Source organism: Gobio gobio (assembly GCF_949357685.1).
Source record: "Gobio gobio genome assembly, chromosome: 8".
NCBI classification, from domain to species: domain Eukaryota; kingdom Metazoa; phylum Chordata; class Actinopteri; order Cypriniformes; family Gobionidae; genus Gobio; species Gobio gobio.
This window is the reverse complement of record NC_137114.1, coordinates 19,960,631-20,104,809: the sequence shown is the minus strand read 5'-3', so window position 1 is coordinate 20,104,809 and position 144,179 is coordinate 19,960,631. Positions and strand designations below refer to the sequence as shown.

The 144,179-nt window shown below is 38.1% G+C and overlaps 4 protein-coding genes across 14 annotated transcripts; 2 read left to right on the top strand and 2 right to left on the bottom strand.

The window, feature by feature from the left end:
• Nucleotides 1-48,208: 48,208 nt before the first annotated feature.
• On the top strand, nt 48,209-69,500 carry LOC307130581 (uncharacterized protein). The gene is made up of 22 exons (XM_079823627.1): nt 48,209-48,457; nt 57,593-57,644; nt 58,199-58,582; nt 59,087-59,122; nt 60,121-60,414; nt 60,740-61,120; nt 61,449-61,736; nt 61,826-62,119; nt 62,475-62,855; nt 63,195-63,482; nt 63,572-63,865; nt 64,674-64,709; nt 64,813-65,154; nt 65,255-65,551; nt 65,716-65,833; nt 66,228-66,275; nt 67,381-67,425; nt 67,546-67,572; nt 67,657-67,701; nt 68,550-68,583; nt 68,934-68,952; nt 69,072-69,500. The coding sequence occupies exons 2-21, from the start codon at nt 57,608-57,610 to the stop codon at nt 68,934-68,936; spliced, it is 3,672 nt and encodes a 1,223-aa protein (XP_079679753.1). The 5' UTR covers nt 48,209-48,457; nt 57,593-57,607; the 3' UTR covers nt 68,937-68,952; nt 69,072-69,500.
• A 350-nt stretch (nt 69,501-69,850) lies between these two features.
• LOC307130601 (myelin-associated glycoprotein-like) lies at nt 69,851-83,537 on the top strand. The gene is made up of 8 exons (XM_079823670.1): nt 69,851-70,059; nt 70,449-70,829; nt 70,917-71,204; nt 71,305-71,434; nt 71,561-71,608; nt 82,894-82,950; nt 83,137-83,155; nt 83,292-83,537. The coding sequence occupies exons 1-8, from the start codon at nt 70,023-70,025 to the stop codon at nt 83,346-83,348; spliced, it is 1,017 nt and encodes a 338-aa protein (XP_079679796.1). The 5' UTR covers nt 69,851-70,022; the 3' UTR covers nt 83,349-83,537.
• On the bottom strand, nt 72,559-80,816 carry LOC307130584 (sterile alpha motif domain-containing protein 3-like). 3 transcript variants are annotated; one of them, XM_079823640.1, is made up of 11 exons: nt 80,274-80,328; nt 77,617-77,726; nt 77,307-77,342; nt 77,037-77,219; nt 76,604-76,691; nt 76,331-76,483; nt 76,185-76,247; nt 75,236-75,445; nt 74,195-74,354; nt 73,527-73,606; nt 72,559-72,898 (listed from the first exon to the last, which is right to left on the bottom strand). In XM_079823640.1, the coding sequence occupies exons 1-11, from the start codon at nt 80,292-80,294 to the stop codon at nt 72,608-72,610; spliced, it is 1,395 nt and encodes a 464-aa protein (XP_079679766.1). In that variant the 5' UTR covers nt 80,295-80,328; the 3' UTR covers nt 72,559-72,607. The 3 variants fall into 3 exon arrangements, with proteins under 3 accessions (XP_079679766.1, XP_079679765.1, XP_079679764.1); XM_079823639.1 differs by lacking the exon at nt 80,274-80,328 and adding an exon at nt 77,812-78,040 and having other exon boundaries at nt 77,617-77,731; XM_079823638.1 differs by lacking the exons at nt 72,559-72,898; nt 73,527-73,606; nt 74,195-74,354; ... (4 more) ...; nt 77,037-77,219; nt 77,307-77,342 and having other exon boundaries at nt 77,632-77,731; nt 77,812-80,816.
• Nucleotides 83,538-85,715: 2,178 nt separating the features above from the next.
• Nucleotides 85,716-111,586, bottom strand: LOC307130582 (B-cell receptor CD22). Of its 9 annotated transcripts, none has more exons than XM_079823628.1 (18): nt 111,310-111,586; nt 101,605-101,637; nt 100,988-101,035; nt 100,484-100,882; nt 99,440-99,760; nt 99,073-99,327; nt 98,686-98,952; nt 98,252-98,512; nt 97,872-98,153; nt 97,447-97,710; nt 92,092-92,346; nt 91,554-91,641; nt 91,254-91,362; nt 90,984-91,117; nt 87,540-87,597; nt 87,348-87,457; nt 87,113-87,167; nt 85,716-86,946 (listed from the first exon to the last, which is right to left on the bottom strand). In XM_079823628.1, the coding sequence occupies exons 3-18, from the start codon at nt 101,019-101,021 to the stop codon at nt 86,713-86,715; spliced, it is 3,126 nt and encodes a 1,041-aa protein (XP_079679754.1). In that variant the 5' UTR covers nt 101,022-101,035; nt 101,605-101,637; nt 111,310-111,586; the 3' UTR covers nt 85,716-86,712. The 9 variants fall into 9 exon arrangements, with proteins under 9 accessions (XP_079679754.1, XP_079679759.1, XP_079679757.1 ...); XM_079823633.1 differs by having other exon boundaries at nt 85,716-86,024; nt 111,310-111,583; XM_079823631.1 differs by having other exon boundaries at nt 91,272-91,362; nt 111,310-111,583.
• Nucleotides 111,587-144,179: the final 32,593 nt, after the last annotated feature.

Here is a 144,179-nt window from a genome sequence, read left to right as displayed (position 1 = left end):
TCCGATCCGGCAAAAAACCTAGGACTAGTTTGCAAAAGTAGTTGTTTGACAAAATGCAAAATGGCGGAAAATCTATCATGGCGGAAATGAAATCGGAGATATACGTTTTATTCGTCATGGACTCACCTTTCCAATGATATAAGACACTTGAGTCTACGACATACGGTTTAGGAGTTATGAGCCATTTCGCCCTTTTGATTGCTGTAGCGCCACCTATTGGCCAATCAAGTTCATACTCTGACAACATTAGCCTCGATTTTTGTACTACCATCTGATAAAGTTTCAAGTCTCTAGCATTTACGCTTTGGTCTGCACGATCACAGTTTAAATATGATTGAACAATATTAGTTTAGAGGATAAGCCAATGAGTGGTCTTCTGCTGCCATCTGGTGGCAATTTTAGGTAATACGCCATAATATATTTGAAATAAATTAATTTGACAAAATGTAATTGTAAATATTGTAATAGTGACTTTATAATGTCTAAATAGGAATTATAGAACATGATAAGTAAATAGAATGACAAAATGACCATTTAAGCCCAGCAGGTGGCAGCAGAGAACCACTCATTGGCTCATTTTCATTTTAAATGTCTGTTTTTCATTTAATTGGCACATTTTCCAAGTTAATGTCTTCAGACGTGCTTAACTCACATGCACATTTTGTTGGAGATATAGATATTTGAAATAAATGATGGGTAACAAATAGCTTATTCCAGGTTTTCCCCTTTAAAACATATTTTCAGGCATTATTTTAATTGTAATTTAATAATTATTGTAAAAACATTAATCAAATGAACAAATTAATTGATAAACATTGACAAAATGTCATTTGCAACATTTATTATAATGATTTTATAAAGTTTAAATATGCTTAGTAAGCAGAATGAACCAATGAGTGGTCTTCTGCTGCCATCTGGTGGCAATTTTAGGTAATACGTTTTTAACATAATTGTGAATAAATAAATAACAATTTGATTGACAGTATTGGTTCTTGAGGCAAAGTTGTTCAGTATGAAGAGATCTATCATAATTTCTGCACATTATGTGGATGTTTTTTACCCCACCTGATTACAGAGATAGAAAATACCATTTACAGCCAATACAGGCAATTCACCATAGGGAATACATGGTTTTCAAAGCTTTTTAACAGTTATAGCGCAACCTATGGTCCGATCTCCATAAAACTTTGCATGCTTCTTCAGCATGTTATGTCACATATACATAACAATTTTCGTGAAGTTTTGAGTTTTCCTTTAGGATTTATAAGCTGTATAGTGTATTTTGCTACGCCCCTCTTCTAAATGACCCTGTTATAGCCATCCAAATGCAAAAGTTCAATTTTTTTTCAATAATTATTAATCTAGAGAGTCCAGAGAATTGTCCTAGACTGGTTTGGTTCCGATCAGGCAAAAATCCAGGGACTAGTTCGCAAAAGTAGGTTTTAAACATAATTGCAAATATTTAATGAACGCTTTGATTGACAGCAATGCTTCTAGAGGCAAAGTTATTCAGCATGAGGAGACCTATCATATGATATGTATATTTGGTTTATGTGTGCAACACCACGTGATTACAGGGCCATAAAACTCGTTAGCGCCAACTAGAGGCCGATTTCTTTCAAAATTCTTACAGACCTCTAGGGCCATGAGTCAAACATGCCCACCGAGTTTCATTCCGATCGGCCTCCGTTAACCTTGTCTTAGAGGTGCTCAAACTTCATTAGCCGATAGCGGCCATGTTTTTTGAGATACGCCAATGTCCTCATAGACATATATGGTACCTTGGACCAAGACACTGCATACCAATTTTCAAGTCAATTGGACTAGCGGTCGGGTGGTTATAGCCATTTTCATGTTTTTTTTGTGTTATAGCGCCACCAAGTGTTCAATCGTCGCGATTGTTTTATCGTGACCAAAGACTCAGCCCATACACATGTGTACCAAGTTTGGTAAAGATATCTCATTTTGTTCTTGAGTTATAGCCATTTTAGTAAAATAGGCTCCTCCCACAACATTCGTTTTCCGCACCTTAGCAACCGTGAATCGAAATTTCAACTTTTTTTCGATAATTATTGATATTCAGACTCCAGAGAACATTTCTGCACTGGTTTGGTTCCGATCGGGTTAAAATCCAGGGACTAGTTCGCAAAAGTAGTTTTTCAACAAAATTCAAAATGACGGAAAAATTTGCCTACCGGAAATGAAATCGGAGATATACATTATTTACGTCAGGTATTCAGCTTTCCAATGATATAAGACACTTGAGTCTATGACTTACGGTTTAGGAGTTATGAGCAGTTTCGCGCAATTGATTGCTATAGCGCCACCTATAGGCCAATTTGGCTCATAATTTGATAACCTCTCCTCGATTTTTGGGCTACCATCTGACAAAGTTTCAATGCTCCAGCCTTTACGGTTTGGGCTGCACGATGCGTTTTAGCGGAGAATAATAATAATAAAAACCCTTACAATTACAATAGGGTTTCAGCACTTCGTGCTTGAACCCCTAATAAAAACCCTTACAATTACAATAGGGTTTCAGCACTTCGTGCTTGAACCCCTAACAAGCAGCATTTAGCGGGGTTCAAGCCTTTAAGGCCTTTAAGCACACAAACATCAAAAGACATTAATTTTTATTTAGCAAGATTTTAAACACTGAAATAATAGATGGAAAATACCATTTACAGTCAATACAGGCAATTTACAATAGGAAATACGTGGTTTTAAAAGGCTTTTAACAGTTATAGCGTCACCTATGGTCCGATTTCCATAAAACTTTGCATGCTTGTTAAAGATGTTATCTTACATATGCAAAAACAATTTTCGTGAAGTTTTGAGTTTTCCCTTAGAATTTATAGGCTTTTGAGTGTATGTTGCCACACCTCTTTTCTAAATGACCCTGTAATAGCCATTCAAATGCAAAAGTTCAACTTTTTTTCAATAATTATTGATCTAGAGAGTCCAGAGAATTATCCTAGACTAGTTTGGTTCCAATCGGGCAAAAAACCAGGGACTAGTTCGCAAAAGTAGGTTTTGAACATACTCAGGAATATTTAATGAACATATTAATTGACAGCAACAGTTCTAGAGAAAAAGTTGTTTGGTATGAGGAGATCTATCAAATGATATGCATATTTCGTGGATGTGTGCAACACCACGTGATTACAGAGCCGTAAAACTCGTTAGCGCCAACTAGTGGCCGATTTCTTTCAAAATTCTTACAGACCTCTAGGGCCATGAGACTTGTCTAATAGGTGCTCAAATTTAATTGGCTGTGGCAGCCATGTTTTTTAAGATACGCCAATGTCCTCATAGACATACTTGGTACCTTGGACCAAGACACTGCATACCAATTTTCAAGTCAATCGGACCAGCGGTCAGGTGGTTAAAGCCATTTTGATGTTTTTTCACGTTATTGTGCCACCAAGTGTTAAATCGTCGCGATTTTTTTATCGTGACCAAAGACTCAGCCTATACACATGTGTACCAAGTTTGGTGAAGATATCTCATTTTGTTCCTGAGTTATAGCCCTTTTAGTAAATAGGCTCCCCCCTGAACGATTATTTTTACGCTCCTTAACAACCGTGAATATAAATTTCGACTTTTTTTGATAATTATTGATAATCTGACTCCAGAGAACATTTTGACACTGGTTTGGTTCCGATCCGGCAAAAAACCTAGGACTAGTTTGCAAAAGTAGTTGTTTGACAAAATGCAAAATGGCGGAAAATCTATCATGGCGGAAATGAAATCGGAGATATACGTTTTATTCGTCATGGACTCACCTTTCCAATGATATAAGACACTTGAGTCTACGACATACGGTTTAGGAGTTATGAGCCATTTCGCCCTTTTGATTGCTGTAGCGCCACCTATTGGCCAATCAAGTTCATACTCTGACAACATTAGCCTCGATTTTTGTACTACCATCTGATAAAGTTTCAAGTCTCTAGCATTTACGCTTTGGTCTGCACGATCACAGTTTAAATATGATTGAACAATATTAGTTTAGAGGATAAGCCAATGAGTGGTCTTCTGCTGCCATCTGGTGGCAATTTTAGGTAATACGCCATAATATATTTGAAATAAATTAATTTGACAAAATGTAATTGTAAATATTGTAATAGTGACTTTATAATGTCTAAATAGGAATTATAGAACATGATAAGTAAATAGAATGACAAAATGACCATTTAAGCCCAGCAGGTGGCAGCAGAGAACCACTCATTGGCTCATTTTCATTTTAAATGTCTGTTTTTCATTTAATTGGCACATTTTCCAAGTTAATGTCTTCAGACGTGCTTAACTCACATGCACATTTTGTTGGAGATATAGATATTTGAAATAAATGATGGGTAACAAATAGCTTATTCCAGGTTTTCCCCTTTAAAACATATTTTCAGGCATTATTTTAATTGTAATTTAATAATTATTGTAAAAACATTAATCAAATGAACAAATTAATTGATAAACATTGACAAAATGTCATTTGCAACATTTATTATAATGATTTTATAAAGTTTAAATATGCTTAGTAAGCAGAATGAACCAATGAGTGGTCTTCTGCTGCCATCTGGTGGCAATTTTAGGTAATACGTTTTTAACATAATTGTGAATAAATAAATAACAATTTGATTGACAGTATTGGTTCTTGAGGCAAAGTTGTTCAGTATGAAGAGATCTATCATAATTTCTGCACATTATGTGGATGTTTTTTACCCCACCTGATTACAGAGATAGAAAATACCATTTACAGCCAATACAGGCAATTCACCATAGGGAATACATGGTTTTCAAAGCTTTTTAACAGTTATAGCGCAACCTATGGTCCGATCTCCATAAAACTTTGCATGCTTCTTCAGCATGTTATGTCACATATACATAACAATTTTCGTGAAGTTTTGAGTTTTCCTTTAGGATTTATAAGCTGTATAGTGTATTTTGCTACGCCCCTCTTCTAAATGACCCTGTTATAGCCATCCAAATGCAAAAGTTCAATTTTTTTTCAATAATTATTAATCTAGAGAGTCCAGAGAATTGTCCTAGACTGGTTTGGTTCCGATCAGGCAAAAATCCAGGGACTAGTTCGCAAAAGTAGGTTTTAAACATAATTGCAAATATTTAATGAACGCTTTGATTGAAAGCAATGCTTCTAGAGGCAAAGTTATTCAGCATGAGGAGACCTATCATATGATATGTATATTTGGTTTATGTGTGCAACACCACGTGATTACAGGGCCATAAAACTCGTTAGCGCCAACTAGAGGCCGATTTCTTTCAAAATTCTTACAGACCTCTAGGGCCATGAGTCAAACATGCCCACCGAGTTTCATTCCGATCGGCCTCCGTTAACCTTGTCTTAGAGGTGCTCAAACTTCATTAGCCGATAGCGGCCATGTTTTTTGAGATACGCCAATGTCCTCATAGACATATATGGTACCTTGGACCAAGACACTGCATACCAATTTTCAAGTCAATTGGACTAGCGGTCGGGTGGTTATAGCCATTTTCATGTTTTTTTTGTGTTATAGCGCCACCAAGTGTTCAATCGTCGCGATTGTTTTATCGTGACCAAAGACTCAGCCCATACACATGTGTACCAAGTTTGGTAAAGATATCTCATTTTGTTCTTGAGTTATAGCCATTTTAGTAAAATAGGCTCCTCCCACAACATTCGTTTTCCGCACCTTAGCAACCGTGAATCGAAATTTCAACTTTTTTTCGATAATTATTGATATTCAGACTCCAGAGAACATTTCGGCACTGGTTTGGTTCCGATCGGGTTAAAATCCAGGGACTAGTTCGCAAAAGTAGTTTTTCAACAAAATTCAAAATGACGGAAAAATTTGCCTACCGGAAATGAAATCGGAGATATACATTATTTACGTCAGGTATTCAGCTTTCCAATGATATAAGACACTTGAGTCTATGACTTACGGTTTAGGAGTTATGAGCAGTTTCGCGCAATTGATTGCTATAGCGCCACCTATAGGCCAATTTGGCTCATAATTTGATAACCTCTCCTCGATTTTTGGGCTACCATCTGACAAAGTTTCAATGCTCCAGCCTTTACGGTTTGGGCTGCACGATGCGTTTTAGCGGAGAATAATAATAATAAAAACCCTTACAATTACAATAGGGTTTCAGCACTTCGTGCTTGAACCCCTAATAATAATAATAAAAATCAATACAATTACAATAGGGTTTCAGCACTTCGTGCTTGAACCCCTAATTAAAGCTGCAAGCAGCATTTAGCGGGGTTCAAGCCTTTAAGGCCTTTAAGCACACAAGCATCAAAATACATTAAGTTTTATTTAACAAGATTTTAAACACTGAAATAATAGATGGAAAAGTCAATTTACAGGCAATATAGGCAATTTACCAGAGGAAACATATGGTTTTAAAAGCTTTTTAACAGTTATAGTGCCAACTATGGTCCGATCTCCATGAAACTTTGCATGCTTCTTCAGCATGTTATGTCACATATGCCCACCAATTTTCGTGAAGTTTTGAGTTTTCCTTTAGGATTTATAGGCTTTTGAGTGTATTTTGCTACGCCCCTTTTCTAAATGACCCTGTTATAGCCATCCAAATGCAAAAGTTCAACTTTTTTTCGATAATTATTGATATAGAGAGTCCAGAGAATTGTCCTAGACTGGTTTGGTTCTGATCGGGCAAAAATCCAGGGACTAGTTCGCAAAAGTAGGTTTTAAACATAATCACGAATATTTAATGAACGATTTGATTGACAGCAAAAGTTCAGGAGGCAAAGTTGTTCAGTATGAGGAGATCTATCAAAGGATATGCATATTTTGTGGATGTGTGCAACACCACGTGATTACAGAGCCATAAAACTCGTTAGCGCCAACTAGTGGCCGATTTCTTTCAAAATTCTGACAAACCTCTCGGGCCATGAGTCAAACATGCCCATCGAGTTTCGTTCCGATCGGCCTCCGTTAACCTTGTCTAATAGGTGCTCAAATTTAATTGGCTGTGGCGGCCATGTTTTTTGAGATACGCCAATTTCCTCATAGACATATATGCTACCTTGGACCAAGACACTGCATACCAATTTTCAAGTCAATCGGACTAATGGTCAGGTGATCATAGCTTTTTTCATGTTATTTTCATGTTATAGCGCCACCAAGTGGCCAATCGTCGCGATTGTTTTATCTTGACCAAAGACTCAGCCCATACACATGTGTACCAAGTTTGGTAAAGATATCTTATTTTGATCTAGAGTTATAGCCTTTTTAGTAAAATAGGCTCCGCCCTGGACGCCAATTTGTATGCCCCTTAACAACCGTGAATCCAAATTATGACTTTTTTTTCAATGATTATTGATATATTGACTCCAGAGAACATTTTGGCACTGGTTTGGTTCCGATCGGACAAAAAACCTTGGACTAGTTTGCAAAAGTAGTTTTTTGACAAAATTCAAAATGGCGGAAAATCTATCATGGCGAAATGAAATCGGAGATAAACGTTTTGTTCGTCATGGACTCACCTTTCCAATGATATAAGACACTTGAGTCTACGACATACGGTTTAGGAGTTATGATCCATTTCGCGCTTTTGATTGCTGTAGCGCCACCTATTGGCCAATCGGGTTCATTCTCTGACAACATTAGCCTCGATTTTTGTACTACCATCTAGTAAAGTTTCAAGTCTCTAGTATTTAAGCTTTGGTCTGCACGATCACAGTTTAAATATGATTGAACAATATTAGTTTGGAGGATAAGCCAATGAGTGGTCTTCTGCTGCCATCTGTTGGCAATTTTAGGTAATACGCCATAATATATTTGAAATAAATTATTTAGACAAAATGTGATTGTAAATATTGTAATAGTGACTTTATAATGTCTAAATAGGAATTATAGAACATGATAAGTAAATAGTATGACAAAATGACCATTTAAGCCCAGCAGGTGGCAGCAGAGAACCACTCATTGGCTCATTTTCATTTTAAATGTCTGTTTTTCATTTAATGGGCACATTTTCCAAGTTAATGTCTTCAAACGTGCTTAACTCACATGCATATTTTGTTGGAGATATAGATATTTGAAATAAATGATGGGTAACAAATAGCTTATTCCAGGTTTTCCCCTTTAAAACATATTTTCAGGCATTATTTTAATTGTAATTTAATAATTATTGTAAAAACATTAATCAAATGAACAAATTAATTGATAAACATTGACAAAATGTCATTTGCAACATTTATTATAATGATTTTATAAAGTTTAAATATGCTTAGTAAGCAGAATGAACCAATGAGTGGTCTTCTGCTGCCATCTGGTGGCAATTTTAGGTAATACGTTTTTAACATAATTGTGAATAAATAAATAACAATTTGATTGACAGTATTGGTTCTTGAGGCAAAGTTGTTCAGTATGAGGAGATCTATCATAATTTCTGCATATTATGTGGATGTTTTTTACCCCACCTGATTACAAAGATGGAAAATACCATTTACAGCCAATACAGGCAATTCACCATAGGGAATACATGGTTTTCAAAGCTTTTTAACAGTTATAGCGCCACCTATGGTCCGATCTCCATGAAACTCTGCATGCTTCTTCAGCATGTTATGTCACATATATATAACAAGTTTCGTGAAGTTTTGAGTTTTCCTTTAGGATTTATAGGCTTTTGAGTGTATTTTGCTACGCCCCTCTTCTAAATGACGTTGTTATAGCCATTCAAATGCAAAAGTTCAACTTTTTTTGATAATTATTGATCTAGAGAGTCCAGAGAATTGTCCTAGAGTGGTTTGGTTCCAATCAATCAAAAATCCAGGGACTAGTTTGCAAAAAAAGGTTTTAAACATAATCACAAATATTTAATGAACGGTTTGATTGACAGCAATGCTTCTAAAGGCAAAGTTGTTCAGCATGAGGAGACCTATCATATGACATGTATATTTGGTTGATGTGTGCAACACCACGTGATTACAGAGCCATAAAACTCGTTAGCGCCAACTAGTGGCCGATTTCTTTCAAAATTCTTACAGACCTCTAGGGCCATGAGTCAAAGATGCCCACCGAGTTTCATTCCGATCGGCTTCCGTTAACCTTGTCTTAAAGGTGCTCAAACTTCATTGGCCAATAGCAGCCATGTTTTTTGAGATACGCCAATGTTCTCATAGACATATATGGTACCTTGGACCAAGACACTGCATACCAATTTTCAAGTCAATCGGACTAGCGGTCGGGTGGTTATAGCCATTTTCATGTTTTTTTCGTGTTATAGCGCCACCTAGTGCCCAATCATCGCGATTTTTTTATCGTGACCAAAAACTCAGCATATACACATGTGTACCAAGTTTGGTGAAGTTATCTCATTTACTTCCTAAGTTATAGCTTTTTTTTAAATATTATGCTCCGCCCATTTAGATGTTTTGACGCCCCTTAGCAACCGTTAATCGAAATTTAAACTTTTTTTCGATAATTATTGATAATCAGACTCCAGAGAACATTTCTGCACTGGTTTGGTTCCAATCGGGCAAAAATCCAGGGACTAGTTCGCAAAAGTAGGTTTTGGACAAAATCCAAAATGGCGGGAAAATTTGCATACCGGAAATAAAAAACCTGCTATATTTTTTGTTCGGCTTGAGCCAAGGATTCCAATGATGTAAGACACTTGGATCTGGGACAAAGGGTTATTGAGATATAAGCAAAATAGTGCAGTTTTTTTGTTTTTTGCGCTATAGCGCCACCTATTGGCCAATCAGGCTCATATTTTGATAACCTCTCCTCGATTTTTGTACTACCTTGTGACCAAGTTTCAAGTCTCTAGCACTTACGGTTTGGGCTGCGCGATGCGTTTTAGCGGAGAATAATAATAATAATAATAAAAATTAAAGCTGCAAGCAGCATTTAGCGGGGTTCAAGCCTTTAAGGCCTTTAAGCACACAAGCATCAAAAGACATTACGTTTCATTTAGCAAGATTTTAAACACTGAAATAACAGATGGAAAAGTCCATTTACAGGCAATATTGGCAATTTACCATAGAAAACATATGGTTTTAAAAGGTTTTTAATAGTTATAGCGCCACCTATGGTCCGATCTCTATAAAACTTTCTATGCTTGTTAATGATGTTATGACACACATGCCCACCAATTTTCGTGAAGTTTTGAGTTTTCCCTTAGAATATATCAAATGATATGCATATTTCGTGGATGTGTGCAACACCACGTGATTACAGAGCCATAAAACTCATTAGCGCCAACTAGTGGCCGATTTCTTTCAAAATTCTTACCGACCTCTAGGGCCATGAGACTTGTCTAATAGGTGCTCAAATTTAATTGGCTGTGGCAGCCATGTTTTTTGAGATATGCCAATGTCCTCACAGACATACTTGGTACCTTGGACCTAGACACTGCATACCAATTTTCAAGTCAATCGGACTAGCGGTCGGGTGGTTAAAGCCATTTTCATGTTTTTTTACGTTATTGCGCCACCAAGAGTTAAATCGTCGCGATTTTTTTTATTGTGACCAAAGACTCAGCCTATACACATGTCTACCAAGTTTGGTAAAGATATCTCATTTTGTTCTTGAGTTATAGCTTTTTTAGTAAATAGGCTCCGCCCTGAACAACTATTTTTACGCTCCTTAACAACCGTGAATATAAATTTCGACTTTTTTTTGATAATTATTGATAAACTGACTCAAGAAAATTTTTTGACACTGGTTTGGTTCCGATCGGGCAAAAAACCTAGGACTTGTTTGCAAAAGTAGTTTTTTGACAAAATTAAAAATGGCGGAAAATCTATAATGGCGGAAATGAAATCGGAGATATACGTTTTGTTTGTCATGGACTCACCTTTCCAATGATATAAGACACTTGAGTCTACGTCATACGGTTTAGGAGTTATAAGCCATTTTGCGCTTTTGATTGCTGTAGCGCCACCTATTGTCCAATCGGGTTCATACTCTGACAACATTAGCCTCGATTTTCGTACTATCATCTGATGAAGTTTCAAGTCTCTAGCATTTACGCTTTGGTCTGCACGATCACAGTTTAAATATGATTGAACAATATTAGTTTAGAGGATAAGCCAATGAGTGGTCTTCTGCTGCCATCTGGTGGCAATTTTAGGTAATACGCCATAATATATTTGAGATAAATTAATTTGACAAAATGTGATTGTAAATATTGTAATAATGACTTTATAATGTGTAAATAGGAATTATAGAACATGATAAGTAAATAGTATGAAAAAAATGACTATTTATGCCCAGCAGGTGGCAGCAGAGAACCACTCATTGGCTCATTTTCATTTTAAATGTCTGTTTTTTAATGTCTTCAAACGTGCTTAACTCACATGCACATTTTGTTGGTGATATAAATATTTGAAATAAATGATGGGTAACAAATAGCTTATTCCAGGTCTTCCCCTTTAAAACATATTTTCAGGCATTATTTTAATTGTAATTTAATAATTATTGTAAAAACATTAATCAAATGAACAAATTAATTGATAAGCATTGACAAAATGTCATTTTCAATGCTATTATAATGTTTTTTTAGAGTTTATATATATGCTTAGTGGACAGAATGAACCAATTAGTGGTCTTCTGCTGCCCTCTGCTGGACATTCTACTTATTAATAAAGTCTTTTCACAGTTGCTTTGCAATAAACACTATAAAATCAGTTATATATCAAATTGGTCTTCCATGTTAATTCCATTATGCATGCTTATACACACACACACACACACACACACACACACACACACACACACACACACACACACACACACACACACACACACACACACACACACACACACTTTTTTAATGCTATGGTCTATAATCATTTCACATAGCTCTTTGTAACTATTAATCAGATTATTAAAAATGTATTCAGAAACATAGGACTACACACACACACAATTTGTTGTAGATACAGACATTTGAACTATATGATGTTGCAGTAAACAAAATGTTTCCTGCAAGTCTCCTTCAAGATTCACATTTCTCAATGTGACAATTATTGTCAATGGTAATAGCTAATAGATTAATTTTGACTAAATGTGATTGTAAATGTTAAAATTGTGATTTTTTTTAAAGTCTGAATATGACTTATAGATCAATATTAGAGTGTAGTACAATAAAAAGAACAGCGGGGGGCAGCAAACGACCACTTATTGGCTTAATATACCATCATTTTCATAATTTTCAGCTTTTTAACTGTTATAGAGGCAAATATTGTCCTATCTGTCTGAAATTTTTCATGCTTGTTTAGAGGCATAGTACACATCTTCTGACTTGTTTTTAAGAATATCTGAGCATTCATTGAATAGATATAGGCATTTGGGGACACTTGGTCAAGGCCAGACACACACACACACACACACACACACACACTTTTTTAATGCTATGGTCTATAATCATTTAACATAGCTCTTTGTAACTATTTATCAGATTTTTAAAAATGTATTCAGAAACATAGGACTACACACACACATTTTGTTGTAGATACAGACATTTGAACTTTATGATGTTGCAGTAAACAAAATGTTTCCTGCCAGTCTCCTTCAAGATTCACATTTCTCAATGTGAAAATTGTCAATAGTAATACTTAATAGATTCATTTTAACTAAATGTGATTGCAAATGTTAAAATAGTGATTTATTTTAAGCTGAATATGACTTGTAGATCAATATTAGAGTGTAGTACAATAAAATGAACAGCGGGGGGCAGCAAACGACCACTTATTGGCTTAATATACCATTATTTTCATAATTTTCAGCTTTTTAACTGTTATAGAGGCAAATATTGTCCTATCTGTCTGAAATTTTTCATGCTTGTTTAGAGGCATAGTACACATGTTCTGACTTGTTTTTAAGAATATCTGAGCATTCATTGAATAGATATAGGCATTTGGGGACACTTGGTCAAGGCCACATCATGAAATAACCCTGTTATAGCCATTCAGATGCAAAAGTTTAACTTTTTTTTAAAATAACTATTGCTCTAAAGAGTCCAGAGAATTGTACTGCACTGGTTTGGTTCTGATCAGGTTGAAAAATCTATGACTAGTTTGCAAAAGTAGGTTATTAACATAATTGTGAATGTTTAAATAACGATTTGATAGACAGTATTGGTTCTTGAGGCAAAGTTGTTCAGTATGAGGAGATCTATCATAATTTATGCATATTATGTGGATGTTTTTAACCCCACCTGATTACAGAGATGGAAAATACCATTTACAGCCAATACAGGCATTTCACCATAGGATTACATGGTTTTCAAAGCTTTTTAACAGTTATAGCGCCACCTATAGTCCGATCTCCATGAAACTTTGCATGATTTTTCAGCATGTTATGTTACATATACATAACAATTTTCGTGAAGTTTTGAGTTTTCCTTTAGGATTTATAGGCTTTTGAGTGTATTTTGCTACGCCCCTCTTCTAAATGACCCTGTTATAGCCATCCAAAGGCAAAAGTTGGACTTTTTTTCGATAATTATTGATCTAGAGAGTCCAGAGAATTGTCCTATACTGGTTTGGTTCCGATCAGGCAAAAAACCAGGGACTAGTTTGCAAAAGTAGGTTTTAAACATAATCGCAAATATTTAATGAACAATTGGATTAACAGCAATGGTTCCAGAGGCAAAGTTGTTCAATATGAGGAGGTCTATCAAACGATATGCATATTTTGTGGATGTGTTCAACACCACGTGATTACAGTGCCATAAAACTTGTTAGCGCCAACTAGTGGCTGATTTCTTTCAAAATTCTTATAGACCTCTAAGGCCATAAGTCAAACATACCCATCGAGTTTCGTTCTGATCGGCCTCCGTTAACCTTGTCTAATAGGTGCTCAAATTTAATTGGCCTTGGCGGCCATGTTTTTTGAGATACGCCAATGTCCTCATAGACATACTTGGTACCTTGGACCAAGACACTGCATACCAATTTTCAAGTCAATCGGACTAGCGGTCGGGTGGTTATAGCCATTTTCATGTTTTTTTCGTGTTATAGCGCCACCAAGTGTTCAATCATCGCGGTTTTTTTATCGTGACCAAAAACGGAGCCCATACACATGTGTACCAAGTTTGGTGAAGATATCTCATTTTTTTCTTGAGTTATAGCCATTTTAGTAAAATAGGCTCCTCCCACAACATTCGTTTTCCGCCCCTTAGCAACCGTGAATAGAAATTTCAACTTTTTTTCGATAATTATTGATATTCAGACTCCAGAGAACATTTCTGCACTGGTTTGGTTCCGATCGGGCAAAAAACCTAGGACTAGTTCGCAAAAGTAGTTTTTTGACAAAATTCAAAATGGCGGAAAATCTATCATGGCGCAAATGAAATCGGAGATATACGTTTTGTTCGTCATAAACTCACCTTTCCAATGATATAAGACACTTGAGTCTACGACATACGGTTTAGGAGTTATGAGCAGTTTCGCGCAATTGATTGCTATAGCGCCACCTATAGGCCAATCTGGCTCATAATTTGATAACCTCTCCGCGATTTGTTTACTACCATCTGACAAAGTTTCAAAGTTCCAGCCCTTACGGTTTGGGCTGCACGATGCGTTTTAGCGGAGAATAATAATAATAATAATAATTAAAGCTGCAAGCAGCATTTAGCGGGGTTCAAGCCTTTAAGGCCTTTAAGCACACAAGCATCAAAAGACATTAAGTTTTATTTAGCAAGATTTTAAACGCTGAAATAATAGATGGAAAATTCAATTTACAGGCAATTCACCATAGGAAACATGGTTTTAAAAGGTTTTTAACAGTTATAGCGCCACCTATGGTCCGATCTCTATAAAACGTTTAATGCTTGTTAAGGATCTAATCTCACACATGGCCACCAATTTTCGTGAAGTTTTGAGCTTTCCCTTAGAATTTATAGGCTTTTGAGGGTTTTTTGCCACGCCTCTTTTCGAAATGACCCTGTTATAGCCATCCAAATGCAAAAGTTAAACTTGTTTTGATAATTATTGATCTAGAGAGTCCAGAGAATTGTCCTAGACTGGTTTGGTTCCGATCGGGCAAAAAAACAGGGACTTATTTGCAAAAGTAGGTTTTTAACATAATCACAAATATTTAATGAACGATTTGATTGACAGCAATGTTTCTAGAGACAAAGTTGTTCAGTATGAGGAGATCTATCAAATTATATCAATATTGTGAGAATATGTGAAACATCACGTGATTACAGAGCCATAAAACTTATTGGCGCCTACTAGTGGCCAAATTCTTAAAAAATTATTACAGACCTCTAGGACCCTGATTCAAACATGCTCGCCAACTTTTGTTCCGATCGGCCTCTGTTAACCTTGTCTAATAAGTGCTCACATTTCATTGGCCAATGGCGGCCATGTTTTTTGAGCTACGCCAATTTCCTTTATAGACATGCGTGGTACCTTGGACCAAGACACTGCATACCAACTTTCAAGTCAATCGGACTGGCAGTCAGGTGGTTATAGCCCTTTTCATGTTTTTTTTATGTTATAGCGCCACCAAGTGTTCAATCCTCACAATTCTTTTTACCTTGACCAAAGACTCATCCCATACACAAGTGTACCAAGTTTGGTGAAGATATCTCATTTCGTTCCTGAGTTATAGCCCTTTTAGTAAAATAGGCTCTGAAACAGGCTTCAAACCAGTTGTTCCATTATGCATGGTTACACACACACACACACACACACACACAATATTTTTGAGATATGTTAATGTGAAAATATCTTTTAATGGTCTATGAGCATGTCACATTTTTTTGTGAAATGCACCACGTTCTAGTATTATTTACTATGATTAACCATGTATCTATAACCATAGATCAATATTAGAGTGTAGTACAATAAAATGAACAGCGGGGGGCAGCAAAAGACCACATATTGGTCATTATTTTCATATGAACTCTGTCATTTTCACCTTTTTAACTGTTATAGAGGCAAATATTGTCCTATCTGTCTGAAAATTGTCATGCTTGTTTGGAGGCATATTACACATGTTCTGACTTGTTTTTAAGAATATCTGAGCATTCATTGAATAGATATAGGCATTTGGGGACACTTGGTCAAGGCCAGACACACACACACTTTTTTAATGCTATGGTCTATAATCATTTCACATAGCTCTTTGTAACTATTAATCAGATTTTTAAAAATGTATTCAGAAACATAGGACTACACACACATTTTGTTGTAGTTACAGACATTTGAACTTTATGATGTTGCAGTAAACAAAATGTTTCCTGCAAGTCTCCTTCAAGATTCACATTTCTCAATGTGACAATTGTCAATAGTAATACTTAATAGATTAATTTTAACTAAATGTGATAGCAAATGTTAAAATAGTGATTTATTTAAAGCTGAAAATGACTTGTATATCAATATTAGAGTGTAGTACAATAAAATGAACAGCGGGGGGCAGCAAACGACCACTTATTGGCTTAATATACCATTATTTTCATAATTTTCAGCTTTTTAACTGTTATAGAGGCAAATATTGTCCTATCTGTCTGAAATTTTTCATGCTTGTTTAGAGGCATAATACACATGTTCTGACTTGTTTTTAAGAATATCTGAGCATTCATTGAATAGATATAGGCATTTGGGGACACTTGGTCAAGGCCACATCTTGAAAAAACCCTGTTATAGCCATTCAGATGCAAAAGTTTAACTTTTTTTTAAATAATTATTGCTCTAAAGAGTCCAGAGAATCATACTGCCGTGGTTTGGTTCCAATCGGGCAAAAAAACTAGGACAAGATTGCAAAATGAGGTTATTAACATAATTGTGAATGTTTAAATAACGATTTGATTGACAGTATTGGTTCTTGAAGCAAAGTTGTTCAGTATGAGGAGATCTATCATAATTTATGCATATTATGTGGATGTTTTTAACCCCACCTGATTACAGAGATGGAAAATACCATTTACAGCCAATACAGGCATTTCACCATAGGGAATACATGGTTTTCAAAGCTTTTTAACAGTTATAGCGCCACCTATGGTCCGATCTCCATGAAACGTTGCATGCTTTTTCAGCATGTTATGTTACATATACATAAAAATTTTCGTGAAGTTTTGAGTTTTCCTTTAGGATTTATAGGCTTTTGAGTGTATTTTGCTACGCCCCTCTTCTAAATGACCCTGTTATAGCTATCCAAATGCAAAAGTTCAACTTTTTTTCAATAATTATTGATCTAGAGAGTCCAGAGAATTGTTCTAGACTTCTTTGGTTCCCTTCGGGCAAAAATCCAGGGACTAGTTTGCAAAAGTAGGTTTTAAACATAATCGCGGATATTTAATGAACGGTTTGATTGACAGCAATGCTTATAGAGGCAAAGTTGTTCAGCATGAGGAGACCTATCATATGATGTGTATATTTGGTTGATGTGTGCAACACCACGTGATTACAGAGCCATAAAACTCGTTAGCGCCAACTAGTGGCCGATTTCTTTCAAAATTCTTACAGACCTCTAGGGCCATGAGTCAAAGATGCCCACCAAGTTTCATTCCGATCGGCCTCCGTTAACCTTGTCTTAGAGGTGCTCAAACTTCATTAGCCGATAGCAGCCATGTTTTTTGAGATACGCCAATGTCCTCATAGATATATATGGTACCTTGGACCAAGACACTGCATACCAATTTTCAAGTCAATCGGACTAGCGGTCGGGTGGTTATAGCCATTTTCATGTTTTTTTCGTGTTATAGCGCCACCAAGTGGTCAATCGTCGCGATTATTTTATCGTGACCAAAGACTCAGCCCATACACATGTGTACCAAGTTTGGTAAAGATATCTAATTTTGTTCTTGAGTTATAGCCATTTTAGTAAAAAAGGCTCCTCCCACAACATTCGTTTTCCGCCCCTTTGCGACCTTGAAGCGAAATTTATACTTTTTTTCGATAATTATTAATATTCAGACTCCAGAGAACATTTCTGCACTTGTTTGGTTCCGATCGGGCTAAAATCCAGGGACTAGTTCGCAAAAGTAGTTTTTCAACAAAATTCAAAATGGCGGAAAAATTTGCATACCGCAAATGAAATCGGATATATACATTATTTAATTCAGGTATTCAGCTTTCCAATGATATAAGACACTTGAGTGTACAACTTACGGTTTAGGAGTTATGAGCAGTTACGCGCAATTGATTGCTATAGCGCCACCTATTGGCCAATCGGGGCCATACTTTGACACCCTCTCCTCGATTTTTGGGCTACCATCTGACAAAGTTTCAACGCTCCAGCCCTTACGGTTTGGGCTGCACGATGCGTTTTAGCGGAGAATAATAATAATAAAAACCCTTACAATTACAATAGGGTTTCAGCACTTCGTGCTTGAACCCCTAATTAAAGCTGCAAGCAGCATTTAGCGGGGTTCAAGCCTTTAAGGCCTTTAAGCACACAAGCATCAAAAGACATTAAGTTTTATTTAGCAAGATTTTAAACGCTGAAATAATAGATGGAAAATTCAATTTACAGGCAATTCACCATAGGAAACATGGTTTTAAAAGGTTTTTAACAGTTATAGCGCCACCTATGGTCCGATCTCTATAAAACGTTTAATGCTTGTTAAGGATCTAATCTCACACATGGCCACCAATTTTCGTGAAGTTTTGAGCTTTCCCTTAGAATTTATAGGCTTTTGAGGGTTTTTTGCCACGCCTCTTTTCGAAATGACCCTGTTATAGCCATCCAAATGCAAAAGTTAAACTTTTTTTGATAATTATTGATCTAGAGAGTCCAGAGAATTGTCCTAGACTGGTTTGGTTCCGATCGGACAAAAAAACAGGGACTTATTTGCAAAAGTAGGTTTTTAACATAATCACAAATATTTAATGAACGATTTGATTGACAGCAATGTTTCTAGAGACAAAGTTGTTCAGTATGAGGAGATCTATCAAATTATATCAATATTGTGAGAATATGTGAAACATCACGTGATTACAGAGCCATAAAACTAATTGGCGCCTACTAGTGGCCAAATTCTTAAAAAATTATTACAGACCTCTAGGACCCTGAGGGAAACATGCTCGCCAACTTTTGTTCCGATCGGCCTCTGTTAACCTTGTCTAATAAGTGCTCACATTTCATTGGCCAATGGCGGCCATGTTTTTTGAGCTACGCCAATTTCCTTTATAGACATGCGTGGTTCCTTGGACCAAGACACTGCATACCAACTTTCAAGTCAATCGGACTGGCAGTCGGGTGGTTATAGCCCTTTTCATGTTTTTTTATGTTATAGCGCCACCAAGTGTTCAATCCTCACAATTCTTTTTACCTTGACCAAAGACTCATCCCATACACAAGTGTACCAAGTTTGGTGAAGATATCTCATTTCGTTCCTGAGTTATAGCCCTTTTAGTAAAATAGGCTCTGAAACAGGCTTCAAACCAGTTGTTCCATTATGCATGGTTACACACACACACACACACACACACACACACACACACACACACACACACACACACACACACACACACACACACACACACACAATATTTTTGAGATATGTTATTGTGAAAATATCTTTTAATGGTCTATAAGCATGTCACATTTTTTTGTGAAATGCACCACGTTCTAGTATTATTTACTATGATTAACCATGTATCTATAACCATAGATCAATATTAGAGTGTAGTACAATAAAATGAACAGCGGGGTCAGCAAAAGACCACATATTGGTCATTATTTTCATAAGAACTCTGTTATTTTCACCTTTTTAACTGTTATAGAGGCAAATATTGTCCTATCTGTCTGAAAATTGTCATGCTTGTTTGGAGGCATATTACACATGTTCTGACTTGTTTTTAAGAATATCTGAGCATTCATTGAATAGATATAGGCATTTGGGGACACTTGGTCAAGGCCAGACACACACACACTTTTTTAATGCTATGGTCTATAATCATTTCACATAGCTCTTTGTAACTATTAATCAGATTTTTAAAAATGTATTCAGAAACATAGGACTACACACACACATTTTGTTGTAGTTACAGACATTTGAACTTTATGATGTTGCAGTAAACAAAATGTTTCCTGCAAGTCTCCTTCAAGATTCACATTTCTCAATGTGACAATTGTCAATAGTAATACTTAATAGATTAATTTTAACTAAATGTGATAGCAAATGTTAAAATAGTGATTTATTTAAAGCTGAAAATGACTTGTATATCAAAATTAGAGTGTAGTACAATAAAATGAACAGCGGGGGGCAGCAAACGACCACTTATTGGCTTAATATACCATTATTTTCATAATTTTCAGCTTTTTAACTGTTATAGAGGCAAATATGGTCCTATCTGTCTGAAAATTTTCATGCTTGTTTAGAGGCATAGTACACATGTTCTGACTTGTTTTTAAGAATATCTGAGCATTCATTGAATAGATATAGGCATTTGGGGACACTTGGTCAAGGCCAGACACACACACACTTTTTTAATGCTATGGTCTATAATCATTTCACATAGCTCTTTGTAACTATTAATCAGATTTTTAAAAATGTATTCAGAAACATAGGACTACACACACACATTTTGTTGTAGTTACAGACATTTGAACTTTATGATGTTGCAGTAAACAAAATGTTTCCTGCAAGTCTCCTTCAAGATTCACATTTCTCAATGTGACAATTGTCAATAGTAATACTTAATAGATTAATTTTAACTAAATGTGATAGCAAATGTTAAAATAGTGATTTATTTAAAGCTGAAAATGACTTGTATATCAATATTAGAGTGTAGTACAATAAAATGAACAGCGGGGGGCAGCAAACGACCACTTATTGGCTTAATATACCATTATTTTCATAATTTTCAGCTTTTTAACTGTTATAGAGGCAAATATGGTCCTATCTGTCTGAAAATGTTCATGCTTGTTTAGAGGCATAGTACACATGTTCTGACTTGTTTTTAAGAATATCTGAGCATTCATTGAATAGATATAGGCATTTGGGGACACTTGGTCAAGGCCACATCTTGAAATAACCCAGTTATAGCCATTCAGATGCAAAAGTTTAACTTTTTTTAAAAATAATTATTGCTCTAAAGAGTCCAGAGAATTGTACTGCCCTGGGTTGGTTCTGATCAGGTTGAAAAATCTATGACTAGTTTGCAAAAGTAGGTTATTAACATAATTGTGAATGTTTAAATAACGATTTGATTGACAGTATTGGTTCTTGAGGCAAAGTTGTTCAGTATGAGGAGATCTATCATAATTTATGCATATTATGTGGATGTTTTTAACCCCACCTGATTACAGAGATGGAGAATACCATTTACAGCCAATACAGGCATTTCACCATAGGAATACATGGTTTTCAAAGCTTTTTAACAGTTATAGCGCCACCTATGGTCCGATCTCCATGAAACTTTGCATGCTTTTTCAGCATGTTATGTTACATATACATAATAATTTTCGTGAAGTTTTGAGTTTTCCTTTAGGATTTATATGCTTTTGAGTGTATTTTGCTACGCCCCTCTTCTAAATGACCCTGTTATAGGCATTCAAATGCAAAAGTTCAACTTATTTTTGATAATTATTAATCTAGAGAGTCCAGAGAATTGTCCTAGACTGGTTTGTTTCTGATCAGGCAAAAATCCAGAGACTAGTTCGCAAAAGTAGGTTTTAAACATAATCGCAAATATTTAATGAACGATTTGATTGACAGCAATGCTTTTAGAGGAAAAGTTGTTCAGTATGAGGAGCCCTATCATATGATGTGTATATTTGGTTGATGTGTGCAACACCACGTGATTACAGAGCCAAAAAACTCGTTAGCGCCAACTAGTGGCCGATTTCTTTCAAAATTCTTACAGACCTCTAAGTCCATGAGTCAAACATGCCCACCGAGTTTCATTCCGATCAGCCTCCGTTAACCTTGTCTTAGAGGTGCTCAAACTTCATTGGCCAATAGCAGCCATGTTTTTTGAGATACGCCAATGTCCTCATAGACATATATGGTACCTTGGACCAAGACACTGCATACCAATTTTCAAGTCAATCGGACTAGCGGTCGGGTCGTTATAGCCATTTTCATGTTTTTTTCGTGTTATAGCGCCACCAAGTGGTCAATCGTCGCGATTCTTTTATCGTGACCCAAGACTCAGTCCATACACATGTGTACAAAGTTTGGTAAAGATATCTCATTTTGTTCTTGAGTTATAGCCATTTTAGTAAAATAGGCTCCTCCCACAACGTTCGTTTTCCGCCCCTTAGCGATCCTGAATAGAAATTTCAACTTTTTTTCGATAATTATTGATATTCATACTCCAGAGAACATTTCTGCACTGGTTTGGTTCCGATCGGGCAAAAATCCAGGGACTAGTTCGCAAAAGTAGTTTTTTGACAAAATTCAAAATGGCGGAAAATCTATAATGGCGGAAATGAAATCGGAGATATACATTTTTTACGTCAGGTATTCAGCTTTCCAATGATATAAGACACTTGAGTCTACGACATACGGTTTAGGAGTTATGAGCAGTTATGCGCAATTGATTGCTATAGCGCCACCTATAGGCCAATCTGGCTCATAATTTGATAACCTCTCCTCGATTTTTGTACTACCATCTGACAAAGTTTCAAAGCTCCAGCTTCTACGGTTTGGGCTGCACGATGCGTTTTAGCGGAGAATAATAATAATAATAATAATAATAATAATAATAATTAAAGCTGCAAGCAGCATTTAGCGGGGTTCAAGCCTTTAAGGCCTTTAAGCACACAAGCATCAAAAGACATTAAGTTTTATTTAGCAAGATTTTAAACACTGAAATAATAGATGGAAAACTCAAATTACAGGCAATATAGGCAATTTACCATAGGAAACATATGGTTTTTAACAGTTATAGCGCCACCTATGGTCCGATCTCTATAAAGCTTTGTATGCTTGTTAAGGATCTAATGTCACACATGCCCACCAATTGAAGTTTTGAGTTTTCCTTTAAGATTTATAGGCTATTGAGTGTGTTTTGCTATGTCCCTCTTCTAAATCACCCTGCTATAGTCATTCAAATGCAAAAGTTGAACTTTTTTTTGATAATTAATGATCTAGAGAGTCCAGAGAATTGTCCTAGACTGGTTTGGGTCCGATCGGGCAAAAAACCAGGGACTAGTTCGCAAAAGTAGGTTTTAAACATAATCACAAATATTTAATGAACGATTGGATTGACAGCAATGTTTCTAGAGGCAAAGTTGTTCAGTATGAGGAGGTCTATCAAATTATATCAATATTGTGGGAATATGTGAAACATCACGTGATTACAGAGCCGTAAAACTCGTTGGCGCCTACTAGTGGACAATTTCTTAAAAAATTCTTACAGCCCTCTGGGACCATGAGTCAAACATGCTCAACAAGTTTTGATCCAATCAGCCTCCGTTAACCTTGTCTAATAGGTGCTCAAATTTAATTGGCCAATGGCGGCCATGTTTTTTGAGTTACGCCAATGTCCTCATAGACATACATGGTACCTTGGACCAAGACACTGCATACCAACTTTCAAGTCAATCGGACTAGCAGTCGGGTGGTTATAGCCCTTTTCATGTTTTTTTCATGTTATAGCGCCACCAAGTGTTCAATCATCACAATTCTTTTTACTGTGACCAAAGACTCAGCCCATACACATGTGTACCAAGTTTGGTGAATATATTTCATTGCGTTCCTGAGTTATAGCCGTTTTAGTAAAATAGTCTCTAAAACCGGCTTCAAACCAGTTGTTCCATTATGCATGGTTACACACACACACAAACACACACACAAAATGTTTTTGAGATATGTTATTGTGAAAATATCTTTTAATGGTCTATGAGCATGTCACATTTTTTTTATGAAATACACCACATTCTAGTATTATTTACTATGATTAACCATGTTTTTAGCATGATTTACCATAGTCTACCATGATTTACCCTGTTCTAGCATAATTTACCATGATATACCATGTTCTAGTATTATTTACTATGATTAACCATGTTTCTAGCATGATTTACCATAGTTCACCATGATGTATCCTGTTCTAGCATAATTTACCATGATATACCATGTTCTAGTATTATTTACCTTGATTTACCATGTTTCTAATGTGATTTATCATGATTTACCACATTGCTAGTAATTATGTGAAGTGTCAACTCTGACAAAATATGATTGTGTTATAATAGTAATTGCTTTAGTGCAAAATACTGTGGAAAATCTAACTTTAAAAGGAAAGTGAGTCAATAAGTGGTCTTCTGCTGCCCTCTGCTGGACATTCTACTATTAATAAAGTCTTTTCACAGTTGCTTCACTTATATATCAAATTGGTCTTCCATGTTAATTCCATTATACATGTTTATACACACACACACACACACACACACACACACACACACACACACACACACACACACACACACACACACACACACACACACACACACACACACACACTTTTTCACACACTATGGTCTAAAATCATTTCACATAGCTCTTTGTAACTATTAATCAGATTATTAAAAATGTATTCAGAAAAATGGGACTACACACACACACACAAACACATTTTGTTGTAGATATAGACATTTTAACTATATGATGTTGCAGTAAACAAAATGTTTCCTGCAAGTCTCCTTCAAGATTCACATTTCTCAATGTGACAATTGTCAATAGTAATACTTAATATATTAATTTTAACTAAATGTGATTGTAAATGTTAAAATAGTGATTTATTTAAAGTCTGAATATGACTTATACATCAATATTAGAGTGTAGTACAATAAAATGACCAGCGGGGGGCAGCAAACGACCACTTATTGGCTTAATATACCATTATTTTCATAATTTTCAGCTTTTTAACTTTTATAGAGGCAAATATTGTCCTATCTGTCTGAAATGTTTCATGCTTGTTTAGAGGCATAATACACATGTTCTGACTTGTTTTTAAGAATCTGAGCATTCATTGAATAGATATAGGCATTTGGGGACACTTGGTCAAGGCAACATCTTGAAAAAACTCTGTTATAGCCATTCAGATGCAAAAGTTTAACTTTTTTTTAAATAATTATTGCTCTAAAGAGTCCAGAGAATCATACTGCAGTGGTTTGGTTCCGATCGGGCAAAAAAACTAGGACTAGATTGCAAAATGAGGTTATTAACATAATTGTGAATGTTTAAATAACGATTTGATTGACAGTATTGGTTCTTGAGGCAAAGTTTTTCAGTATGAGGAGATCTATCATAATTTATGCATATTATGTGGATGTTTTTAACCCCACCTGATTACAGAGATGGAAAATACCATTTACAGCCAATACAGGCATTTCACCATGGGGAATACATGGTTTTCAAAGCTTTTTAACAGTTATAGCGCCACCTATGGTCCGATCTCCAAGACACTTTGCATGCTTCTCCAGCATGATATTTTACATATAAATAACAATTTTCGTGAAGTTTTGAGTTTTCCTTTTGGATTTATAGGCTTTTGAGTGTATTTTGCTACGCCCCTCTTCTAAATGACCCTGTTATAGCCATCCAAATGCAAAAGTTGAACTTTTTTTCAATAATTATTGATCTAGAGAGTCCAGAGAATTGTCCTAGACTGGTTTGGTTCCGATCAATCAAAAATCCAGGGACTAGTTTGCAAAAGTAGGTTTTAAACATAATCACGAATATTTAATGAACGGTTTGATTGACAGCAATGCTTCTAGAGGCAAAGTTGTTCAGCATGAGGAGGCCTATCATATGATATGTATATTTGGTTGATGTGTGCAACACCACGTGATTACAGAGCCATAAAACTCGTTAGCGCCAACTAGTGGCCGATTTCTTTCAAAATTCTTACAGACCTCTAGGGTCATGAGTCAAAGACGCCCACCGAGTTTCATTCCGATCGGTCTCCGTTAACCTTGTCTTAGAGGTGCTCAAACTTCATTGGCCGATAGCAGCCATGTTTTTTGAGATACGCCAATGTCCTCATAGACATATATGGTACCTTGGACCAAGACACTGCATACAAATTTTCAAGTCAATCGGACTAGCGGTCGGGTGGTTATAGCCATTTTCATGTTTTTTTCGTGTTATAGCGCCACCTAGAGCCCAATCATCGCGATTTTTTTATCGTGACCAAAAACTCAGCATATACACATGTGCACCAAGTTTGGTGAAGTTATCTCATTTACTTCCTAAGTTATAGCTTTTTTTAAAAATTATGCTCCGCCCATTTTGACGTTTTGACGCCCCTTAGCAACCGTTAATCGAAATTTAAACTTTTTTTCGATAATTATTGATATTCAGACTCCAGAGAACATTTCTGCACTGGTTTGGTTCCGATCGGGCAAAAATCCAGGGACTAGTTCGCAAAAGTAGGTTTTGGACAAAATCAAAAATGGCGGGAAAATTTGCATACCGGAAATAAAAAACCTGCTATATTTTTTGTTCGGCTTGAGCCAAGGATTCCAATGATGTAAGACACTTGAGTCTGGGACAAAGGGTTATTGAGATATAAGCAAAATAGTGCAGTTTTTTTGTTTTTTGCGCTATAGCGCCACCTATTGGCCAATCAGGCTCATATTTTGATAACCTCTCCTCGATTTTTGTACTACCTTGTGACCAAGTTTCAAGTCTCTAGCACTTACGGTTTGGGCTGCACGATGCGTTTTAGCGGAGAATAATAATAATAATAATAAAAATCAGTACAATTACAATAGGGTTTCAGCACTTCGTGCTTGAACCCCTAATTAAAGCTGCAAGCAGCATTTAGCGGGGTTCAAGCCTTTAAGGCCTTTAAGCACACAAGCATCAAAAGACATTAAGTTTTATTTAGCAAGATTTTAAACGCTGAAATAATAGATGGAAAATTCAATTTACAGGCAATTCACCATAGGAAACATGGTTTTAAAAGGTTTTTAACAGTTATAGCGCCACCTATGGTCCGATCTCTATAAAACGTTTAATGCTTGTTAAGGATCTAATCTCACACATGGCCACCAATTTTCGTGAAGTTTTGAGCTTTCCCTTAGAATTTATAGGCTTTTGAGGGTTTTTTGCCACGCCTCTTTTCGAAATGACCCTGTTATAGCCATCCAAATGCAAAAGTTAAACTTGTTTTGATAATTATTGATCTAGAGAGTCCAGAGAATTGTCCTAGACTGGTTTGGTTCCGATCGGGCAAAAAAACAGGGACTTATTTGCAAAAGTAGGTTTTTAACATAATCACAAATATTTAATGAACGATTTGATTGACAGCAATGTTTCTAGAGACAAAGTTGTTCAGTATGAGGAGATCTATCAAATTATATCAATATTGTGAGAATATGTGAAACATCACGTGATTACAGAGCCATAAAACTTATTGGCGCCTACTAGTGGCCAAATTCTTAAAAAATTATTACAGACCTCTAGGACCCTGATTCAAACATGCTCGCCAACTTTTGTTCCGATCGGCCTCTGTTAACCTTGTCTAATAAGTGCTCACATTTCATTGGCCAATGGCGGCCATGTTTTTTGAGCTACGCCAATTTCCTTTATAGACATGCGTGGTACCTTGGACCAAGACACTGCATACCAACTTTCAAGTCAATCGGACTGGCAGTCAGGTGGTTATAGCCCTTTTCATGTTTTTTTTATGTTATAGCGCCACCAAGTGTTCAATCCTCACAATTCTTTTTACCTTGACCAAAGACTCATCCCATACACAAGTGTACCAAGTTTGGTGAAGATATCTCATTTCGTTCCTGAGTTATAGCCCTTTTAGTAAAATAGGCTCTGAAACAGGCTTCAAACCAGTTGTTCCATTATGCATGGTTACACACACACACACACACACACACACAATATTTTTGAGATATGTTAATGTGAAAATATCTTTTAATGGTCTATGAGCATGTCACATTTTTTTGTGAAATGCACCACGTTCTAGTATTATTTACTATGATTAACCATGTATCTATAACCATAGATCAATATTAGAGTGTAGTACAATAAAATGAACAGCGGGGGGCAGCAAAAGACCACATATTGGTCATTATTTTCATATGAACTCTGTCATTTTCACCTTTTTAACTGTTATAGAGGCAAATATTGTCCTATCTGTCTGAAAATTGTCATGCTTGTTTGGAGGCATATTACACATGTTCTGACTTGTTTTTAAGAATATCTGAGCATTCATTGAATAGATATAGGCATTTGGGGACACTTGGTCAAGGCCAGACACACACACACTTTTTTAATGCTATGGTCTATAATCATTTCACATAGCTCTTTGTAACTATTAATCAGATTTTTAAAAATGTATTCAGAAACATAGGACTACACACACATTTTGTTGTAGTTACAGACATTTGAACTTTATGATGTTGCAGTAAACAAAATGTTTCCTGCAAGTCTCCTTCAAGATTCACATTTCTCAATGTGACAATTGTCAATAGTAATACTTAATAGATTAATTTTAACTAAATGTGATAGCAAATGTTAAAATAGTGATTTATTTAAAGCTGAAAATGACTTGTATATCAATATTAGAGTGTAGTACAATAAAATGAACAGCGGGGGGCAGCAAACGACCACTTATTGGCTTAATATACCATTATTTTCATAATTTTCAGCTTTTTAACTGTTATAGAGGCAAATATTGTCCTATCTGTCTGAAATTTTTCATGCTTGTTTAGAGGCATAATACACATGTTCTGACTTGTTTTTAAGAATATCTGAGCATTCATTGAATAGATATAGGCATTTGGGGACACTTGGTCAAGGCCACATCTTGAAAAAACCCTGTTATAGCCATTCAGATGCAAAAGTTTAACTTTTTTTTAAATAATTATTGCTCTAAAGAGTCCAGAGAATCATACTGCCGTGGTTTGGTTCCAATCGGGCAAAAAAACTAGGACAAGATTGCAAAATGAGGTTATTAACATAATTGTGAATGTTTAAATAACGATTTGATTGACAGTATTGGTTCTTGAAGCAAAGTTGTTCAGTATGAGGAGATCTATCATAATTTATGCATATTATGTGGATGTTTTTAACCCCACCTGATTACAGAGATGGAAAATACCATTTACAGCCAATACAGGCATTTCACCATAGGGAATACATGGTTTTCAAAGCTTTTTAACAGTTATAGCGCCACCTATGGTCCGATCTCCATGAAACGTTGCATGCTTTTTCAGCATGTTATGTTACATATACATAAAAATTTTCGTGAAGTTTTGAGTTTTCCTTTAGGATTTATAGGCTTTTGAGTGTATTTTGCTACGCCCCTCTTCTAAATGACCCTGTTATAGCTATCCAAATGCAAAAGTTCAACTTTTTTTCAATAATTATTGATCTAGAGAGTCCAGAGAATTGTTCTAGACTTCTTTGGTTCCCTTCGGGCAAAAATCCAGGGACTAGTTTGCAAAAGTAGGTTTTAAACATAATCGCGGATATTTAATGAACGGTTTGATTGACAGCAATGCTTATAGAGGCAAAGTTGTTCAGCATGAGGAGACCTATCATATGATGTGTATATTTGGTTGATGTGTGCAACACCACGTGATTACAGAGCCATAAAACTCGTTAGCGCCAACTAGTGGCCGATTTCTTTCAAAATTCTTACAGACCTCTAGGGCCATGAGTCAAAGATGCCCACCAAGTTTCATTCCGATCGGCCTCCGTTAACCTTGTCTTAGAGGTGCTCAAACTTCATTAGCCGATAGCAGCCATGTTTTTTGAGATACGCCAATGTCCTCATAGATATATATGGTACCTTGGACCAAGACACTGCATACCAATTTTCAAGTCAATCGGACTAGCGGTCGGGTGGTTATAGCCATTTTCATGTTTTTTTCGTGTTATAGCGCCACCAAGTGGTCAATCGTCGCGATTATTTTATCGTGACCAAAGACTCAGCCCATACACATGTGTACCAAGTTTGGTAAAGATATCTAATTTTGTTCTTGAGTTATAGCCATTTTAGTAAAAAAGGCTCCTCCCACAACATTCGTTTTCCGCCCCTTTGCGACCTTGAAGCGAAATTTATACTTTTTTTCGATAATTATTAATATTCAGACTCCAGAGAACATTTCTGCACTTGTTTGGTTCCGATCGGGCTAAAATCCAGGGACTAGTTCGCAAAAGTAGTTTTTCAACAAAATTCAAAATGGCGGAAAAATTTGCATACCGCAAATGAAATCGGATATATACATTATTTAATTCAGGTATTCAGCTTTCCAATGATATAAGACACTTGAGTGTACAACTTACGGTTTAGGAGTTATGAGCAGTTACGCGCAATTGATTGCTATAGCGCCACCTATTGGCCAATCGGGGCCATACTTTGACACCCTCTCCTCGATTTTTGGGCTACCATCTGACAAAGTTTCAACGCTCCAGCCCTTACGGTTTGGGCTGCACGATGCGTTTTAGCGGAGAATAATAATAATAAAAACCCTTACAATTACAATAGGGTTTCAGCACTTCGTGCTTGAACCCCTAATAAAAATCAATACAATTACAATAGGGTTTCAGCACTTCGTGCTTGAACCCCTAATAATAATAAAAATCAATACAATTACAATAGGGTTTCAGCACTTCGTGCTTGAACCCCTAATCAGTACAATTACAATAGGGTTTCAGCACTTCGTGCTTGAACCCCTAATTAAAGCTGCAAGCAGCATTTAGCGGGGTTCAAGCCTTTAAGGCCTTTAAGCACACAAGCATCAAAATACATTAAGTTTTATTTAGCAAGATTTTAAACACTGAAATAATAGATGGAAAACTCAAATTACAGGCAATATAGGCAATTTACCATAGGAAACATATGGTTTTTAAAAGTTATAGCGCCACCTATGGTCCGATCTCTATAAAGCTTTGTATGCTTGTTAAGGATCTAATGTCACACATGCCCACCAATTTTCGTGAAGTTTTGAGTTTTCCTTTAAGATTTATAGGCTATTGAGTGTGTTTTGCTATGTCCCTCTTCTAAATCACCTTGCTATAGCCATTCAAATGCAAAAGTTGAACTTTTCTTTGATAATTAATAATCTAGAGAGTCCAGACAATTGTCCTAGACTGGTTTGGGTCCGATCGGGCAAAAAACCAGGGACTAGTTCGCAAAAGTAGGTTTTTAACATAATTGCAAATATTTAATGAACAATTTGATTGACAGCAATGGTTCTAGAGGCAAAGTTGTTCAATATGAGGAGATCTATCAAATGATATGCATATTTTGTGGATGTGTGCAACACCACGTGATTACAGAGCCATACAACTCGTTAGCGCCAACTAGTGGCTGATTTCTTTCAAAATTCTTATAGACCTCTAGGGCCATGAGTCAAACATGCCCATTGAGATTCGTTCTGATCGGACTCCGTTAACCTTGTCTAATAGGTGCTAAAATTTAATTGGCTGTGGCGGCCATGTTTTTTGAGATACGCCAATGTCCTTATAGACATGCATGGTACCTTGGACCAACACACTGCATACCAATTTTCAAGTCAATCAGACTAGCGGTCGGGTGGTTATAGCCCTTTTCCTGTTTTTTTTCGTGTTATAGCGCCACCAAGTGTTCAATCGTCGCGATTTTTATATCGAGACCGAGGAATGAGCCCATAAACATGTGTACCAAGTTTGGTGAAGATATCTCATTTTGTTCTTGAGTTATAGCCATTTTATTAAAATAGGCTCCTCCCACAACATTCGTTTTACGCCCCTTAGCAACCGTGAATAGAAATTTCAACTTTTTTTCGATAATTATTGATATTCAGACTCCAGAGAACATTTCTGCACTGGTTTGGTTCCGATCAAGCGCAAAACCTAGGACTAGTTTGCAAAAGTAGTTTTTTGACAAAATTCAAAATGGCGGAAAATCTATCACGGCGGAAATGAAATCGGAGATATACATTTTGTTCGTCATGGACTCACCTTTCCAATGATATAAGACACTTGAGTCTACGACATACGGTTTAGGAGTTATGAGTGGTTTCGCGCAATTGATTGCTTTAGCGCCACCTATTGGCCAATCTGGCTCATAATTTGATAACCTCTCCTCGATTTGTGTACTACCATCTGACAAAGTTTCAAAGTTCCAGCCCTTACGGTTTGGGCTGCACGATGCGTTTTATGGCAGAATAATATTATTTTGTGTGTAGTACAATAAAATGAACAGCGGGGGGCAGCAAACGACCACTTATTGGCTTAATATACCAGAACTCTGTAATTTCAATCTTTTTAACTGTTATAGAGGCAAATATTGTCCAATTTGTCTGAAATTTTTCATGCTTGTTTAGAGTTATAGGATACATGTTCTGACTTGTTTTTTAAGTAGATCTGAGCATTCATTGAATAGATATAGGCATTCGGGGACACTTGGTCAAGGCCACATCTTGAAATTACCCTGTTATAACCATTCAGATGCAAAAGTTGAACTTTTTTATTTATATATATAATTATTGCTCTAAATAGTCCAGAGAATTGTACTGCAGTGGTTTGGTTCGATTGGGCAAAAAACCTAGGACTAGTTTACAAAAAGAGGTTTTTAACATAGTTGTGAATATTTAAATAACGATTTGATTGCCAGTATTGGTTCTTGAGGCAAAGTTGTTTAGCATGTGGAGATCTATCATAATATATGCATATTATGTGGATGTTTTTAACCCCACCTGATTACAGAGATGGAAAATACCATTTACAGCCAATACAGGCAATTCACCATAGGGAATACATGGTTTTCAAAGCTTTTTAACAGTTATAGCGCCAACTATGGTCCGATCTCCATGAAACTTTGCATGCTTCTTCAACATGTTATGTCACATATACTTAACAATTTTCGTGAAGGTTTGAGTTTTCCATTAGGATTTATAGGCTATTGAGTGTATTTTGCTACGTCCCTCTTCTAAATGACCCTGTTATAGCCATCCAAATGCAAAAGTTTAACTTTTTTTCGATAATTATTGATCTAGAGAGTCCAGAGAATTGTCCTAGACTGGTTTGATTCTGATCGGGAAAAAATCCAGGGACTAGTTCGCAAAAGTAGGTTTTAAACATAATTACAAATATTGAATGAACGATTTGATTGACAGCAATACTTCTAGAAGCAAAGTTGTTCAACATGAGGAGACCTATCATATGATATGTATATTTGGTTGATGTGTGCAACACCACGTGATTACAGAGCCATAAAACTCGTTAGCGCCAACTAGTGGCCGATTTCTTTCAAAATTCTTACAGACCTCTAGGGTCATGAGTCAAAGACGCTCACCGAGTTTCATTCCGATCGGTCTCCGTTAACCTTGTCTTAGAGGTGCTCAAACTTCATTGGCCGATAGCAGCCATGTTTTTTGAGATACGCCAATGTCCTCATAGACATATATGGTACCTTGGACCAAGACACTGCATACAAATTTTCAAGTCAATCGGACTAGCGGTCGGGTGGTTATAGCCATTTTCATGTTTTTTTCGTGTTATAGCGCCACCTAGAGCCCAATCATCGCGATTTTTTTATCGTGACCAAAAACTCAGCATATACACATGTGTACCAAGTTTGGTGAAGTTATCTCATTTACTTCCTAAGTTATAGCTTTTTTTAAATATTATGCTCCGCCCATTTTGACGTTTTGAGGCCCCTTAGCAACCGTTAATCGAAATTTAAACTTTTTTTTGATAATTATTGATAATCAGACTCCAGAGAACATTTCTGCACTGGTTTGGTTCCGATCGGGCAAAAATACAGGGACTAGTTCGCAAAAGTAGGTTTTGGACAAAATCCAAAATGGCGGGAAAATTTGCATACCGGAAATAAAAAACCTGCTATATTTTTTGTTCGGCTTGAGCCAAGGATTCCAATGATGTAAGACACTTGGATCTGGGACAAAGGGTTATTGAGATATAAGCAAAATAGTGCAGTTTTTTTGTTTTTTGCGCTATAGCGCCACCTATTGGCCAATCAGGCTCATATTTTGATAACCTCTCCTCGATTTTTGTACTACCTTGTGACCAAGTTTCAAGTCTCTAGCACTTACGGTTTGGGCTGCACGATGCGTTTTAGCGGAGAATAATAATAATAATTAAAGCTGCAAGCAGCATTTAGCGGGGTTCAAGCCTTTAAGGCCTTTAAGCACACAAGCATCAAAAGACATTAAGTTTTATTTAGCAAGATTTTAAACGCTGAAATAATAGATGGAAAATTCAATTTACAGGCAATTCACCATAGGAAACATGGTTTTAAAAGGTTTTTAACAGTTATAGCGCCACCTATGGTCCGATCTCTATAAAACGTTTAATGCTTGTTAAGGATCTAATCTCACACATGGCCACCAATTTTCGTGAAGTTTTGAGCTTTCCCTTAGAATTTATAGGCTTTTGAGGGTTTTTTGCCACGCCTCTTTTCGAAATGACCCTGTTATAGCCATCCAAATGCAAAAGTTAAACTTTTTTTGATATATATTGATCTAGAGAGTCCAGAGAATTGTCCTAGACTGGTTTGGTTCCGATCGGGCAAAAAAACAGGGACTTATTTGCAAAAGTAGGTTTTTAACATAATCACAAATATTTAATGAACGATTTGATTGACAGCAATGTTTCTAGAGACAAAGTTGTTCAGTATGAGGAGATCTATCAAATTATATCAATATTGTGAGAATATGTGAAACATCACGTGATTACAGAGCCATAAAACTAATTGGCGCCTACTAGTGGCCAAATTCTTAAAAAATTATTACAGACCTCTAGGACCCTGAGTCAAACATGCTCGCCAACTTTTTTTCCGATCGGCCTCTGTTAACCTTGTCTAATAAGTGCTCACATTTCATTGGCCAATGGCGGCCATGTTTTTTGAGCTACGCCAATTTCCTTTATAGACATGCGTGGTACCTTGGACCAAGACACTGCATACCAACTTTCAAGTCAATCGGACTGGCAGTCGGGTGGTTATAGCCCTTTTCATGTTTTTTTATGTTATAGCGCCACCAAGTGTTCAATCCTCACAATTCTTTTTACCTTGACCAAAGACTCATCCCATACACAAGTGTACCAAGTTTGGTGAAGATATCTCATTTCGTTCCTGAGTTATAGCCCTTTTAGTAAAATAGGCTCTGAAACAGGCTTCAAACCAGTTGTTCCATTATGCATGGTTACACACACACACACACACACACACACACACAATATTTTTGAGATATGTTATTGTGAAAATATCTTTTAATGGTCTATGAGCATGTCACATTTTTTTGTGAAATGCACCACGTTCTAGTATTATTTACTATGATTAACCATGTATCTATAACCATAGATCAATATTAGAGTGTAGTACAATAAAATGAACAGCGGGGGGCAGCAAAAGACCACATATTGGTCATTATTTTCATATGAACTCTGTCATTTTCACCTTTTTAACTGTTATAGAGGCAAATATTGTCCTATCTGTCTGAAAATTGTCATGCTTGTTTGGAGGCATATTACACATGTTCTGACTTGTTTTTAAGAATATCTGAGCATTCATTGAATAGATATAGGCATTTGGGGACACTTGGTCAAGGCCAGACACACACACACTTTTTTAATGCTATGGTCTATAATCATTTCACATAGCTCTTTGTAACTATTAATCAGATTTTTAAAAATGTATTCAGAAACATAGGACTACACACACACATTTTGTTGTAGTTACAGACATTTGAACTTTATGATGTTGCAGTAAACAAAATGTTTCCTGCAAGTCTCCTTCAAGATTCACATTTCTCAATGTGACAATTGTCAATAGTGATACTTAATAGATTAATTTTAACTAAATGTGATAGCAAATGTTAAAATAGTGATTTATTTAAAGCTGAAAATGACTTGTATATCAATATTAGAGTGTAGTACAATAAAATGAACAGCGGGGGGCAGCAAACGACCACTTATTGGCTTAATATACCATTATTTTCATAATTTTCAGCTTTTTAACTGTTATAGAGGCAAATATGGTCCTATCTGTCTGAAAATTTTCATGCTTGTTTAGAGGCATAGTACACATGTTCTGACTTGTTTTTAAGAATATCTGAGCATTCATTGAATAGATATAGGCATTTGGGGACACTTGGTCAAGGCCACATCTTGAAATAACCCAGTTATAGCCATTCAGATGCAAAAGTTTAACTTTTTTTTTAAAATAATTATTGCTCTAAAGAGTCCAGAGAATTGTACTGCCCTGGGTTGGTTCTGATCAGGTTGAAAAATCTATGACTAGTTTGCAAAAGTAGGTTATTAACATAATTGTGAATGTTTAAATAACGATTTGATTGACAGTATTGGTTCTTGAGGCAAAGTTGTTCAGTATGAGGAGATCTATCATAATTTATGCATATTATGTGGATGTTTTTAACCCCACCTGATTACAGAGATGGAGAATACCATTTACAGCCAATACAGGCATTTCACCATAGGAATACATGGTTTTCAAAGCTTTTTAACAGTTATAGCGCCACCTATGGTCCGATCTCCATGAAACTTTGCATGCTTTTTCAACATGTTATGTTACATATACATAATAATTTTCGTGAAGTTTTGAGTTTTCCTTTAGGATTTATAGCCTTTTGAGTGTATTTTGCTACGCCCCTCTTCTAAATGACCCTGTTATAGGCATTCAAATGCAAAAGTTCAACTTTTTTTGATAATTATTGATCTAGAGAGTCCAGAGAATTGTCCTAGACTGGTTTGTTTCCGATCAGGCAAAAATCCAGAGACTAGTTCGCAAAAGTAGGTTTTAAACATAATCGCAAATATTTAATGAACGATTTGATTGACAGCAATGCTTTTAGAGGAAAAGTTGTTCAGTATGAGGAGCCCTATCATATGATGTGTATATTTGGTTGATGTGTGCAACACCACGTGATTACAGAGCCAAAAAACTCGTTAGCGCCAACTAGTGGCCGATTTCTTTCAAAATTCTTACAGACCTCTAAGTCCATGAGTCAAACATGCCCACCGAGTTTCATTCCGATCAGCCTCCGTTAACCTTGTCTTAGAGGTGCTCAAACTTCATTGGCCAATAGCAGCCATGTTTTTTGAGATACGCCAATGTCCTCATAGACATATATGGTACCTTGGACCAAGACACTGCATACCAATTTTCAAGTCAATCGGACTAGCGGTCGGGTCGTTATAGCCATTTTCATGTTTTTTTCGTGTTATAGCACCACCAAGTGTTCAATCGTCGCGATTCTTTTATCCTGACCCAAGACTCAGTCCATACACATGTGTACAAAGTTTGGTAAAAATATCTCATTTTGTTCTTGAGTTATAGCCATTTTAGTAAAATAGGCTCCTCCCACAACATTCGTTTTCTGCACCTTAGCAACCGTGAATCGAAATTTCAACTTTTTTTCGATAATTATGGATATTCAGACTCCAGAGAACATTTCTGCACTGGTTTGGTTCCGATCGGGTTAAAATCCAGGGACTAGTTCGCAAAAGTAGTTTTTCAACAAAATTCAAAATGACGGAAAAATTTGCATACCGGAAATGAAATCGGAGATATACATTATTTACGTCAGGTATTCAGCTTTCCAATGATATAAGACACTTGAGTCTATGACATACGGTTTAGGAGTTATGAGCAGTTTCGCACAATTGATTGCTATAGCGCCACCTATAGGCCAATTTGGCTCATAATTTGATAACCTCTCCTCGATTTTTGGGCTACCATCTGACAAAGTTTCAACGCTCCAGCCCTTACGGTTTGGGCTGCACGATGCGTTTTAGCGGAGAATAATAATAATAAAAACCCTTACAATTACAATAGGGTTTCAGCACTTCGTGCTTGAACCCCTAATAATAAAAATCAGTACAATTACAATAGGGTTTCAGCACTTCGTGCTTGAACCCCTAATAAAAATCAGCACAAATACAATAGGGTTTCAGCACTTCGTGCTTGAACCCCTAAAAATCAGCACAAATACAATAGGGTTTCAGCACTTCGTGCTTGAACCCCTAAAAATCAGCACAAATACAATAGGTGTTCAGCACTTCGTGCTTGAACCCCTAATAATAAGAACAAATAATTTAAATACAAGCAGCAGCACAAACCCAGCAAACACAGCAACGTTGTAAAAACTTTTTTTTCACGTTGTGAAAAGGTCGTGATAACGTTTTTATCCTACGTATTTAATACGACAGATGTCTGGTTTTTTTCACGTTATAAAAACGTTTTTTCACAACGTTGCAGAAATGTATTTATAACGTTTTTATCACGTTACCACGTCTCCTTTCAACGTTGCAGAAACGTATTTATCACGTCCAAACTGTTCTTCACTTCACACATGTAATCAAAATGTTTTTACTGTTATCTTTGAAAAATGACTTTAATATAAAATAATATTATAACTACAGTAAGAGAAATAGATTAAGTGGTATTTATAGATCTCTTTATAATTCGTCATAGGCTAGTCACAGGTTACGATATTTCTGTACATCTGAATATTCAGCTCATTACTAACACTTTTTACATTTCACCTTACCTGTAGGGCGGACCTCTGGTTGTTGCCCATTTTATGAAACTACATTAACATATGTAGTACTAATAATTTATACTATACACAAATGTAGTCACTCATTGTATTTATTCACACAATATAAGAAATATGATTAGGTCGTTCACAAAAAAGAAAAATCTGTCATTTACTCATCCCTGCGTAAATCCAATGTAAACCTGTATGACTTTCTTTCCACTTTTGAACAAATGGAGGTGTTAATGTTAACCTTAGTCAGGAGATAAGCATAATGTTCCTTATTCACCATTCACTATTTTGAACCAAAGAAAGTGAATGGTGAATAAGGTCAGAAACATTAACTTTAATGTCTAACAAAGTCACACAAGTTTGGAACAACAACAAAAGTGTTAAATGATAACACCTTTGTCATTGTTTGTAGAGATAATGTATAATTAAATTCCAGTACTTTCAAGGACCTTGAGATTTTTTTCAAAGACTACAATTAGCGCCCTCATTAATAATAACAGAAAATTCTTAACAGATAAATAAAACTACGCCAATAAAACAAAATGGTACAAATAAAGTACAGCAAATTTAAATAAGAACATTAACAAATAGAAAAATCCAAGAAATGTCAGTGCACAGATGTTATAACAGAAAAAAACTCATCTGTAAAATGTAAATTTTCTCTAACTAGTTACAAATTATTTTATTGCAATTGTTATAATAATTAAAATACAATTTATAACTTATTAATTAATATACATTACATATGTAAAGTTTATAATGGCTATTATTGTTCAATAAATAATATTTTATAATATTTGCATACTTGATTTTGAGAAACAGTCTGTGTTTTAGTTGTTTTTCAGCACTTCCGTAGCAGGTTACATTGTTATGCCAGTAGGTGGCAGCAAGGGGCTGTCTTAATGAGTGAGTTAGTAAGTAAACCATTCATTCAATGCAGATTCATTCTGTTATAGTGCTGAATTCTGTGACCCTAGTTATAAGGTTAGGATTAGGGATGGGTTTAGTTGTAACAGTCAACTAGGGTCACATAATTTGGTAGGTCAGATTTCGGCACAACACCAGAAATCTGACGCTTCATTTCATAGAGATCATTGCATTTACTAACGTTGACGCCCGTCATGTAAAATCCCCTTAACCACTGAAAGAATACTATGACAAAGATATAGATATACAGCAAATGTGGGGGGAAGTATGTTTCACACTGGTGCACTAAATAGATGTATTATAGCAAACAAAGTTTAGTCATATTCTTGAGTAATATCTGCATGCACCTAATTCTGCAGAGAACATAATATGACAGCAGACAGCAATCCATATGAGAGAGAAATCTGGTGTGGAAGGTGGGTCTGGAACCGACTTCTGTCCCAACATCTCTTGTTTATCTCTGTCTTCACAAACTGCCCTGAAATACAATTCAAATATCAACAAGGATTGTTATAAATATAATGTGAGGTTCTTACATTCAAAATGCTCATTTGGCCTCTGTGGTAAAGTGTGCAGAGAATTCTGCCGGACTGAAATTTAGTCTTTTAGTCATTCATACCCTTCTTATACTAATGGTAACAAATTTATAACACAACAATAAATAACTCTCAAAACTAAATCTCTTTAATACTGCAAATACCACGTAGAGTCATATGATTTCCGTGATGCAAAAACATGCATGAAACCACAGAATCCAGTCACAATTTACTGTATAAAGCGGAACTTGGAACCACAGAATTTGGCAATTTTTGAATTAATAAATTAAAAGTAGGGCGGTACAATGAATCAGATACCGATACAGACTAGTGCCTGTGAATATTAAAGCTAAAAAAACTGCTAATGAAATCTGAAGTCTTTATGTTCTGCCATGTCTGTGTGAATGAGCGCTGCAGTTTCGACTACTACGCAAACTAAAGCGTGTGTGACGCTTGCAATGATTTCAGTGTCTGCTGTCTCTCTATACATTAACTTTATCTGCAGAGCTGCTCTCAGAGTCACTTCATGAACATTTTACCATTTAATTTACAAGAACTATCAACATTTGTTGTATCATATACACACAGGAATGTTTGAGGTTTTACTTACACAAGTCAGATGGTTCATAGTACCTTAGAGATGTTCTGTGCACATCCATCAGAATCTAGAAACATAAACAATTTGTCACAGAGCCAACAATATGTGGTATACAATGTCAGGTTTATTAGAAATAAATAAACTAGAGCACGTGGTTAAAATGCTGAAAAAAGTAAGAATATACAGGATATACAATATATAATATCTTTAGATATCAGAATTTATGTTTTGGGGTTTTACAGATGCATGGAGATATATCGTAATAATAATAATTGATGGAAAACCATGTAAGATAAAAGAAAAAAGGTGTTTGAAATAGTTTCAGCTCATTGTCACGCTCCATGTGAGTGACGTCACCGATTAACTTTACAGTGCAAACTTTTAGGTTAAATAATTAGATTAACGTTACTTCCATTCATCCATTGACAAATTGCCAGCAAAACGTTAACAAAACTATCAAAGCCCTCGTATCTTCACATAATATGTGATTAAAACCCCAAACTTTCATAAACAAGAGCTCACAAGGCTAGTTACTTTAGCCTAAGTTAACGTTACCTCTCATAAAGTTAGCCTAACGGCTAACGGATTTTTTCCGAAGACACTAACGTTAAACCATTTCTTTAAATTAAATATTCAACATAACAACGGAACAGTTGTATGTAATATATGTGTAATTTAACATTATATGTGTAATTTTAGGGACTAAACTTACCTGAAATCAGTGAAAACAACAGTGACAGGACGCAGGCGGAGTCTTGCTGTTCCACTGTGTCGCCCCGTTTCCATGGTAACTCCCACCGCTCCAGTTTAAAAGCGACTCGAATGTTCAACACGCTCGCCCATTAAACACGTCATATGTCAATTACACAGCGTTTCAAGAATTAAAACAGCACATAGGCTTACTGATGGAGTAGAAAATGTCCCGAAAGTTGATAACGTTGTTTAATTGGATAGTGCAGCCTAGCCCTACATCATCACACCCTAGGTTCGTGCGTATATAGTAATATTTATACGCATTTTCGTGTGATCGGGCTCATTTTTACACTCTATGAGCTGTTTGATCCACGCGCCAGGCTCGTGATGAGCTATGAAACAACAATAATCGATTGGATTATTCTAATATAGCTTGCTATCAGTTGAATGAACAGAGACCACTGAAAGTAAGCATTCACATATTAGGCTACCTTTAAGTCCTTTTGATATCGAATGCTCAACTGCATAAATCAGTCTCACTCAGTCACTGAATCGCCTCAATGGTAAAATGTTACTGATATTTTTACACAAACAGAACGTAGCCTATCATTGGAGGTTTGGCATCTGGTTGTATTTTGGTACTGTCATGACGTTTTTTAAACGTCCTATTCCAACGTGCAGATTACGTTATTTTAACACCAGAATAAAACGTCCAACAAAAGTTGTAGTTTGGTAGTAGACAAACGTAATATTTACGTTTTTTTGACTACTTAAAGAAATCGTACCAGGTTGGTATTTTTACAACATTTTTGAAACGTTTTATTTTGGTTACATTATTTTTCTATTTAAAAAAACGTTTTTAAAACGTCTTTAAAACGTTGTACTGCAACATTACCTAATTGCAACCAAAATACAACGTTGTGAAACGTTGTAAAAACGTTTTGTGTTTGCTGGGAATAAATACTATTGAGCAAAGATACTAATAAAATAAACGATGCTTTTCAGGTTTTTCAGGTAGGCCTACATCTAACATTAGTTTTCAGGTACAGAAATTGATCAAATGTAAAATAACAGCATATTTGACTGTATAAATTAAAGATTAATCCTATTAAACTTACAAAAGCTATTCAATCAAGAGCAGTGAGTGATGTCCTTGTCTTTTGTTGTTTGACATTAAACAGTCAGCAGTAAAGGCTACTGCCCCTTTAAGAATGCTCGCATTGCTCGGATATGCGTCGTCTTTCTCGACTGTATAAAGTTTACTTAAGGCATACAGACTATGTCTGCTAGAATACTCATCAAGATGGACATGTTGACATACTTAGTTAACTAATGTATACCCAGGGCTCTCAAGTCTCACGCATTGGGCGTGAGACACACGCATTTCAACCCGTTCACACGCTCACACGCCACACCTTGTATTTCTCACGCAGAGAAATCTCCAGGATAACGCACACTAGTTGCGCCGCTATTAGAGGAATCAAGAAAGTTCCCCTTTGAGTTGAGAAGGCTCTGCCACGCACCAGTTAATCTAAAAAAAAAAAATAGATACTGAACAGCCAATCAGAAAATAGAATTGCTGTATCCGGGTAAGATTTAAATATTCCCGCCACAACAACGTTTACGTTCTGATTCCGCTGGGATTCACGGGCTCGCTCATTGATTCAGATGCTCCTCGCTGAAGTAGTTAGTTAGCAACTGAAGAGGACATCTGTCAGTCACATTCACATCTGGGTACAGCACATCTGGATACAGACTGATCGTGATCGACGTGGGACCATATCCTATGAGTAAGGCAAGTCATCTCATCATTACTGGGGAATATTTGTGTCCAGGCAGCTGGGAGGGTTAGTTAACAGTTTGACCAGAGTTACGTTATGTGAACTAGCCTAACTAGTAGGGATGGGCATTTTTCCAAAATACTGTATTCAAATATTTGGGCTAATAAAAAAATGAGAGAGACTATTCAAGTTGTCACCATTTCTGAACAAACTTATTATTAGGTCATCTGCCTCGCCAAGCAACAGCTTACGTTACGTTTTATCTTAGTTTTCATTCAGTTTAAAACATTGGACAATGAGTTAACAAAAAATAATAAAGGCCTAAAGAACAAAAGCATAAGAAGCACCTCAAGCAGTGGGAAAAAACAGTAAAGCAGAGCGCGCCATTTAATGTGCAGAACATAACGTAAGTTAGAGTCGGAATATGGTTACCATGTTTATATTGTTTCACATTATAATGCTGAGGAAAAACAAACAATAATAATGTGTATGATTATATTCTGTGGTGAGAAAAAAAGCCCCGATGACAGACGTTGCAGAGACACAAAGATAAAGTTGTTAAGTGAAGTTTCTAACAGCACTTTGTGTTTTCTGTTCTTAAAAAAATTATGTAGATAATTTTAATTACTAAAATATCTAAATGCCAGATTTTCAGTGTCCTACCTATAATTAATTTGGCTGGACAACAAAAAATCTTTAAAGTCTTTTGCCTTTGTAGGCCAGAGCTGTCCTCATTCGACTGGTGTTTGGATTAGATGACGATTTCACAAACTCGGTTTCATTAATTCATTATATTAAAAGTAACTATTTTGTAAGATCATTTTTATCTAAGTAATTCCAAACATCGCGAGGCAGACGACGACATTAAGTGATCAAATACAATCAACTTATTAACACGCCCCACAGCACCACCCAATGGATTTAGTTATAACTGCGAGATTTAGAGGGATTTATCATGGATTCACTGCATTTACGGCCAGCAAAGCAATATACTAAAATTTTAATATTATTTTTATTTTTCGAATATTAATTACAGATCGAACATTCGTGCACAACCCTATTTGCTTGAATTCCTGCTAATTTCAGCAGCTATTCTGATGCTTGTGTATTAGTTCTGATTTAGAAGGAAATAAAATAAATAAAATACAAATTATTAAGGAATATTCATTTTCCATTTGCCTCTTCCCTGCCATAATTTTCTTTGAAAACCTTTGGCCTAGGCTATTTCAGTGTATCCAAACAATGCAGTATTAATTATTGCATTTGTCTATTTTAAGGATGTCAGGGAAGAGGCAAATGAGCATTCTTTCATGCTTCGCTCTGAAGGATCAGCTCCCTAAAAAGGTAGCCAGGTCAGAGGAGGAGACTGTGGAGAAGACAGTAGTGGAGGCAGTAGATGAGTCAGTGGAGGACACTGTGGATGAGACAGCTAGGGTGTCAGTAGAGGATGAGTCTGTGGAAGAGACTGTGGGGGACATCATAGAGGAGACAGTGGCCAACCCACTGGAAACAGGGAAAAATAGAGGATTAAGTGGAGCAGCCACCTATAGGTGTTTCTTTAAGAAGGAGTGGTCAACCCAATGGCCATTCATCACAATGGGAACCACCAGCTCCTTCTACTGGTGCTCAGTCTGCAGACAAGAGAACTCCTGTGCCCATCAAGGTGTGAGGGATATAAGCAGACATGTGGAAGGCAAGGGACATCGAGCAAAAGAACAGGCTTTAAAATCAGCCAGCAGTGTTGCAAAGTTCTACACGACAGCAACTTCTGTTGGAGGCATGAGTGTACAAGAGGCCAAGGTACATAGCACAGGAAAAACAAAAGGCTGGTGTCAATATTTGATGAATTGCAAATTGTTGTTAATATTACCAGGAAAACTTATCTAATGTTTTATGAGTTATTTAATCAATTGTTTCTGTTGCAGACCAGGAGGGCTGAGGTGAAGGTTGCTGTTGCAATGGTGCAGCACAATGTTCCATTTGCCGTTGCTGACCATTTCAGCCCCTTGTACAAAGAATGTTTTAGAGACTCCCCCACGGCTCAGAGCTTTAAGAGCGCGAGCACCAAAACAACATGCATCATAAATGAAGCGGTGGCGCCTCATTTCAAGAAAGAACTGGTGATGAAGATGAGAGAGAATCCCTTCACACTTGTCACAGATGGCTCAAATGATACTGGTATGAGTGTAACAACTACCAGTAATTTGTATATTTTTTTTAAAAATCCATTTCTACATGTACACTCATACAATTTTTGAACAACATATAGGTTTAGTTATGCATCTTATTGTTACAGGTCTAGAGAAGATGAATCCCCTCACAGTAAGAATATTTGACACCAACAAAGTTGTGCACAGATTCCTTGATATGTGCACCACCAGTGGGCGGAGCTGTGGAACTGCTGAAGTGATTTATAAAAAAATCAGTGACACCTTGCAGGAAAGTAACATCCCTTGGAGAAATTGTGTAGGTCTCTCTATTGACAATGCTCCTGTCAATACAGGAGCCAAAAATTCAATTGCAGCCAGAATGCTGAGGGAAAATGGCAGCATTTACATACATGGATGCCCCTGTCATATTATCCACAACACTGCCAAACATGCAGGGCAGAAGTTTTTGGAAGTAAGTTCAAACATGTACACTTTTTTATAACCAATCTGTTAAGCCCAATGTCAAGTAAAACAGTTTGGTGTTGTAATAAATATTTGAATTCATGTGTTGCAGATATCTGGATTTGATCCAGAGGATCTGACTGTGGATGTTGGGTATTGGTTTAAGGGAAGCACCAACCGTAAAGGTTACCTGGCAGGTTTGTGATTCAACCAGCTCTACTGTTCAGAATTGTTTTATTTGTTTGCTATATATATATATAATCATTTTTTTTCCCCCAGAATTTTGTGACTTCCATGACAGCGAGTACATGGAAATGCTGCTGCACGTTTCAGTGCGATGGTTAAGCCTGGAGAGGTGTATTACACGAATTCTGCGGCAGTATGGGCCACTTACCAGCTATTTTAAGTCTTTAAGTATGTTGCTTATTTCATTGACAGTAGTACAGGTGCATTACACTAGACTAAATGTATATTTTTAAGAAAAACCTGTTATTATTTACAGATGAGAAACAACCAAGGTTTAGAAGGCTGGTGGATGCTTTTTCCAAGCCTCTGACTGAAGTCTACCTCCTCTTCTTTCAAGCAATGCTGCCAATGTTCTCCACACTGAACCTCCTCCTCCAGAGAGAAAGGTCTTCCATCTTCCAGCTCCATGGAGAGGTAAATGCAAGGGTTAGGGCATCCTGCTGCCAAGGATGTGTGCTTATTTTTCATTGGCTGATATGTCCTTTTTCAAGTAACACATGGACTTCTTTTATGAACAACAAATTTGCAGATGACAAAGTTCATCATGAAACTGTGTGCAAGGTTCATGATGCCGTTAGCACTACAGGGCAGACAAGTCCAGGCCATCCCCTACAAGGACCCAGTAAACCAACTACCAGGTAAAACTTTCAAGTCCCACATAAGGAGATAAACCTATTCCCATTGACCTCAAATATACTTTTTGAAAAGATTATTGTTGGGTGACTCTCTGAAGTTATGGAAAAGGCATTACGTTGTAGACATGCAATGTATATGTTGTTGTCTATATGGGTAAAATTGCATGCTTATTGCTTACATAGAGGAATACCTTCAACCACTTGCACTTATTGTGCATATTTTGCTGAATCTATGTGCACTTACAGTTTGTCTAGTTTTGAGTTAAAGTGCTGATTGCCAAGTGAAATTCCTGTGTATCTACCGGATGAATTTGGCGAGCAAAAAGTTACTTTGATTCAGAGATATTGTTTAAACTACCTGGGCTTAATTTGCTTTATCTCTTTCTGTTCTCTGTCTGGTAGGAGAAAAACTACATGTTGGCTTTACCACCAGAGCTACCCTCAACAGGTTCCTTGAGACTGGACTTATCACACCTCAGGAAGTGCAGCTATTTCAGCAGGCAGCACTGGCGTTTCTGGTCAGGGCTGTGGAGTATGGTATGAACAAACTCCCCCTGAAGGAGGCCCTTCTAAAGCATGCCAAATTTGTTGACGTGCAGCAGAGGACTGAGTGTGGGGTGGAAGATGCCCTATACTTCGTAGACAGGCAAGGTTTTCACATTTTTCGAATTTCAACATATTGAATACTTTAAGTTTAATTTTGATCATGGTCACAAACCAAATCCTTAATCATTTCTTTACACATGGTGCTTTTTTTAGATTCCAGGAACTACTTCCTTTCCATGGGCCAGAGGAACAGGACAAGGTGAGTGAGGAGTTCCTGGAGTATCAGCTCATGGAGATCCCAATGCTTCAAGATCCCACCACCTTTAATGTTGAGGAGTTTTGGGGGAGTATGTCCTCAATCAAGAGCAAGGTAAGAAAAATTTGGTACCACGTTACATACACATAATTAATTGAAATCATAAAAGCAGAGCATTTGAGTAATAGAGGCTCTTGGTTCCTTTTTTCAAAGGTGACCGGTTTGAGCCAGTTTGGGAGGCTTGCAAAAATAGCTGCATTAGTGTTAGTGCTCCCTCATTCAAATGCAGATGCTGAGAGGGTTTTCTCCATGGTTGGACTAAATAAAACCAAAACCAGGAACAGCTTGGCCCTTGATGGAACTCTGTCATCCATTATGACAGTGAAAATGGCTGGCCTGGAACCATGTTTCAAATGGGAGCCACCAACCCCTGTGCTGAAGGCCTCAAAACCTGCTACCAACACCTACAATAAACAACACTAACACCCCCCCCCCCCTCTCTCTCTCTCTTTCACACTCACACACACACTAATTAAATAAATATTTTTTTATTTGTACGTATTTGTGTCATTTTTTCATATCAGACCCTGCCGCCACGTCCAAAATCTCACTCTGAACTCAATTCAAAACTTGAGAGCCCTGGTATACCTTATTAAGTGTTAGCAGTGACACCATAAGCAGCTTTGATGTGGTCGAGTGATGAAGCAGTCAAATTAAAATGTGATAGGACATTTAGACGATGATTATTAGCTCTGTGCATTTATAGTGTTCGCTGATTATATTAGTTAATTTTTTTTTTTAACAAAATAGAAAGTAAATACACTTACCTTGTTATGAATGCACTCTCTCCAGATCGGCGATAACGGCTCAGTCTGGGGGATTCCCTCCACACGTACAACGGCCCGCCTCTGCTTCGTCGTAACTTCTCTTGTTGAGCAATGTGACTATCATCCATATGGAGTGACGACTGCTTGAACTGGAAAGTTATCGGACGGATTGGATGGCTTCTTTCTCTCTCCGCGTTGATCTCTTCGACCGTTCTTCTGCTGTATGCCAGATAATACCTTTGCTGCGGTTCTGCTGGTAACCAAAATTCATGTCATCATCTTGACAATTGGAACAATAGTGCATTCCCGGCCGCGGTGGCGCATTGAGATTTGGGAGACTTGGACTTCAGTGACCAGAGGATTTGAAGGGGGTAATTAGTGACGAAAAGTGATGTGTTTGTCACTACTATTGTGTTGTACATGCTTTTTGTTATTTCGTTTTTTCTTTGTTATTTTTTTGGAAATTGTAATCTTGTGTTTTGTTTCTGTATGTGACTTTATGGGAGGATTCCTTTGTGCTCTCTCCGCTAAAGAACACCAGGTCACCATGGTTTTGTGACATTACTCCTTCTGACAGCATGTGATATGTGTTTTTCTGCTGAACCATTACATGGAGTGTGTGTGTGTGTGTGTGTGTGTGTGTGTGTGTGTGTGTGTGTGTGTTTGCCTGTGTCTCATCCTGTTTTCTTTTTCCCTTCAGAGGTGGGGACCAGTATTTGGCAGAGTCTGTGTGTGGTGGTGGGTTGGCCGTAGGGCTGTCAAAATTGCTCAAAAATGACGTTCGAATATTCCCTCTAAAAAAAGCACGAATATTCGAACTATTCGAACATCTGGTTGCGCATTTTATCAATGACGCGCATTACGTCAATAACAGGACAAATTAATACAAAGAGACATAACTACTTATATAGGTAGTCTATTTAAGTTTAAACATATTTGACAACGTATTACCTACACAAAAACAAGTAAATCAACTAATGGCTAAAGACTGCAGACCTCACTCTCTCTCGCCCTCACCCTCTCTGCGCATGGTTTAAATGAACACACACACATTGAGTGCTGATCAAGAGTTTTGTGCAAGCAATTTAAGGTCGCGACTCTTGTCCCAAATATAGCAGGCTTCATTCAGTGATTGAAACAAATATTAATATAAGTTTTACAGCATATTATTGAACGCTCCGAGCGAGCTGTGCTGTGGTAAACATGGAACTTTTCCTTGACATGAAACGGTAAATAATCAAACCAGTGGAAGCAGTGCATTTATCCTTCATTCATGCAATATCTATTCAGTCAGTACCTCGGTTCCACTGCTTGACAGAACTCCCTGAAGCCTGCCCCATCCACGACACTGATCGCTCTCATGTCCTTACAAATGAACAAAATTAATTTCTCCGTTATGGCCTCTTGTCGTGTTGCAGACAGAGAGCTTGTGGCGGGCGATGCAAAGTAAAGGGTGGTCCAGTTTGCACATACAAATTAGTTGCTTATATTTACAAAACGAGCCTACAAAAGCATAAAAAAGCCAGTTTAATAAAGAAAAGTTCACGAAACTAAGTGAAAAGTCACTAAAGTGTTTAGTGAAATTAGGAAACATTTAGATATCATAAATTGAGTTGAACAAGTTAGCGTTACATTTCTAAATACATTTTGTTCTCATGTCACAAGTGATATCAAGGTTTATTTTGATCTGTTTTACATGATTCTTTTGTAGTGTGGTTTTCGGTGAAGTGTACTAAAATAAATATCGTCACCTGTGTACATTAGCCCACTTCTTCTCAACGCTTTTCCTGATAGTATATAGAACAATTACTCAGAGTCGCCATCTGTCGTTTCAAAGAAAAGCACAACGGCGAGCGCGTCAAGTATAAACACGTCGTCCGTTTGGGGAGGAGCGCGCGCAGTCAGCGGGGGCTCGCACTGCGGAGACAGGCTTCAGGCGCTAGCGCGCCCGCTCGCAAAGCAGACAGCCACGCCTCTACTACCGCCGGCGTTTTTTTCCCCACATTTTTTTATTTATTCGAATATTAATTTTCACCTTCGAAATTCGTTTTTTAAAAACTATTCGAATATATATTCGAATTTAGAATATTCGTTGACAGCCCTAGTTGGCCGGCGGCCTACATTGTTCACAACGAGGTGTTTGTGCGTGTTGTGAGAGCACAAGTGGTTGCTGTGCTTATCCGAGAGGCAAGACGACTCCCCCAGTTCTGAAGTGGTGAAAATCCTGTTTGTATGGATGAGCAGGAAGTTTTATGAGTGATTGTACTCTCTTTTAATTTTTCTATACATGATTACAGAGACTGGTTTTGTATTTTCTAGGACGTTTATTAAATACATTTGTCAAAACCTTACATTGTTGCCTGATACCTGTCCCAGCCACTACAAATCTGTGTGCTTGTGGTACTTTGTGTACCTGTGGGTCCCCGGCCAATTTCTGGGGTGGCGTAGTCTAGTTGTTGCCATAATTGACTTAAGCTTTTTATAGCAGAATGCCACATTTGGCATTAGTCGGCAGGGTATTGTGGCTGTTGTACAGATTCAGACACAGTGATGTTGTTTTTCTTTCTGTGTGTATTTTTGTTTTGTAGTTGTGACAAATACAGTGGGGATTCGTCTGGTTCTGGTAAGTACCCCTTATAGTAATTAGGGATGTCCCGATCAGGTTTTTTTGCCCTCGAGTCCGAGTCATTTGATTTTGAGTATCTACCGATACCGAGTCCCGATCCGATACTTCTATAATATCAGTATATACTTCTATATGTTATTGGGCAGTAGATTATCTGTCATACCTCCTCTCTCCTTTTTCATCATTCTCTCATTTCTATAAGCCTCCTCATTTACATCACTGTTTCTTTTTGTCTCCTTCTCTTGCCCTGTCTCTTCCCCTCCTAAAGCTGAGCTCTGGTTGATAGTCTTTTCATTGTTTGTTTAAAGGGCCTATATGCGTTTTTCTGAAATTTAAACTCGCGACTGACACCTGTGGCCAAAAAATAGAACTGCTCTTATTTTCTGCTCGCTCTCGCAGCGGTGGTGACGTCACATCCGCAGACAGCGCAGGAAAAACTTACCCGCCAGAAAATAGGAAAAATAGGATACAGGCTTATAGGTGCACCCACTGTGAGCAGACAAGGTGTCAGTATGCTCATCAGGAGATGTTTGAGTCATAAATGGTAAAATAAAAAGGCTATTGTTACGTTTATTTTGGGGGAAAAGTTGCATATAGCCCCTTTAACATTTGATATATTAAAACAACTGTCAAATATGAAACGTTTAGTTTGGCTACTTGCATCTTGCACCGTTTACTGAAGCGTGTTACTGTCACAGCAGCTTCTGCGTATAAAGCCTGCATACTTTAATTTGATTGGTCATCTCAAATATTTTGATATTGATGAGCGGTGACGGTGACAGACCGCAGGCAGGGCAGCTCAGACAAGAATATATCCTTGCAGCACTAAAGTAGTGTTAATACTCTATTAGGCAATTATTTCGCAACATTTATTACATTTAACACATATTAACATTTTGTTGCCCTTGACTGTTCTAGTTGCTTCTATTTCTCTCATTTGTAAGTCACTTTGGATAAAAGTGTCTACTAAATGAATAATGTATTATGTACACCTCGTAAAAATACATAGGTCCAGACCTCATATCTGGCTACGGCTATCGTGTAGGCAGCCTAGTTTACCTCAACATTTCAGTTTACATGTTCGGAGCTATTCAGTCTTCTTCAGCTAGTTTCTCCACAGAGCCTTTACTGTAATATGTTGCGCTTGTATCAAATTCGTCAGCTTGTATCGAGTTAGTCAGCGCTGTGCGTGAGACGATCCAGCTGCTCTCGCGCTTCGAGTCTGTTGGATGCGCTCGCGGTTTAATCAGGTAATGCCGTTTCTTCACCTGGCTTTTGATGCTTGTTCCCAATCCCATGCATTTGCAGCACTCGAGTAAATAACAGCGCTTAATATGTGGGGGCGTGGTGGGGTTTGGCGAGCGGCGCTCCAGGAAAAGTTTAGGTTCTCCCGATCGACTGTCAATCATTTCCTCTGCCAATCACGGGCCCCCTCTGTGCTCGGGCCCTGGGGATTCAGCCCCAGCTAGCCCTTATGTTAATCCAGCCCTGTACATATACATCCGAGTCCTGATCGGGAGGTAACGTCTGATTCCGATTGAGTCTCAAACCACGTGATCGGGCCCGATTTCCGATCACATGATCGGATCGGGACATCCCAAATAGTAATTAGCCATGGAAGCTGAATTACAGGAAATGAGAGATCGTGTGGCCCAATTGAGGGCTAGGCATGCCAGTATTTAAACACTATTACTGGGCTGCCAATATTAGGGCCTTAATGTTCTGGCTGAAGGAGGAACCGGGTAATATTGCTCCCGAAGCCCCCTTGTGGGTACAAATTGAGACTAACTTGGCTGTTGTCACCTCCTTAACGGCACTGCTGTTCTCCAAAATTATAATGCATTATTTGTAAAAAAAAACCTAAGTATGGCTTACTAGTTTGGGCGTATGTCTAAAAATGGACATTCTGTCACTTGCGCTAGGGCTGTAACGATTTGACCAAAAATAAAAACCTCGATTAATTGAACATTTGACCTCGATTACGATTAATGAACGATTATTTTGCTGTTTTTTTTTTTTTTTGCCCTCATAAGGTTTTTGAGCAAGTTCACTGATAAGGTTTGTACTGTAAATATTTTCTACTATTAAAGGTGGATTTTTTTTTCTAATGAAAAAGTGCATTTCTTTGTGATTTTAAAGTAGGCTACTTGAAGGAAACGGTTCACTTTCAGCAGTTATTGTCTATGGGGCAGATTTCTGTTTGTTGTACATCAGATACAGATACATTAGCACATAGGCCTACATTACATTTATTAGAATGCATTAATGAGAGAGTGATGGTGTGTGTGTGTGTGTGTGTGTGTGTGTGTGTGTGTGTGTGTGTGTGTGTGTGTGTGTGTGTGTGTGTGTGTGTGTGTGTGTGTGTGAATTACTCATACCGTCTCTATTCATTATGAAGCTGCTGTACTTACTTCAAAGGTATTAAAATACATGCCTATAACGGTTGAGTTTCTAAGCTACTTTAGTGACTTTACTTTAGTCACAGGACAGCTGACACTGCGTTCACTGCGCGCGATCTGCCTTCAGGGCGCGCGCGTTGTGAGAGACGCGACACGGCTCGGCTCTCTGTGTCATGTCACAGAAAAAAGCTGAGCACTGAACGGAGAAGTTTTCCGTATTTTTGTTTTTGAATAGTGCACAATCGCGTTAAATGTTGAAACTGGCAAGCCTTTAGTTTAAACGCATACTTGACAAACATTATGAGCACGAAAGTGAAAGCGATCTGGCTTCGGGGCTTGCGCGCGCCGTCTCTCTCTCTGTGTGTGTGTGTCAGCGCATATAGGCTATAAGAACAGCAATTCACTGACCTGTATAAACTGTGTAAAACATGCAGTTACTATAGTGATTCTGGGCATCTATAAACACAGATTACCGCTCTTGCATCTCTGTGTGCCTGCAAACTGCACTTGATGTGACTGACGGGGCGGAGTCACGTGAAAACCTAAATAACCGTCATGGGAAAAATACGTCGGTTAGAGATTCTGAATGTCGGTTTTGGTTATTTTTCGATTAATCGTACAGCCCTAACTTGCGCTAGTCTTACCTGAATGGGGCGTATGATCAAATATGATCACACCATTTTTCATGCCACAACGTTCACTAATTTCTAGAAATCCTACGCAAACAACATCTATCTCAACATTTAACACAACTATTCAACCATATGTGTGAGTTTCATTAACTTACCATTGTTCGTTTCGATGCTATTTCTGTATTTATGGGAGTAGGTAGGAGCGTAAAGCCGTCATTCACAAATTCTGAAATGACGCTGAAGTTTGAAATGCCCCGGGCAACTCCTGATTGGTCAGATGCACTATCTGTTATGTGGACTGATATCCGTTGATTTGCTGGGAGAAATCCATGTGCTTATACGAGCTCACGTAGAGGCATGTAAACGCCATTGTGAATGTGCGATTATGTTACCAAATATGGTTCTTCGCCCGATGTGTTTGACACATTTTGTTTTAAAATAACTTGATTATATGCTTGATAAAGCATGACAAACCCTAGATGCAAAAAATAAGAACATCAGCTGTCTCTCTTCTTTGTCTTTTTTTTTTTTTTATACTTTATTTTAAGGATTTTAAAACACGTAACAAACAACATTGGCTTGGACTAAACACTCACACACAAAACAAAACAAAAATAATAAAATCAAGTAAAAAACAAATATTCGGTCCAGTATACAAAAGTGCAACATTCAAGGTGCCCAGATGGGATGCTTAAAGGATTTGTTCACTTTTAAATAAACTTTTGCTGATAATTTACTCACCCCCATGTCATCCAAGATGTCCATGTCTTTCTTTCTGCAGTCAAAAAGAAATGAAGGTTTTGGATGAAAACTGTCCAGGGTTTTTCTCCATATAATGGACTTCAATGGGCTACAAACGGTTCAAGGTCCAAATGACAGTTTCAGTGCAGCTTCAAAGGGCTTTAAACGATACCAGACGATGAATAAGGGTCTTATCTAGCAAAACGATCAGTTTCTGCGAGAAACCGAGCAGTATTTATGCTATTATTTTACCTCTTATCAGACGAACGTGATCATCTCTGAGCTCCGCCATAACTTCCGGCAAGTAAGGTCAAATTAGATCGTGGTCATAGATATATCGATAGTAGATGCCTCATTCTACTGATCCGTGCAGTCGCTAATGAGGCATCTACGCAGGGGCGTCGCACCCACACTTTTCCCGGTGAGAGGGTTCAACACCCACACTTTTTCTGCAGTTTTCCCGCAGTTTTGCACAAACGCTTTAGGGATACCACACTTCTCATTATAATATTAAACCGTTCGATACAGCATTCATGGTTCAATAAGCGATTGTGAATTGCGTTGTTTTTTTGTTTTTTTTTTGCAGTGTGCCTGTGAGTATGCACTGATATGAGCAAATATCCAATCACTATACACAGTGCTAGACACACTTGCAATGCTGGTGTCAGAGAGTTATACTCACAGAACACTATAGTTATTCACAATCACGAAAGTTCATTATTTGCATGCGTTTTAAAGCCTTGCCGGTTATCCGCATGCTTTAACGCACAGAGCGCGCACTGAAAGCCTGTTAAACACTTGATTACTGGACTAAATCTTACTGTGCTAATACTGTCAAATACACACAAGGTTAACATAAACACAGTTGGTTATGTGTAAAGTGAAAGTAAATTTGCGTGTGTCTGTATATTGTATATTGTCTGTATATTAGAACCTCTACAATCTTGTATGTTATACCTTTTGTACCCTTCTGTCATTGTATTCATCTTTTTTTTGTTAACAAACAAACCACATCTATCCCCCACACTTTTGAAAAGCTTGCTACGCCTCTGCATCTACGTATACATCTATGACCACAATCTAATTTGACCATACTTGCCGGAAGTTATGGCGGAGCTCAGAGACGATCGCGTTTGTCTGTTAAGAGGTAAAATAATAGCATAAATACTGCTCGGTTTCTCGCAGAAACTGATCATTTCGCTAGATAAGACCCTTATTCATCGTCTGGTATCGTTTAAAGCCCTTTGAAGCTGCACTGAAACTGTCATTTGGCCCTTGAACCGTTTTTAGCCCATTGAAGTCCATTATATGGAGAAAAACCCTGGACTGTTTTCATCCAAAACCTTCATTTCTTTTTGACTGCAGAAAGAAAGACATGGACATCTTGGATGACATGAGGGTGAGTAATTTATCAGCAAAATTTTATTTAAAAGTGAACTAATCCTTTAAGCTTAAGCCTCAGATAAGTCACTGGGGGCTGGCTGAACAGCCAACTTGTCAAAATGTCCAAGAAATGAACCCCAAACAGCAGAAAACTTTTAAGTATAATCAGTAGTCAAAAGTCTGAGTTTTTCCATCTGTATAACAGAAATCATCTCCGTTATCCACATATGGAAGGAAGGAGGTGAGGGTGATTTCCAAACTCACACATATGGTTGAATAGTTGTGTTAAATGTTGAGATAGATGTTGTTTGTTTAGGATTTCTAGAAATTAGTGAACGTTGTGACATGAAAATGGTGTGATCATATTTGCTCATATGCCCCGTTCAGGAAAGACTAGCACAAGTGACAGAATGTCCATTTATAGACATACGCTCAATACGTCTAGTAAGCCATACTTAGGGTATTTTCACTCTGCCAGACCTGCAAGTACTGCAGCAGGAAGGGGAACATATTGAGTTCAAACGTGGTCTGCAGAGTCTGTAAGGTCCACCTGTGCCTCAATGCTGATCACAACTGCTGTATCAAGTTAACGAATTAATGAATTAATTTATATATATTTATTTTGTGTCTTGTATTATGTATATATCCACTTTTTGGGGAAAAAAATACCCTAGTTCATTGATGAAGTAGTTGACTTTGACATGAAAAAGAAGAAATGTTCCTAAATAAAAAAAATATTATAAATAAAAAAAAAAATATATATAAATATTTATGACCATAGACCGGCGAGGAACCATATATGGTTACTTCATTAACCTTGATTTTCAACATAATTGTATTTTTTTTTTTTTAAGTCACAAAAGTCTTGTAATAACCTACAATAATAACACTCCAGGGTTGAAATTTGTAATATCCAAATATTTCAATGAGTGCCCTATAAAGGGTTAAAGTGGCTATGGGTGGGGCTAGAGCTTATTTTGTTTTATATTAAGGTGTATTTGTGGTGTTGACTCAGTTAAAAAAAAACCCAAGCAAGGCAAAGCTCTCGATTTACTGGTCAATCTACGTTCCTACTCTCACCTATGGTCATGAGCTGTGGGTCGTGACCGAAAGGACAAGATCCCGGATACAGGCGGCCGAAATGACCTTTCTCCGTAGGGTGGCTGGGCGCTCCCTTAGAGATAGGTTGAGGAGCTCAGTCACTCGGGAGGAACTCGGAGTAGAGCCGCTGCTCCTCCACATGAGAGGAGCCAGCTGAGGTGGCTCGGGCATCTATTTCGGATGCCTCCTGGATGCCTTCCCAGGGAGGTGTTCCAGGCACGTCCCACCGGGAGGAGGCCCCGGGGAAGACCTAGGACAAGCTGGAGGGACTATGTCTCCCGGCCTGCCTGGGAACGCCTCGGGGTTCCCCCGGCAGAGCTGGAGGAAGTGGCTAGGGAGAGGGAAGTCTGGGCGTCTCTGCTTAGACTGTTGCCCCCGCGACCCGGCCCCGGATAAGCGGAAGATGATGGATGGATGGATGGATTATATCTGAAGTGATTTTAGTGATTTTTACAAAGTGATTTTAGAATGCTTTATATTTAATAGAAGACTTAAGATGTCAATTTCTATAAATTTAAGCCCACACTATTCTTGATTTGGTGGTCAGTTTTTGAAAATAGTTTTCACTTAATTTTGAAATGTTATTTTTTCTACATGTAAAACTGTTGTTTTGATTTCACCTAGGGCTAACCCAGAAATATGATGAAGCCTGTGCTTGTTCATTTGCTTTTACAAGGTACAGAATATGTTATTTTGTTTCATTTGTTTCACTTTTCTTAGATTATTCAGTGTCTTTATTTCCGAAGATTTCTGCTGTCTTTTCTTGTACTGCCTCTTGGTAATTTCCCTGGTCTGATGGTTGCACACCATAAAGTCTGTGGCTAAATTTCAGGTTATGCATTTGTAGAGCTTCTGTATTTACATGACATCAGAAAAGGAATTCTTAACCAACTTCATTTCAATTTAAAGAGAACTACAATGACTTTTTGACATTTAATATTTATTTTCAAATACTTCTAATTTAAAGCAGAAAATATGTTTATGGAAAATTTCTCATTTTAGTTTTTTTGTCCAATTCTCACTATTAACTAACTATTAACTACGACTTTTGCCTGAGTAAACTCCTAATTACTGCTTATTAATAGTTAGTAAGGTACCAGTAGTTGTTACGTTTATGTTTTGGGTAGGATTAAGGGATGTAGAATATTGTAATGCAGAAGTGTTTACATTAGGAACTAAACTAAAGTTTCAGCCATTAATTTTCTCCAAATTTCACCTGCTATCCCACAGGTATTCTACTGTATGATTCTTTGGCATGGAGAGTGACGATGCCGAAAGGCATTCGTGGCCTCAGAGGTTCATGTCTGGTTATACCATGTTCGTTCGACTATACATTATACCCACCCACAAACCCACGTAGAGTTGTGTGGTATCAGTGGGTCTCTAGAGGTTATCCTTTAGTTTATGATCCATGGTATCCAAACGACGTCATTGGGAAGTTCAGAGGGAAAACTGATTTATATGGAAACCCATCATATTGGGATTGCAGTCTGCTGATCACAAAACTGGAACTGTCCCACCATGGAGAGAAATTATATGCATGGATTGACCCTGAAAATGTTGGAAAGAGCACCTATGCATTTTATGATGTCGCCTCTACAATCTCCGTTGACGGTATGTAAATACCAATTTATGTTAAATAATAATAGACGCAATAAAATGCTTATCGCAAATTGACTCTCATCAGTTTATTTGTTTAAAATAACATTTCAAAGTATTATATTATACACATCTTTGCTTTATATCAAAGAAAACGATTGCATTTATTTAAAGAAATATTATAACACAATCACTCTTCTCACTCAAAAACATTTAATTAAATAAAGCAATAGATATATTGTTCAAAATGAAGACAAAAAGTATTGGAAACATTATGGTTGTCAAACATTGTGTTAATATTCATTCATCCACAAAAAGACTACCTTGATATTATTGTTTTTATTTTATTTTTTTTAAGTGAAAAGGTAGCTCTAAGAAAAGCCCAAGAATAATGTGTTTGCACACTGCAGATCTATTTCAATGAAATTCATTCATTTTTGTCCTAAAACACTTTGGCCCACTGTTTAAAAAAAAATAAATCATATGCTATGTTAATTCTAATGTTTTCATGAATTATAGTTTCTCCACAGAAGCCCAACATCAATATTTATGGAGGTGAAAAGATGGGTGACAGCATCACAGTAGCATGTTCAACTCCCCACACGTGTCCATACAGAAAACCAAACATCATTCTGAACGGAATAGAAGGAACTGATCAATTAGACAATAACTGTAATAATGCTGGCCAGTGCAAATTAACTCTGACACGCAAAGGTGTCGTAAAGGCAGAAAGCTCCACTATTAAGTGTTTTGTAACACATTATGGTAGCATAAAGGCCTGTTCACACCGGGACGATTTTCGCACGCGTTTATCGCCGACGTTTAACGCCTCGGGACTAAACAATGGGCGCCAATGTGAGTGTTCACACCGACGCGCAAAATGCCAGGCGTAAAAGCGTCATTTAAAAAAAAACGCCTCGGGTTCGTTTTTTTATTTTGACGCGGCGCGTAAAAAACTGTCCGACCAATCGGCGCTTTTGTTCACGTGCCTGGAGCTGCTGAAGTGACAGTAAAACACGACTTGGTGGCGCTCAAGCACAAAACGGTCTTGCCGAGCACACATTGATACGAAGAAGAAGTAGTAAGTAGACAAAGAAGAAGATGAACTGCTAATGCTGCTTGCCAGTTAGCAAAAAGTGTGTGAATGGTTTTGCCCATATACATAATATGTCTATGGTTTTGGCAAGCACGTAAATACTGTCTCTCTTCTCCTTCTGTGTGACAAGCGAGTGTCAGAGGCTTAAAGTGCCGCAGCACCACCTTGTGTACCGGGAGCGCATCGACTGAATGTGCACGTTCACTCGGCGCAGCGCCAGTGAAAATCGCTTGGGTGTGAACACTCAAGACGCGCCGAAAAACGGCACGAAAAACGCTGGCGATAAGCGCGCGCGATATTCGTCCCGGTGTGTACAGGCCTTAACAGTGACAGATACAAAATACAAAAGTGCCAAATGTGAGTAAACACACAAATAAACTGTTTTGTGTGCTATTAGTTATAACTTCACTTTAAATGTCACAGTTGGACCTATTACAAGGTTTAATTTCAATTCCAGGTGTTCATCAAAAAATAAAGATTGAGCCTGAACTGGCAGATGTCACAGAGGGCGTCGCAAAGAACTTCATTTGTTCCGTCTATCACTCCTGCCAGAGAGAGACTCCAACCATCACATGGAACTATGAGAACATGCAGGTCTCAACGGAGAGAAAAACACTTTCTGGTTTAGATCGGGTCACCTTTTCCAAAATAACCTTTCTGGGTGCAAAAGACGACAATGGAAAGAAATTGATTTGCACAGCAAAATTTTCTGGAGGAAACATCGAAGCTTCGGTTGTTTTACGTGTACAACGTGAGTAATCTGTAAGAATGTTGAATTGTAAGAATATTCGCCATTCAAAATCTGCCTTGTAATTATTTGACTTATTTGACTATAAAAAACGTTTTTTAATTTTCCAAAATAGTAGGTTCATCAAGTTCAAAACATGATTTTAAATATCCATTTATACTGCAAACTGGTAATTTTTATGATATTATTTTGATTTATTATCATAATCATAAAAACTGTGGTTTTAAGCACAAATAAAGCATTACCATTTGCTGCACTTTATTATTCTAGTTCTACCAATTTTATCATAGCAATCAGCCAGGAATGTTCTCCAACTTTTGTCCCACAGGTATTGTGCAGTATAATGCTTTGGGATGGGAAGTGATGATGCCAAAAGACATCCGTGGCCTCAGAGGTTCCTGTCTGGTTATACCATGTTCTTTCTCTTACACATTAAACCCACCCAAAAACCCACGTAGAGTTGTGTGGTATCAGTGGACCTCTAAAGGTTCTCCTTTAGTTTATGATCCTTTGCATTCAAACAATGTCATTGAGAAGTTCAGAGGGAAAACTGATCTATTTGGAGACTCAAGTGGGGATTGCAGTCTGCTGATCAAAAACCTGGAACAGTCCCACCATGGAGAGACATTATACACAAGGATTGACCCTGAAAATGTTCCATGGCACAACTACAAATTTCACGATGTCACCTCTAAAATCATTGTTGATGGTATGTAAATATTCTTGGAATATTATTATTTTGCTGTAATATCTCTGATTGTCTAACTGTAGTAATTTATTTATTTAACTTTTCAAATGAAAGGAAAGACAATTTGCCACAAAAAGCTTTTTTTTTTTACTTCTTTATAAAATACCAAATGGCATGGTTAAAAAAAATTGGAAAAGTGGCACAGAAAAAGGAAGCTAGTTCTGAGAAAAGCTCTAGCAGCATTTTCAAATTCCACTTGTTTTTGTGGTTTTGTTGTTTTTAGTTTTCATCTAAACATTTTGAAATGTATGATGTATTAATTCTAATCTTTCTGTCAATTATAAATCAGCAAGTCCACAGCAGCCCAGCATCAATATTTATGGAGGTGACAGGACGGGTGACAGCATCACAATAGTTTGTTCAACTTTTCACACGTGTCCATTCAGCAAACTAAACATCATTCTGAATGGTATAAAAGGAACTGACAAAATAGACAATGAGCATATTAAAGATGGCCTGTGGAAGATCACTCTGACGCGCACAGGCGTCGTACAGGCAGAACGCTTGACTATTGAGTGTTCTGTAACACACCATGGTGGCACAACAGTGACAGCTAATGAGGTCAAAAATGCACATTGTAAGTGAACATAAATATGAACTGCTTTGTCTTCTATTAGCATTGGCATTCACAGTTGGACCTATTACAAAGTTTAATTTCAATTTCAGGTGTTCATCAAAAAATAAGGATTGAGCCTGAACTGGCAGATGTCACAGACGGCGTCGCAAAGAACTTCACTTGTTCCGTCTATCACTCCTGCCAGAGAGAGACTCCAACCATCACATGGAACTATGAGAACATGCAGGTCTCAACCGAGAGAAAAACACTTTCTGGTTTAGATCGGGTCACCTTTTCCAAAATAACCTTTCTGGGTGCAAAAGACGACAATGGGAAGAAATTGATTTGCACAGCAAAATTTTCTGGAGGAAACATCGAAGCTTCTGTTGTTTTACATGTACAACGTGAGTAATCTGTAAGAATTTTGAATTGTAAGAATATTTGCCATTAAAAATCTGCCTTGTAATGTCTGCATACAAAATTGTGGTTGATCAGAACAAATTATTTGACTATAAAAACGTTTTTTAGTTTTGCATGATAGTATGTTCATCAAGTTCAAAACATGATGTTATTTTTAATATCCATTTATACTGCGAACTGGTAATTTTTATGATATTATTTTAATTTATTATCATAATCATGAAAACAGTGGTTTTAAGCACAAATATAGCATTACCATTTACTGCACTTTATTCTTCTAGTTCTACCAATTCTATCATAGCAATCAGCCAGGAATGTTCTCCAACTTTTGTCCCACAGGTATTGTTCAGTATGATGCTTTGGGATGGGCAGTGATGATGCCAAAAGACATCCGTGGCCTCAGAGGTTCCTGTCTGGTTATACCATGTTCTTTCTCTTACACATCAAACCCACCCAAAAACCCACGTAGAGTTGTGTGGTATCAGTGGACCTCTAAAGGTTATCCTTTAGTTTATGATCCTTTGCATGCAAACAATGTCATTGAGAAGTTCAGAGGGAAAACTGATCTATTTGGAGACTCAAGTGGGGATTGTAGTCTGCTGATCAAAAACCTGGAACAGTCCCACCATGGAGAGACATTATACACAAGGATTGACCCTGAAAATGTTCCATGGCACAACTACAAATTTCACGATGTCACCTCTAAAATCATTGTTGATGGTGTGTTAATATTCTTGGAATATTATTATTTTGCTGTAATATCTCTGATTGTCCAACTGTAGTAATTTATTTATTTAACTTTTCAAAAGGAAAGGAAAGACAATTTGCAACAAAAAGCTTTTTTTTTTTACGTCTTTATAAAATACCAAATGGCATGGTTTAAAAAAATGGAAAAGTGGCACAGAAAAAGGAAGTTAGTTCTGAGAAAAGCTCTAGCAGCATTTTCAAATTCCACTTGTTTTTGTTGTTGTTTTTACTTTTTTATCTAAAGTACTGAAATCCAAACATTTTGAAATGTATGATGTATTAATTCTAATGTTTCTGTCAATTATAAATCAGCAAGTCCACAGCAGCCCAGCATCAATATTTATGGAGGTGACAGGACGGGTGACAGCATCACAATAGTATGTTCAGCTTTCCACACGTGTCCATTCAGCAAACCAAACATCATTCTGAATGGTATAAAAGGAACTGACAAAACAGACAATGAGCATATTAAAGATGGCCTGTGGAAGATCACTCTGACGCGCACAGGCGTCGTACAGGCAGAACGCTTGACTATTGAGTGTTCTGTAACACACCATGGAGGCACAACAGTGACAGCTAATGAGGTCAAAAATGCACAGTGTAAGTGAACATAAATATGAACTGCTTTGTCTTCTATTAGCGTTAGCATTCACAGTTGGACCTATTACAAGGTTTAATTTCAATTTCAGGCGTTCATCAAAAAATAAGGATTGAGCCTGAACTGGCAGATGTCACAGACGGCGTCGCAAAGAACTTCACTTGTTCCGTCTATCACTCCTGCCAGAGAGAGACTCCAACCATCACATGGAACTATGAGAATATGCAGGTCTCAACGGAGAGAAAAACACTTTCTGGTTTAGATCAGGTCACCTTTTCCAACATAACCTTTCTGGGTGCGGAAGACGACAATGGGAAGAAATTGATTTGCTCAGCAATATTTTCTGGAGGAAACACTGAAATCTTTGTTGTTTTACGTGTACAGCGTAAGTAATTTGTTAGGGTCATGTATGATGTGTGTGAACTCTACATGTCTTGTTATTTTAGTGGTTATCTTTTTTGGTGACAATTTTTTGTATGGTTAAAATATACAGATATTTTGTTTGTAAATTTGAGAATATTCACTATTCAATCTCCGTTGTTGTAATGTCTTCATACTAAATTGTGGTTGATCTTTCGTCTTTTTTTTTTTTGTGTACTGAATTGTGAACGGAACTGGTTACTCAGCAAGCTATGATTTTGTGTGCCTTGCATTTTGAAATGTGTAGGACTGCAATTCAAAATGCATTGCAAGTATACATTTTATTATAATGAACCGTAAATGGTTAGCATAAATGGCTTTCTTTTAAAGACACTTTTGGGACAGATAGTGTGTTAATTGTATTATATTGTCATACTCATTTAGAAAAGGCTATGCTATGCTAATACTATCAAAGCATTGTGTTACCAATGAGCAAGCTAGCATTTATTGGTTTAGCTAGTTAAAGCTAGCCAAGTTTCCACTACTAAAAATAAGTTGATAATTTTACAAAGTACAAAATAAAAATCTGCAAGTTCTGCTTACTTACACTTTAAATGTCTTAACTTAAAAAAAAAAATGTAACTGATCGCCTCGTTTTTTTTTTAGTTTTGCCAACTTATTCGGGTTTAGGATGTACCCAACAACATTAATATTGAGGCTTGTTACTGCAATTCACATAATTGCATAAATTAGGTTTCTAGCCTAAGGCTCAAATGTGACATTTCACTTACGCCAAAACCAAACATAATTGTTTACCCTGGTTTCTCTTACAGAGTATCAAAAACCAGTGGATCCAATCCTGAATGAAAGTATGTGTTTGTCCCCCTTACTCTCATATTTTTATTATTACACTGCACTCATGTTTCAGTTCTGTAATAATATTGATTAATCCATTATACGGTATCATTTTAGCTCATTTCCAATATGAGGCAGATGTGATACCCAGGATCACTGCGTTGCCTCGTTCCTGTGTGGTAATACCGTGCAGTTTCAAGGTGGAAGAGGACTATGTCACTCGACTTCGCGTTCTTTGGGTGACCAAAAAAGGTGGCTACATGTTCCACACTGACTCACATGAAGTCTTAGACAACTTCAGAGGCCGCACGAGGCTCCTGGGAAACCCGGATGAGCAGAACTGTACTGTGGAGATGGATAATGTGCAAACTCATGACAACGGGCCGTTCTGCTTCAGAGCAGAAAGAGAAAAAGAGAAATACAGTTTCAACAACAGCTGTGTGTTCATTATAATGCGGGGTGAGGACATATAACCACTCACAATTGGTTATAAAAATGCTTTTAAAGATGCACCACATCCCATAATTAATATAACGTCTTTGTGTTTCTTGTTTAAAAGCATCTCCTGACAAACCTGTGATGTCTTCCCTCCCTGAAGACATCGAGCCCGGGACACGCATCACCGTCAAATGCTCAGTCAACCACACATGCTCCTCTCACCCTCCCAAAATCAGCTGGAGCGTCCCAACAGCCCGAGAAACTATCAGCCATAATCACATGGGTGGAGGCATCTGGGAAACAGTGTCCGCTGTGACCTTCATTTCAACTGGATATGAAGACAAAGATGAAATTGTCTGCAGTGCCAACTTTTGGGGTGGTAAAACACAGAACAACACTGCCTTCCTGAGTGTTAAGAGTGAGTACAGATTTATACAGTTACATCCAAGATGGTTTGGTTGATCTCTGATTGTATCCATGTTAATGAGATCGGCTTATACATCGGTCCATGTTTTAACATGACTTTTGTAAAAGAAACTGCTTTATGATGTGTGAGAGATGTGTGACTATTAATTCTTTTAGAAATAGAAGTTCAAGCGATTACATCGGAGACTTTCGGGCTATATGCCATTGCTCCATCACTTGTGTTCATCCTCATTTGTGTACTTGCTGGAGTCTGCATATACAAGAGACGGCACAGGTAACTGTTTGCACGGCTTATTCTCATCCTTCAGAATGTCTGTATTTAAATTTGAGGTCTATATGACAAACTGGATGCCAAACAGAAAGTGAGGCTGTAACTTAAAAATGCTTTAAGGAATTGAAACAAAATGATGTACATATCATTACCATCCTGAAGCTACTTTGAACAGTATGGACACAGCATCACCTACTGGTCCATCTCAATTATTTATTCTTTTCACAAAACTTTTTGAAAAGCTTGACCTGAAATCATCAAACTTTTGTTTAATGACAAAAGGGTGTCTTTGGATTCATTAGGACATATTGAGTACATTTAAATAATGGCTTATTTTATATTTTTATCAGTCAGCATTACCAATGTCTCACTTTTACATTGTAATTATTGATTGTAGACAACCATGTCAAGATATGCAAGGGTCACAGACACAATCTGCACATAGGTATGTGTGACATGTTTATTTAACCAAATTTCACTGATTAATTCATATTAAAACCTTTGGTCCCACTTTATATTAGGTGTCTTTAACTACTATGTACTAACATTTAAATAATAATTTGGTACAATGCACTTACTGTGTACATACATGTTCTTATATTTTACTTATATTTCTTATATTTTTACTTATATATATATAAATACCTGCCTGTAATTACATCTGTGATTAATTTCAGTAATTAAAATTATAATTATACTGTTGACCCTTCCCCTACCTCTTAATCCACCCTTAAACCTACCCAAACCACCATACCTGTCCCTAACCTTACCCGTATCCCACCTCAATAGCAGCAAAGAGTTTTGCAATACAATATGAACACAATAAGTAAATTGCACTTATTTTGTAATGTAAGAACATAGTAGTTAAAGACACCCAATATAAAGTGTGACCAAACCTTTAATTGGATAACAAAGTAACAATTTTAACTCTATTCTCTGATGTAGGAGATCAGTTTGGAACAGATTCTCAAGGTTGGAGTTTTTTCACAAAAGGTTCAAGGTTCAGTTTGGAACACAAATTGGTTAGACATATGGCTTTGATTTTATAGTAATTTTAGAGTAAATTCTTTTTTGTAAAATATATATTTTATATGAAATAAAAAATATTTAGTACAGTATTTTTCATTTACAGTAAATTTAAACTTCCATAACTATTTCATACTTTCATATTTTGAATTGCTTTCACTTCAGCAATAATCTGCAGAATGTCGTCTTTAAAACGAGACCAAACTTTGGTCTATATTCCAAAGCATTCTTGAATTACAGCCCTTTAAGTTTGGATAGTGCATTTTCATGTGTATTCTCAAAAAGGGGGGTGACAGTCAAAGGGTTAAACCTACCCATACCACCATACCTGTCCCTAACCTTACCCGTATCCCACCTCAATAGCAGCAAAGAGTTTTGCAATACAATATGAACACAATAAGTACATTGCACTTATTTTGTAACAGGAGGGATATCAAGCGGTGCAACATAAAAAGGTCATAAATAAATAAATAAAAACAGTGTTGGTCTTTGTTTCCAATGCACTAAACTTGTGCAATCTACAGGTGCACTGGGAATGCTCCTGAAAGACAACCAAAGCCTGAACAAAGGCAGGTTGAAAATATAATTATAATATTACAAAAAATAAGCATAAACTATGCACAAATTATGTTTGTAATCATGCTATTTAAACATCACATGACTATTTTTTAATGTTAATCTCTCAACAGACGGAGCATCTGGAGCCGATTTCCTAGGTAATTAATATTTACATTTTTATTTTGTGTAATAATAATAATAATAAAACCTTCAAATTTGATATCTTTGTTCTCTTTTTTTAGACACCAATCACCCAGAAACATTGCAAATCTGAGAGCAGAATACAAGTCAGTTTTTTTTTTCTTAATAAAACGGAATTCAGTTAAAAAAAATAAAAAAAAATAACACAAAATCCCTACATTTTAGATTTTACAGTATACATTTAAATAAAAACACCAAACTTGTCTTGATCTTCTTGGTGCCAGATATCACAGCGTACCTTCAGGGGTCTAGTGGAGTCCAAACCTTGAAGGGTCAGGGCTGTTAATGGGATATAACTTTATCGCAAATTAAATCGTGAGAACAGACCACAAATGTGCAGTGTAGTCCTTTTTCATACTGTTACAGTGGAATGCAAAAGGAAACAAAGAAAAGAATCACGAGGAAAAGAATGCAGCAACTGAAACAGCTATTCTTGTTGTAACATATCATATACTCATAACGTACTTTCATGTTAAAATACCAAGCGTTACGTTATTCTCATGATGTCTGAAAATAAAACAGGAAGGAAAATTGACAGCTCATTCATTCTAACTGACAGATAAGCTTTATTTGTTGTCCAACCTTACGATTTGAAATGACTCGTTTCAGTCTTTTTGAATGGAAGTTCCCCAAACCGGAAGTGCCACCCATAATTCAAAACGTAGTAGGTTCGCCAGGAATAAGATGGATACATTTAAAATAATGTAGGCCACTTTTTACTAGTAACATAAGACATTTGGCATTATCAGGACACACAAATATTCCCCCATTGCATTTTTATACATAATATTCAACATTACATAGACATTCATTTATACACAATACAGATTGTCACTATCCACGATACATATTGTTGCATTTTTGTATCGTATCGTGATATATTGTGGCACGATATACTGTAACATCCCTAATGATGAACCCTCTCTCTTCACAGGGCAAACAACACATGTACAGTGTCAGGAAACAAGGTACAGTGATGAAGTCCCTCAAGGTCTAAATTCATTATATTCACACAGCAATAATACTGTTCAATAAAATGTAATAAAAGTGTTATTATAAAAGTGACAAAAATCCCCATGCCACTTCAAGATTCCTGAGCTTGGTTCTTTAACATTGTTTGTTATAACGAAAGAACAAACTGTAGAATTTATGCAAAGTGCAGTTTTATCATTATACATATTTATATTAATAACAATGTATGTATTATAATTCAGAAGCTGTATATGTGCCTCTCCTTTGCCATATGGCAGGTGATTTGATAAATTCAAATATTTATGTGACTTTTTTTTTAAATCTTTTTTTCCCCCATGCATCTCAGTGAGCCAAAATTCTACCGCGTGAGTACATTTACCACTTTATTTGCTCTCTTACACCATGGAAAACACATTAAATTTATGTCATTTCAAATATGCTGAAATATCTCTGACCTCTGTATCTCTTTAAATCTTCCTTTAAGGGTCATGATTATGATGCTTCTTGCACCAACCTATATGGAAAAGTCTGATGAAAATGAAACATCATCAGAGCTGAGCATGTGCTCAGGGTTCCAGATCGCATAATTTTCCTGTCCTGTCCCTCTGTTCAACATTGTTAATAAATGACAACAATGTGAAATGGATATGGAAAACAAACAAACAAACAAAAAAAGTTATATTTATAAAAAGTTATATACTTATGCTTCAGTGTGTTTAATTTTAGAAATGTAAATACATAAACAGTCTGTAGTCTGTATTGACTTTAACATGCTTTCGCGCTTCATTATTCTGTATACAAAATATATTACGGAAAAACATATTTTCAATTTTTTTTTTTGGTGTGTGTGTGTGTGTGTGTGTGAAAATTATACTTGTACCACCTTTCTATAAATAAAGAAACATACATTTGGCTTAAGTGTTCACAGTGTTTTGTTTGTCTCAAATTTGCTTGCTAGGATATCTAGTTTTTAAGTGGGGTGGATGGCAGCATAATAGTAATTTCTAGGGTTTTTTATAAAACCTCTTCTTTCTGTCCCCAACCTTAAGCCTTCTTTCACTTCATGAATTTTATATTTTGCTGTCCTTAGTCTATTCTTCCCCGACCCACTTGTTTGAGAAGGAGCCTATGAATGTTAGAAATAAAAGGGGGAAGAAAAAAACGTTAAAAAAGGGGAAATGTTTTGTTACATTTAAGCAAAAGACAGAAGAATAATCTCACTTATTTTGAAGCCACTTTCACTTCTCATTTTGGTAGTTTCTTATGGTTGAAGGGCACAGCTGAAAACATCCAAAGATTTTGCAATGCAATTTAACTTGTGAAAGTCCCTAAAGAGCCATTTCTATTGTTAAGACGCGCTCGACAGAACACTGAATTGCCTGCTATCAACATTTCATCTGTTTCATATAAAACAGCTATAATATTGTGTGGGAGTATGACGGGACCTTTGATACTTCATTTATTTTTCCAAGGTACAGTGTGTTTTCTTTAACATTTTCTTTTCTACTACTGTACATTTATTCATCAAATTAAATAAAGTCTTTAAAATGACTTAAGAAGGATATATGATACACAGTATTGCCAAAAACAAATGAACAAGAAAGCAAATAACAGTAAAAAAAAACACTATATGCTATTTAAAAGACTTTTTTTGTTTACTAGAATTAAAAATTAGGAAATAATTGAAGTCATTGGTCATAAATACCAATGCTGGCAAGTCTGCTGACAATTTTTTAAGTTTGCTATTTCTGTTATATTGTAGTCTATAATAATAATAATAATAATAATATTAATAATTGTTGATAATTTAAAAAATGGCCACTTAAACACTCCTTAAATGACACCAATTTTTGTCCCACAGCTGTTCTTCTGTTTGATACTTTAGCATGGGAAGTGAAAATGCCAAAAGACATTCATGGCCTCCAGGGTTCCTGTCTGGTTATACCATGTTCTTTCTCTTACACATCATACCCACCCAAAAACCCAAATAGAGTTGTGTGGTATCAGTGGGTCTCTAAAGGTTATCCTTTAGTTTATGATCCTTTGCATGCAAACAATGTCATTGAGAAGTTTAGAGGAAAAACTGATTTATATGGAAAATCGAGTTGGGATTGCAGTCTGCTGATCAAAACCCTGGAACACACCCATCATGGAGAGACACTGTATGCATGGATTGACCCTGAAAACGTTGGAAAGAGCACCTATGCATTTTATGATGTCACCTCCACAATTCTAGTTGATGGCAAGTACTGTAAATGTCTTTAAATGTTGACTCCTGATCTGGTTGTGAGAGTGCGTTGCCTAATTATGCCAATTCTGTTATTTTTAGCAAGTCCACTGCAGCCCAGCATCAATATTTATGGAGGTGAAAGGATGGGTGAAACTATTACAATAACATGTTCAACTTTTCACACGTGTCCATTCAGCAAACCAAACATCATTCTGAATGGTACCGAAGGAAATGATCAATTAGACAATGAGCATATTAATGATGGCCTGTGGAAAATCACTCTGACGCACACAGGCGTCGTAAAGACAGAAAGCTCCACTATTGAGTGTTCTGTAATACACCATGGTGGCATAACAGTGACAGCTACAAAAAGCAAAAGTGCTCAGTGTAAGTGATCTATGTGTATATGAACATATACTCGCCTTTTAAATTATTAGTTATGATACTTTATGTTGTGCATTAATGAGGATTAATCTAATCCGTTTAGCCCCTTTAAATTACGAGACAGACAAAACTGTTGGACTGAAGACTGTTGGGCTTCATTACCTAATGCCCTCACTTGTGTTCCTCCTCACTTGCATAATTGCTGGATTCATCATATACAAGAGACGACACAGGTAACCCTTTGTGTGTGTATATTACTTTAAGCTAATACTTGTTCTTTATAAAAGGTTTAGACTTGTGTATCTATGTATTTATCTTCAGTGAACATTAAGTTCTCATATTGTCATTATTGATTGTAGAAAGCCTCGTAATTATACACCAGGGTCAGAAACACAATTTGAACAAAGGTATGTATCACATATTCACTTCTTTTATTATTATTTTTTCTTGAAAGCCCATTGATTCATCCTACACTCTTAAAAGAAATGGTTCTATTTAGAACCAGAAATGGTTCTATCACCTGCTTCATATATGGAACCCCAAAATGGTTCTATATAGAACCATATTAAAGGGTTCATTAAATAGAACCCCAAATGGTTCTTTGAATCCAAGTTAGATGGTTCTTTTTAGAACCATTTAAGGGTTCTTTATTATAAAGTTATCACCGGTATTTAATAATATAACCAATCCAGACAGTACAAAAAGTTAAAATTCATTAAATTTATTATTTAAAAAAATAGAATAAATATTATCATTTCAAATCTGTATTAGACCAAGCATTTCCACTTTTTAAAAAACATATATAAACATTTAAAATCTGTATATTCTGTATTAGACCAAGCATTTTCACTTTTTAAAAAACATACATAAACATTTAAAATCTGTATATTCTGTATTAGACCAAGCATTTTCACTTTTTAAAAAACATACATAAACATTTAAAATCTGTATATTCTGTATTAGACCAAGCATTTTCACTTTTTAAAAAACATACATAAACATTTAAAATCTGTATATTCTGTATTAGACCAAGCATTTTCACTTTTTAAAAAACATACATAAACATTTAAAATCTGTATTCTGTATTAGACCAAGCATTTTCACTTTTTAAAAAACATACATAAACATTTAAAATTGCATCTCTGTATCTGTGTTAGACAGCTAAACTTGAAATGTTTAATTACATACAACCATTTAATATTAACTGCAATTGTACTTTTTTAAAATTGTAATTGAACATTTTACTCTTTTTCAATTTAATAAACATTCACGCATTTTAAATTTTTAATATATACCAGCTTGCTTATATACCCTATGTACATATATATCATTCTTTTAAATGTCTCTGAACAGAGAAAACTAATCACAATTCTAACAAAAATAACACATTTATTAAATAGTATGATTTACACAAGTTGACTGTACATTTTTAGTACAGGTATTGGTATTCTTGTGTCATGACGAGATCTTAGTTTAAGCATGTATTTTTGAATGAAAATCATTGTGTTCTTAATGGCAAGCGGGTACTGAACATTGAAAAGAAAATAGGCTGCAAACAGGCATTCCACAGCCTGTGTCATGTCAATGTCTGCCTCTCTTATAATGTTCACGTTGTCCATTATAATGCTGACACTTTCAGCCTTGAGGGGATCAGGAGAGCCGTTAAGCACTACAGTTGGTGCAGGACCTTTGGGTTCCTGTAAAACAAAAATTACAAACAATGAGTGCTTTTCACCAATTAATAGAAACAGACTTAAAATTACCCCATAATTTACTCACCAACAAGGCAACCTAGACATTTATGACTTGCTTTTTTCAGTTCAACACAATCTGAGTTATATTTAATTATAATCATTCCAAGCTTTGTAATGCCACTTTGATTACTTTGAATCCCACTGGTTCATTCGTTCTTGTGACTGAATCGTGACACAACATAAGATATGACAAATAGGCATGCGACATGCAAGAACCAACAAGACTCAAAACTATTTATGTGAAGCTGATGTGCCGATGTGTGATTGTGCTTAGTTATTCATTTATTTACTCCAGCAAAAAATATCCACAGGGTTTGTCCAGGGACGAATTTTAACCCCTGGAGAGCACTTTTTGGGAGTTTCAAAAGTTGGGGTGCTATTCAATGACATTACAAAGCTTGTTACTAAGAAAGAGATTGAGTAAATTATAGGGTAAGTTTTATTGAAAATTGTTTAAAACTTTGGTGTAAGGGTGAGTAAACAGTAATTTTTTTTATATTTAAATGAACAGTTCCTTTATTAAGTCAAGTCCCTCAAATGTTAATGAAACTACAGAAGACTCTATACTTACACTATCTACACAGTAGAGGAAGCTGGCGTTTTCTTTGAAAAGTGCTGGCAATAAAATGAGTGCAGCATTCCTAACAAGACCTACAAACAGATACAAGTTAGTGTACATCAGGCACTGAATTCAATTAAAGGAATAGTTTACCCAAAAAATGAAAATTATGTCATCATTCACTCACTCTCATCATTTCAAACATAAATGGCATTCTTTCTACAGCATATCAAAAAAAAAAAAAAAAAAAGATATTTTGAAGAATCTTGGAAACTGAAAAACGCTGGTACCCATTCACTTGATTTGTATGGACACAAAACCAATGTAGGTCAATGGGCACCGCCGTTGTTCGTTTACCATCCTTCAAAATATCTTATTTTGTGTTCTGACGATGAAAGTCATACAGATTTGAACACTTATAGGTCAACAATTTATAGGTGCAGCCACTGATGACGTTTCACAAGTCCACGAGAACAAGTACGCATATTGAGAAACGTCCCAAGTCTTGCAGTCTCTACTAATGAGCTGATGATTTAAATCAGGTGTGTTAGATGAGGGAGACATGCAAAATGTGCACTGGTTGGGGGTCCCCAGGACAGGTTTGAGAACCACTGCTCTAGGGGGGTACCCGGGGTGTGCCGGAGATAAAAGTTATGCAGGAAAAACCCTGGTGAAGTTACCTTCTGTGACTTCCTCTGCTGGTCCAAAGAGATTGGCATATAGATTTTTTTTACTTCCTTCTTTTGCACTCCTGATGATGTTTGGGGCCATTTCATTTAGAGAGGTTTCCATGTTCTTTGCCAAGTCTGTTCCAAACCTCATTGTCATTTCATGCAGCATCTTAAATACAAAACATTGTTTACTTCAGGTGCATATATCCAAATTACACAACAAATTAGTGATCACGAACTGGAGGCTGCATCATTAATGCTTTGTGCACAATATAATAAATAAATTCAAGTTTGCGTCAATGCTTCCCTCCACTGCATCTGTCAGTCATCCTCTATTCAAACTGCGTGGCGCGTTCGGTTACGACAGTCAACACGACGAAACTCTCTCCAAGATGATTCAATGTTACTGTTATTATGCTTGATCTGTAGATAATGTTTCATGGTTTCACATTAAAGGGATAGTTCACCCAAAATATTTAGTTAATATTTTTTTTATTTTAAGGTTCCACTTACACTGTGAAACCAACTATTCCAGAACACCTGAATTATTACACTGATTTCCAAAAGAAGAGAAGATAAAAAATGTTATCCCTCTGGAAATAACTGAAATAATATCCACAACCATGTCAGTGGCCTAATAAACATTTTGCAACCTACACTTTATTATTCTCTGTCATCTGCTCTTTCCTGAGCTACCTCAGGATTTTTTGTTGTTTATTAGCTCAATCCAAATACAGTATAAATAATTTGGATGTTTAACAATCTTTGTTGCACACTGACTTTTCAGTTAGATAAAGGGTTTGCTTTTGCAATTTTACGTTGATGCACTTTAATTAAATATAATAAATATATATTTTTAAAATATATGTACAGTTTGCAATTATTTTGTTTTAAATGGGGGGCGGGGAAAAAAAATCGACTCGATTCGTAAAATCGCAATTTTTTTTTAGGAGAAAAAAAATATAAAATCGCCCAGCCCTAATCGGTGCATCCCTATATACATACATTTTTCTTATCTGCCTGGCACAAAATTTAACAGTGTTTACTCACAAGCTGTGGCACTCCAAGAAAAGGAAAATGCTCCATTACTTCAGCTGCAGGCCTGTCCATAATCTGTACTCTTTGGAAAAGAGTGCGCTTCATCCGGTTCTTGACCTCAGAATAACTGGGGTTGCTTTTACGCAACTCCAGGGTGATGGCATTAATGTGTTCCTGGAAACTTGTCTCATCCTCACCTGTTACTTCCAGGTCCAACACAATCTAGGGGTAGGAAGACAGTACATAAATATTTTTTATCCAAAAATGAAAATAATGTCATTAATTACTCACACTCATGCCGTTCGATACCCGTAAGACCTCCGTTCATCTTCGGAACACAAATGAAGATATTTTTTTTGAAATCCGATGGCTCAGAGAGGCCTTCATTGGCACCAATGTAATTTCCTCTCTCAAGACCCGTTTGAATCCCGCTGCTGACGTAAGACGCTGCTGCTGCGTTATCTGGTGCATCAGAGCGTCCATGTAGTCTGAGGGAGACGCACGCTTTGCGTCTTACGTCAGCAGCGTCACTGTGAACTCGTGAATGCGGATTCAAACAAACGTGGAACAGAATAGAATGCTGGATAAAGTCGTAGTTTTTGTTATTTTTGGACCAAAATGTATTGTCGATGCTTCAAAAGAGTCTAACTAACCCACTGATGTCACATGGACTACTTTGATGATGTTTTTCATACCTTACTTCCTACCTTTCTGGACATGGACTGTAGAGTGGGCATTCACTTTCAATTGAAGGACAGAAGGCTCTTGGACTAAATCTAAAATATCTTAAACTGTGTTCCGGAGATGAAATGAGAAATGTTTGCATCAAAAACCTTAATTTATTTTCGACTGAAGAAAGAAAGACATGGACATCTTGGAAGACATGGGGGTGAGTAAATTATCAGCAAAAGTTTTTTTTTTTAAAGTGAACTAATCCTTTAAGTAAAACTAAACCAAATACCTCATGTGAACAAGCCGAATCATATTCCATTGTGTCCACTGGTTCTCTTCCACATCTTGCACTCTGAAATGATAAAGTCAACGTATGTTTCATGTTAAGACAAATCTTTTCTGCCTTCGACATAAAATGTACTGAAATGAACTTGCCTGTTGTTTTTGACTAAATCCCACAGAGTCTGATTGTCCAGCACACTTCCTTTTGACCCCATACTTTTCCTTCATTTTCAGGACGGTTGAAGAGTTAACCAAGGGAATTCTTTCTTTTTTAAATTTGTTTCGAATACATTCCAACAAGGTATCCTGTAGACAAATTAATACTTTCTTTCAAAATAGATTTTTTTTCTGTGTGATATTTTGTTTTAGTGAGCAATAACTTCCAATATTTTCACAGTATTAAAAAATACAGCAATATGTGCATACATAACCAGAGGAGCTGTCATCCTTCAAAAATGGAAAGCGGGTGATCAAACTCCCCAGAACATCTCCATACATTTTATGATTTGGATACCTAAGAAATATAATAAAATATATTATTTCAGTATCCAACAACCAACAAGTTTTACATTTACTAGGGGTGCAATGAGATCTCGTGCAACGAGATGATTAAAATGTAACAAGATTTCTCATTGAGATGAAAAGCTGTCTCATGATATTGCCATAACAGAACGTGAATTGTCATGCATTTCGTCATTGAGGATTTCTAAAAAAAATACTGTGTAAAAATCTTGTCTCTTTCTCGTGAACTCAATCTTGTGTATCGTCTCGTCTCATGACCTACCCGTCTCGTCACACCCCTAACATTACCATATACATCTAACATTGTTATAAAATATAAGGAAATACAATACTGTACCAGGTGTGCTTGGTGATGTTGTCAAACAACACTTGAATTAATAATGCACGGATATGAGACTTGTCCTTCTTCTTAAAGCCGGGATCCTTCCTCTGCAAAGCTGCTTGCAATTCAGGGGGAAAGACAGGCAGGTTGTATACTGCTGGCCAAGGTTGGGCAACAAATGAGTCGCAGGGTTCTTGTCTGTAAAAACATGAATACAGTACTGAAGTCTTTTAAATGGGATAAATTTGCCACAATTTATTTGGACTTCAAAACAATGATACATACTGAGCACAAGATATTTGAGGCACTTCAGTTTCCAAGCTGTTTGAAGAAAAACAAAGTTTATATATAAATTAAGATAAAGGATTTTAAGCTTAGCATAAATGTGTTGTATATTTAACAGCAATGTTTAATATTTAAAGAGTTTGTTCATCCCAAAATTTAAATTCTGTCATTAATTTCTCACCCATATGTTGTTCCACACTTTTAAGACTTTCGTTCTTCTTCAGAACACAAATTAACAACACAAGGGTGAATAATTAATGACAGGATTTTCATTTTGGAGTGAACTAACCCTTTAACAACAAAGACTTACTTTTTTAACTTATTAAGCTCCTTCATAAATGTCACCTGATGTTTCATTACAGGAAAAAGTCTTTCCACCATCCTTTCTGTGAGACCCAGCATTGTCTCCCCATCAATTTGCTGCTCTGTAAAAAAAAGATAACAAATATTTCATATTCCAATGAAGAAATAAGAGAGACATACCACAGAAGTAAAATATATTTACCTAGAAGACTGCACCCTGTGATGTAATGTAATATACTTAGAATCATCATGCACATATGTGTCAAGAGGATGAAATTCTTTCTCCTCCCCTGGCTGCACCAGAATCCACTCCTTCTGGTCCTCCAATTTGAATGCATGGTAATGTCTTTCAAATGTTTTTGGTATCCGCAGCTTGCCAAAGATCATCCAAGCACCCCTGAACCGCAAAATCTTTTCAATCTTTATAAAGATTGGAATGTCCTCATCCACAATATCTATAATTAAGTTGTCTCCCACACAGTATTTCACGTTGTTAGTCTTAAGAGAGCTAAACACACCAAGTCTCTCGTCACCCCGAATGTCCTCCACCTCACTTTTTCCAATCACACCTTTCTGTATCTCCAATGGTAATGCTCGAAAAGGTACTGCCCGTTCACCCTCCGTGTAGTTGTTCTGATGAAGGGAATCCAGCGAAGTCAATTCCCAACACTGTCTTAACTGGTGCCTCTTGGCAAGGGTGTAGCTGAGATTCTTGAAGTTACACGTGTTGTGGGCTAAACGTTTGAAGTATTGGTGCTTTCCCTCGAATCTCATGCACCACAGCTGTCTCAGAGGCCCAAACTTTAGTATGAGCCGTGGATAATGAATGAGAAAGTGTAGTTTCGGAGTGAAAGTCTCAGGGAATACAGACTGGAAGGAGGACAGGAATTCACCTATCTGAAGGCTTAGGAAAGGGATGATATTCCTTTGTATGGTGGGGGACAAAATCACATCTCCTATGTCCCTACACTTCAGGTAAATGTCCCAGTGCACCTCACCTTCTGGAATGTAATGTCCAATGAGAAATGGCAAAATCCTGAAGAGGCACCAGACTTGAGCAGCAGACCCTGGTAGTGTGTTTTGCTTTAGCACACTATGTGGAAGTTTCTGAGGGAGGTTAGTCCGGTCATTCCTCCCAATGTTAAATGCCTCCAATTCAGCATTTATCTGACTTAATGAAACAATGTGCAAAAAATGTAATGCCTGGATAATTCTGGTAATCACAAGAGGCACCACACCCTCTAAAAAATCGTGCATTAAGTCAGGGGGAAATGTTTTTGCAACATCAAAGTAGTTCAACTCAGTGAAAGGGCACTCACTGACCACACCATATGTCTGTTTGGATATTCCAGCACTTTCTCTGAGTGCTTGCAGATGGTACTGATGTACCTGAGAAGATCGAATTATTACAGCATCTTCATTAACGTGAGACCTTCGGTCTTTGTAGCTGATCATACAAAAGCGACAGATCCGTCCACTGTTAAAGCAGCAGGTGAAACCTGCCAGGCTGTGAGCAGACAAGTTGTCAGCTGAAATAGTGGCAAGAGCGCATTTCAAATTGATGTTCTGACCATTTACACTGACCTGCAGTCCCTCAGTGTATAACAGTTTCAGGTCATTAATCAGGGGCAGCAAGATGTCTCTGTATGAATATTTCTTTAGAAATTGATGTCTTACAAGTAAGCACAAATGTATATGCCTCAATTGTGATTTGCAGTTAGCTTCAAGATTGCCAATCGTAAAATAGAAGGCTGCTAATTTGTGAACTGATCTTTTAGACCCCAAGGGGTTTACAACTTCATATTCGTCAGTGTACAGATGTAATCTTACAATATTAGGATCTTGAAAAAAGGGGCTCTCATGAAAGAATTCTCCATCTGTGTAACTGCTTAAAAAATCTGTACTTGGGGCTTGTTCACAGGTTCTTCTATACGATTCAAATATGTCCTGTTTCTCCAACTGAGTCTTCAGAACATCTATAATAGGCACATACTGAAATGTATCCTCCTTCCCCTGGCTATTGGTTCCAAGAATGTGCTTAACTGGCTCCACTAAATGTAGATGTTCTTTGCAATATTTGAAAAGTTGATAATCTGACTGAACATAGGCAAACACACTTTCTACAAGTGTCTGATTATTTAGCAAGTTATCCAAGTCTTCCTGGTCCTCGATTCTCAACCCAGAATTGGTCAAGTGGAATTTTATGATTTCAAAATAATTTTGCTGGAAAAATTTCAAGATGAACTCCAAGCTGGAAACAATGGTATCCTGAGTTACTTTAGGAAGTAAATGTTTTTCTTGGAGGTTTAATATAAAGAGGGCTACATGCCGTCTCAGTCCCAATAACACAGTTTCTAAATCAATTCCAGGTGAAGAATTTTGGTTGTTCTCTAGTAGATCTTCAGGAACCTCCTCACTTTCATTGTCGTCTTCAACTAAAGTAGCCTTTTCAAATAGGGGATGTTTCAAAGCTTTTCTGTGCTTTCGATAGATATGGTTTCTGTAACTTGCAACAGTTTTATATCTTCTAAAACATGCCTCAATGTTACAAGTAACACTAAAATCTGCTTGGTGGTTATGTTGCACTTGCAGATGAGTTAGATACTTTGTGAGCTGAAACTTCACAACATCACAAAATGAACATTTATAAATTTCCATGTGTACCTCTGAAACTTTCTTTTGCATCAATGAGGTTTATATTTTGAAGCCAGCGGCACGTGTCATCTACTGACCATTTATCAACCATGGTTATCTGGGGGGAAAAGAAAACAGAGCATAAATAACTTTACAAACAAACTATGCATTAAACACACCTAAACATTTATGGCTTTAGAACATTTGAATGCTAATTTTAACCATGCGCTATCATCACTTTAATTCAGCGCTTGCATCACAGTAAACATAGCGTGCGTCTCAATCAGCTCCTTAGTTCAGTAGTCCGAGCACTGATCAGGGAATCGGCCACATTCATTTACATGATATACTGATTCACAACCTATGGAGCTGATTGAGGTATAGACTCAGTGAAGGCTGCATTACAATCGTGCAGGTTTAATGCAGAACATAACTAAAGTAGGGGAGTGCAGGGCACAACCTAAAGCGGTTAGCTGTAACACGCATGGTTTTAAACTTTTCACACATGCCAGGATGACGAAACTTAAGTGTATATAATAGTTGCCATATCTAAAATCTTTAGAGAAAAAAAAATGCGTCAAAATTAAAAAATCTTTGGAATATATTAGTGAACATTTATTTAACAACAGCAAAAGTAAATTTCTTACTCAAGTTTGTTTTTCATCTCTGTTTTTGTGATTATTTAAAATAAGACAAATCTGATATTATTGTAATCTTATATGTTATTTAACAGTTGAGATGGTTATTTAATACTGATCTAAGTTAACCAGCAGAAGACACAAGCCACGGTTTTAATCCCAGTAGTTATAGTGAGTCCCTATTAGAAATATGCTATTATATTCTATACTTTTATTAATTATTTTGAGAAACCCTGAAAAAATAATGATTAATGACTGAGAGTCATTATCAATACTCTGAACCCCAAGTGGATTTACACAGACTGAGACGTAAGTTACGTCAGGTTGTGCCTCGCTCTCCCCCAAATAAAACCTTTTTAACATAGGCCTGGGAAAAATACTCACCGCAAAATGAGTAACGTTAACTTGTGTGTGAAACTGCGACAAATATTCCCATATCCCTCCGTCTTCCAACGGGTTCGCTTTTATTTTTTAATCGGCGCCTAACGTTATTGTACAAATAGTTACCGTTAATAAACAGCGAGCGCGCGCTTCGCTGAAATAATAAAATCACGCTTAGTCTCCTTCTAAACACAGCTGTCTTATTGTTATTGACATTACATTTAACATAATTAACACTGACAAGGGAATAAAGGGAGACTGTAACTTAATTCGTTTAAAAACCGAGCAAAATCATTTTAACAGGGCTTTCTGAACCAACGGCTGACGAAGCCTCTCAGTGCTAACCAGCAATACTTTTAACTGAAGTAAATATTATCCATTTTTCTTCTAGTATCACTATTTAACATTAATTTTAACAGAATATTAAATGATGGTACTACATATTTCAGAACTTATTTCAGAAATATATTCAAAACTTAACTTACCTGATGGCTGAACGGGCAGAAATGGCGGACTCCTCAGTTTGAAAAATGAACCGTCTCAAAGTTCATCTTCGCCAATCCACCAATAGGAATTCAAGAAAGGATGACGCAACACATATACGTCACTACTTGCATTTTTACGATTATTTGTTTTTTAATGCCATGGTACAAAATAAAGAAAACACCTGGTTAGTTTATTTATTTTACACAATTATTCGTTAAAAAGCCAACTATAATGTAGTAGGAAATATGTTTCATGCTAATGTACAAAATTGCATTAAAAAGCTCAAATCATACATTGATTCATGCATATTAAATTTTGTTGACTCTTGTTTTTGACTACAGCAGTCATTCTCCTCAAAAAGCTTTGTGAATGTGTTGTGTAGGCCTATAATTATTGTGTAATCTTTAGTTTACACTTCAGTCATAAAACAGGAATTATAGAACCGTTTTAATAAAAAAGGTTCTTTGCTCTCCAAGGGTTCTACATAGAACCATTTTTTTGTAAAAGGTTCTATTGGCCAAGTATAGAACCCTAGGGTTCTATGTAGAACCTCAAAGAACCCTTTTTTTTAAGAGTGTATATCAACTTTACATTTATAAGACATTATTTAACCCTTAATGTAGGAGGTCATGTTTGAAGGGGGGGGGGGGGGGGGGGGGGTCTTAATATAATGATATACAATAACAATTGCAGAAAAAGTAAAAAAAAAAATATTACTATGTCCAGAAATCAATTTTAATAGTACACAAGTTTAATTTATCAACACAAGTCATGTTTAACGTTATAGTTCGAATCCGCCCTCGTATAGTGTTTTTTTCTCATTAAAACTAAATGTGTTTATCAGTGATTCTATATCAAGAGCAGGGATACGCTTGTGTGCATTTTGTTTTGTGATTTCACCAGAACGAATAGATAGTCTCTTAGTTTATTGTTGTTTAAACTCGTTGTATCCAATACTGCAATGGTGAAACTAACAACTAACAATTTTTTTTTTTTTTTGTTCTTCTTATAATTGACTTACATACATTAGGCTGGGAAATTAGATGTTATGGGGATATGAGAACACATATTAACACATTGTTGGAGTCTTATAATAAGGCCTCTTGAAGATGTGCATTACTTAAATTAAACTTTTCTCTTTACAGAACCAACACGTGTGGAAACAAACCTTTCTCTAAACCTCGTATGCCATCACCAAAGAGGTACAGTGCATTTGAACCACCTTTACACAGCAAAATAAGACCTTTATATTCAGTCTATGAGTAGTTTCATAATAAAAGTTCCCATGCCACTTCAAGATTCCTGTAACGTAACATTTGCCATGATGAATGCAGATATTCATGTAATTGTGTTCCCCCCCCCCCATTCTTTTTCACCATGCACCTCAGTGAGCCCAAATCCTACTCAGTGAGTATTATTCTTGATCATTATTATTATCAGTGAGAGTGTATTATTTATTTCTACCATTATTAAACTGTGGATAACATATTCAGATTCTATGATTTCAAATGCTGTCTTTTTATCCTTGTTTCCCCCTCTTAAGGATTATAATGCTGAATACACTAACATGGATGAACTCAACATGTATGGAAACATCTGATGACAATGAACAAAACAAGTTTTTGATCATACATACAGCAAAACACATACAGCTGATATTATTATGTTATATATTTAGTAACACTCTGTTCATGTATTATTGAGAATATATCCTTAAATATATATAGCATTAAAAACTTGATATGCATCACTTGCTATATGTCATGCAAAATAAATCATCAGCAAAGCCACCTGATGTGTTCTCTAAATAATTTCCATTGCGTGCAAGGCATTACTAGACCAAAGATCATGGCAGGTGTTAATGATGTCAGTATCTTTTCATAGCTGCTAACTTCCCATCGCAGTCAGAGACACAAGCACTGTGACATTAAATTAATTTGCAAGATCGAGAAAATCATATCATTTTTAATAGCCCAAGTCCATTCATCACATTTCTCAAAAGATCATCAAAATACATTTGGTCCAACATATTTCTGCATGTTTAAAATTGACTATACAAGAGGTTTTCAACATCAAGGACGGTCAGCCTGGTTTTCTTTTTACTGTTCCTATCCCAAAATAACTCAGAAAGGCGTTTATTTGAAATAAAAATTAAGAGAATATTCGAAAATTGGAAATAAAGTAAATAAGGAGAATCTATAAATTATTTTAAATGTGGTGTTCTTGAGTTTATCGGACGAGCTGGCTCATCAACCACAATGTGTGCAGTTCATATTGTTACCACGCTCAAAACCATGGCTTCCTTCCTGTACCATCAAGGATACCAGTACTGCAGGTTATAAGCAAATTCAATATAATTAGAGAGGTAGTGATGGCAAAGGACCACCAAGATGGAGTCTCTGTAAAAACTACAATACTCAGTCCCAAACAGAAAATGTAACAAGTGATCAAGACAAGTATAAAACAGAACTCTTCCACCCTGCTCCTGAGGACCCATCAAACACACCTGAACCAGCTATTTAAGCTCTTCAGGATAGCTTAAAAGTCACAGGCAGGCATGCAGGACAGTGGTCTCCAGGAGTAGGGTTGAAGACCTCTGCTTTAGAGCACTGCAGCAATGACAATGTTTTTGTAGGCCAACCCAAAACTCAGCATCCCTAACGAAAAAGAAGTCAACTTTAAGTTAATTTTATTAATTATAATTACGTAATGTTCAAATATATTTTTAAGTATACTTTATAGGTGTACTAATATACTAGTAGTATACTTATAAGTGTACTATTTCAATATTGCTTGGGACAAAATAGGCCCACTTTTAGTAGCTATATAAAGTATACTTTTAAGTGTACTATAAGTGTAAGTATGTTTCTCGTTTGCACTGAATCTGTACTACAAGTGAACTTTTAAGTATACAAGTAGTTAGCTATATTTTAAAACTTGTAGCACATTTGCAAATACTTACAAGTTTTCTTTAAGTGAACATAAAATCATACTTACAGTTTTCTGTTTATATATATACACTCTAAAAAAATTGTGCTACATGGCACTAAAAGTGATTATTTGGCTCATAATTATAGAGGAACCATTTTAAGTGCTGTATAGCACCAAATCTTGGTGCTTCAGTGGTTCTTCATTGATTCTTCACCGGTTCTTCGGGATGACTGGTGCTATATAGCACAGCTACCATATACAGAACCTGTTAAGATATGGTGCTATATATCACCAAAAGTGGTTCCCCTATGAGTACAAGCCAATAACCAGTTTTAGTGCCATATAGCACCATTTTATACAATTCTTTATTCAGCTCTATGCACAAGAATCAGAGTTAACAGATTAATTTTTCAAAATAAATTCAAATTTCAAAATAAATATCCTACAAAGCTATTATTATTAAAACATGTCAGCAGATAGTAGGGAGTGGATCAATGAACAAGAGGGTAGTCATGTTACCAGCATTGCCCAGCATACCACATCATATTCCAGCACAGTATAGGGCTATTGCAAACAGAATCGAGTCTAGAGAAATTTTATGTTGCACGCCATTTGAACATACTTTGCTTTTCCGCTGAGCATGAGTGGTACATGTGTGGATCGTTTGGGCAGTGAGCGACGGAGCAAAGAGTACGGCGCACACACAGAGCGGAACTAGGGTTGCCAACCGTTCTGTATAATACAAAATCGTCCCGTATTTAAGGCATCAATGAAGCGTTCCGTATTAAAGAACGCAGTTTGTCCCAGATACTCAGACATACACTCTAAATTGAGAATTAAAGGGGTCATAAATTGAGAAATCAACTTTCATTTGAGCTTTTGATATATAAAAGGTCATGGTAGCCTAATATAAGAATATCCTGTAAGTTTCGGAGCTGAAAACGTCCTTGTTAGTCAAAGAAAAGCTTTTACCCCACTTTCCTAGAACGTTGTCAGAACGTCCCTGCTGGTGTCAAAGACGTCACAGAGGCGGTCATGATGTGGAGTTCTTTAAAGGCAATGGAAGTTTATTTATATAGCACATTTCATACACACTGGCAGGCCTAATTGAAAGTGCTTTACACAGAAATGTAATTAAAATATTCATAAGAAAATAACATTTAAAAAATACAAACAGAAACATCTGGAGTGGAAGAAAAATTAAGTATCAGGATCACAATTTTTCTATTTATATTTGTCAGGTAACTGTGCTTTTAAAAAGTACCCTTGCAGACAAATCTTCCTGGCTTAACTCCAGGGCTAACAAGATCGCTCCCTCTTCTCTCAAACTCTTCACCTAGACAGCCTTAACAAAATAATAAAAAAAATAAAAAATAAAAAAAGATAATTAAAAAAGTTACAATAAGAATTAAAAGAAATAAAAACATGATACAGGTATACAATAATTAATAAAGTAAAAAGATGCTGACGTACAATGGAACATTAAAAACAGTAATAAAAAGAATTCAAAGAATAAAGAGAGAACACATTAAGATAAATGCTATCAGTCGGAGGTACAGTGACACAGTGCTCATTCAGTAAATGCACAGCTAAACAGATGGGTTTTGATTCTGGATTTGAAAGTGGCTACTGTTGGAGCACATCTGATCTCTTCTTGAAGCTGGTTCCAGCTACAGCCGGCCTTGCTTTGAGTGAACCCTTGGTATTTCTAACTGACTTGATCCTGATGACCTGGGTGATCTGTTAGGTTTATATTCTATCAGAATATCTGAAATGTATTGCGGTCCAAGCCCATTGAGTGATTTATAAACAAGTAACAGTAATTTAAGCATAATTCAGAATATTTCAATATTATATTAATGCAATGGCAAGTGACAATGAAAAAATAAAAAGTGAAGTGGAAGGCATTCTTATCTCTCTTATAGAATCATCATTTGTATAAAATTATCTTAATCATAACTTTCAATTAACATATACTAATACTTGAAAATACAGATTCATGTTGTAATACTTAATTTGGAAACTCCCACTGTTTATGTTTTTATGGCTGAATATTCAGTTATGTCCTCATCATCAGAGCTTCTAAGACGGCTCCTCTGATTATGTTTGGGTTCTTTAACAACAGGTTTGGCAGAACAAGACACAGAGGAGTAATTCACTTCATCTTCTTCGCTAGTATCAGATTCCCAGTCTATATTGGTGAATGGAAGTCTTGGTGCACATGCAGAAGAAACATTCTCATAATCAGGATGTTCTAATTGGGAATTCTAGGATGAGGAGGAAATAATGATTAAAAAAAAAGGTTCTCAATGTATACTACACAGCTGTAAAAAAATGTGCTCCGCAACGCTTTTTGGTTTATGCTTACTGTTCATTTTGTAGATATACAGTAATAGAAGATAAAAACATTCTGTTTAAATTCTCACGGTTTACCTTCGACTGCTTATTTTTTGACACCATGGCATAGACTGCTGAAGCTTCAGGTGCTCTAAAAATACAATTATACATTTAATATCAGCAGCATTGCTTTCTGTTACATTTTTAAATGTTAGCATCAAAAAGCATTTTTATGCTCATCACACTATGAATATAAAGATGGAAAGGTGTTATTTAATTTGTGGGAGAGCAGTTATATACTTCTGATTTTTACATTCCCCATCTGATTTACCTTTTTGGCTCATTTTGTCCCTTGAAATCAAGAGTGGCATAGTTTAAGGTAGATGTAGCTGAGTCATTGTCCACATATTCAGGTTTTTGTGGTTTTGGGGAACATTTTCCCTGTAAGAACAAAAAGAGAGTTGTTTGTCATTTTGATGTTGCAATGGCATCATATTGCATTAAAAGAAAAACATTCACTCACCTTTTTCATTTGTGGCAGTTTAATGACAGAATACACCGTGTGGATATTAGATTTCGGCCTTTAGAGGAAAAAAATATGTTTCATTACAAAAAGTGGACACATTAAAGTGATAGTTCACCCCAAAATGAAAATTTGCTGTTAATGTAGTCACGCTCAGGCCATCCAAGATGTAGGTGTCTATATGACTTGGTGAGTCATATAATAAAGTCAATGGCTACCATCACTTTGAGTGTAAAAAAAAAACATATACAGGCAAAACGTCTCGGTTACGCATGGTAACCCTCGTTCCCTGAAGGAGGAGACGTACGTCGGACATCACCGACGAATTGGGATCACTTCAGGTAGCCCCTATCACCTTCGAGATATAGAGAACAGGCCAATGGGCCATTGGAGATTTGCATCTCGCGCTCCGCCCCGCACCACTGGTATAAACAGGAAGTGAGAGCAGCGCACTATTGTTTTTCACTGAGGAGCCGAACTAGTGACTCGGCCATGCAGTGATGGTACAGCAACTGTGGCGACGGGACGTACGTCTCCGTTCCCTCCTTCAGGGAACGAGGGTTACCATACGTAACTGAGATGTTCCCTTTCAGTCGGTCACGTTCGACGTACATCGGACGTCACCGATGTATTGGGATCCCTTTGGAAAACGCCACAGTTACTACCACTTCCAGCGCCCAGTGAAGAGCCCCTCAGACCCCATCTGTTCCGGGCGGGAAAACTCACGCAGGGAGAGTCACTGCTGCTGTTCCGCAAGACCCACTCAGCAGACTATTACACTGGGAAAGCGTACCCAGAGGGACCGCTGCGAAAGCCACATCATGCCCAGAGGGAGTTACTATGTGGAGAATACACGTATGGACTGGCCTTGGGCAGTACAACATACGGAAGTCCCAGGGGTGGCCCTGGCATTGTAGGCGGGGGAACAACACCGCACTGAGACGGCAGAGGAAGCTCTGCCGAGGGAAAGACACAGGCTCGCTGTAGGGGGCCGTACCGTGAAAGAATACACATATGGGACCGCCGTGGGGGTCACAACATACGGAACCCAGCCTAACACAAGTTCCACCAATGCATAACGAATGTTAGACCTGGCGTCGGACGCTCCGCCACGTCCGACTACCGCGGGTTGCGGAGGACTCGTCAGGATTCGTCATTCTGGGGAACTCGACTGGAGCAAATAAGCGCACGTATCCGTTCCAAGGGAAAGGGAATGGTGCAGCAAGCCGACACTTAGAACGGGCACTTCGGTGTTACTGACTATGGGAAGTGAGCACACAGGAAGATACCGGCTCTACACGGAGGCTATAAAATCTAGCGAACGTGTTAGGTGTCGCCCAGCCCACAGCTCTACTATATCTGTCAGCGAGGCGCCACGAGCCAGCGCCCAGGAAGAAGCTACACCCCTGGTAGAGTAGGCTCTTAACCCAAGTGAGCAGGGCACGTCTTGGGTTTCATACACCAAGACGATGGCATCCACTATCCAGTGGGCCATCCTCTGCTTGGAGACAGCCTTTCCCTTCTGCTGGCCTCCGTAACAGACGAAGAGCTGCTCTGAGGTCCTGAAGCTTTGCGTTCTGTCTACGTAGGTCCGAAGGGCGCGGACGGGGCAGAGAAAAGCTAGGGCTGGGTCTGCCTCCTCCGAAGGCAGCGCTTGCAGGCTTACCACCTGGTCCCGGAAGAGAGTGGTGGGAACCTTGGGCACATATCCAGGCCGGGGTCTCAGGATTACATGAGAGTTACCAGGCCCGAATTCGAGGCACGATTCGTCAACCGAAAATGCCTGCAGGTCCCCTACCCTCTTGATAGAGGCCAATGCAGTCGGGAGTACTGCCTTCAGAGACAGAATTTTTAACTCCACTGACTGCAAAGGCTCAAAGGGCGCTCTCTGTAGTGCAGTTAGCACCAGAGTTAAGTCCCAAGAGGGTATAGAGGGAGGGCGAGGTGGATTTAGTCTCCTCGCCCCCCTCAGGAACCTGATGTGAAAATGCATGAAACGTGCGGGTGTTGAACCCTCTCACCGGGAAAAGTGTCCCCACGGGTGCGACGCCCCTGAGCAGGTCGTAGTTTGTCCATTTTATCTTAAACGAAGCCAATTCATCAGCATACGAACGTTCGCCTATCAACAGGTTTTTCTGTTTGGCCGGTGACCGCACGCGTGCGCGCACTGTGGTGAAGTGGCCGTTTGAATTTAACGCAGAATCGATTCTGAATCGTTGGATAACTAATTGCGATGCATCGATGCATCAACCTTTTCTCCCACCCCTACAATGTACTAACATTTAAATAACTCATTTGATACAATGCACTTATTGTGTACATAAATGTTTTTACATTGTACTTACATTTTAAATAATACCTGCATGTAATTATCTGTTATTAATTTATGTAGTTACATTTTTAATTACACTGTTGACCCTTCCCTTACACCTAACCCTACCCTTAAACTTACCCATACCACCACACCTGCCACTAACTTTACCCGTATCCAACCTCAATATCAGCAAAAGTGTTTTGCAATACAATATGAACACAATAAGTACATTTTACTTATTTTTTGATGTAAGTACATAGTAGTTAAGGACACCTAATGTAAAGTAGGACCAAATTTACTTCTAGTACGATTGTTTTAAACACGTAAAACTGTGCAGCACTAACCCACCAAATCATTTGACATATCAGACATTAACAGGCTAATATTGCATTACATTTCACATTCCTTGCAGCAAAATGTATTGCGATGACATAAAATAGTGTGATCAAATGTACAGGTAATACAAAAACGAATTAATTACTAATTCATTCCGTGAACATGATTCATGAATTCCATATCTGTGGATGATGAAAACAACATCTCCCATCGTCCCACTTTTCTTCATAGCGTCCTCAAGCTTTGCCTTTGTTATTGTTTTGAAAATGCGCCCTCTAGCGGTGAAAAATTACAGATTGTACCTTTAATTTTTCATTTAGGTTGTGGCATCCATGATAAGCACAAGTACCACTTTGATGAACAATACAAGAACAACTTCCCTCTCTGTTATAAACAAACACAGCGTCAGCTCACGTGTGAGAATGTCATTATGCGACAGCTTGCGTGAACTTAATCAGGACCATTTGCCGAGATTACAGGTAGTAATGTTGTAAATAACGCTCAGTTTCTTGCACAGACCAATCGCTTCGCTTCATAAGATCTCAATGATACAGAGGAGCCACGGTATTAATTTTGTTTTGCTTGTATCTGTTTTTTTACTCTCAAAGTGATGGTATCCATTGACTTTATTACATGAATCACCAAGGACCATGGTTTCAGCTAAAAATATTCGTTACTGTTCTACTGAAGGAAAAAGTACATCTTGGATGGCCTGAAGGTGAGGAAAGTAACAACAAATTTTCATTTTTGGGTGACTATCCCTTTAATGTCTCCATCAGTTCTGCAGCTGTTACCTTGGATTGAAGTTCTGCGTTTGTGTAGGATCTTGGGAATGGGGTGTTGGATGTGATGGGTTAACCCTTATTCGATTAAATGGATCAGGAACGTCTTCCCTTGACAGATTATCCCGGGTGTTATTTTGTGATCCCTTAGTTCAAATATTCCAAACAGAACATATCTCTTATTAAGCAAACAGATTTTTTTTTAGAATTTTTAAAACCATGCTTATTAAACTGCTTTCAGGTAAGTAACCCAGTTACTGAAACAAAATGAAGTAAAATAACCAATAAAAGTAAGTTTGCCACTGTAGAAGAGCGTGACAGGAATCCTGGGAAAAAACACAGTAGATTATCTGCTCCTCTTTGCTGATCTAATCTTGCCTTGATGATAGTCCTGAAAAATAATGAGCACAATAATTGGAAGATGTTAACTGGAAAAAGGAAATAGGTCTAAGTAGCAGTCACAAACCAAAATCAACATCTAAAAGGACCACTAATATGAATACAAACTAATAAATGATGTAAGCTTATTTTAAGACTATTTTCTTCACTTAAAGAAGAAGAAGAGAAGAAATAGGTATGTACCTGTGTATCAGAAAGATGGCCACAGCAATGAGCATCAACAGGAGAAATAAAGGTAAGATGATCTGGTAGAGCACCTTAAGAGAGTTACCTAAAATAAGAGAGGTTTGGGGAGAAATCATGATCACATCATTTTCAAAACTCAACCCTAACCTCAAATTCCTGACCTAACCCAGTTAAGCTTTTAAAATAGTCCAAAATATTGCAGCATTATACTGTATATATATTATATATATGAGCGTATAGGCCAATACTGCAGCCAGTGATCAGCCTCAAAATACTGATCGCACACCCTCATTCATACACAATACTGACTCACAATTGCGAGATATCACGCAATTTTTAAAAAAAAAAGGTCAGTATAGTGAGATACAAAGTCGCAGTTACCATCAAGACGAAAATGTTTTCATCACTAGACTTTCATCACTTTCTTTAGGACAGGTAAATCATTCTTGCTCAAATATTTGATTTGATTTAGCTTCTATAGTCATTGACATTTTATTATTTGACTTATTTGATGAATGTATTATTTCATACTCACTGCTGACAAATAACGAGATGCTTTTGGATTGGGATTTTCCGATACTATTGGTCGCTGTACAGTAATACATTCCTGGGTTCTGAGGTAGAACAGTGAAGTTCTGTTGGTCTGACAGGACGGTGGTGTTGTCCTCTTCTCTGTACCATTTGTAGTCAGTGACGGGAGGATACGCATCTGCACTGCAGGTCAGATAGACTGCAAGCTCCCAATTCCGCTCATCTGTCATGTTATGAACAATATTTATGTTTGGAGTATCTGTAGAAAACAGGCAAACAGAGAGGAACCTTCATTATCAACATTTATGTGATAAAGTTATATGCAAAACATTCATGATGTATTGTTATAAGTGACAGTCGTGGCACACAACACATTTGGACAGTTTAATATTAATCCATTCAAGTAACAATCATGACAACGTCATTTATTTATGAAAGCTTGTTTCTGCCACTGCATAAAAAATAAAAAAGGTAATTGCAACTTTTTATCTAACAATTCTGCATGATATAAACAAGTCAGAATTGTGGGGAATAAAGTCAGATTTGTCAGAGAAAAACTTGCAATTGTAAGAAAAATATATTAGACTTTATATCCTACAATTCTGACTTTTTTTCTCGCAGTTTAGCAATTCTGACTTTTTCTCACAATTGTGAGTTTAAATCTCGCAATTCTGACCTTTTTTCTCGCAATTCTGACTTTTTCTTGTAGTTTTGACTTTTTCTTGTAGTTTTGACTTTTTCTTGTAGTTTAGAATTTTTTTCTCACAATTGTGAGTTTATATCTTGCAATTCTGACCTTTTTTCTTGCAATTCTGACTTTTTCTTGTAGTTTTGACTTTTTTTCTCACAATTCAGACTTTTCTTGCAATTCAGATTTTTTTCTCATAATTGTGAGTTTATCTCTTGCAATTCTGACCTTTTTTCTCACAGTTCTGTTTTTCTTCTTGCAATTCTGACTTTTTTTTCCTCACACAATTGCATAATATAAACTCGCAATTGCATGTTATGAAGTCAGAATTACACAAAAAAAAAGTCAGAACTGTGAGTAAAAATTCAGAATTTCTAGATATAAAGTCCAATTCTTAGGGAAAAATGTTTCAATTCTGATTGTTTTTTCTCACAATTGTAAGTTTATATCTCGCAATTCTGACCTTTTTTTCTCGCAAATCGGACTTTTTCTTGTTTTGACTTTTTCTTGTAGTTTAGAATTTTTTTCACAATTGTGAGTTTATATCTCGCAATTCTGACCTTTTTATTCGCAATTCTGACCTTGTTTCTCGAAATTCTGACCTTTTTATTCGCAATTCTGACCTTTTTTCTCACAATTCTGACTTTATCTTGTTTTGACTTTTTCTTGTAGTTTTAACTTTTTTTCTCACAATTCTGACAGTTTTTTCTCACAATTGTGAGTTTATATCTTGCAATTCTGACCTTTTTTCTTGCAATTCTGACTTTTTCTTGTAGTTTTGACTTTTTTTCTCACAATTCTGACTTTTCTTGCAATTCAGATTTTTTTCTCATAATTGTGAGTTTATCTCTTGCAATTCTGACCTTTTTTCTCACAGTTCTGTTTTTCTTCTTGCAATTCTGACTTTTTTTTCCTCACACAATTGCATAATATAAACTCGCAATTGCATGTTATGAAGTCAGAATTACACAAAAAAAAAAAGTCAGAACTGTGAGTAAAAATTCAGAATTTCTAGATATAAAGTCCAATTCTTAGGGAAAAATGTTTCAATTCTGATTGTTTTTTCTCACAATTGTAAGTTTATATCTCGCAATTCTGACCTTTTTTTCTCGCAAATCGGACTTTTTCTTGTTTTGACTTTTTCTTGTAGTTTAGAATTTTTTTCACAATTGTGAGTTTATATCTCGCAATTCTGACCTTTTTATTCGCAATTCTGACCTTGTTTCTCGAAATTCTGACCTTTTTATTCGCAATTCTGACCTTTTTTCTCACAATTCTGACTTTATCTTGTTTTGACTTTTTCTTGTAGTTTTAACTTTTTTTCTCACAATTCTGACTGTTTTTTCTCACAATTGTAAGTTTATATCTCGCAATTCGGACCTTGTTACTCGCAATTCTGACCTTTTTTCTCACAATTGTGAGTTTATATCTCGCAATTCTCACCTTTTTTCTAGCACTTTTGACATTATAATTTTTAATGTTATTTCTCTTTTCTTTTTTTTCTCTCTTTTTATTTGTATAGCACAGTTTAATACAACACATGTTGCCCAAAGTGCTTCACAATCACAGACTAAAAACAACAACAGAATAAAAGAAACATATAAACAAACAAGTCATCTACAGGCAGACACACAATAGGACTCAGCACCCTGTCATTAAAGCCCATATTAGAATTCAACAGATGTGATTTTACCATGGCTTTAAAGACAGGTAACGATTTAACAGATCTTATAGTGAGCGGGAGATCGTTCCACAATTTAGGACCAGCTCAAAAACCAGATCCTTTAAAATCATTATAAAAAAGCCTCCACAGTCGCTTGAATTGTTATAAGCTGAGTCTGATCATAAATAAACAACGAAGACACATGTTGTGTGAAACAGGATATCACAAGCAGCAACAGAACAAATACAAACAGAGCAGGTAGATTTCATGCCAGATACACCGGCGCCATCTTGCCTTGGCTCTGTGGCAAAAACCCAGCCAGCACAGTCATGTGGGGCCCATATGGGCGTCACCTGGGCTGTCTAACTGGGGCCCAGCCAGTTTTGTCCTCAGTTTCCATGTAGGCCCCACATGGGCTAGCCCAGATGAAGTGAACACTGCTCAGTGTGCACACTACAGGCTGTTAAATATAACTGAATCAGTGTTGGAGTTAATGAGATAATTAAGTGATAAATGAGTAATGACTGAATATTACTGAAGACTCCTGATGATAACAAGCAGAATCACTGAAGGACAGAGAAAAACACAAAAGACTTCAGACACAACTTCACAAACAGCATTATCAGCTTCCCTTTTTACCTATTAGATTGACTTTCTGTTATCTTAGTTTTTATTGATAATTCCCACTGAGCAAAGGTGTACGTTGAAAAGACGTCCACTGAGGAGCCAGAATGAAAGTTTTTATGACGTCTGTTTTTGACGTGTTCTGCACGTCCGATATAGACGTTCATGGAACCTCAAGGTTATAAACTAGTTTGAATGTGCTCATTGTGGACATATTTCCCATTTGTAATTGCAAAGCAACTCACAGACAGTGTGTGTTTGTCCAGAAATCATGAAAATAAAAGAAACTTAGCTCACACCTTTGGACACTTTAGACAATTTAGCATCTGTAATTCACACATCTTTGGATCGTGAGAGAATCGTGGGATTCAATCCAGGATCTTCTTGCTGTGAGGAGACAGTGTCTCCCACTGAGACACTGGTGCTGCCCTTAATCACAGACATAAGACACACTTTGACTATTTCTGTCAGACGTCTACAGAAGCTCTTACTGAGAATTAACAGAGGTTTAGATGTTGATGTTTATGGTGAATTTGAAGTCACCATTGTGGTGGGAAGCGTTTGCTTTAGTTGGGCTCTTGGTCCCCATTTTTGTGTTAGCTTTTCTTTGGCTGCTGTAACTGTGTGTGAGAAACACAATACTTATGGCTGAGAAAGCAAAGATAAAGTGACTTCAGGTGTTGTCAGCGCCTTGTTGATGACTGAATCATCAGAAGTCTAGAATCTGATGTTGTGCTTTTGAGTTTTAGGTTCTTGTTCGGCAAATAATAATTTGTTTATATACTATAACCTTGTGAATCTGCTGTATTGACACCAATAGCAATAAACAAATCACTCATCCTGAAAGATGATAAAAAAAGCAGGTACACATTGTTTTGAGAAAATATTTCACATAGTCACACGCAGACATCAAGATTTTGCATATGATTCACAACAACGGTGACAATCAAGCATGAGTTTTGTACTTTGAAGCTACCCATCATGCATTGCAGCATGAAGTTTTTTTGTTATGATTGTCACCGTTGTTGTGAATCATAAGCAAAATCTTGATGTCTGCGTGTGACTGTGAAATATTTTCTCAAAACAATGTGCACATGCTGTTTTATCATCTTTCAGGATAAGTGATTATTTTATTGCTATTAGTCCCGATACAGTGGATTCACAAGGTTATAGTATATAAACACATTATTATTTGCCAAACAAGAACACAAAACTCAAAAGCATAACATCAGATTCTAGACTTCTGATGATTTAGTCATCAACAAGGAGCTGACAACACCTGACGTCACTTTATCTTTGCTTTCTCAGCCACAACTATTGTGTTTCTCACACACAGTTACAGCAGCCAAAGAAAAGCTAACACAAAAACGGGGACCAAGAGCCCAACTAAAGCAAACGCTTCCCACCACAATGGTGACTTCAAATGAAACATAAACATCAACATCTAAACCTCTGTTAATTCTCAGTAAGAGCTTCTGTAGACGTCTGACAGAAATAGTCAAAGTGTGTCTTATGTCTGTGATTAAGGGCAGCACCAGTGTCTCAGTGGGAAACACTGTCTCATCACAGCAAGAAGATCTGGATTGAATCCCACGATTCTCTCACGATCCAAAGATGTGTGAATTACAGATGATACGTTTTCTAAAGTGTCTAAAGGTGTGAGCTAAGTTTCTTTTATTTTCATGATTTCTGGACAAACACACACTCTCTGTGAGTTGCTTTGCAATTACAAATGGAAAATATGTCCACAATTTGAACTAGTTTTTAACCTTGAGGTTCCATGAGTGTCTATATCGGACGTGCAGAACACGTCAAAAACAGACGTCATAAAAACTTTCATTCTGGCTCCTCAGTGGACGTCTTTTCAACGTACACCTTTGCTCAGTGGGAATTATCAATAAAAACTAAGATAACAGAAAGTCAATCTTATAGGTAAAAAGGGAAGCTGATAATGCTTTTGTGAAGTTGTGTCTGAAGTCTTTTGTGTTTCTCTGTCCTTCAGTGATTCTGCTTGTTATCATCAGGAGTCTTCAGTAATATTCAGTCTTTACTCATTTATCACTTAATTATCTCATTAACTCCAACACTGATTCAGTTACATTTAACAGCCTGTAGTGTGCACACTGAGCAGTGTTCAGTTCATCTGGGCTAGCCCATGTGGGGCCTACATGGAAACTGAGGACAAAACTAGCTGGGCCCCAGTTATACAGCCCAGGTGACGCCCATATGGGCCCCACATGACTGTGCTGGCTGGGAACAAGCTTCCATATTTATTAGACTACTTAAACTAATGGAAAAACTTTTATCTTTTAGAAAAGTCAAAGAAGCCTTTTTGCTTCTAAAAGATTATATGTGTCAAATAATTATTAGGAAACAATACTCACATTTCACCCTGATGGATGCTGGTTGGGATCTGTTTTTTCCAATGGAATTATTCGCAATACAGACGAACTGACCAGAGTCAGAGATATTCAGGGAATGAAAGTGTAGTTTCTGTGCATGTCCAACTGTCTTAAATTGCCCGTTGAAGCTTTTCATCCACTCATAAGAGGGCGGAGCAGGTTTGGAGCGAGCCTCACATGTAAGAGTCAGCTCACTCCCAAACTTCTGTTCTCCTTTAGAACTTGCAGTCACATTTTTAGGTGCATCTAAAAACACGTGATATATAATAAGATGAAATCCAAATTATTGTTGTTGAAGAAACACTCAAAGTTTTATTTATCAGTTTGAATCAAAGCATCTAATGTTCCTCAAGTCCTTGAAATATCTTAAATAATTGTAGGTATTTTACTTTTGATTGATTACTTACACAACACTGTTAGATTTTGTTCCTTTTCTAGCTTTCCCTCTGAATTCTCTGCTTTGCACTTGTACCTTCCTGCATCTGACTCAGTTACGTTCAAGTATACAGTTAACTTGTTTCCAGATTTAGTGATGTTCCCTCGATTGTTTGGAATATTTCTGAGATCATACTGAGGTCCTGTCACTGTGAGCTTTGACTCAGGAAAGCTTTGAACCGTGCAGACAATGGAGAATTCTTCAAACTCTCTCACTTTACTCTTCATAATTAAACTGAGCTTAGAAGGAGGATCTGCAGAGTTCATGGAGACGTGAGAAGAAGAGACAAAATTATTTGGATGTGTGGAATTATTCACTTTGACTTTAGATTTTAGAACAAAACAGACTTACAAAGCACGTGAACACCAATGGTGAGTGATCTTGTTCCAATGGTGTTATTAACATCACATGTGTAGTTCCCTGCATGTTGAATGGTCACACTGTCAATGTTTAACTCTCCAGTTTGAGATGATAATGTAAAACTAGACAGTCCAGGTGTGTGCTTCCATGTCCAATCTGGCTTAGGGTTGGCATCAGCTGAGCATGTCAAAGTCAGTCTAGAGTTCACTTTTACGGAGCGTTCGCCTTTTATATTGATGTTTTGTGGTGAATCTGTTTAAAAACATGCTTTAGAAAGCTTACCATCACACACTGCATACATGCAGGCTTTGATAGAAATATATAATTATAATTGATTTATATGAAGCGACTCAGCATCTAACATTATAGTTCATTTTGCTGAAAATTAATTACACAGCTTCATTATTAATCACAGCAATACTTACACTTTACAGATACCAAGATTGCATTTGACATCACCGGTTTTAAACCATTACCAGCCTGGCAATGGTAAAAGCCTTGATTGCCTGCTGTAAGATTACTGATGGTTAATGTCTTGCTGGTTTGTTGTAGCACACTGTTGTTATGGTACCATGTAAACTGTGTGGCTTGTGGGTTACTTTCTTCAACTGAACAGTAAAGTTTCAGTTCGTCTCCCTCTTTGAGATCTTCAAATTTGACCAGAGGTTCCACTTTGACATTATTTGGACCATCTGAAGGCACAGAAAATTAATTTTGATTAGAAGAAAGAATTATTAGAGTTAACATTACAAATGATTGAGCAGATGATTGAATGGGGATGGTTTTTCTTCATCTGTTTACATAAAACTCACATTTCACATCAATCATAATGATATTTGATTTCATTTTCCCATGCTTGTTTGTAGCTTCACAATAATATTCTCCACTGTCATCTGGTTTCATATTACTTAGTGTCAAGTCAGACATTTGTTGAGACATTTTTATCTCCTTTTTGAACCATGAGAAGATTACATCAGGGTGCCCTGTGCTTTTGCAGGAGAGAGTGACAGAATCTCCCTCCTTCACATCTTTAGAGCTCACTTTTGCAGCTGTCTCTTTAGGTGCATCTGGAGGAGAAAAGAGATGAAGTAGATGGCTGGAGTGAACAATCATCACATCTGTCAGTTAATGTGTTCAGTAAATATACAGTGTTTAAGTTTATATTCCATATAAACTTACATTCCACAGACAAAGTGATATTCCTGATCTGGAAGCTGTCCTGAGATTGGGCTGGACGACAAGACAGAATTCTTTGGTCATCCTTCCATGTGACATTGAGTTTTAGTTTGGTGACATTTCTGCCCTCTTCATCCTCTTCAGTCTCTATGATCATATCGGTTAATGAGGAGGACGTCCATTCTTGCTTTTGTCCTGCATGGATGAGCCACTCAGGATATTTCAAGCAGGAACTAAATGTGGAACATTTAACAGTAAATTCTTCTGACTCCTTGAGTGGATTCTTTAGCTCTGATGATTTAACATGCACCTTACAAGGGTTGTCTGAAATAAAGAGTAGAATATGAAGTGAAAACAGGTGATTAAAAAACGCGCTTATTCAAAATTTTGGAACATTTTGAGACACATGAGAACCAGCGTTTGGCATAAGGCCAACAGTGAACAGTCTCAGACCTTTGGTTAACTTTTGGCAAGGTTCTCTCAAAGTTAACAGAATGCTCATTCAGAGTTATCTGGTCTTAATATTCTCAGAATGTTAGCGCTAAAACATTATTTATACATTGTTCGTGGAACGTTTTTTTCTGAAACGTTTTAGTTGGACATGTATTTTAAAAAAAAATGTTTTACTACTTGTTTCAGAACTTTCAAGTCCCATAATGTTTGTAAAATTAACTTAACTTTCGCATAACCAAAAACATTTTTTTTAACCATTAAAAAATCTGGACATTTGTTACACTTAGAGAACATGTATAAATAACGTTTTAATAACTTAACACAAAATGTTCTTATAACATATTTTTTGCTAACTGGGATCTTCATGAAGACTTTAAAAAATAGTGTCAGGATTGTATGGATTTATTATATTTTTTTGTATTATTATTTGCTGTTTGTAATTTTTGTAGCCCTTGCTCACATTGTTTCATTGTCTAAAAAAAGACCAGCATGTTCCATAGTAGAAAACGGATAGAGGATAAGTAAATGATGACAAATTAATTTTTTCATGCAAGGAAACAACAAATTAGTCCCATTCAGTAAATCACTGCTCACCTGTGACTGTGAGATTCATTTCTTTACTCATGTACTTATTGTTTCCTGAACCAATGAATCTAAAGCTGTAGTTCCCACTGTCTGATTTTTGTAGATCTGTGATTCTTAAATCACATTGTATCCAGACGTCTGTTTGCTTGTTTGATGTTAAATTGGTAATGTATTCCACTCTGTTGGAGTAATCTGGTGATTGGGGGCGTTCTTCTGTGTCACTGTATACAATAGTCCCCTTAAACAATTCTTTATCAAAATATGGATCTTTAAACCACAGCAATTTCAATGTCTCCTCTTTCTTTAAATAACCACAGGGGATGGTCACACTTGACCCTTCCTCCGCTGTTTTTTCAAGCATTTTTATTTGAATTTCCAACAAGTCAGCGAAGGAGATTGTAAGAATAACTGTAGGAAAAACAGCATCATAACACTTTTATGTATCCCGACAAATTAGGGCCAATCATTTTACAAAAATGAACATATTCAGTATATAATCCAGACAATACATACCAACCAAAAGCAGACAAATCACTTTAGGAACCATCCTTCCTTCAGCTGCTAATGAAATAAAGACATTTATATTATTATTTTGAGCACCAGTGTCTTTACAACAAACTCTGATAGCACATTTGCTGCTTGTCGTTGTGTGTGGGTGAATATGTGTATTTTGGTGGTCGCAGCTGTGAATGAGTCAGACTGTTTCTCCTTCACTTTTTGCTCATCCTTGTGGAACAGGTAAATGTGATTTTGACAACACCCAATTTGTTAATTTCTTTAGTTTAATCTTTCTATTTTCTTTATTTATTATAAAATTTGTCGCCTTATTTTATTCACCCTGCATTTGCAGTAACACTTAAATCAGGCCTATTACTCCAAGTTAAATAACTTAATATTTGTAATAATTGACAAATATTTTTCCCTACACAGTAGCCTACACAGTAAATCTTCAAAACATCAAACAACATGTCCACACTAAAAGGACACAATCTCATGTCAAAGAGTTTTGTTTGAAGAAGCACAGTGCTTGTCATGCATGAGCTTTTCAGTTCATCAGATTGTGTTAGTAATTCGACAAAATGTGTTTTACTACGATAAAAAATTATGAAAGCCAATAAAAATTCTTTTACCTTCAAACCGAATGCGTTGTTCTCAATGGGCAGCTTAACAACATTCAAACCGAGAAACAAAAGGAGAACTTCACCCATGTGTATTTTTTAACTTGTTATATTTGCATATGAACATTCAGATATAAAAAAAAAAAATAAGGTAAAAAGCACATATTCTTGGTAGAGATAAAGAGATATGTTAATTCTGTCACCTAAGCGTGAAGCTCACTTCCCGTGGCAGCGGTTAATTCTGTGTCGAAACTATTCAGAAAATAAAACCCCCTCTAATGTAGGTGTAAAACGTGTATAATAGTGTAGCTTGGAAAAGTAAACGTGAGCATTATTCAGAATGTACATACTGTATGACCATATGGATATACTGTAATTTAACATAATTTACTGAATGACCAAACCACATCCTTCAGTTCTGTGTTCAATAAGGGCTATATATTATTTCTAAGATAGTATAGTTCATAAGCTATGTTTCCATCCACCTATTTTTATGCACATTTGGGGATATTGCCTAAAACAAGCGCTGGATGGAAACGTACAAATGCCCATAAAAAAAAAAAAATGATGTGTTCAATTTAGGCAGATACATTTTTATCTGATGCGCATAAGACTAAAATGAAAACACATTTAACAAATAAATCCTTTCGATGTGCAACAAAAAACTGATAAAACTCAAAAACAAACAAAAAAATGACTTTGCCTCAACAGTGGATATGATTGGACTAACCAGCTGACCAATTTCATTGCCACAGCATCTCAAATGTTGGGTTGATCATTCTGAAAGGCCTGAGCCAAAGAATGTCATAAATATGATTAGGTAAAATTATCTCCCAGAAGTATTCCACACGATTGTGTTCCCAAACACCAGGCATCCAAATACAAGAAAAAAAAAAGTTTATTGCATTCTGTCTGCACACTCAAACGTCATCGCATCAGACTCTTTATTCATTCCGGTAAATTCACAAAAATTGTACACAAATGTGTCCCTGCTCTTGATGCAGAATCACAGATGAACACCTTTGATTTTAATGAGGAAAAAAAGGGTAAATTGATGCCATAATAAAAAAAAAAAAATGCATGTGCAGAGTAAGATTTGTAAAAGTGTACATAAGATTGCAAGCAGCATTTTACTGTTATTTGTAAGTGTAATTAATGTATTGTGAAACTGCAGCTTCATATTAACGCAAAATAAATATGATCTGTATTCTTCTGACTAAACTTTTTCCGTGCTTACACTTTTGACACGTTTTTTTGCCAAAAATAATTGTACGCCTGTGAACATCGATTTGCATGTGAAAACAATGCAAAACAGATTGACCCATGTAAAACAAACCTTTGTGTAAAAAAAAATCAACTGTTGCAAATATCTAAATGACTGTGTACGTAGGGCAAAAAAGTTCCCGAAAGAAACCGATTTTTACAGTTCCGTCTTTCTTTTTAGCAGCACTTACAGTTTTGGCATGATTCTTTCACTCACTGAGATTTGCAAGTGCGAGTAGGAAGGCGAGTCCACCTTCTTGTAACAATGAGGTCCACTGCTGAAAAGTGTGCAGAACCCAAGTGCAGTTTATTCAATAATCCAAAACATAAAACAAAGACTTAGACCCTGTCCACACGAGCACGGGTATTTTCAAAACCGCAGCGTTTTCTACACAGTTTGGCTGTTCGTCCACACACAAACGCAGTATCCGGTTACTGAAACTGGACTTTTTTGAAAACTCCGGGCAGGGTGAAGATTTTTAGAAACTCCGGTTACAGCGTTGTTGTGTTGACGGTGAAACCAGAGATTGCGGCTTGTTAAGTCGAAGTGTGCGCCATTCTCTCCTTTGTTTGACGTCAGATTGTGCGCTGTTATCTCTTTTATTTAGCTACGGGAGTCGAGTCTATGCAATGGCGGACGTAGCTTTTAATAACTCTGCTAACAGCACTTATCACATGTATACATGTGCAGTTATCTCATTGTATTGCAGAATAGAGGCGTCAGAATTCAATAATACAAAATAGTAAGGCAAGTGTGTGAAGCTACAGTCCACTTGTGCCCTGCCCTGTATGGACATGATTGTTTTTTAAAACGGAGGAGGAAAAACTCTGGTTATAAAAATACCTGTGTACGTGTGGACTAGGCCTTAGCTTAACATGGCATGGTTTAACAGAAACCTCACCAACAATGGGTTACATGGACATTCAATACTAAGGCCACATGAGGGCTTAATACACAAGGACTAATGACTAGACAAGGGACAATGATTAAGAAATGAACCAATGACAACATGACATGAGGGCATGGGAATCACATGACAAACCAGGAAACAAGACAGTGAACATGGCAAACTAAGAAACATGAAACAACACCAAAACACACTGTGACATATGTGGAGCCCATCTCTGGACGCTGATCAGGGGCTGGAGTCCATCTCTGGACGCTGGTCAGGGGTTGCAGCCCATCTCTGGACACTGGAGCCCATATCTGGACGCTGGTCAGGGGTTGGAGCCGATCTCTGGATGCTGGTCAGGGGCTGGAGCCCATCTCTGGATGCTGGTCAGGGGCTGGAGCCCATCTCTGGACGCTGGTCGCTGGACTCTGGACATGGACAGAAGAGGAGAGGTGGTCGCTGGACTCTCTGGTGTAGTGGGTACTGTGAGATTGTGCGGCCCCCCATCCACAGTCCCCACAGTAAAAGACCACCCACACAGCAATAAAGCCAAGTCTATATCCTGCACCAGAGTCAAATGAGGTGTAGTACAAAGCTAGGAGCTCATTTACACCATGCCAAAAATGCATTTAGGGCGACATCATTAAAATCCACCTTGCTGGAAAGTTCACAAAACTCAGCTACATAATCCTCTATGGATTGGTCACCTTGACAGAGGCGAAGCAGAGAAACTGCTGGGTTCATGTTTGGCGGTCTAGTATTCTGTAGGGATGGCTGACGCGAAACTGTCGTTTCGGCGCTTTGCCGAGATCCCGAAGCGCAGATGTTTCGAAACACTGCTCCGAACTGTGATTCGAAACACCCATGTCATGTGACTATGGCTAAATGAAGCTTCGAAGTGTTTCATCAGGTGGCGTCTGCCGAAACGGCGTTGATTAAAGGGGGCGGGAACAAACCACACAGTCACACATCTGTATAAACCTAATTCCCCACAGTTTAAAAGTGAAGTAAATCCATCTTGACCTCGTGGGTTTTTGTGAGAGGAGAGAGATTTTGTGATAGCAGTGATTTTGTGATATAAGTGAGATTTATAGTGCGCTTTGGTTAGATAGGCGATATTTAGGCTAGATTTAAATTAGATTGACTGATAGGTATAGACAGTGACAGATAGGATAGATATAGTGACACATTCATATGTTAGATAGTGACAGATAGCACAGCATAAGTTAGAGATATAGAATTATATTCATAGGTGATATATAGATAGATATATTAATAGAATAGATAAAAATGGAGGCTCCACATAAGAGATGCCGTACATTTTTTTTTATTGCTGAACAAATAATCATTTACAAACAGCATGGCAATAACAGAATTTTTTTGTATTACAAAATACAGATCAGGTGCTTGAAAGTACAGTAGAAAAATATATCAGGCAAATCATAATAAAATAAACAAAAAACATTAAAGGCGCTAGGGTTTTGTTTGAAGATCATATTCTTCTATAATGGAAAAAAGACTGATTGCATTTTCATAACTTTGAGGGGTTTTGTATAAGAGTTAAACTCATTATGAAATTAATAAAATCTTGGTTTCACCGTTAAGAACTTTCATTTGTGTAGGCTATATCAAATTTTCCCAGCATGAGGATGTTGTTAATCAGGAAGTTATCTTTGTTATTGTCCATTACAAGAGATGCCGTACATCTGTGATGTGAGTTCATTTCCATTTGGAAACACCAAATAAAGTGAGATGTGTGTATTTTGATAGGCAGCTAGTCTTGATGCACCATTTGAGGAGCACTCATCCTGGCATTTTGGAGGGTGCAGAGGACAACAAGTGTCCCATGTGAGAGGATTTTTTCAAAGGCTGAAGAAATTATATGTAAAAAAAAATATGTAAAAAAAGAAGTCAGCAAACTCCTTCAACAGCAGAGCAAATAATATTTTTGAATAAAAATGTTATGTAACAAATGTGTCACATTGTGGCTTTATTTATTTTATTAATGTTCATTTTTCATGAAAAAACTATAGTTATTCATAATGAGGAAGCTACATGTTTCAAAACCAAGATCATGTAGTTGTCAGACAGCTGTTTTATTTTATTTTTCATCTAGTTCTTTTTTTTTTTTTTTTTACATGGATCATTGTCAAGGTATTTCAGAGCAATACATGCAAGTGACCACTAGATGTCGCTGTAGAGACGGGTGTCGGATTGATTCGAAGCTTCGAAACAATATGGCACATTTGCTTCAACTGTTTCAGTGCTTCATGAAGCCTCAGTCTGCCCATCACTACCCAAGTGCAGTTTATTCAATAATCCAAAAACAAAGACTTGGCAATAAATACTTGGCTTAACATGGCATGGTTAAACAGAAAACTCACCAACAATGGGTTACAGAGACATTCAATTCTAAACGAGGACACATGGCAAACATGAGGGGTTAAATACACAAGGACTAATGACTAGACGAGGGACACCTGCAAACAATGATTAAGCAATGAACCAATGACAATATGACACAAGAACACATGAGGGCATGGGAATCACATGACAAAACAGGAAACAAGACAGTGAACATGGCAATCTAAGGCTGCGTCCCAATTCGCCTACTTATACTACGTCCTAAAAGTATGTACTCTTTTTGTGAAGAAAAATTACATACTTTTGAGTGTGTAGCAGAAGAGTATGCAAGCTTTGGGACATACTACTTCGTCATCTTTAACGGACTCTGTTACATGCGTCCCGTCACCGTTTAAACTGCCCTGTCAATCATCGTCACAGTTCAAATCCCCCACTTTCAATTTAATTTCCTACCGTATCGGAGAGAAATGTAGTCGCTTGTTGATCTGCCTTTCGTGGGTCTTTAATGCAGAGACTCCTCTCATGTGTTTGCAAAGTTAATGGCCAAACGTATCATTACAAAAGTTCTCAATGCTGCTGAAGGAGAAATATAATGTGGATAATATTGAATAAATATATTTTCGTCCGGTTAAATACTGATAATTGCTCACTCAAACCACTTTACCTAATCCTCTCCACTTAACCGTCAGACTTGCGTAACCGTCATGTTTGTAGTTTTTAAACACTTTTTATCCGCGTTTGTAGTTCTAATCGAATCCTCGTCCATCTCGCAATGGGTTGTGGGCAATATCAGCCGTTAGAGTGCGCATCGATCTGCACTTCGGATTCTGACCGGAAATAGTAAACCATCCGGGAATCTTTGGAATACTTTTTTCAACATACTAAGATTTGGGACATACTAATTCTTTTTTTGAATACTATTTAGTACGGATAGTATGCGAATTGGGACGCAGCATAAGAAACATGACAGTGAACATGACAAATTAAGAACATGACACAACACCAAAACACACTGTGACACTTATGTAATCAAATGAGCTGCTCGCTGACTCTCCATTTACTCTTACTTGATTGGTTCAATAAACACCAAAGATGCCAGAACAGGGGCCTCATTTATAAAACTTTGAGTAAGATTTGCGTCAGAAGTGGTGTACGGATGAAACATAGGACGTGCGTACGCACAGAAATATTTGGATTTATAAAACCGTGCGCACGCACATCCTACGCAGTTTTCCCTAAATAAATCACAATCAATTCTAAATGTAGCACAGCTTTTGCGGCTTCATGTCACGCCCATAGTTGCCCATAAATAGTCCGTGAATCGCCCACAAGTTAATATTCATCGATTGTGAAATCATGGCAAACAAAGAGAGGAAATAAAAAAAACGTAATTTCACTCAGTGTGAAGTAGAAGTTATTGTTGGCGAGGTGGAAAAGAGGAGAAAAGTGTTGTTTGGAGGGCACAGTTTGGGGATTACTAATGCCAAAAAGGCACTTGAGTGGCAAAAGGTTGCAGACGCCATAAATGCTGTAGCCTCACAACCTCGGACCATGGCCGAAATAAAAAAGAAATGGTCGGACATCAAAGTAGAGGCAAAAAAGTGTCTAGTGCTCCATCGCCAGAGTGTGTCCTCGTTTGCCAGCAAGTCTTCTTGCTGTCTGAAGATGTTTTCACTCCGAATCCTTCCATTTGCCATCTTCTAAGAGCGCAAGATCAGCCATTGTGCGTCATTACGCATTGTGATGGGGCATTTTATTTCCATCCATTTAATTGCATCTGACAAGCTACAGATGTCGGTTATAATCTACGTGGAAATGGGAAATAGTTCCGTGCAAATGTAATGTCTTGCAGCTCTCTGAATGGTTGAGACATACGTCAAACTTTATTTTATCAAAAATAAAACTAAAGGCATATGCATGAATACCATGATTCCGTAGCTGATGAAGAAATTTTACTATGAAAACAACTTTCCCCAGTGGACAATTAATCTATCTATCTATCTATCTATCTATCTATCTATCTATCTATCTATCTATCTATCTATCTATCTATCTATCTATCTATCTATCTATCTATCTATCTATCTATCTATCTATCTATCTATCTATCTATCTATCTATCTATCTATCTATCTATCATCTATCTATCTATCTATCTATCTATCTATCTATCTATCTATCTATCTATATATATATCTATCTATCTATCTATCTATATATCTATCTGCATCTATATCTGCTCCGCAGATCAGTTTTGTACATTAGCTATTTCGTTCTGTTTACCATATTATTTATGATGATGAATTGCATAACATGCCAATATTATTGCAGAACATATTTCATTTTTCTTGAGTACATGTGTTAATTTGCATTTCTGTTGTAATTTTCGTTTGATTTTGTTTGTTTTACACTGCAGATCGATCAAACGGGTGTTCGTGTAGGCTGTTAATTGTAAGACTTGCTTTGTGAAGTCTTCATGTTATTTATGAGAGGCAGTATTGCCATTTCTTTTACACAACGGTCTACAGTTTCACATACTTTCACGTGTTTCTTCCATCTGCCGATGGTGTCACCATTTCTCATTTCACCCGTTTTTGTGTGTACGCCTGGGTCAGAGCTTGCGTGAAGGACCTCACATTTTCCCGTCAAGTTTGCTTTTTATAAATACCAATTATTGCATAGAGTACACCTTCTTTTGTGCGTACGCAACGTTTATAAATGAGGCCCCAGATCTTTATCTTAATTTGGCTCTGTCACAGTTCATGAATGCACCATCTCTCTTGCTCTATGTGTGTGTGTGGTTGTGTTGGGGGCGTGGTATCTGATTACCTAGCACTCTGATCACGGCCACCTGCTGCACTCATCACCTGGGCTATATATATATATGTGTGTCTCACGATGCCTTGTTGTCAGATTGTTGCAGTTTGTCCGGTGGTTCATGGCTGTCCGTGGGTTCCTGGTGTTGGTGTTCTCATCTTCCAGATTCCTGGATTGTGCCGGATTCAGTCTGCCCATTGCATCCCTGCGTTGCCGTCTGATTGTCTTCCTGGGTTCTGCCGCCCTGGTCTGCTTCCAGCCCGAGTCTGAGTCTCTGTTTCTGATCCACTGAACTTTCTGTGCTGTTGTGAATCTGAGTTTAATAAATTACCTTGTTTAACTCGCTATTGGATCTTCTGTCTCTCCTTATCATCTGACGTTGCAGGCTCAGCATCGTTCTCGTTGCCTAAATTGTACTTTAAATTTAATTTACACTTGCAATATTATGTACACTTAAACCAATCTTACCCTGCGCATGCGATTCTTTATGGTATCAATTTACCTTCATAAAAAAACTATATGACAATGGATTCGAACCCAGAACCGAACCTCAAACACACTCACTAAACAAACGCTCTACCGCTGGACTGCGAATCTATAAGAAGATTCTCAGGACTGACAATGTAGTATTATGTTATAGTTAGGAGATGTAACGCGTAACAACTGAGACAAATCAGACACAATTATTTATTCATTATATTTAATGAATGATCAAGCAAACTTACTCTCCCAACTAAGTTTGGTGAAACCATCCCCCAAAACTACAACTAACATCCATAGTGCAGCTACCAGCGTTGTGGACCCGCCTATAGGCGCATATTACTAACATGCACTTTAAATAACAAAATATATATATATTGAGCCAATGACTTGCTGGACGTGAAAATGATAATTTGTTGGGTTGAAACTAGCAAAAAACACTTGCGTCACGCCTGGCACCGCATGTTATTCTGCAAGATGCATGCATTTTCATTTTTAACCAATAGAGGGCCAAACGTCAAATAGTGTACCTTTGGCATTGTCTAGTTTTTTATAATGCTTATATTGTTGAAATACTCAAGCATTTAGATTTTTTTTAAAGTTAATTTTTAACTTGAGCTTAAATGAGGAAACAAAATTGACTGCCAGTGGATGCTAACAATGCTAAGAAGAGTGATGCAACTTAAAACGTAAGAAACTAATGGACCACTCATAGAAGCCAAGGAGTGTGAGTGGTAAAAATAATGGATTTCAGCAAGTCATTTCCACGTCTCCCCTCCAGAATATCGATAAGTAGGGGAGCGCGGGGCACAACCTAACACGGGGTTAGTTGTAACGCGCATGTTTTAACCCTTTCCACACATGCCAGAATGACGAAACTTAGTGTATTTACTAGTTGCCATATCAAACATATTTAGAGAAAAAATAGCGCCAAAATTAAACTTACTGAACATGTATTTAACAATAGCAAAAGTAAATTTCTTACTTAAGTTTAGTTTTCATCTTTGTTTTTTGTGTTTATTTAAAATAAGACAAATCCGATATTATTGTAATCTTATATCTGTTATTTAACAGTTGAGATCGTTCTTTAATGCTGATCTAACCAGCAGAAGACACGCGCTTCGGTTTAAATCCCAGTTGTGCAGATGGGGTGCGTTGTAACACTGCGTTACAATGAGCCCCTATTCGATATATGCCATTATATTCTATACTTTTATGAGTTATTTTGAGAAACCATGAGAAAACGGTGAATAATGACTGAGAGTTAATGTTCAGAAATTATTAATTATTATTATGTTTTGAATAATGCAATGTTCTGTTTTTAGCAATGTGTTTGTACTCAAACTCAAAAATGCTTATATTTTTAATGATTAAAAAATGCCATTATTTTATTTTAAAAAGTTAATGATTGTATTTTGTTGACAAAATATTTTAGTTTGTCTTGTATATTTTTTTGATTATATCAGATAACATTTTAAGCTGTAATTTGGTCATGTTACATTGTGCCCCACCACTTGTTACAATGTACCCCACGAATGGGGCATGTTGTCACATTTCACTTCCATTCTTTCGGGGTAAATCAAGAAAAAAGTATACACAATATTAATGAAACAAAACCACATAATTGTACTAGACATGTGTGCAATTAATGTGGGAAACAATAAATACTCTGAACCCCAAGTGGATTTACACAAACTGAGAAAGTCAAAAAGCGTTAGGTTGTGCCCCGCTCTCCCCTAGTGCCAAAGGGGAACTTTCATTAGATTAGCATCAAGAAAACATCATCACAGCCCTCTACAAGATAATAAACTCCCTTGATGAAATTATCAAAACAAATTCAAACAACTTCGAAGAGATGAAATCTTCCCTAATTTTTTTCAATGCAGAATTGTAGACTTACAGAAGTGCGAAGGCGAATAAACAGCCAAATTTGCAGACCAGGCAAGTGGTATTACTCATTCAGAAAGCAGAATCACTGAAGAAGAGCACTAGATGTGTTGGTGACTGCGATTATAAGTTCCAGAAACATAACGTATGAATTTTAAGGTCAAAGTGAAAATAAGAAAGGAGTGGTGTCTGAACTTGTGGAAAAAAATTATTGAGGCAGAGGATGTAGCTGGAAGATTAGGAAAGCCGGTGTCCTGTTGACAGTGGGCCATTATTATTTCGTTTGCACTTCACTGGGTAAGAGGCTATCTTATTTATATGAGAGAAAAAAACAAGGATTTCCTCAAATAACACACACTATGCTTTGGATAAGAACTGGCAAAAGAACAACATGCATTAATCATTGGGTGGGGACCTTAATTTGGCTATGCATGGCTCATTGGAAATATACTTTCCTTGAGAGAACAGTGATTCTAGTGATCTTATACTTTTCAGTTACAGACTTGATTGATATTTACAGCTTACATTGAACATCAAAAACAAGTCACATTGTAACATTAATCCACTGAGAGGCAAGTTGAAGAACCCAAGTGCAGTTTATTCCAAAATCAAAATTCAAAACATAAAACAAAGACTTGGCTTGGCAATACTAAAACAAAGACTTGGCTTGGCAATACTAAAACAAAGACTTGGCTTGGCAATACTAAAACAAATATTTGGCTTGGCAAACCATAAAATGCACCAACAGTGGTTACACTGGTGGTATGTCTATAGATGTAATGGCTGAGAGAGAATTGAATACTGACCCCAAAAACGAAGAAAGAGCTGGACAGGTCCAAAACATACTGTGGGCCCTATTCTAACGATCTGAAATGCAAGTGTCAAAGCGCGAAGCGCAAGTAACTTTGTGGGCGGGTCTCGACGCTGTTGCTATTTTCCCGGCGGGATAAATGGCTCTTGCCAAATCTAAAATGGGTTGGTCTGAAGTAGCTTCATTATTCATAGGTGTGGTTTGGGCGTAACGTGAATAAACCAATCAGAGCGTCATCCAACATTCCCTTTAAAAGCAGGTGCGCAAGTTCCATTATGGATTGCTATTATTATGGCGTATTTACCAGGCGCACGCCAGGAGCGGTTCACAGCCGAGGAGACTGATGTGCTTGTAAGAGCAGTGAAAGACAGAGAAGTGAAGTTGTAATGTTGTACATTATGGTAAAGGTGATTTCACAGTCTTTTTTTTTTCAGTCTTTCAGTTTTTTCAGTTTTTCAGTCGATTTTTTTTCCTGGTTCTTGACGGACAAACCAATTTGTCAGATGTCCTTATATACATATATGTCTTGCCACTATTGGGCAAACAGGTCTGATCCTTAATTATTACAATTAGCCTGAATAATTAGTAAGCTAGATTTATGCCTATTTTTTCACATCTTCTTGGCACACCACAATGATTTCCGTCATCTCATGTGTTAATATTTTTTTAGTGTAACAATTTATGATTTGCAAAAATAACTGTTGCATCTGTGTAGATTACATGAGCAAAGTGTATGCGCGTTGTGCACGCTATACATTATGGTCAAGCATGCGCCCTTAAAATAGCATAATGAACAACGCGCAACGCGCCACTGACTTTAGACTAGGTTTTTTCTGGTCAGTGGCGCAATTGTTTAATGGAACAGCAAAATAGCACCAGGGATTGTTTGCGCCGGAACACGCCTCCTTTTTTGCGCTGAACCGCCCAGGTAGCGCAAGTTCATTCACTAGTTTAGCGACGTGCTTCTGTGGAGGGAAAAGTGCGCTTTGCGCGGGTGCAAAATAGGAATGACACATGCGTCGGTGTACAAAGTCAATTGCGCTGGGTGCAAGATAGGGCCCTGTATGTGTTAGTGTGGCTGGACCCAAGTGACACCTGTCACACTCTGGGTCAGTCAATCCATGCAAGCTTTTGACCAATGAACTCTATGAACCGCCTAACGCCTTACACTGAATAAGGCAATGGCATTCACAGATAGGCGAGGAGTGGACCCTACCCAGCACTGCCGCCCATGGTTCAATATTAAAGGGATAGTTCACCCTGAAATGAAAATAAAGTCATATTTTACTCACCCTACTGTTGTTGGCCAAAAAATGGGCAAAAACTGAAAATGGGCAAAGAGGAGAGACGTGGGTGGAGCTGAGGTGACGTGATGGCTAGCAGGCAGCAGACAAACGGCAATCCACCTGTCACTCAAAGTGGGCACGCATTTAATTATGCAGAACTTTAAGGCTTAATATAATTTAAACTAATGAGTTATAAAAAAAAAATCACCCCTTTCACAGTTGTCACGAAGGGCAAAATTAGATATATAGCCCAAAACTAAATTTTGTACCAGGCTGTAAACGTTTTTTTTTTTTTTCTGCTGTAAAGTTGGGCATCTTAACATGGGGCTCAATGAGATTCTGCTCCCTTTTGGAGCATGTCTCTAGCGGTCAGTCGATGAATTGCAGTTTAAGTCACTTCCGTATTGGCTTCAAGAGAAACTGGGGGAGGTTGCCGCTTGACAAGCACACACACGCACCATTTTGAGAAATCAGGCTAAATAGAAACAAACACAACTCTTGTCTCTTCTATAAGGTAAATTATAAGAAATAATAGTAATAATAAGGTAAACCTCCTGAAGTGAATGTTGTGTTCCGGTTGTCATGACAACATTGCGTGAGGAACGGCCGAGACATTTTTTGTATTTTTATTTCTGCTTCTGAGGTCCGAGAAAGATAGAAGGACATGGCATTGGAACAACAGCAGGGTGAGTAAAAGATGACTTTATTTTCATTTCAGGGTGAACTATCCTTTTAAAGGTCCCATGGCATGGCATTTTTCTATTATTTTATAATGTTTCCTGATGTGTACTTATATTGTTAGTATGATTTTTACATCATAAAATGTCAGAATTTAGAAATAAAAGGCATTTTTTCTATACTGATGTTTGCCCTGTGGCTGAATGCCCTGTTTCAATGGGCGTGTCTGCTGTGAGACTTCAGCAAAAATGCCCACTGTTGTGATTGGCAGACATCTTTGGATTTGAAATGAGTATCAGATCTTGTAGCGGAGGGGGCGTGGTTTAACGAGGTCTACGAGGCACGAGCCTGCTGCCAGAGATTGCTAACAAAGTTATTTATAGTAACTACTGAGTTGTGAGCGCTGTCAGCGCGAGTTTATTTTGTTTGTATCTGAGCGTTCTGAATAAACACGAGTCCCAGTCACACCGAGTCCGTCTTCATCATTATTCTACCAACTTTGTAACACATGCAATGTACCATTACAGCTGTCGAGATGAGTAAGTGTGAGTTATGAGTAAGTGTTGATTATAGCATTATTTTTAGATATTTTCCTATCATATGAAAAGCGTCAGTGAGTTGAGTACACAGCGCAAACAAAGACACAACAGCAGTAATCGAATGTAATCCAGTTTATTGTGGAGCTAGGCTGGCTAGCCCGGATATGCTCACGCTTACCCCCCGTCTGCTTAATCTTGCGCCGCGTTTGGTGCCTCCGCTGTGGGCCAGATGCAGTACGGGGGGGTCGGTGATGTTGAAGGCCAGTGCAGCCCGAGCTAACGGCGTGCGTGAGGTTTATCTCTAAAGATGTGACTCTGCCGATGTTGAGCAGAAACTCACGACTGTATGCACATTTTAGAACAGATACACTGTAAAAAAAAATAGTTGAGAACACGTAAAAATGTAAGGCAACTTGATGCAGTAAGACTTTTGAGTTATCTCAACAATTATTTTTTAATTCTCCCCAGTAAAGATAATTTGTTTAGCCAACGTAAATTTGTTCGTACGTGCAATATTGATAGTCGTATTTTGCTAATAAAAATATTCTTGTCACAGCAACTGAAACAACAATTACTGTTGTTGAGAGAATTGTTTTTTTTTCTGTTTCCTGGATGTAAAATAAAGACTTCACTATCCTTTCTACAATTAAGTGATTTTACATTATCTACAAATGACAACGTTTGAGTTTCAAATGAAAAATCTGTTTCTTCAGTTGTAAAAAGCACATACATTGTAACAACTGTAGAATTTAGTGAAATGTTAAAGGCAATATTCTTAATTCTTAAAGGCATAGTTCACCCAAAAGTGAAAGATTTGTCATAATTTACTTACCCTCATATTGTTCCAAACTTGTGGGAATGTCTTTCTTCTGTTAAAAACAAATTATGGTAATTAAAAGAATGCTGGTAACCAATCAGAATACGGCACCCATTGACTTGCATGGTAGGAAAAAAAATATGTTCATTAAGTCATAGCTACAGTCAACTGTGTGGTTACCAACATTATTCAAAATATCTTCAGAGTTCAACAGAAGAAAGACACTCATACAAGTTTAGAACAACATGCGGATGAGTAAATGATGACAAATGTTTCATTTTTGGCCAAATTATCCCTTAAATTAACAATGGGAACACTTGTCCAAATTTACTTTAGGACAAAGCATATACAAACAGGTCAGTCAATGCCAGATACATTCAACAACAACAATCCTTGTTTGGAACTTGCTGACAAGAAAAAAAAAAGTAGTATCAAAATGAGAGTGCAGAATGTTTCATTGCAAAAGAACTTGAAATCCACAACACTGCAAGGAACAGTTTTCATACAAACTGAGTAAAAAAACTGAGTAAACTGTGTAAAACCATTTAAACAGTCTTTATAAAATTTCATTGCTTTTTTGTATTTTTAATGTCTCGACAAATGTAAAGTCTCAAAACAGTTTCCTGTGACACAAACACAATAAGAATATATTTTAGTTTAGAATTAAAGTTGTTCATGTTTTATTTTCAAAAAAGGGGAACAAAGTAAAAAGCAAGTCATTTTAATGTTTTAAGACTATGAACAGACTACGCATAAGACTAGTTCTCAACTTTGTTGTGGTAGATAGTTTTATACCGTGAAATCCTTCAGAAGCGAAATCAAAAGTGAACATTAGCTAATAATCTAGGCCTAGAACAAGTAAATAGTAAGCAGAAAACACCAAATCTGGAAACAGTTTAAACTAGGGGTTTCCAATCCTTTTCTATGGGTCACTGTGCTGCTGATTTTTGCTTAAACTCCAATTAAACATATCTGAACCAGATAATAAAGGTCCACAGGATTACTAGAAATTTCCAGGTAGGTTGGAGCTACACTCTGCAGGACATTGGCCCTATAAGAGCAGGTTTGAACATCCCTACTTTAAATGGTTAGTTCACCCAAAAATGTATATTCTGTCATAATTTACTCCCCCTCAATCTAAGGTTTATCTTCAAAACAGAAATTAAGATCTTTTTTATTTAATCTGAGATATTTCTGTCCCTCCATTGACAGCCAATGCTTTCAAGGCCCATAAAGGTAGTAAAGACATAATTAAAGTAATCGTTGTGACTCCAGTGGTTCAACCTCAATTTGATAAGCTATGTGAGTGCTCTGCGTGTAAATAACAAAAAAACCTATTTATTCTCAAACTATAAATCACCAACACACGTTTACGAGAGCAAGATATTTGTGACGCAAAGCAATTTTAAATATTAATCCTGCATGTTCCGTGCGGTTTCATTTGCAGCGCACGCAGGCATTATTGTCAGAAATATATTTTACGCTATTGTACAGTTTTAGCTATGTTATTATAATTATTATATGTATCTAGAGGGTTGCTTATTTTTCATTTGATCTTTTTATAAACAATGTTTACTTTTAAACACCATGCAGCCTTTAAATGTTTATATGCATTTACTTATAATGATTATCATCCTAAATAAACTCATTGAATTTAATTTAATGTTTTTCAAATAATTAAATATCATAAGAACGCAAAATGTTAATGGTATTGGTACCAACAACTGGAATTTTGGTATTGTGACATCCCTAGATGGAGATTTATTTTAATTTTGTTTTTTGCACAGAGCATTCGCATCACTTCACAAAACAGAGGTTAAACCACTGGAGTCACATGGGCTACTTAGATGGGCTGCGTAGACTATCAATAGAGGGACAAAAATCTCTCAGATTTAATTACAAATATTTTAATTTGCATTCTGAAGTCTTACATGTTTGGAATAACATGAAAATAAGTTATTCATGACAGAATTTATTTTTGGAATAACTAACCCTTTAAGCTTTTTGAAGTCTTTGATACATACTTTACACTTCTTGAATAGCTCGGTTGGGTTCTCGCGAAGAAATACAGGCAGGCCTTCCAGAGCAGCAGTCCTCCTGTGATTAGCAATATCTGTCGTCTTGAAAAACATACAAAAGAAACAACCAAAGAGCTAAAGTATGAGAACTGTATTTAGATAGATAGATCAAACCATCAAAACATTGAAATTGAACGTACCCTTTCTTCAAGTCTTTCTAGGAGCGCTTCCATGTCCTGTCCGAAAGCTCCTTTTCTGGCTCTGTAAAGTTTCAAGAGCTTCGGTGTGTACATGTCAATGGCTGCCATGAAGACTCCCAGAAGGTCTTTGTTGGTGATTCTAAAAAACTCCTCACAAATCTGTTAATAAACAATTCAATTGTATAAATAAGCACACATTATGTGATCTGAACACAGATTAAGAAAGCAAAAAATATATAATTACCTGTTCTTGATAAAAGAGTGCAGGCCACCTCTCCTGAACCTCTACAGTCATCGGTTGCTCTTGGACAACTTCTTTTCTCCTGAGGGAAAATGTTAGTTCCATTTTTTCACTTATGGCTACCATGTTCCTTCTTGCCTTTTTTGTTTCTTCCACCAATAAAAGTCTTTGCTCTTCAAGTGAAGTGTCAGTGTGGTTGCAAGGATGTTCCGGGACATGATTGACTTCTCCACGCTTTGCCTTCTTCAGGGTGAAACTATTTCCATCATCTCTTCGCTTCCTGTTCACACTAACTTCATTGCAACCTGCCACTCGCAACTTTGCTTGAAAATTTTTTAGCTTGTTCTTTATGCTGATCAACCATCCCTCGTAACCCTTTCCTTTGCCAGGTTCCTTAAGGCAAGGGTACTTGGAAACCAGTGCAGATGCAATGGATTCAATTTCCTGGTTGTTAGGATATGCCTTTATGTCAAAAACTCTTATGACTCTAGTCACATCAATGCCTATTTTTGTTTTTTCATGCGTCTCATTCCCTCGTCGTAGCTTTAGCTCAACATCAAATGAGAGAGTTGGTATAGGGAATGGCAAAGGCCATTCGGAGGCAATGCGTAAATACTTTTGTACAGAGACTGTGGGGCTGTGGGAGGACCCTTCAGAGGAGTCGAGACTAGCAGTATCAAGAGATGAGATGGATGGTAGGTGGTTGGTTTCATCAAGTGAAGACTTGGACCACTGAATGTGCAAGACTGCTCTTTCATTGGGCAGCTCTGAGATCTCAGACAGGTTCCAAAGTGTATTCCCAAAATCAGGGTCCTCAAATTGCAGAAAAAACTGTCCTTGTAGTTACAGTTTCTCTTGAAGAATACTGATAAGAGAGTCAACTGATTCAGGCACTTCAGGAAGCTGGACTCTCCGGGCTTCAGTGGAGGAAATGACAACTCACAGTAGTAAAGGCTGTAAATCATGAATCCAGTTTCAATAAACTATTTTTAAAAATGTTAAATAAATCAACAAACAAAGTTGCCTCATACCATTATAGGTGCTTTCTCTCCAAAACTGTATGGAATCAAAGGGTGATAATCATCAAGTCATCATCAAGTCACCAGGATCAAGGACAACCATGTCAGCGTAGTTGCTCTCAACAAGTTCGTACGATCTCAAATGTTCTATATACCAAGTGGAGAGTCGTTTTGATATAAAGGACACTTTGGCAGAATCAAGCAACATGCTTTCTATCTTGAAGAACTCAGGCTGTCCATTGGAGTGTCCTGCAGAAATGACCATGTTCTTAGCATATTGAGTTCCATGCAGACAAACATCTTTGGACAGCGACACAGTGTGCAAATGTGGGAACTTGCTTTGTACAGCACACCTCAGTGTTGCATCCAACAATGATATGCTAACTACATCCACTTTTTCAACATACAACTCTGATTTTAAAAGGCTTTGTGCATCCAAATGGTAGGCAATCATCTGCTGATGTTTCGTGGAAAGAGTAAGAAGCACATTTTTCATGTTGCGAGTATCATGCACAACCTTCTTAACCTCTTAACAAGCGCCCCATTTTTTAGGAATTCTTTGAAAACGATATACCCAAATGAAAATGTCTGCAGCTCTTAAACCCTATGGTCTATATTCATAAACCTGGTCTTATTTTAAACTAGACACTTGAAATATTGCTACCCAAGAGTCATAATAACTCAAAGTAATATGGGAACAGAGTAATATACATGTAAATATACATGTAAGTGACTCACGTTTTTTGTTTTTTGTTTTCACTTAGGGAAAAAAATATTATAATTTAATGTTAAGAGCCTGAAAATAACTTAAATATAAAACTGAATGTCTAATCATGTCATGATTCAAATATGAGGATGATTCTCTCAGTAATGTAGCTTCTGTGAGCTTTTATGTCAAGAAAAGTCTAGGCGTCATTTCAAAAAGGCCATTTATTTCAGAACATTTGCTATTGTAAAGAGTAGTTTTTCATTCAAATAAATCTGCAATAAACTGCAATATACTACTAATTATAATGGATAAACAGTTACTGAAAAACTAAAGCAACTATTTACAGAGATTACAAAGTGTAAAAAACTAATTTAGCTGATGGGAAGCGTCAGTGAGAGGCTGCGCGCTCTCCATGGCGCAACTGCAGTGGAGCGCGCAGTCTCTCACTGAATACAGCGCACAAACAGTATTCACCAAAGCCTACTTACGCAAACTGCGCAAGATAATGCCTTTTGATTGGTTACTAAGTCCATCAATCAAACCTTTGTTGGAAAGGCATTGGCTGGGCACCGAGTGCCTTTATCCAACGAAAACCATGGGCGCAATGATTGACAGCTCACCAAGCCTGTAAGGCACTTCCTCTATATGATGCATCCCAGAAGAGTCTCTGATTGAAGGAGAGAGACGGGGGAGGGTTTAAAATACGTGGGAGAAGCTATTCTAGCAGGGGGAGTTTGCCAGACACGGAATAGAATCGATATTTCATTGAAAATGGACATGATTGATCACGCTAACTCAAAACTCTCTTGCAAACAACGGAGGATTTTTAGTTTTTTCCCTATTTTTTCGTTGTTTTGGATTAAAAAGTGGGATGCATTTTGAAGAGTGGACTCTTACACAGAGATGTATGCGGGTGTTTATTGGATTCGTCCGATCTGATCTGAACGACAGGAGATGAAAGATGAGTAACGCTGATATTATGCTAATGTTTACATGGACGGTCCTTTAGCGTTTCATTTAACCCTTTCCTCTCTGGTGTATTTATTGCAAAAACAAGTTCAGAACATGAATCTTGAGTGTTTTAGCTTTCAAATGATGCATAGTTTGTGATAGTTGATTGAATATTTTGTATAAAACAAAAGTAAATAAAAGTACCCCCCCCCCCCACTATCCGTCAACCCCCCCGTCCACGATCCGATGCGGGTTAAGAAGTTAAAGAAAGAGTGCTTAGACTCAAATCGCATAGTCCACAAACTCACTAAAGGTCCAAAACATCTTGTTAGTTCCGGGTAGTGTTCGATAAAGTGGTGCTTCGGCTTTAATCTAAAGTCCGGAAAAGTGGATGTAAGGAGCAAGCAGTGGTCAGCCAATTTAAATGACAGATAACACAGAGTTTCCTCAGAGATGCCGTTTGACAAAACAATTTCAACAATCTCTTTTAGATCCATTAATATATCCCATGATGGCTCATGTTCTGGGATATAATTCCCAATCATGAGAGGGAGTAACCGCAACAAAGTCCAATTTTCATGGCCGTTCCCTCCAATTGACCCTTTAGCAAGGCCAGATTTTAGAATTGTCTTTGGTTTGTTGACCTTGTCAAAGTGCTTGTAAGGAAATTTAATGTAAAAAATTTAATGGAGTGATTTAGTCTTTCAAGAGTAACGAAACCTTTTGAAATCCAATCTCTGAGGCACAAATATAATTCCACCGGTATGACACCTTCAAAGAAATTATGTAAAATATCCGGGGGAAATCCAGTAACTGGATGAAAGAATCTTAAGTGTTTACTCAATGCACACTCACTCTTTATACCATTAACACTCTGGAGAATGTCACTCTGCTTAAGCTGTTCCACAAACAAATCATGCTGATTAACAGTCCTCAAAGGGAAGTCACTTGCTTTGACAGTTGCGATTTGATCACGACTAATCAAACAGAATCAACAAAACTTATCTACATTAAAATTTTCCTGGTGGCCTGCAAGACCATGCGCTCCAAGATTATCTGCACACACACAGAATACAGTTGGCTTCACGTGATGGCCTAAAGCTTCAACAAACACACCATCTTGCTCCAGAGTTTTTAACTCTTTTATCAAAGGTTCCAAAAATGTGTAATTTCCGAATTTCTTAACATCAACACTTTTTCCTAAAACAGCTAACTGGATTGATGTTAAAGTAGATCTAAACTTTGCAGGTAAATTTAAGACAACCCAGTACACAGCAGTAATTTTGTGAATTTTTCTTGATGTGCCTAAAAGGTTGCAAATTTCAAACTCGTCTATATAAAAGGCTAAGGACAGAGGAACCTCTTCTACTGTAACAAATCCACTTTCCCTGTAGTACTTTCCATCTTGAAAAGAACTGTACTGTCCAGGTACATATTCATGTGTAAACTCAATTTTATCTACAAAACTGTCTTGCTTTAACAAGGTTTCAAGCACCCGAATGACTGGCACATGAACAAAGCCTTCTTTATGACCATGTTGATAAAGATATTCTGTAGGTTCAATTACACTGAAGTTCTCTTTGAAATATGCATTTCTTCTATAGTCAGTAGACAAAGTACCTTTTTCAGATATGGCTGCAAAACGTCTCGGTTACGTATGTAACCCTCGTTCCCTGAGGAGGGAACGGAGACGTACGTTAGTGACTAACGAATGGGGGTTTCGCTTAGAAGCCAATCATCTTCGAGAATTCAACAGCGCCCAATGGCAGTGCCAATGCCATGGGCATGCGGAATTTGCATGCGTAAATCCGCCCCACCTTGTGGGTATATAAGGAAGTACGCTGGCAACATCGCATTATGTTACTGCTGCAGGAGCCAAGACTGAACTCCGCGTTCCAGGCAGCACAGCTAATGTGGCAAAGGAAACGTACGTCTCCGTTCCCTCCTCAGGGAACGAGGGTTACATACGTAACCGAGACGTTCCCTTTCGTTCAGTCACTACGACGTACGTTAGTGACTAACGAATGGGGGTTCCAATACAACAACGCCACTCAGCTGTCGTCCAGTGCCCTGCGTAAGTGTGAGTACCCTGTCGTAAGACTAGTACGGACGAAGGACTCCCACTTATCACAGGATTACCAAGGTACACTGGGAAGCATATCCCAGTGAGGGAATGCCAAGATGCCTACCGTAGGGAGGGCTTAAGAACACACATATGACCCGCTAAGGGCTGCATATGGAAGATCTCTAGTGTACCAGCCGAAGGTGGATTTTTAACCCTAGGGGTGGCAGGGACTTGCCAAGGGAAAGACACCTGCTCGCTGAGGAGGCTTACGGTGGAAATACTCGTGTGGGGGTCGCCGGAGGGGAACCATGCACACGGAGCACCTGGCCGGACATGAGGGTCTGGGCTCGAAAGGGCAGACTGAACTGATGTCGGCGTGAGCAGTGCTGGAGGAGCTCAGGGCTCTCGGGGAGCTCACCTGAGGGAAAATACCGCACGTATCCAGTCCTTGGAGTGGAATGGCGAGCAAGCGAAGACACCTGAGCCTGGCCCATTACCGGCCACCCGTAGGGGCGAGTACATAGTCGGACACTGGCTCCACTCGGAGATTGTAGAATCTGGTGAATGTGTTGGGTGTCGCCCAGCCTGCAGCTCTGCAGATGTCTGTTAGCGAGGCGCCATGCGCTAGAGCCCAAGAGGAGGCCACACTCCGGGTGGAGTGTGCCCTCACACCAAGGGGACATGGTCGACCTTGCTGCTGGTAAGCCAAAACAATGGTGTCCACTATCCAGTGAGACAACCTCTGCTTTGAGAGAGCTCTTCCCTTCCGCTCTCCACCATAACAGACAAAGAGCTGGTCTGAGGTCCTGAAACACTGCGTCATGTCTACGTAAACGCGGAGAGCGCGTACTGGACAGAGCAATGCCAAGGCTGGGTCTGCCTCCTCCAAAGGCAGCGCTTGCAGGTTCACCACCTGATCTCGGAACGGAGTGGTGGGAACCTTGGGCACATATCCGGGCCGGGGTCTCAGGATCACGTGAGAGTTAGCCGGCCCGAACTCAAGGCACGCTTCGTCAACCGAAAATGCTTGCAGGTCCCTGACCCTCTTAAGCGAGGCCAATGCGGTCAGCAGAGCCGTCTTCATAGACAAGAACTTAATCTCAGCCGACCGCAAAGGCTCAAAGGGAGGCCTCTGCAGAGCACTTAAGACTACTGAGAGGTCCCAAGAGGGAACGAGAGGAGAGCGAGGAGGATTCAGTCTCCTCGCCCCCCTCAGGAACCTGATGATCAGGTCGTGCTGACTTACCTTTTTGTCTCCCAGGAGATCGTGGTAGGCAGATATTGCGGCCACATACACTTTAAGGGTGGAAGGAGACAGCCTTCGCTCCACCCCCTCCTGGAGAAACGATAGCACGGACCCGATCGGGCATTTCCAGGGGTCTTCTTGGCGGGAAGAACACCATGTGATGAAGAGGTTCCACTTCAACGCATAGAGACGTCGCATAGACTCAGCTCTAGCGGAAGTGATGGTAGCGACCACCGCAGGTGGAAGACTACTCAAACCTGCCGCGTCCCGTCCAGAAGCCACACGTGGAGCTTCCAGAACGCTGGACGCGGGTGCCAAAAGGTGCCCCGTCTCTGAGTGAGGGGGTCCGGTCTCAGAGGAATAGGCCAGGGAGGGGCTGTCGCAAGGAGTATAAGTTCTGGGAACCAGGTCTGGCCGTGCCAATACGGGGCGACCAACATGACCTGCTCCTTGTCCTCCCTGATCTTGCACAGTACCCGTGCAAGAAGGCTCACTGGGGGAAACGCATACTTGCGTAGCCCTGGCGGCCAGCTGTGCGCCAGTGCATCCGTGCCAAGGGTGCCCTTGGTCAGGGAATAATACAGGGAGCAATGGGAAGAGTCCTGGGAGGCAAACAGATCTACCTGTGCGTCGCCGAACCGTTCCCATATCAGCTGGACCGTCTGGGGGTGGAGTCTCCACTCTCCGGGGAGAGGCTGAATCCGTGAGAGCTCGTCGGCTGCACAGTTCAGGTCTCCGGGGATGTGGACAGCACGAAGGGACCTCAGGTGCTTCTGACTCCACAAAACGAGATGGCGGGCGAGTTGAGACATACGGCGGGAGCGTAGACCGCCCTGGTGGTTGATGTACGCTACTGTTGTCTGTCCTGACTAGTACATGTTGACCCCTCAGCAACGCTCGGAAGCGGTGCAGGGCGAACCGTACTGCCAGTAACTCGAGGCAATTGACATGCAGAAGGCGCTAGGGTCCTATCCAGGAGCCCGCGGCTGCTTGTCCATTGCACATGGCACCCCAGCCCGTGGATGATGCATCTGTTGATACAACAACATGCCTGGAAACTCGTTCTAAGGACACTCCGGTCCGTAAAAAACTGAGGTTCGACCTCGGGGTGAGAGTCTGTAAGCAGGCCCGAGTCACTTGTACCCGGAGCGTGCCAGACCGCCATGCCCATCTCGGGACTCGATTGCGTAGTCAGTGCTGAAGCGGTCTCATATGAAGCAATCCGAGCGGCGTCACCGTGGCTGCAGATGCCATATGCCCCAGGAGCCTCTGAAATAGTTTCAGTGGAACCGCACTCTTGCCCTCGATTTGACGAAGGGAAGTCAGCAGAGACTGCGCGCGCTCGCTCGAAAGCTGCGCGCACATGGCGACCGAGTCGGTATCCATACCGAGAAAAGAGATCCTCTGCGCAGGGCAAAGTTTGCTCTTCTCCCAGTTGACCCGAAGGCCCAGACGGGCTAGGTGATGGAGCACCAAATCTCTGTGTCCGCAAACCTGCTCTCGAGAGTGACCCAGTATGAGCCAGTCGTCGAGGTAGTTCAGGATGCGAACCCCGTGCTGCCGAAGGGGCGCAAGGGCTGCCTCGGCAATCTTCGTAAAGACGCGAGGGGACAGAGATAGCCCGAATGGTAGAACTGCGTACTGATATGCCCGCCCCTCGAAAGCAAACCGTAGGAACGGTCTGTGTCGAGGTAGAATGGAGACATGGAAGTAGGCGTCCTTCAGGTCGATCGCTGCAAACCAATCGTCTGGACGAACGCATTCGAAAAGGCGTTTCGCTGTCAACATCTTGAACGGAAACCGGTAAAGGTAACGGTTCAAGACGCGCAGGTCCAGGATCGGTCGTAACCCACTGGTCTTTTTGGGTACAATGAAGTACGGGCTGTAAAACCCGGAATTCATCTCGGCTGGAGGGACAGGTTCGATCGCACCCTTCGCCAGTAGGGTGGCAATCTCCGCTCGCATGATGGGGGCATTGGCCCCGATCATGGTGGAACGGACTCCCCGGAAGCAGGGAGGAACCTGCGCGAACTGTATCGCGTAGCCGCGTCTGATGGTCCGCTCGACCCAGCGGGACAGCCCTGGAAGCTGAAGCCAGACTCCCAGAAACTGTGCCAACAGGTTCATACGGAGTACAGACGTACCCGGTGTGGGTTTGCAGCGATGCAGCGTCAACGGCCCGGACATGGGAGGCTGAGGGGCGTCCCGGTGCGGGGGCACGGTTGACTGCTGCGTCCTGACAGAGGAGACCAGGGAAGGACGCACGTTCCACTGGGGTCTGCTCTGCCAGGAGGCTGGCGACAGAGTGGGATGCGAGTGGCGGGACCCGTGGGTGGCGCGCACCGTCATCACCGGACTCTGTGGGCTCAGGGATGGGAGTGTTAATTCTTTCTTTGACCAAAATAGGGTGCTGCTGACCCGGGGGCCAGCAGCTGAACAAAGGATTCTCCCCCGGCCCTCCACTGGGGGAAGGAGTGGTCCTGCCACCATCTCCTCGAAAGAATTTCCCATCCCTGAGCCGTCCGTCTCAGGAGCGCCGCTTGGCCTGGCGTTTAGCGGGGCGCGGGGCGGCCTGAGGGGACTTGGACGCCTTCCTACGGCTTCCTCCGCGACCCGGCCCGGGTGAAGGCTGCTGCTTGGACCGGGTGGGAGGGGCGCTCGGTCACGGGAATACAACGGGGACTTCCAGGACCGCGCGAGTTCCTCATGAAGCTCGGGAAAGAAAGGTATTGGGGGCGGGGACTGACGGTTGTCAGCGCGCGCTCCCAAAAACCAATCATCGAGCCTAGAGCGTTCGGGACAGGGCGGAGGGTTCCACTCTATCCCTAAGCTCACGGCTGCCCGAGACAACATGGCTGTCAGCTCTGGGTCCGACTCGGGCAATGCTGGCGCGCCCGAAGGCGGCAGCACAGCCGAGTCATCATCCTCAGAGGACTCGAGCCCACCTTGTGATGCGGTGACCGACATCGCATCTTCCTCCGGAGCGCCAAACGAGATGCGCGAGGGGGCAGGAGCCGGCCCCGCGATCTGCGTCTGGACACTCGCGGGTTGCAGTGTGCAAGACGGGGTGTGGCCCGAGGCATGAGCGTCGGGGCTTTGTTCCACACCGTAACCGTCAGGTCACCCTGACCACCAGCCGAAGTACTGGGCCTCTGGGACTCAGTAGATCGGGGTGTGGTAGAGGGGACTCTCACTTCATTACGAAGGTCATGGAGTCTTGACCGCAACACCGCAATGGTCATGTTCCCGCAGTGGGAACATGACTCATCCACAAACACTGTCTGAGCATGCTGAAAGCCCAAACATATCAGACAGTGTTTGTGCCCATCAGAGGGAGATAACAACCGGCCACACCCAGAAGTACACGGACGAGACATCCTGAAAAGGACGCGTCACGTGTAAGCTCTTTTAGGAGAGGAAGCTTCGCAGAGAACGCCGAAGCGCCCAGGGACCACACACCAGCTGTCTAGCAGACCACTGCGCAGATCAGCAGGCAGGCAGTATGATGATCACTGGAACGCGCCGTAACACCAACGCCTCTGGAAAGCTGCTCGTCTCGAAAAGCTGTCGAAGACTCAGATCAGGCTTGAAGGAGTGAAGAGATCCTCTTGGCTCCAAAACAGAAACATAATGCGATGTTGCCAGCGTACTTCCTTATATACCCACGAGGTGGGGCGGAGTTACGCATGCAAATTCCGCATGCCCATGGCATTGGCACTGCCATTGGGCGCTGTTGAATTCTCGAAGATGATTGGCTTCTAAGCGAAACCCCCATTCGTTAGTCACTAACGTACGTCGTAGTGACTGAACGAAAGGGAAAGAGGATTTGTCAGAAATACAGAATCTGACATTTCTTTGACTACGGTACTATCAATATTAATGTTGTGCTTTGTGAGAATCTCGTCTATACTACGGATGGCATGCGATTTGGAAAATTACAAAATACTTTTAAGTTCAACTATTTTCTGAGTAGCATTTTTTGTGACATGCAACACTGTTTGCATACACAATAAAAGTGAAGCGATCTTGCGTTCAAGTGTCTCAGTACTTACATCTTCAAATGGTTCTATTCTATCTTCTTCACCAAATTCACTCTCTAAAGTGCTCTGGGAGGTACACGGCACTTCATTATCAACACTCTCGGAGATATTGCAGTTAGAAAGTCATTTAATGTATAATTCTTATGATTTCTGCTTCTATGAGAGCTGAAGGTAGGTCGATTGTTTGTTTTAAATCCACATCCTTTAAAGGGACACTGAACTGTTTCTCTGCGTTTAAGATGATTTAACAGGTGACCAAAAAAAATTCTCTCATTACAAATTTCTCTGAATTCACACAATTCACAATTAAATGTTGAAATTTCTCGATTGACTGTGTCACTGATGGGGTGGGATTTAGATAGGTGGGATCTTAAAGCACCTGCAGTTTTGAAAATACAAACGCACTCCGTATTAATGCAAGGCCAGTTGGAAAGTCTTTGGTGACGCAGCTGATAATGCTTCAGAAGAACGTCTTCATTTGAACATCTGAATTTGCAGTGTTTACACTGCATTAAATCCTGAAAAATAGAAAATGTTCAGCTAGAACCTTATATTGTACAAATCACAACTTTATATTAATTTAAATTATTATAAAAAATAAAGATAAAATACAATGCATTTAAGAGTCATATTCTACACTTTTAGAACACATTTTATCTTTGTCCCCATATTTAAAATCATAGGATGTACAAACAAGATCTCTGAATGGTTTTTCAAGAATGATCTGTTCTATACACAGACATACAAACCGTTATATACATACATATGCGTCTGAGAAATTTGAACGATGAAACATCACATAGAAACGGCTATCATACAGTTGCATAAAAGTTTATCTATCCATACATCGTGTATGTGAGGGTAACATATTAAAAATGTACACATTATACGTACCTCACTGGTTAAATTTTCCCCTGTAAATCTCCGCTGTCTTTCTCCATTACAAATGCACAGATAGACAATCAGCAAATCAGCGCCATCTAGAGACCAAAAAAGAGAAAAGAACCAACCTCAACTAAATTTAAATCATTTGAATAATCGTATGTTAAACAGAAATATTACTCATTAGTTTCCTTTATCTTGGCTATATGAAACTTTTATCATGTGTACAATTATTTTATTATTTACTTGACAAGTAGGCTATTACCCCGTAATCAGTGTTGCCAAGTCATTTGGGCTACTTCAACACTGTTGCCGCGGGCTGTTTTTCATGTCCGCGAGTTTGAAGCGACCTCAATTATGTGATATTTAGCCACGGGAATGCCAATTTTAGTAGGCAACCCTACCAAAAAGACACATATTTTACCCCCAAACGCGTTTTGTCTAGCAATTGGGCGGGTTTTTTTGTGAAAACCTGGCAACCCTGCACGCAGGCCCGGATTGGCTAATCGGGAGCACCGGGAAAATTCCCGGTGGGCCGGTCTGTTTTTTTGGCTGCGAGGGCCGTTGTTGTCATGGCACTGGGTTGAAATATGGATGCTGTCCCTAAGCTGCCTGCACTCACAGCAGCCCCACTTTTTTATTTATTATTTTACCGCAGTTGAACTCTTTTTATTTATTATTTTACCGCAGCCCCACTCTTTTTTATTTAATATTTTCTCGCAGAGTGCAGCCCGCAGGTTAATGATGACGTGATTATCTTTTTACTCCCTGGCCCCGCCCCTGACACAGCACCTTGCAAGTTGCTCAAAATAAAAATAAAAAGTCAGATAAAAATGGATAATGAAGCGCAAATGCGGCGCTGAAAAGGCCAGAATAAAAAAGAAGAAAGCTTTGGAAAATGACGCGGCCAAATGTTCTAAGCTGAGCAGCACATTTTTCCTCAAAAAAAAAATCTAATGAAGACGACGAGGCCGGTAAGTAAGCTAACGTTAAGGTAGTTAGGAGCAGTGCAATTTGCTAGCGACCGTGCAAAACAACGTTGTCTGCAAACCACGCTCATGTATCAAACTTTTTCTTGTAGCTCTTCAGCAGCAGCCGCCTCTAGTCCGGTTTGCTGCTAACAGTGAAGAGCAAGGCCCAGTAACGTTACCAAGCTCCAGTCATGAGCCCAACACACCAGATTGTCATTCAGAAGAACTAATAGTAATGAAGAGCCCTGCTCAATGAAAAATGCCCTGAGATAATTAATGATACCTGATGATTCAGCAATACATTAATGAAACTGACTTGACTTGATTTGAAAGCTTTGTAAAAAGGGGATATTTGTGGTGAGAAATAAATGTAACAAATTTCATTTAGTGTCAGAAAGAGAGCCAGGACCCAGTTGTGAAGAGACTTATGCTCTCACTGTGAAAGACACAGGACTAAGCTGCTATTGTAGCATAGTGTGTGAATAAGCAAACATTATCACTGAAAAAATTATTTTCTTACTTCGTATCTTACTTGTTTCCAGTTCAAATATCTAAATATTCTTAATTCAGGATACATTTACTAGACAAGTGAAATGGCATAAGAAATTATGTCTTGTTTTCGGGGGGAAAAAACACTCTAAAAAACAAGTGATTTTTTGTTGTTGTTGCTTAAAACAAGCTAAATCTAAAACTATTATTTTTCTTACACCATTGGTAGATAATATTGATTGTTTTAAGCAAAAAATCACTTAATTTTGAGGTGTTTTTCATACTTGTTTAGTAAATGCATCTTGATGTAATATTTTTTTTATATATATTTGTACTGGAAACGAGACAAAAATACTAAGAGAAGCATTTTTTTGTTGTTGCAGTGATCACAGTTACAATATAACAACTTTCTATGCCCAATTGTTACTAGTGTAGTGACCCATTATGTTTTAATCAAATGATAGTGAATATACAAAGCCCACGATTAAAAGAGAATATGATAAAAGTAATATGAATTAAGCCTGCATATTTTTCCATTTTGAATTTGCTTTGATTTAATTCAATTTAATTTGAATGTGCTTTCCATGTCAAATATGTTAAAGATTACAATATACTTTTATTGTGATTTAAATACAGGTGCAAAAAGTCAGATAACAGTGCAATACTTGTTTAATTCTTTAAGTAATGTTCTCATATTTGTGTAAAATATTTGAAGTTGTAAAGCAGCTGTTTCCTTGAAAAAGAGATGCTACCAGAGCCGGCCCAAGGCATAAGCGAACTAAGCGGCTGCTTAGGGCCCCCTTGGCCACCAGAGGGCCCCCAAGAGCACAAGAAATTACTCTCCGGCAAAGTTATTTTATGATGATTGAAATCGCGAAATGGCCTTAACCCTCTGGGGTTCTTCATTTATGGGTCACACTCAGGACCTTCGGGTCAAAAATGACCCGGAGGGCGGGATTACAGTAAGATAAAAAAGATTTGAGTAAAATCAATGAAATATATTTTTGTTCAATAATATTTTTTCTTTTCTTTTTTGGTGTTTTGAGATAATTTTATGAATTATAATTAATATTTATGCAATAATTATGACCCATTTTTTCCCATTGAATAAAATAAAAAATGTGTATATATATATATATATATATTTTTTTTTTTTTTTTTTTTTTTTTTTTTTATTAAAGCTGTATTTCATTTTAGAGTCAAGTCTAGGCCTCATGAAAGCAATTTTTTAAATGAGATCGGTGCCATCCGGTGGACACATTGAGCCTTTTTATCACGCAATAGCACATTTTTACCACTATAGTGGATCTTGCGTTTTATAAAAAAATTTAAAAAATTGTAGCTTCATCGGAATGGTCCGAAACTTGGTGACTTTATTGGTACTTGGTATATGAACACCCATTTGACAGGATTTGAAAAGTCTAAGTGGTCGTAAAAAAAAAAGGTCACACTCAGGACCTTCGGGTCAAAAATGACCCCCATAGGAAATTAATGGGAAATTAGTTTTTTGTGCATACAATCTACAAATCAGCCAGGATGCAGAAAAAAGGACTCTGCCTCCTAGCGGTCTGCATGGTTAATTGCATATTGACGCGGACAAAAACGCAGAAGTATAAATCAAAACCAACGCGTAACTAACGGCGTAGGTCCGACGCAGAAGTATAAATCAGCCTTAAGACTTTAAATATTAACGCCTGAGCACTCCTGTGGGTTTGCTACTGTTACAATTAAAAACCGTATAAGGGTAAAAACATGACAGGCAGACATGATGAAAGCAACACAGCTACAACTAATAAAATTGATACTGGGTGTGCGAATTATCAAGAATTAACAATAGTCAATCGTATCGGTGGCACAGAGGGGCCCCCAAATAAAATTCTGCTTAGGGCCCCATAAGGGCTTGGGCCGGCCCTGGATGCTACTGTCATTAGAAAGTGCAATACATTTTATTTTAATCTTTATTTTGTATATATTTATTTTTTCTTAAAGAAAATAGATTCTGATACTGTCCTGTTATTTACTGATAAAACTTAGGCTACTGTTTTTGCAAAAAAAAATTCAAAAATACAAATAATTACAAGGCTGTAGAGAACGGTGCGCCTATTGCAGACTTATATTCTGAGGTTTTAATTACATTATTTTAATATAGTCAGTCGTGAACTAAAGTGGGCCGGTCTAAGGCATGAAACTCCAGGGCTGAAAATGAGTCCCAATCCGGCCCTGCCTGCACGTAATGTTAGAGGGATAAATTACTGCATTTGCGCTGGGATCCTGATAACTTAGTTGAAATGCTTAAAATAAATTATCTAATTTACCATAATCTGTGTCTAGAGAACTTTAATGAGCTATTTTTCTGACCAGTGACAAACTTTAAAACTACAGGAGGCTACACAGCATTTTTTTTTGTTAATTTAGCCTACACAAAACATTTCTGTTGATGGCAAAGGTGCTTCAATGATATGAATTTTAATGTATACGTATTATTACGCCAACATATGAGTATCTGCGGTTTAACAATTAGCATTTTAACCTCACACAACAAGTATTATGTCTAATAACACACTGTCAGCTTGGGAGTATGAAATTCATTGCATGAATAAAAGTAAAAGTAATATTATTACTTACCTACAGGCGTATGGCAATATTAGATCCTCAAAGGATGAGCAAACTTCCACATGGCACAGAGAAAATGAGGCGCAACCGCAAAAAAATGGAGAAGGAAACCCTGTGCATTCGGCGCGATTTGCTGCCTCATCACGCATGCGCAAAATATAGATCTTGTGGTTGCTACTCAACATAAAAATGTTTGTCCAGAAAATTTTGTTTTTTTGTCATGTAGTAGTGACATTTTGGCGAATTTTGTTGGACCAACATGTATTTTTATGTAGATTCACAGTTATTCACAATTCCTAATATATGTGACTCAAAAACCACAGTATGCTGGACAAATGGTAATTTCATTTTTTACAGTGTAGACGCAACGAGGACGTACAAAAACATGGACTCACAAGATAGAAAACAAAAAAACACTGTTCTGTCGGGAGAGAGAGAAGCCACAGTGTGTGCACGAATAATAAATAATTAGCTACACATCAGACATCTCTGATCACAGATCAGAAGGAACTGAAAAAGATTTCTGTTTTCATTTGTACATCCAAACACTGAGAAACTGCCAGCATTCAACTCGTTCACAAGCCATGATCTCTTGAGGACAAATATGGCGCTCGCATGGGTGTGCCAAATTCTCTGGGCGGAGGAAAGGGAGGTAACCGTCCCTGTTATGACTTCATAACAGGAAAATTCCAGATCAGCTCGTCTGGGCTGTCATTTTCTCAAAGGCAGAGGAAGACAGCCACAACTCGGTTTACACCGATCAAAATTTCTAGCCACTTAGGGACAATATTCAGACTAGGGGAACTCATATAATTGTTGAAAAACCTCATAAAATGAAAATTTCATGCCATGGGACCTTTAAGGTCTGAAAACCAAATGGTACACAAACTGTCAACAGAGCCTTTTGAACCTTTAGAAATTGAGCCTTTAGAACAAACAAAAATACTTGGGATGGTATCAATTGCAGAAGGAGGCAGGGCGTTGGGAAAATTTGCAATTTTTGCAAAACATAAAGGGCCCTATCTTGCACCCAGCGCAATTGACTTTGTACACCGACGCATGTGTCATTCCTATTTTGCACCCGCGCAAAGCGCGCTTTTCCCTCCACAGAAGCACGTCGCTAAACTAGTGAATGCACTTGCGCTCCCTGGGCGGTTCAGCGCAAAAAAGGAGGCGTGTTCCGGCGCAAACAATCCCTGGTGCTATTTTGCTGTTTCATTAAACAATTGCGCCACTGACCAGAAAAAACCTAGTCTAAAGTCAGTGGCGCGTTGCGCGTTGTTCATTATGCTATTTTAAGGGCGCATGCTTGACCATAATGTATAGCGTGCACAACGCGCATACACTTTGCTCATGTAATCTACACAGATGCAAGTTATTTTTGAAAATCATAAATTGTTACACTAAAAAAATATTAACACATGAGATATCTTCATCTTCATCCGTCATATGACGGAAATCATTGTGGTGTGCCACGAAGATGTGAAAAAATAGGCATAAATCTAGCTTACAAATGATTCAGGCTAATTGTAATAATTAAGGATAAGACCTGTTTGCCCAATAGTGGCAAGACATATATGTATATAAGGACATCTGACAAATTGGTTTGTCCGTCAAGAACCAGGAACAAAAATCGACTGAAAAACTGAAAAAACTGAAAGACTGAAAAAAAAAAGACTGTGAAATCACCTTTACCATAATGTACAACATTACAACTTCACTTCTCTGTCTTTCACTGCTCTTAAAAGAACATCAGTCTCCTCGGCTGTGAACCGCTCCTGGCGTGCGCCTGGTAAATACGCCATAATAATAGCAATCCATAATGGAACTTGCGCACCTGCTTTTAAAGGGAATGTTGGATGACGCTCGGATTGGTTTATTCACGTTACGCCCAAACCACACCTATGAATAATGAAGCTACTTCAGACCAACCCATTTTAGATTTGCGCCGGGCGCAAGAGCCGTTTATCCCGCCGGGAAAATAGCAACAGCGCCGAGACCCGCCCACAAAGTTACTTGCGCTTCGCGTTTTGACACTTGCGTTTCAGATCGTTAAAATAGGGCCCAAAGTAGTAAATCATAAAGAGGAACAAAAAAACATATTACAAGCAATGAACAAAGAGTGCTTTCAGTATTTAAGAGTGTCTGAACTGTGAATGATTTTTCTCTTTCTCAGCTTTACTGTTGTTTGATTATTAATGATGACATCATAGACAGCGGGAGACCTGCATTCACACCAATGCACAATCTCTTTTGAAATATAAGATGTTTTTGCCCTGTCTGTTTAATCCATTAAACATTACTGATGGTGTTTACATTAATTTTGCGTCATAAAAGCATTTTTGAGACGCGCACAGCTCGCAAGCACTCTTCACAATGCGCCACGTGAGCATTTGAAATGGAAAGCCTTCTGTAAGTGAGTTTCTAACGACATGAATGAAGCCTTCGTTGAGCATTTGTAAGGAAAATACCGGCGGGCGAGAACACGCACTGTAAGCGTGACATCAAGCAAAGTTTCTCACAGCGCTTATCCTGTGCAAAGAAGCCTGCGAATGCCATTGCAATTCGCGCCGTCGACCTTTCCGAACGTTATGAAATATTATTTTATGGTTCGTGCGTGATTGTGTGTATGTGTGTGAGAGAGAGAGATATAATGGAAGCAATCAGAATACGGGTGTTTCTAAAACACACGCAGCGCCATTGCGCACCTGCAGTTAAAATCTAAGCTTAGAATCGTTCCAGAATCATTGGAGAGATGATAGTAGCCTATAGTATGAACAACACAATATTAGATAGATCAAACACAAACAGTTTTTTTTTTTCCTTTTAGGCCAGGCATATGATATGTGTAACGTGCCAAGTTGATGCTTCTTCTGCACACTTTACTCTCGCGTGTCACGTGACCAGACTGTAATCGCAGCCTTTGCGGTTAGGAAATCGTGTTATATCATATCGCGATATTATCGCAAATGCAATTAATCGTTCATCCCTAGTATAGATTCACAAACGCTTCGTATACCACGGATTCAGTAGTTAAACGTGTGTATATTAATGTATTCCAAACATTCATAAATAGGGCGCGCATGCACGCTCATTTATAATTAGCATAATCCCCGCCCCTGAGTTACAACTGCAAATTACGTATCCAGGAACGCTGTGGAATCTTCTGGACTTCCTTCTCAGGTTTGGCTCCAGTATTTTGCATAACTGCTAAAGAGACTGATTGGCCATATGCCTAGCATTAAATATTGAATTATTGTGTGTTCACCAAAGCATTTTTAGCCAGCTAAAAATGTCTGGTGCTCTTCTGAAAACAGCGAGCTGGTGGTGCTTGAAAGCTGTTTGCAAGCACAGCGTTTTTCCAGCTGAGATACTTTGGTTGCTATGATACAGAATATCCATGGCAGTAATGTGTTACTAGCATCTCATTTTGAAGATTATTACTGAATATAAAAATACAGTAAAAAGCAATATTAACTTCTCCATTGTTGTTCAGTCGGTGTACAAGTAGGATTGGTCGGCATAGTATTTGTCCTGCCCCTCCTCCACCAGAATTAGGGAAATAATGGCCTGACATATTAAACATGTAAAATAAAAGAGGGGGCAGTTTATCTGAGAATGTCATAAAGAATTCTGCGGAGAACCCATCTGGGCCTGGGCATTTGAAGCCCAGGCCCAGCAGGCTCAATGAAGTCTTGATTTCGTCTAAAGTAAGGGGTTCATTCAGTTTAGGGGTCAAGTCAGGGTCATTTATGGGAGTGTCAAGAGAGTTAAAAAGCTTTCAATGTGGGATTCTTCAGTAGAAATTTCAGAAGTGTACAAAGAGGTATAGAAATCCTTAAACTGATCATTAACAGTAAGAGGATTGATTGTAGGACCGGAAGACATAGCAATTTGAGTAATATGATTCAGGGCGGAGGATTGACGTAGTTGGTGTGCGAGCAATTTACTTGGTTTGTCACCAAATTCATAATAGTTGTAATGAGATTTGTGAAAAGATTAAATTAAATCATCCAATGCTAATAACTGTTGATCGTAGCTTTTGTTGTAAGAATTTTACTAAACAAATCTGGGCTGGGAGAAACTATCGCTCTGGAAGCTCAGCCAGAAACATAGATAAAGAGGATTTCCTCTCAGCAGCCTTTTTCCTCAGATATGCTGTAAAGGATATAATTTCTCCTCTCAAAAAGGCTTTGCATGCTTCAGTAACAGCTGAAGTGTCAGGGGAGACATTTAAGGAAATAAGAAGGTGTATCCGGTCATTAATAACTCGTACAATTGCATCATTAAGTAATAAGGAATTTAGATGCCAAGGAAAACTGTTGAATAAGAGCAATCTAAAAGAGGATTCAGACAACAATTAAAATCCACCTAAAATACGTTGGCTAGAGTCAGGGAGGGAGAGTAAGAAATTCTTGGACAAAAACTTCATTGTCCCAATTCAGTCCCTTTTGATGACCCTTTTGACACTAACCTGTATATAAGAATAGCCACACCCCCTGACTTACTAGAAAAAGAGGAGTGGTAAAGCTGTCATTGTGTTTAAATGCTTCAAACGGTTAAGAATTTTATTTTGTTTTTACCAGGAAATTGAGCCCTTTGACATTCCAGCTGGCGAACCTAAGTGAACCACATCAGACAACAGTTTAACCAGTAAACTTCCCATCTGAAAGCCCTCCCCACATATTGTCGCACAACCTCGCAATTATATTTATATCAACACTTTTAAGATTCATAGACAACTGTATGAACTAAAAAGTGGCTAACAATACACAAACGTTAGACATGTTAAACACAATACTGGTAAAAGGAACATAATATAGCCTAAATATATAATAAAATAATAAATAAAGACTAAGTAACTGGAGTAAATAGCGTTATACACCGACAGTAGCTCTGGTGCCTGGTTGACAAACTGTCAGGGTTCTGTCACTTCGGTCTAGCTTACTCCTGGTTTGTGTCAGAGCCCTGACACTCCTGTATTGTTTGTCTTGTGTCTTCTGTTCTTTGAGTTTTGTGTGTGGGGGATGGTGTTCGGATCCCTGCACTTCGGTCTAGTTTGGTTTCGGTTTTGTGTTCGGATTCGGACATTCATGCTCCATGTGTTTGTTTTCTGTTGTGAGTCTCTGTCTTGCCGTGTGAGCGTGCGCTCTTCTGTCCATGTGTGTTGTGTTCTGTGTAGCACGCGGTGGCTGGTGTTTTTCACTGGCTGCGTGCTTTCTTGTTGTCATGTTTTGTTTGAACATGCAGCGTATGAGTTCTCATTTGGGGGGGGGGGTTGATTACCTTCTGCTGTCAATGAGCTTGCTGCTTATATTTAAATAATTGAGAGAAGTTAAAGAGGGCATTAATAAATAGCAATAAATCTTGTTGGAGTGATCAGAGTTAAAACATTTTGTGACCCCCTTATAGATTTTTTTTCTTAGTTGCAGTTTACAAAGAATATTTTGTTAATATCTCCCATCATCAATGAAAGTGGCTGTTATTACTTCAATTTAAAACGCTCCAAAAGAAACTTTTCTGATTGATTTATTAGCGACAAATAAAAATATTTAATAATGAGTAATGACTATAAAATGTTGGCATCTGTTCTAGCAAACGACTTAAATATGGCCTTGATGATTTTAATGTCTAGTGTTTTGGTTTTGTTTCATGACACGTTTTTATTCCCTGGTTTGCCATGTGTTCCCTTTTGTCATGTGATGTCCTTGCCCTCATATGATGATAGGTGTGTTCGACATCGGCTGCGGCTGGATGTGACTGATCAACGAGAGTAGCCGCGTGCAGGCGGGGAGGTGCAAACGGAGACGTGAAGTCGGACACTTTCTCCTTCCCGCAGTGACGCTAGCGCTGTGTTTGCATACTTTATCAGCTGAAGTGAAATAAATGCAATATTTGGCAATACACAGATGTTTCAGAGACATTATTGTCATGTAATACTTTATGTACTGCTTAATACAGCGTCTGTTTGTACAAGAATAAAGTTCAACATATAAGCCTACACTATCAATGAAGTGGGGTCTACGTTTTTAATCAGTTTTATTTTGATAAACACACTATAACATCGCGACTACATGAAAGAAGGTTTTACTGTTATAAAGATTTGTGCGCATTAGTGGAGCTGAAGGTTTTAGAATAAACACGAAACACACGTGATCGCTGTCATGCGGTAAATCTGGCCAATCGTGGAACAGCTGTGTCGTCATCAGAGTCCGTGCAGCCGCTCTAGAGAAACTGCACCAGCTTTATTAGCCGACTTCTCTCGAACCGCTCTCGCGGCACTTTGTTGACATACGTCACTGTCACGTGGAGTCGGACAAAATTTCTAACTGGCATGCACTGCTTCAAGTCAGCCGCCGATCAGTCTGCGCATCGCTGGGTGAAGTCGAACAAGCCTCATGTCTTGTGCTTCCCAAGTCTCTTGTGTTATGTTAGGTGTGTTCGAACATCGGCTGCGGCTGGATGCAACCAATCGGCAAGAGGAGCCTCGTGCAGGCGGGGAGGAGCAAGCGGAGACGTGAAGTCGGACACTTTTTGCTTCCCGCAGTGACGCTCACACTGTGTTTGCATAGTCACAGCTGAAGTGAAATAAATGCAATATTTGTCAAATACAGAGATGTTTCAGGGACATTTTCATTCAATACATTATGTAGGCTATATTGCTTAATACAGCATCTTTTTGTACAAGAATAAAGTTCAACATATAAACCTTCACTATCAATGAAGTGGGGTCTACTTTTCTGTTTATCAGTTTTATTTTGATAAACATGACAATATAACATGGCGACTACATGAAAAGAGGTTTTACCGTTATAAAAAATGTATTTGTGAGCATTAGTGGAGCTGAAGGTTTTAGAATAAACACGAAACACACGTGATCACTGTCATGGGGTGAATCCGGCCGTGGAACAGCTGTATCGTCATCAGAGCTTGTGAGGTCGCTCTGGAGAAGCTGCGCAAAATGCACCAGCCGGCTGCTCTCGAAACGCTCTCATGGCACTTTGTTGACATAAGTCACAGTCACGTGGCGTCGGCGCTGCCTCAAGTCGGACAAAATTTCGAACCGGCATGCACTGCTTCAAGTCAGCCGCCGATCGGTCTGTGCATCGCTGTATGAAGTCGAACAAACCTGTTGTCATTGGTTAATTATCTTGATCATTGTTCACAGGTGTCCCTTGTCTAGTCATCTGTGTATTTAAGCTCTAATGTTTGCCATGTGTCTTTGTCTAGCTTTTTTATATGTAAATTGCTGTTGGTGAGTGTCCCAAGTCTTTTTTGTATCTTTTCATGTTTATTAAACTTCACTTGGGTTCTCCAATGCTTGCCATCAGAATGGTGACAAGCCATTCTGGGTTAACTAAAGGCCCGGGTATACTTCCACGTGCAACAGCGCATGCGCCAGCAGTACAGAAGAGTCCACTAGGTGGCAATACACACAGTATTGAGCACAGTGTTCAGCCGTCGAAGAAGAGTGTGCAAAGACTTTAAAAACATGTTTAAAAAAAAACAACACGCTTGAAAAAAAAAAGAGAGAATTTTTGATTCTTCAGTGTTTCTTCCAAACAATGTTGCAATGGTGGATGTACTACACTTCTTCTCCGATCATGCCCAGCGAATGTCCCGTTGATGACAGGACTCCCTCCAATGTCTGGTAGAGCATAGACACTTTTTTACTGCGCATGTGTCGAACGCGATCCTCCGCGCGCATCCGTTGTGTAGTATACTTTGAAAGACGCGCGGACAGGGCTGCGCGCATGCCGCATCCGGGCGCAGTAAGTGAAGTATACCTGGGCCTTAAGCTTGTCACATATTCAGTAATGTAATATTTAATTGACCATCGTGATTTGGTTTTGGATCCTTCTCTTATTTCGTTTTTAGACTTTCAAAAAGCCTTATGAAAAACATAGATGAAACCATAATTTGAGGGATTCAGCTTAACGATGTAATTAAATATTTGTGGGTAAAATTTAGGGTTGGATCGGTTCATGAGAAAAACTGAACCGCTCAATTCACTTGTCACAGTTCGAGATACGTGTGAATTGTTCGGGTCCGGGCATGCACAGCGGAACTTGTTTTTTATCATTTGGAAAAGAGGCAAGTGTCGAGTACTGCAGTGGGTGATAAATGGGCAGCGTCTGGAAGTGATCGCGGAAGTGGACAGAGATTGGCGGATTGCAATCAAACTGTATCGCCAGAGTAACAATGGGTAATAGTTCAGATAGTGATGATGACGGGTGGCCTTCATATATGGAGGTTAGCCAAACTAAGAAGGCAAGGAAAAAATCTGGAAGCGCGTAGTGTGGGAGAGAGAACTCCAAGACAAACAGCCAAAAAGATTTGAGCTAAACCTAGTGGGAGCAGTAGGTATGATGATGACAAGCAGGAAGAGAGGAAATTTATTATTACACTCAGTAATGATAAAGGCCACTTTCATCCAGTTCAGGTAACTGAAGCAGGAGATGGTTCTGAAAATGAGTAGTCTTTGTGGTAGAAATATTAAAGTGCATGTACCAGGAATGGCAGCAAAATTTAAGAGGAGTGATTTCATATGTACCTCTAGAAATGTCCGTGGAGGATGTGAAGAAAGAAATACAAGGCAGAAAAGTAATAGAGGCCAAAAGATTCCAAACTAATAAAAGTGGTGTTAAATTTGATTACTTGTCTGTACTGATTGTTTTTGAAAAGATAATGCCTTTTGACCAAATGGGCTGGATCAATTACAAAGTGAGGGACTACATTCCACAGCCATTAAGGTGTTTCAAATGTCAGCAAAATGTAAATGGAGACAAAGGTGTGCAAAATGCAGAGGAGAAGACAACTATGGTAAATGTAAAAAAGAATGCCAAGTTAAAATGTTGCAATTGTGGAGGCGAACATAATGAGGAGAACACCTCGATTGTAGAAAAGAAAAGCTTTACCCACGTAAAAGGGGACGTTCTCGCAACCTTGCGCAACATTCCCTAAAGGTTCTGTAAAGGTAATGAAAATCCCAAACCTTTATAGACATTAGGGATGTTCCTAAAATGTCCTCTTTTTGTTAGGAAAGTGCTACAGTTCAAGGTTCCTTATATGACGTTAGAAGGACATACCATTTTAGTTATTTTATGGTCAGATAGCAACATTACAAAGGGCACGTTTGGGACATTAACAGAACGTTCCCACATGGTCCTCTGTTGGTCATTTAATAGCGTACCCGATATGACTTTAGGGGGACGTTCCATTTTGGTTATTCAATGGTCACATGGCAACGTTACAACGAGGACATTTGGGATGTTAACAGAACGTTCTCATATGGTTCACTGTTAGTCAGATGGGGACGTTTATTTTGGGACTGCGCTGCAACAATCTTGTTCAGTGCAGTGGTCTCTGCACTATATTCCCATAACGTTTGCAAGAGCTTTAGGTGACCAACCTAGAATGTTATTTTTTGGCCCTATTTAGGTCCTTCCATCACATTTACTTAATGTTTTCAGAACATGTTTGAGTGAATCAATGTACACTGGGCTGCTTTGCAGATGAGGGTCAGTAAAACTGGATTTGCACAAAAGTTGCTTCTCAAAGATGGATCAATACCAACTGTCTGTCCAACTTAATATTCAGAACATTTTGTGAATGTACGCAAATGTGAATGAAAACTCCTCTGCAGCTTCCACCACTGTCTTGATTTAGTTGCTAGAAGAATCTGAAATTGTTTGCATTCAAGAAACATGGCTTCGCCCTCACCTGAGCTTTATTTTACCTGGTTTATAGAAGAATAGTAACTTCAATAGAAATAGAACGTGCGATGATTGAAGCATATAAATTTATAAACACACTTTTTTTTTGTCCCCATTTTTCATTAGCTGAACTCAAAGTTCTAAGACTTTTTCTATGTACACAAAAGGGCTATTTCTCTCAAATATTATCCACAAATCTGTCTAAATCTGTGTTAGTGAGCGCTTCTCCTTTGCAGAGATAATCCATCCACCTCACAGGTGTGGCATATCAAGATGCAGTTTTATCACACAGCACAATGCCACAGAAGTCGCAAGTTTTGAGGGAGCGTGCAATTGGCATGCTGACTACAGGAATGTCCGCCAGAGCTGTTGCCCGTGAATTGAATGTTAATTTCTCTACCATAAGACATCTCCAAAGGTGTTTCAGAGAATTTGGCAGCACATCCAACCGGCCTCACAACCGCAGACCACGTGTAACCACACCAGTCCAGGACTTCCACATCCAGCATCTTCACCTCCAAGATCGTCTGAGACCAGCCACCCGGACGGCAGCTGCAACAATCGGTTCAAATAACCAAAGAATTTCTGCACAAACTGTCAGAAACCGTCTCAGGGAAGCTCATCTGCATGGCCATCGTCCTCATCTGGGTGTAGCGAATTAGCTCTGAGGGGAAATATTAATAATTATTCATAACTCATTATGATTATTCATTATGATTCATTATGAATATTTGAATCAGTTAAATAGATTAACTTGATGTAGCTACATTAAGATTACAACCATTCAATCAGTTCATCCTATGGACGTTCAGTATTGATTATTAATTAATTCTTAGAAAATTATATTTTTCATGGCCACAGAAAATTAATTCTTTCTTTGAATTTATGTAAGCACCTAGAGCGCATAAGATCACATGTTGCAGCATGATAATGCACTGCCCCATGTTGCAAGGATCTGTACACAATTCCTGGAAGCTAAAAACATCCCAGTTCTTGCATGGCCAGCATACTCACCGGACATGTCACCCATTGAGCATGTTTGGGATGCTCTGGATCTGTGTATACTGCAGCTTCCAGTTCCAGTTCCTGCCAATATCCAGCAACTTCGCACAGCCATTGAAGAGGAATGGACCAACATTCCACAGGCCACAATCAACACATTTTACAGTGACCTTTTATTGTGGCCAGCCTAAGGCACACCTGTGCAATAATCATGCTGTCTAATCAGCATCTTGAAATGCCACACCTGTGAGGTGGATGGATTATCTAGACAAAGGAGAAGTGCTCACTAGAGGTCTACTTAAGTCCAAAAATTCGTACTTGTAAAAAGTTGCACAAAAATAAAACTTTTTGTCTCAGCCTACCTAAAGCCGTCGTCTCCCTTCCTTGTACCTGATTGTGATGCATTACAATTATATCCACACAAAAAAATATATCCAGGTTATTCCTCTCTTGTTATTCCAAGCATGCTTAATTCACTCATCATTTCAGCTGTAAAAGTCCACTTTATGTCACGGTGACGGATGACAAATGCGACTTTGCAGATTTGCATTTAGACTCGAGTTAACTCGCATAATAACTTTGACTGTTTG

Bases quoted from the DNA above. Each gene is read 5' to 3' on its own strand.
- LOC307130581 (XM_079823627.1), top strand. From the start codon at position 57,608: ATGATGAAGCCTGTGCTTGTTCATTTGCTTTTACAAG. The intron at 59,123-60,120 runs GTGAAAAGATGG...TTTCAATTCCAG, and splicing joins CAACATCAATATTTATGGAG to GTGTTCATCAAAAAATAAAG. The intron at 62,120-62,474 runs GTGAGTAATCTG...TTTGTCCCACAG, and splicing joins TGTTGTTTTACATGTACAAC to GTATTGTTCAGTATGATGCT.
- LOC307130601 (XM_079823670.1), top strand. From the start codon at position 70,023: ATGACGGGACCTTTGATACTTCATTTATTTTTCCAAG. The intron at 70,830-70,916 runs GCAAGTACTGTA...TGTTATTTTTAG, and splicing joins CTCCACAATTCTAGTTGATG to CAAGTCCACTGCAGCCCAGC. The intron at 71,435-71,560 runs GTAACCCTTTGT...TATTGATTGTAG, and splicing joins ATATACAAGAGACGACACAG to AAAGCCTCGTAATTATACAC.
- LOC307130584 (XM_079823638.1), bottom strand. From the start codon at position 80,294: ATGCAAAAGAAAGTTTCAGAGGTACACATGGAAATTTATAAATGTTCA.
- LOC307130582 (XM_079823628.1), bottom strand. From the start codon at position 101,021: ATGGTTCCTAAAGTGATTTGTCTGCTTTTGGTTG. The intron at 99,328-99,439 runs GTAAGTTTATAT...TTTCTCCTCCAG, and splicing joins TATCACTTTGTCTGTGGAAT to ATGCACCTAAAGAGACAGCT. The intron at 91,363-91,553 runs GTACATACCTAT...ATTATTTTTCAG, and splicing joins GCCATCTTTCTGATACACAG to GACTATCATCAAGGCAAGAT.